This window comes from Rhipicephalus sanguineus, chromosome 1, assembly GCF_013339695.2.
Source record: "Rhipicephalus sanguineus isolate Rsan-2018 chromosome 1, BIME_Rsan_1.4, whole genome shotgun sequence".
In the NCBI taxonomy this organism is placed as follows: Eukaryota; Metazoa; Arthropoda; class Arachnida; order Ixodida; family Ixodidae; genus Rhipicephalus; species Rhipicephalus sanguineus.
In genome coordinates, this window is record NC_051176.1 from 218,141,666 (window position 1) to 218,285,844 (window position 144,179).

A 144,179-nucleotide genomic window follows, 5' to 3' on the forward strand; every position below is an offset into this window, starting at 1 on the left:
CACAACGTTTGAAACAAGGTAAATAAAAATATCGACGGGCTCAACCGCTTAGTCTTTGCAACCTTTATGGTCTATGTTTATATTTAGGTACATTCGTGATGGATTGCACCTATTGCACCATTATGACATCAGCTTCAGATCTAATTTGTTTTGGCGCCACACAACGGTGATAGCCTAGCTCTGTCTTGTATAGACCCCAAGATTTACTCCGTATCTCGGTTTTGTCTCGGAGGCCACGTTTAAATGTTGCGGCTCGCTCGCTCACTCTTCTCGGTTGCATCATCAGCAGCACTGCCTCCGGCTGTAACTCAAGCCACTCAAGCTGCTGAAGTTGTGCAGCTGCTGTCATAGGCACGTGTTGCGTGTTTTACTGAGAATCCTGACCGCAGTCGTGAAAGGTATGATCTCCAACGAGATTTGTCTCTCCTTTTAGCGTTTCGTGAGATCGCCGCGTCATTGATCGCCTTCTGGTGATTTTTTTTTTCGTCCAGCCTGCAGAGCGTATGGGATGTTTCGTGATCGAACACGCATGTCCATGAAATTAAACTAGAAGTTATCTTAGTTCTATGACCATTGAAAGACGGGAAGTCAAATTCATGGTAAACATTTTGCTATTCATTTCAAAAAGCGACTTGTTCGCGCCCAGAAGTGGCACGCGAGCAGCGATTTCTTTGTAAACGTTCTGAAGAAGAGGATATATTCGATACAATTATTTTAGCGCGGCTGAATGACTTATATTTGTACTTCTTGTAATGACTGGATAGGTGCGAATCGGCGTTCTCGGAGATTTGTTGTGAAGTTATGCATGTCCGGTAGTTTTAAATTGGGTTACCTTGAAGTTCACATTAGAACCGGTCCCGGTGTGCTATCATGCCATCGTGCCGGCGTGTCTGCCAAGCTGGCATATGCGAAAGTGGCACGAGACTTGGTTGCGCTGTCAGCGATCAGTTCCTTACGACATGTTGTGTTTGTCAAATTGCAAGCTTGCGAATCTGACTTGTAAGCTGTTAATGAATGCAGTTGCCAAAGGTGTACCGCGCTCGCAACCACGTGTTTCATTGAAATCATTTGATTTCTGCTGTTTACTGCTAAAATGTCATCGGTTTGCAGCACTAAAATGCGTAATAATATCAACAATAGAGCTTGCATGCCATTTCTTATGCATTCTCAAATAACATTTTTTTTGCGCTGTGGTTTCGCTACCTAGTACGGTTTCGCATTGCGATTTGGTTGTCTCCATACATATGGGCCGCAATGTCAGACAAATTTCGTACTTTATGGCCACAATTTCAGCTCATATCAGTTGAGTATAGGAAACACTTTGCCTGACATCACATATTTTAAGTGACATTACATAGAAGTGGAACGTATTTCTGGCGCGTTGTTGCCCGGCGTGGCCACTACAATCCTAAGGCCCGCGCTATCGGCGCTTATGTTAACATACAGTACGAAGGGCATAGTACTGTATGAAAGACCCTTTGTGAAACATTGCGCAACACATTTTATTAGGAATCGCCATAACCGTACCTGCTTCCATTTATGAAAGGTGTATGTATGTAAACATACACACAAGTGCAAACGCATTTGCTCGAAGAGGGGCTCCACGCACACGAACCAGCAACCAAGGAGCCTTGTTTTAATAAAGTTGTCTCTCCCTCCTTCTTGCACGGCACGAATTGGCCTATTGAATGACCGGGCCAGACTTTAGTTAACTTGTGGGTGGCGATGGTTTAATATTTAATACCTGGTGGTCATTTTTATTGATATTGCTTTGATTGTGTGTTTGTGTGCACGCGTGAAGAAAATTAACATGTTATTGCACCTGCGAATGATGAAAAATGACCTAGTAATATGAATGCTGGAAAAAATGTGTTCTAATTTTTCTTGTTTTTTTACAGAACTGTCACGATGACCTCAGCAGCTGAGATACGTCAAAAGTTTATGGACTTTTTTGTCCAGAAGTATGACCATGTGTATGTTAAATCATCGTCAGTGATTCCTCATGATGACCCTACACTTCTTTTCACTAATGCTGGAATGAATCAGGTTGGTGCAATTTCTTTAATGTGAAACGGAGGTTTAGATATGCACATTATATGGCATTCAGAACACAAACGTAACAGACTACTTTTGCAATGCTGAAAACTTCAAGCTGTCTTTTTATTGGGCTGTTAGAAATAGTCTGTTTGGTTTGTAAGTTTTCCAACATGCACTTTGACTTTTGTTTTTCTGTGTATGTGTACATTGACCATCTTGGAGGCAAGCACACCCAATTTTTTGTTGAATTTATGCTATTTTAGCATATTTGGGAGTCTTAAAAAAAACCTTGACCTTCATTGTCACCAAGACTAGCATAGCATATTCTGGTTGAGCATTGCTATTCTCGAAATGAACAGAATGGAACATGGCCCTCAGCTAGAGGTGTTCTGTGTTAAAATAGCAAAGAAGAGTCATAAAAGCGGTTCAAGTCGTTTTTGTTTTCAGCTTCTACTACAGCATCTCATTACTGGAGCTTTCGCACTGCAGCATTTTATTGTTAAGCACAGATTTCAGTTCTGTGCCCTGCAAGTTCCCATTGTTCATCAGATATATTAACATATGTACGGCAAATATTTAAAGGGGCACTGCAACACTTTTAAGCAATCATTGAATGGTTTCATTTGAAAAGCTTATTGCCTCACAAATCGACTTGTGCAAAAATTTTTAGAATCTGTCAAGTACGAGCGGAGATACAGGGATTTGCCGCATGCTTCAAGCGCTTTCCCTCTCCTTTCGTACCAGCGAGAACACTGAAAGCTATGCAGGGAGGGGGATGATAAGGGGGCAAGAAGATGTGTCCCTTTGTCAGCGCACGTAATGAACTCCAGCAGTTTCTTTTCATTTTTTCATTGAGCGCGCAGCTTACTTTCAGTGTGATTGCGAGCGCGCACGTGGGCACGTGGCAGCATCTTGCAGCGGCCACGGTTACTGTGGAGGTCATGATGCTGGAACCAGCCAATGGTCGTGTACTTACGTATGTGGCTCAGTGATTTGGATATATGGCATCATTTGTAGAGAGAAGAGGGAGCAATTTCTAGCTGACTTTGAGAATTAATTGTAAATTCCAGGCCGTGTGCTGTGCTATAATGTTTGGCTCGCATGTTCTCAGGAACCTCGACTACCGATTGGCAGTGTTTTCTGACCACGCTGAAAAAGTATTGCAGGGCCTTTTTAAGGTACTTTGCTATGTACAGTTTTCACTCCGATGGCAGTGGTGCAACAGCTGTACCACTTGTGCCAAATTGTTCTGAGAGAGCTTCTTTGTGCTGTCCTGCTCCAAAGTAGCATTTCAGCGAAAATTTGAACCAAGTTTGCTAGACAGATACCAAAACCAGAAGTGCACTATCATCTTCACGGAGGTGAACAAAACAGTCATAGCCACAGATATAGACAATGTCATATGTCCCACATCTCCTGTTCTTGTTTTTTATACTTCTTCTGGGCTTGACCTTGTACTGCTGTGATGGGAAGCTTTGCTTTTCTCAACAAGCCATATTGTAGTGCAAAGGCACAGCCTTGTAGATTGAGGGACAACTACAGATGCAGTCACAGGTTGGTTTTCTCTGTGGTTCTGCCATTGTGCTATTAAAGTGAGCACTAACATGCCCAGCAACATGTCCTTCAGCAATATATTGCTTAAGGATGTTGTTGGATGAAACAGCAGTTTCGAGGTTCAGATTATGTCCAGTTGTACATTGTTTAGCATAGGTTTTGACGGTGCCACTTTAGCGGTACCTTGTAGTGCATTGAAATTCTGGTTAGGAGGAGAAGGAAAAAGTGATAGTGACCTTTCGTTTTGTGAACGTGGCTTATGCTCAAATGTATGGTTGCTGTTGCCTTTTTGTGCATTGTGCGTAGAATATTTTAGAAATTATTTGGTCGTGTGAAAGTGTTGCGGTTCTTTGGCCTAGCACGTTCTTCAAGTCTCCTGGGCACGCCTGGCCTGTGCCTTTAGCCCATCTTGTTCAGCTCATGCCCTGCGACAACTTTGGGGTCGGCAGACTTGCCTTTTGCAGGCCTCCACTTACGTTGCCGCTTTGTCCTACTCTCTTGGCGCTCAGCCTCTCTATGCCAGACGAAACCAGTATATCCAAGGTGCTTACAGAGCCCATAGCAACTGCCAGGGGATGTCAACCCAGTGTGCCTCTGCCATGGCCCAACTAGAATACTAGATTTCACAGATAGGGCATCCACATTTGCGTGTAAGATGGTAGAAGCACCTGCATCATGGTCAATCCCTCATATTTGGTATAAATTGTTCTCTCGTGGCTTCAAACAATCTCACTAATTTCACAGATGGGGCATGCACGCTTGCACGTAAAAAAAACAAAAAAACAGGAAGGACAGGCAGATTAGCAACCGCTGGCTTGTTTGCTATTACTGAGGACCTTCCTTCCCTGCACCGGCCGAAGAGCGGTTCTCATGGTTGTAATTTAAAGGGACACTAAAGGGTTACGGGGGAGAAATGCTCGGGGGATAAAGGCGGAGCCTAGTGACGTCAGCTCGCGAGGAGAATTCCCCACAAATGCCCCCCACTCACACGGACGAGGCGAACGGAGGGGGAGACCAGTGTTACTAGACTACTCTGGTGGCTTGCACCACCCGTTTGACGAGCTGCTGACGACGAGCTGCAGACTGTACACCCGCTGCCGCTCTCTGTAGGAGCAAGTGCAACAATGTGGCCAAACAAGAGCCCGAAATTTCGCTGTATCCCCCACCGCCGGGGGATTGTTTGTCCTTTCGGGGAAAAGGTCCCCATCTTCCCCGAGGAGGCGCGGGGGGGGTCGCGCCCACTCGCTAATCCGTGACATTGCGGTCATGTGATCCGCAATCCCCCCCTTTCCCCCGAGCATTTCTCCCCCGTCGAATACCCCCTAAAGAGAAAGGTGATCTTTCTCGTATTAGTAAATTACTCTTTTACAAAGCCGAAATCGGTGCGCTTTCCGCAAGAAGACGCTTCATAAGCGAGAAAATGTGCAAAAAGAAAATGCGGGTGGCGACGCCACCTTGAAATTCCCTCGCCATACGCCACGACGTTGTAGATTTTGACGGCGTCTACTAGGTCCTATGTGGTTCCTAATTGGCAAAAATTATGTACATTGTCCTCTGAGGGGGCCATACATTTAACATACAAGTTTCAGGAAGTTTCATCGAGCAAATGTTAGCGAGACATGAATACGCTTTGAAATCCATGACTTCATGCGTGGAGGTTTTGGCGAGAAATTTGAAGATGAAACTGGACCTTGATTTTTTCCTCTAATAAAAACCTATGATGGTGAAATGAACAGCATTAGTGTTCTCAGAGTACAATTTATCAATCTAAACCGATTCGTTGTTTCACTTTAGTGTCCCTTTAAACAGTGCACTGTTATAGACTGCTCATGACGAGAAATCTTTGTACTTGTTCACTGTAACTCATTGTTCCGCAATCCTCCTTTTTTTTTTTATTGCTAGCTTAAGGTGTGGCAAAAGCACAAGCATTTATTGCAAGCCTGAATTGTAGAAGTGGCCTTATACCGTGATGTACGCACTGCACCATGAAAGGCATTCTATTAAAATGAATAAAGCTAGACTATAGAAGGGAATTTTTTAAGGGTTCATTTTTCTTTGCTAGGCAGAACATCAATTAGAACTAACAGACTTGTCTGTTAGTTCTAATTAAAGCTAGCCTAGCAGTTTTTATCTGAAGAGCCACATTTATGCTCATAAAGCTGGCTCTGCTATCCTTGTTTACTATTTAAGTTAATATTAAGACCATGTGGTGTATAGACGTACATTTCACAATGCACCAAAGGTGCTTATTGGCGCACAAAATCATCTTGCCTGCACTAAGATCTTCCCGAAAAGTCGAATGACTGTTCCGCCACTGTTGTGGGAGTCTCGTGTTCGCAGTCAGAGCATCTGGCCTTGCAGTGTTACCTTTTATTGCACCAGCACAGTATGCTTGATTTTATTGATTAATTATTAGATGTGGTAAACACGTCTGGACATTCTGGGGCTCTGGCAAGACAATCACACTTTGACTTATTTCATTCGGAAGATGTTAATCACGAGAGTGGTTGGAGGCATTTCCTGGACTGGCTGTCGTATAAGTGCATCAGAACAAGATGACATTGGCAGAAGTGCCTTTTGTATAATTATTGATGCTTACATTAAGGAATTACTGCCTGGTTGCATATATAGGTTTATACTGGCTAATTTCAATGTACAGCAAAAGCTAATGAAAATTTTCATTGTGGAATAACATTGAGAAATAATTCAATTTGGAAAGCACATATTTTGCACACATCATTTGTCACTTTCAGTACTTTTTAACAACATCTCAAATTACTTTGTGTAAAAGTTTGGTGATCCTAAAATTTTTACATTTATTTGAAAACTCTTTTAAACAATTCATCACTTCCATTTGTAAGGCCAACAGATAAACTGCAATTTGTTATAATGCAGTACATTTTGTAACTGGTATTTCTTAAAAGTCAGGTACAGCCATCAAGAAGGAGCACTGTTTGGGCAGTAATGAAAGATCATAAGTCACTTTGAGAAAGCACTTATTTTGCATTTATTATATAATTTGTTGCTTTCAGTATGTGCATTTCAGGAACATCTTAAATGGTTTCATTTGACCTGCATTTGTTCAACTTAAAATTATTGGTGTAACTGCATATTTAACCTGTATGAATTTCTCTGAATGCACTTTATGACAACCAGTTCATGAATTGCTGTGTACTTTATGGGAATATTTTCAGTGTATCTGGTATTTTGATATATTTGAACATTTCTTACATATTCAACCTTACTTGTAGCAAACGATTTATTGTTATACATTAAATGTGGAAATATTGCAAAACAAAAAGTAAAGAAAGATGCCCCCATTATCACTAAAGTTTTTAGTAGGAATTTATATCCTTACACTTCTGTGCCAGACTCCTGAATTTTTAATAACCACTTAAATGGGGCTGTATATGAAGGTTTTAATTATGAACAAATTTAGGAAACTTGAGTTCTAAAAATTTGTGCAACATCGTTTTGATGACGTGAGGAAAGTTTTCATGCACAGCCTATTATTTTGTGAAGTCATGCTTTTTTGGATTAGTTTAAAAGGAGTGGCTTTGTAAGAACAAGTACTGTCCAGTTTACAGATTTACTGCTTGTATGCATGGTTGTTTAATTTGTGCTTCAAAGGCAGAAGAGGCTTGGTTGAGACCAAGGTGTAGTTTGTGTTGCTGAATGTGAGTCATAGTCATTGCTGACTGTGCTTGTTCAAATTAGGGCATGCATGTTTCGGTGGTAAAAACAAAGGCTCGACAGCACAATTTATCAAATGTGAGGCAATGTATTTAACACTGATTATGTCCACACAGTTCTGATGGTACAGTATAAATACATTCCTCACTACATATAGGATCATTATGACAAGATTTTGCTGATCTAGTGCTTGCATAATGGTTACCAGGCAGCTGTGCATTCAGAAATAGGTTTTTGTATATTATGATGAACCGGCAGTGCAACCACACACAGACAGAGAAAAGATCGAACACGAAAACATAGCGCTGTGTTTTTGTGCTAAGAAATTACTTTTGTGCAGTTTGCTTCTGGTGGAATGAGCTATAGGTTCAGTTTCAAGTTTTTTTTTCACTGTTGAAGACCTTCTGAGCCTCTTTTATTTTCTGTTTCATTTCGTTGCACAGTTCAAGCCTATCTTTTTGGGAACAGTTGACCCCAACAGTGAAGCAGGCAGGTATAAACGGGTTGTGGACACACAGAAGTGCATCCGTGCTGGTGGAAAGCACAATGACTTGGATGATGTGGGAAAGGATGTCTACCATCATACATTCTTCGAGATGCTTGGCAATTGGTCATTCGGTGACTTCTTCAAGGTAAGTCTTGTCCTGCATGGCAGGGATTTAGATTCAGTAATGCTCTCGCCTGCTTAGCTCAGTATGTTCTGTTTGCATTTGGTCCATTTCTTTGTGCTGTTTCGCCATCTCTAGCCAAAGATTGCTAGTAAGTTCATTATCACTTTCCTGAATTTCCTTTGTAGAAGGAAATATGTGCATGGGCATGGGAGTTGCTCACAGAGGTGTTCAAGCTACAGCCAGATCGCCTTTATGTCACCTACTTTGGTGGCAATGAAGCTGCTGGTCTGAAGCCAGACTTGGAGTGCAAAGAAATCTGGAAGAAGCTTGGGTAAGTCCTTGCCCTGTGAAAAAAAATATACTAGAAAATCCTGCAGGCTGCTCGACTGTGTTAATATGCGTTGTAGTGGCTACATTACAATAGGGGCAGAAGGTAGAAAGCAGTCGAGCATTGTGCCAAAAATTATATTGTAGCCCCCACTTCCCCCCTACACACTATGGTATATCTTATTGCCTGTCAGTTGTTTCGGGATGTAGAACACTGGAATTTAACGCAATGTAAAAAAAGTGCAATAGTGGTTCTAACATTTTTCTATGAAGCAAATCATGAACAAAGCTAAAATTTTGAATTTTGTGCAATGTGATGTGAGTGCACTTCAAAATAACTAGTTGCAGCATTAGAAATTGTAAGCATGACGTGCAGATTGATGCAGAAATGTAGACAAGAGCTCCTGTTGTTAGTAAGATGGGGTCGAGGACAGAGAATTGCAGATACGTTTATTGCCATGGCAGCTGCATTGTGGTTGCAAACAAGACCAATATTTTTTATGCACCAATGCAGAGAGGCATGTGGACAAAGAGAGAGACAGAGGCATACTCAGTTTAATAGTGCAGGTTCTTATTCAGTGCAAACAAATCTTTAAAGGGACACTAAAGGCAAATAACAATGTATGACAACTTCTAAAACGGCAATATTATCAACAGCAGTGCCCTACTTACCAAGAAATTAAGCTAAACGTATCACATTATGAGCGCCATGAGTGGGACATTTTTGAAGTGATCCCGACGATGTATGAAAGTCTGCCTACAATAAATCACTAGTAATCAAACTAGCAGCAATAAAAAAAGAACCTTCCATGCATCAAAAGACGTAATAAAATGCTGTTTGTTCGTTTCCGTTTGATTCATAGAAAAAAGAACCTCCATGGCGTTGCCATGGGGAACGGCGCGCGTGGTTCAAAGGTTCCGTTTTCGCCGAACTGCGCTTCGCCCGGCGCCCTGCTTCGCTCACGCGGTCGCGTCTAATCGCGTCTAAGTGGTAGTTTCAGGATCGCGTACTGCCGCGTGTGTTTTGCGCGGTCGTGAAAGTCTCTCTGAGAGAAAGTTCGACAAAATGCCGCATGCATGTGATATTGCCGGATGCCCAAATGGTGCACAACGCCAGTGCTGCTGTGGGTCCCGCTACTTTCGCTCTGCTCGTCCCGCACTGCTGCACTGTAACGCTGCTACTAGTGTCGGCGGCTGCGCAGTAAAGGCGGGCAACGTTGGGCACGGCAGCAGTGACATATGAAAGTCTGATTTGGGGCGGGTGATTTGAAGTGCGCTAACACGATGCGGACCACTAAAACGGGATTTTATTTCAAAATAAGCACTTCCTTGGCATAAAAGTAGCACTATGAGGTTTCTGGATCGCTTTTTCAACAATCAACGTCGACTTTATATTTGCCTTTAGTGTCCCTTTAATTCAATTTGCCAAGCATTGTATTTTTTGCAAACAACTTGAAAAAAGTACTGTCTCTGTGTAATTTCCATTGTAACGCTGTCTTATTGACAGCACATCCACTTTTTGAAGAGTCTCCAGAAAGGTGGATTGTGTTTGGCTGCAAAAACAATGCAGCTGATAGAATGTCAGTGCTACGCAGAACTGACTCCATGGCAGAGCCAGGGCAACATTTAGCCTTCTGCTGTTAGCTTGAGCATTGTGTGCATGCTGACTATAACAACAAACTGCAAGATGTATGCCCTGGTCATAGTGGAACGTGCAGTAAATGTCAAACTAGTAGGCTTGTGCGAATATTCGAGCACTTCGAATATTCGAACGAATAATACAGTATTCGAATTCGCTTCGATTCGAATTTAAATTATTGAAAATTTCGAAGTATTCGAAATGAACGAATAGGTGTGTATTAGTCCGCTTGTAACCCCCCCTGTAAAGGTGGTTTCGCTGCAGTGGAGGGGTGCTATACCGTGAATACACCTTTACAGGGAAAATATGCACTGTCCGTTTGTAATCACCTGTAAAAGTGGTTTCACTGCAGTGAAGAGATGCTATACGATGAACACACCTTTCCAGGAAAAATCAGCACTGCCGCGAAGCCCCACTTCAAGGTTAAATGAACATATTACCCTCACATTGATTCATAATTTTTTAAGTTTAAACACTTGTTATACTGGCTTATATGCTCCAAGTATAGTAAATTTTAAAACATAACATATTTTACAGGTTATCACTTGCATTCTACCGAAAGACAAATCCTGCTACTATTCAAAGTTGCTTCCACTTCCTTTGAACCAAAAAGAATGACATTTGCACATGCCTTGTTACAATAAAAAAAAAAATCGTTCAGGTTGGTTGGGTCATGACAAATATGCTCGTTTTTCTTTATAATATGTGATATATACTATTCGAATTCGATTCGAAATTATTCGACCAAAATCACTATTCGCTTCGAATTCGCTTCGAACCTAAAATTTACTATTCGCACAAGCCTACAAACTAGCATTATGGAGTGTTTTGCTGGGCCCCTTCAATATCTATTTGGTCTGTAATACTAGGATTCTAATAAAACAGTTTCTGTTTTTGCCATAATAAAAGCATTGTATTGGGGCATGCTAAAAATATGCTGACAATACATTCCATGTGGTTATTTATTACATTTACATTGGGTTGTCTCTGACATGGAGTTCTATGTCTGTGCTCTTTTTCACCGTAAAAGCTGCATCCTTGGCTTCTCTTTCAATTTGTCAATGTTTATATACTTCTCTACTTTTTATTTTTTGTCTTAGTGTTCCAGAGGATCGTATTTTGCCTGGGAGCATGAAAGATAACTTCTGGGAAATGGGAGAAACTGGTCCTTGTGGCCCGTGCTCTGAAATTCACTATGACCGTATTGGCGGTCGCAACGTTGCCCATCTCGTGAATGCTGATGTTCCTGATGTCCTGGAAATCTGGAACTTAGTGTTCATCCAGTACAACAGGTGAAGAGCTCTAATGTAGCATATTTACTGCCCACATCACTGGTGCTCACTTTTTTTTGCAAGTTTACTTCTCGTTCAGTTTTTTTAAGTGCTACCTGATTTTTTAATCAAATATCTGCACACACCTTATTACAATGCATGTAATATTCTAAGCTATTATTTATTTGTAGGGCGACTTCACACAGCTTTACTGCTGGTGGAAGTCAGGTCCACGATGTGAAACACGTGCCTGCCACTGACCTCTTTACAAACATATGCGAGCATGTTGTGACATTGCCAAGCTCATGTCACCTACAATGGGGTGGGAAATTTCACTGAATCTTTAGACCAAGCAATAAACACTACAAGAGCGAGATTTACAACGTGGCAGTCAGTGAGGCCTAGCTCGAGAAACAACTGATAATGCAAATGCCAAGCACAGACTTCCAAGCTTAGCAGCTTGGCTTGGCCTGCGGTTTAGTCATGGTAGATAGTCAGTGGATATTGGACTGGCTAAATTCAAATCATGCCAACATTACCTGCATCCAAAAAAAGCATAGGCCTCGATATTGACAATTGCTTTAAGAACAAACTGTTGCTGCTGCATAAATATAAACCCCAGCTGTCCAGCCATAGTCAGCGCATCTTTTAGTGCTGGCAGCCTTGAAAAATTAAACGTCGCTCAGTCAGCTCATCGTGAAATTTGATGTTGCATCTGATCAGGCAGCTGGAGTCCAAAAAATCGAATGGTGTGCTTTCAGGTGTCCAAGCTATCGGTCGTTATTATGCGTTATGTTAGCACCACCGAGCGTGTTCGATTTTTTAGCATATGAGTAAACAGTTGGCGAATGTACATTGATGTACTCAAATATAAAATTATTGTGAGTGTTGTGTTGGGCCGATTTGTCAGGTAGCAATTTTTTTAAATAAGGTGATGGAACTTGGTTGCAGAATAGCTGAATGCGTATTTAATCTTGGGAATGATATGCAACATTCAGCAATTAAACAGTGTTTCTGCCTGCTGGCATCATGAAGCATGTCACGTGCTTCGTGACGCCAGCAGTAAGAAAAAAGTGTGTTCCACACTCGCCGTCATGGCTACTAGCGGTGCTGACTGACATTCCTAGGTCTAAATACACATGTATACGCCATAAAGTGGACGGGAGGATGTCCGCTGCCGTAGCCCAGTAGTAGAGCATCGGACGCGTTATTCGAAGGTCAAAGGTTCGGTCCCTGCCGGCGGCAAGTTACCTTTTCGTCCACTTTACTTTCTTCACATTTACATCATAATTGCTACAAATAACATCCTCTATTCTTTCCTTGGCTTTCTTGTCTGTTAGGGCTCATTAATATTGTGTCTAGCAAAGAAAAACGAGCCCTTAAAAAAATTCCCCTTGATTTCTTTCTAGTACCACATTAGGTTCAAGTTATCTAGACCTATATCAAGAAATAATTTTTCTTTGGAGCTTCATGATACTTGTGCACTGACATAAAATATTTGCCACTTTCTCTGCTGTTGAAGGGAGGTTACTTTATTTATTTATTTATTTATTTTATTAATTAATTTATTTATTTATTTACAGAATACCTGTGTTGTCTTGATGGCATTATCATAGGGGAGACAGTTTGAGTGCCACGTGTTACATTTTTTACAGTAATAATTTTAGTAGTAAAATACAGTAGACTCTCAATAAACGAAAATCTCTTAAATGAAACTGCTGCTTAAATGGAACAACTGCCTCTAAGATGATTGGTTTTGTGCTTGAATTCTGCACCCCTTTTCATCTCTCAGTAAACGAAACTCCTGTTAAATGAAACATATTTTCCTGGTCCCTTCAGCTTTCGTTTAACAGGAGTCTACTGTAGTAGTAAAATTTTCTGAACTGCCAACTTCAGTCATGTGGAGAAAAAGTTTTCTGAGTGGCTATATCTGCTGGAAAATTCAAAAACAAAAAAAGCTTTACAAAGGTGTTTCTTTTCAGCATGTGGCTTGCTAGTGCACTAAAGAGCTGCTTCCTTGTTGCCTGCCGTGCTGTTCCAGGGAAACAGATGGTACACTAAGACTGCTGCCCAAACAGCATGTGGACACTGGTATGGGATTTGAACGATTGGTGTCTGTTATTCAGGACAAGCCTTCAAACTATGACACTGACATCTTTGTGCCAATCTTCGAGGCCATTCAGAAGGTAAGAGTAGCATTAATGCTTGCCACTAGGACTTATTCACTAATATATGTATTATGTTTTTCTGAAAATTCCTTGTTTTTACTATATGGGGAGCATTCATTTTACTTTTTTTTTAGATGATTGTTGACAATGATTGAAATTGTGGTTGGCACAGACACTTAAAATTATAAAATTTTTCTTGATGTCAAGAAGCGTTGTGGTTCTCTTGAGTTTCGTATTGTATTTCATCATTTCTACATGAAAGATGGGCCCAGCTTGTATATTTTTTTGTATAATTATCTGACAAAATAGCCTATATTATTGAAGCACTTTTTTTTGTTACACATTTCCTGATACAATTATTGCTGAAACAACTTAAATAGACTTTAAAAAAACTTAGTTTGAGCCGTATTTGTAAATCACTCTTCTGAAAACCACTCTTACATTGAGATCAGGCTTGTTGAGCCAGAAAAAAAATTACACCATCTCCCGCTAAAGGGGACCATGAGGCGATGCGAAGCCGGAGCACTCGCACGATCGTGTTCCGTTGGCGTTCGTTGGGCATGCTACCGACCTCGCGTCGTGGAACGCGAAGAGGGACGCTACGCGCGTCGTATCTTCCATCTAGCCTGGCCGTTAATTCTCACAGGGTGAGCGGGGAACGCGGTCGACAGGCGGGCGAGAGGGGGGCAGCGTAGGAGAGGAGGGAGAAGGGGAGGGGACACGCATGCACTCGAGCTCATCGCGCCGTTGCGCAGGAGAGAATTTCGGCATGTCTAGCCCGCGTTTCAGAGGAAGAGTGGAAAGGGGTATGGGAGAGGGAAAGTGGAGAGGGGAAGGGGAGAGGGTGAGTGGAGAGGTGTGTGGAGAGGGTATGCGCATGCGCAGTAAGGGTGGTCACGCCGCACACCACCACCACCGGATTGAGCTCCGCCTTAAAGGAGTCCTGACACAAAAATTTTCGCCCCGCGTTTTTTTGCTGCAATGTGTTGCTGGGGGCCTGTTAGTCATAACACGGCACATCGTTTGCTGCAGCGCGCGACAGATAATTAATTACAAGCACCTCATTGCCGACACAGCCTCAGTTTCGGTTTGACAGAGCTCCAAAAACGGCAAGCCGCCGGGTGCAACTATCACCACCTAGCGAGTGAAACGCTCGGTCACGTGAGCACACAGAACAGTGACGCATTTCCGCGCGTTCTGTCGTCGTCGGGCTCATCGTTGTCTGATGGCGACGATTTTCTTGCGGCGGGGATCGAAGGAATTTTCGACGTGGCGAATCACTTCATGTTTGACCCGCTGGCGAGGAGCGATTCGTCGGGAAGCGCGTCAAAACAGAAATGGCGGCTACGACGTCATCGTAACTTGTACTGGCTGCAACGGTTACGTAGGGGAAGTAGGGGGGTCACCTCGGGTCACCTCCGAGGGTGTCAATGCACTAGGTGCGGCCTATAATGCTGGATCGCGCTCGCGAACTTCAAAATTCATATAAAATACATTCCAAGCTTTATTCGCTGCCGATATTTTGCAGATGGTACACGCACGTACACGGGAATCGATCCAGCAGGCTATCTCGGCCGCGAAATTTTGTGTCAGTACCCCTTTAAGATACTTCGCATCTAAAAGAATCGTAGGAAGGACTGGTGTCATTGCCACCTTGAAGTTACCACACCAGTTCGTCATGAGTAGAGGCCGGATTTTTAGGCATTAAAAAAGTGTGTTTTAGGCGCCAAAAATAGGCAGGCAAAACAACGTTTTAGGCCTCTAATATCGTAAATATAGGCACAATAAATTTTTACATAAATTCAAATAATTTCACAGAAAGATGTGCGCGATGTCTATTTACGGCAGGAAAACAAGAAATGTTATTGTTTAAGCAGACAGGCACCAACAGTGGAACGTAGACGTGTGCAATTGTCCTTTGTCACGTACGCTTTGCAGAACGCGGTCTCCCCGCTTATTTTGTAGCCTGGTGAGTCAAGCGTCCACTGTCGAATCAACACACAACTCTGTGCCTTTCTTTTCGGCATGACTGAGAGGGTAGAGCAGGAGCATACATCCACCAGAAGGAGGGGATATTTCCTATTGGCCGGGTTGAATCAAGTACCGTATTTACTCGATTCTACCGCGCCCTCGATTGTAACACGCACCCGTTTTCCGCGACTAAAAAAAAAAAAATTTAGACATCGATTGTAACGCGCACCCAAGTTTCGCGAGAGAAAAAAACAAAAAAAGTCTGCAGGAGTCAACCTTCGCACATTCCGTAGAATAAGTATTTGGGTTTTTTAAAGAACTAAAGTTTCAAAAAATAAAACAAAGTCGAACAGCGGGCCTTGCCGCTAAAGCTGTCACCACTACGGCGGCGATACGAGTCGCGTAATGGATCAGTCCTCGTCGGTGTCGGACCACTCCTTGTCGCTGTAAACGCTCTTCGATTTCGGGAAACCGGCTCTGCTTTGGTCCACTGAAACCTTTTCGTGAAGCTTTGCTGTAAAAAATATTCTGCTTCTGTTTGCGACAGTCTCGCACGCACGTTTCGGGAACTCCGAACGACCGCGATGCGGCCCCATTTCCATCCGTCTCTGCACATGTAATAACTTTTCTTTTAAATGCGGCATCGTGGTGCACTCGTCGAGTATTTGGAGTCCGCATTTCCATGCCGTCGATGTGAACGCAGAACGGGATGGCAAACTCCTCAGTGCACGTACGAACTGAAACAATGGCAGAAATAGCCGAGGCGCGCCGCACGTAGGAGGCGGCCATTTTGAAATGCCGATGGCAATATGATAACCGAGTTTTTTTTCGGTACTCGATTCTAACGCGCATGCGATTTTTGGACTCGTTTTACCGAAAAAAAGGTGCGCGTTAGATTCGAGTAAATACGGTAGAACCAGTTGCTCCCCAGGCGGTGAACACCTTAACCCTTTCCCTTTCGAGTTTTTTTACCAAGAACAATACAAAATTGGGGAATTTTTCTTCGCTGATTTTATTCTACGTGTCTTGAAACAAATGAAAAACTAAAATTTAAAGGTGCTTTATTCGCAAGATACAATCAAAATAATTTTTTTTAATATACAGAGGATTGGCTTCACTGCACTGCACCACGGCAAGTGATAATCTTTCCTTTCTTCGGTGCAGAAAATGTCTCTGAAATTGAAAATGTAAGCGCAAGTATGGGGCGGCCGGGAAAAAAAGCTTTGGACGCGTTGGTGGGGGTTTCTTTCACCAGTGGTTCTCAAGTGGGGCTCCGCCCCTTAAGCCGTCTTAAGCCGTCTTAAGGGTTCTGCGACACCATCGCCGGTGAAAAAAAAAAGTTTTGGTGGGCGAGTTTTGACCTATTCCAAGTTCCAGGTCCTCTCCATGGAGGAACTGTAGCAACATTCTGAACAAGGTCATCTCGGCTGCCCCAACGCCTAAATTAAAACCTAAACCTGCTACATTCCTAAAACCTAAGCTGCCCATTTCTCTGCTGCTAGCGGTTGTTTCCGAGAGTTGGTTAAACTATAGGACTAGTTTGAACCCCATAGAGTTCCGAAAAGTCATTGTTGCGAAGTAAAATGAATAACGGGCTCAATCTGCACCCGGAAGGGAAAACTGAGGCTAAATTGTTTTCTTACAGGCGCCAATTTTGAAAATAGGCACTTATAGGCATATAGGCACGAACGCCAAAAATGTGTTCTTAGAGTGTTCTTAATGTGTTCTTATAGTGTTCTTAGAGCACCAAAAGGTGCTCTAAGAACACTATAAAAGCCCTCCTTAGCCTCTAATTCACGCTCATATATCAAAATGGCGCGATAGGAGCGTAAGGAACAAAATAGGCATTTGCCTAAAATTCGGTCTCTAGTCATGAGATCATGCACTGTGACAGTGTCTGCTTGGGACTCGCTTAATGTCTATTATATATCTAAATGACTGATCGGTCTATTAGTGGAATATTAACAACAATGTAGTTTTGAAAGGGTACATTATATAAGTCAAACTGGCCACATTCCAATATTGGAATGGGAAACTTTATGTGTAGCCAGTAGTGGTGTTCTTGGTATGCTGGAGGGAGTTTTAATTGTGGATAGTTCACTAAACCAATTATTAATAAATATGCCAAGTTTTAACCAAAATAGCATTTTTGTTTAAAGCACAAAGCTTTTAAGCGCACATAAAACGAGGACCGAAGATTTAAGAACTTGACAAGATGTATGGTCCTCGTTTTATGTGCGCTTAAAAGCTTTGTGCTTTAAACATGAATGTTCATTAACTAGCCCATCTCACCGTCTTGTTGAAATAGCATTTTGTTGTTTCTGTGCATGAATATCTAGGACAAGAAATGAAGATAAACAAGCTGTTTGTTTTGATGTGGAATGGTGTTTGGGTACTGGAGGGTTAAAATATAGCGTTTTCTGGAGGAACGTCAGCGTTATTTGAAAATTTTTTCCCATTTTCTCTGAGCTCTGTACGAGTTGGACATTTTGAGCGGGATAAGTTCTGATCCAGTTTTGTGGTTTCTGTTGCTACTGCCCATAGGCTACAGGTGTGAGACCGTACAGTGGAAAAGTTGGCAAGGATGACGTCGATGGTATTGACATGGCCTATCGTGTCCTGGCAGACCATTCGCGCACTCTGACGATTGCTCTTTCGGATGGTGGACGACCAGACAACATTGGTCGTGGGTCAGTGATGTTTGCACTTTTTCAAATAGAGGCTTGTCATTGAAGCTTGGATTATACCATGGCGTTTTGCCCTTGATTATGCCTTCTGCCTACCGTGAAGCCTAAGAATTTGTGCACAGTCTTATTAGTAATAATCTATGGAAGTCGAATTCATGAACATTTAGCATAGCCAAGCTATAGTACATAAGTTGGTAGAACCCCACTGATTGATTCATAATAATGCACTTTGGTGGATTGACCAGTGAGGTGTGCTATTAGTGAGGTATGCTGTTAACCACACTGAAGGTGCAGTTTTGTGTCGGTTGTCCCTATAGTTCTCAAGTGCTGTGACTTTGCTGTTGAAGATAATTAATACAGTGGTTCCTACTTAAATATTGCACCATATGCAACAGAATAGCAATTATACATTAAATACAGGCATGCGGAAGGAGTAACAAACTGGTTAACATGCTTTTCCTGTGGTGTTCCATGATGAAAGTAATGTTTTGAGACATTATTAATGTTATTGACTTTCTTCTGCTGGTTGCAATTGCTGGAGCTGGGAATACTAACAACCATGTTCTTTCCATCCTTTAAAAGTTGCTGCATTACTGCAAACTGCTTCCTAGCTGGATCTCTGTTATCGTATGTTTATAGGATCACTATTACTATTATTAGTGGTGGTGTGCTAAACTATGAAATCTGAATTTAGTGCTGTTCGATTAGGGCCTCAAATCGAACAGTCACTATTGAAAATCCAAATATTTTTCTAAGTTTTTGAATACTCTACGTTTTTGACCATACATGATTGAACTTGAAGCAAAAATGTGATGTTTCAACCAATTCACAGTGCATATAGGTGTGGGTAGCACACTATGTTGCTCACAGAGCCACAGTTTCTGGGGTAAACACAAGAACTTACAATAAAGGGCTAGTTAGATAGGCTCTTCAGTAGTGGGTATTGATAGGCACTGTTTATAGAAGCAAACCCTGTCTCTTTTCATCTGATAGAATATAAAAGAGTTTCAGTCCAACTTACTTTATACAATAGTGGCACCATCTGCTGCGACCATTAAAACAAAACATTGCTATTGTTCTTCATTATATTCAGGCTGTCATGTATTTCTGATTTCGTCACAGAGGTATAAACAAATAATAATTAACTAATTGGGCATTTGTAATTTTCTGTAATAGTACCTGACCATGTACTTCGCAGTGCCTGAATTGACAGTCTGCTTAGTTGACCCTTTAATGGTCGAATTTTTTCACTGAATGTCATCCTACAGGGTTGATTTTCATTATTTAAAATCTTCAGAGTGAGTTATTTTGAGCAAGAAGTTCACCCTAATTTTTTTCAGGGTAATATTTTCTATAGGTATAGATGCATTGCTTATTTACAAATATCTGGAGAACACTTACATTAAGAATAAAAAAGTATATGGGTTGGAAGAATAATATCACAGGATTAGAAAAATGTGCATACAGGATTGCTGTCACTTTTGTACCAGTCAGAATAGTTATAAAAACGAGTTGAAAAATTGCCATGTTTTTCAAACATACAGACGACACTATAAATGCACGGCAATCGGGACTTGCCCGCGCCATTGTATATTTATGTCATTGACCCTTTGAACCCTCAAAAGGTCAGTTCCTAATGCTCAGTTTGTTTTTTTTAAGAAATATTATATTGTGGAGAGTAATAAGGGAAACTTTATAATGTTTATAAGTACCACAATGTGAAAACTGTTTCATGTTAATGGTGAGTAAGCTGTACAGTATTCACAAGCTATTAAAGAAGTATTCTATGTTTGATTCAGTTTGCACCTGGAGCTATTTGATTAATATTCAGTTTAGTTTCAAGAACTAATACTATTCATAAGCCCCTAGATTTTTTGATCTTATTATTATTTTAATAATTTCTTGGGAGGCTTTGTTCATGCAATTGCACATTAAGCTTGCTGGAAATTTGTTTATACTGAGCTTTGAGACATTTCCTCATAACGGAACACAATTTTCAGGTATGTTCTTCGGCGAATTTTGAGGCGAGCTGTGCGATATGCCACTGAGAAAATGAATGCTGCTCCTGGAACATTTGCGAGGCTGGTTCCTGTTGTGGTTGAAATTCTGGTAAGTCATTTACCATCCCGCAGCCAACGTCCTTAATGTTCCCAAAGTAACCGTTGGTGCCAGCACAGTATCTACATTTATCTTTCACCCAGTGACTTTCATTTTGTTAGGTACTACAGTTGAGCAGTGTGATTAAAGTATCTTTGGTGAACTCCCATATGATTCAGTGCATTTCTTACCTCTCAACAACATCTTCCTAAACTGCAGTGTGCTGAAGCGTTAGTTAGACCTAATATTATCTACCAACAGGTTTCGGAAGGTGTTCCAGTGCATCTTCCCACTTAAATTGCACTAAGTAATCGTCACAGAACACTTGTGAGGCCATTGCCATTTTCAAGCATAGCTCCAAGGCGGCACCAGTTCTTGCATTGTGCAGCATCCTCTGCATAATGCACATGCGGCACGAGGCACCCGCACTGGAGCATGCCATATATAAAAGGTGGCCAAGGAAGACTATGATCCCTGCTAGACCGCTTTTATATTTCCTGCAATGAGGATCAGTGTCGGCTTCAGTGTAACTGGCAGAAGGAATGATGAAGAAACAGTGTGTGAGCAGAGGCTGAAAGACTGCTGTAGTAAAGAGCGTCGTGCGTGGAGGAAAACTGCAAGAGGAATACAGTGGAAGTGTGTGGAGGAAAGTTGAGGAGGAGAATGTGGTGAAAAGGGTGAGAAGAAAAGCACAGTCTCTCTTGAAACCTGCTCCATAGTGGCGACCCGCCAATAGATGGCGCCATAGTAGCGTACGTTGTCACTTGGTCGCCGGTGGCATTATTAGTCAGGCATGAGGTGAATGCATCCACAGAGATACCGTGGGGCTTTGAAACCACTGTGAATGGGCTCCGCATGAGTTACGTGTTCCCACATTCATGCTTTTTTTTTCCCTGAACATTAAGTGACTCAACCGGTGGAATTGCTTTGTCTGCCAGTGTGCTGAAGTTTCACATTAAATAGTATCATAATCATATGTGTAGTTTTTGTTTTCAGTAACAAGAAACTGTCAGAAACGATTGCTAGTGCTAGGAGCACATTGTGGCTGCCATCTATTTTTGTTTATGACTTATTTTGAATGGCACAGCCATATTACCATTCGTCGTTTCTAGAGCCAGAAGCTCTTGACCGATATGCTGTTGGCACAGTACTGCCATTGCTCACGCATGGGGCACACAGTGCTGTTGGCAGTGTGGTTCTGAGTGGCTGCTGGCCAAAGTAGGCTAACATGTTTTGACATTTAAGTTTGATATTGCTGAATTTGCTGCCTTTGCTATATCATTTTCAACAAAAATCCTTGCGTAAATGAATTTTTTTTGCTTTCCCCTCCGATATTGTTATTGCTGGCTGGAAATGTAAATGAACACATTAAGCTGCATGAGCACCATTATAATCATGCTATCTTGGTATCAAAGAGGCATGCACATCTCTATAGACCGGGTGGACTTAGAGTCAAGTGAACACGTCAACACGGTTCACTCATTTAGATTTTCCGCAGCTCTAAATTCTGCTGCGGGCATGAGCATAGTGCACACACACATTAGTGCTCCAATTGAGCAGCTGTGTGAATACCATATTGTGGTGCTGTTATGACTGGCAGTCGGTAGCGAAGCGCTGATCATGAGAATCGGCGGACGAGGCGTTCTCACCCTGCTAGAACACCTGCATCCTTCCTGGAAACGAAATTCCGGGGACGGCGAGTGACCAACAATGGGCAGAATCTCGGCCTCAAAGTCTGGGACGGCAAGGCCGGAGACAATGGGCCACCTGGGCTTGGCTTGGTACGCTGCCGAAGCAACCTGACGGGTATATTTGGACGGGAGTCTCCGCAAACCTTTTGCTGCCTTCGGGGAAAGAACTGCGGGGGCAAGCACGAGGAACCTGTTGTCCTGCTTCCCCCACCTGCGTGCCGTCAACCGCAGGACCCTTGCCGCTTCAAGTGTGCCATGACCCCTCCGCGACACTGAAATGGACTGTGCCATGGTGGGAGGTGTCGTGTGTGTGATTGGTGGTCATTAAGAGGGAGGAGCCAAACTGAGGGGTTAAAACGACGGTGCTGAGTGAGAAATGGGGCTCTGAGCCTCGGTAACAGGCTCATCCAATTCGCTCGTCGCTGAACTCTGTCCTTGTCACGATGTAAATTGAGTGTACGAAAAGTGCCAGTAAACTTGTTATTGTTTTCCCATCTTGCTAGCATCAGTTCCTCAACCCGGAGACTCGACTACGCTACCAAACGGAGTCCGGGTATGACGCTGCCCTATCGTAGCAACAGCATGGTTGCCGAGGAGGGATGGATCCAAATACACCAGGCACGACAACTGGTGATCAGCGCTGGGATCTGAAGCTACAAGCGACAACAACAGTCGGCCTAAGGGAATGCAGCTGTCTGGAAACATCGATCACGTGTGGGTGAATGCTTGGCTTTTCCTTTGATGTGGACCAGGTTCTAAACGAGGGTTTTAGATCTGGTAGATAACTTTGCCGAGAGACTCAAGGTTACGTACTCCCGGATAGTTGTTTTGGAAGTAGCGGGCACTCAGAACGATCATGGATTTACAGAAGCTGCAGGAGCCAGACTTGTTGCTGTTATGTGAGGAATGGGGGATCAATACAAAGGGTTTGGCAGGAAAATCCCTAATCATACAGGCAATCATTGATTTGGGGGCCGATGATGAGGAGCTCTGTGAAGAATGGGAACTCATCAACCAAAAAAAGGAAGAGCAGCTCAGACAGCGAGAAAGAGAGGAACGCCACGAAGCAAAAAGATGCGAGCATGAGGAATGGATGCGTGAGCAAGAGATTGAGATCCGTAAACTAGAAGTCAAGGTAGAACTCCTGGAGTTGAGTAAGAGGTCGGGCAATTGTCTCCAGCGAGTGGTACCTCTTCTCAACAAGAAGGCAGAGTTCAAGATGTCAAGGTATATGCAGCCATATGTGGTATCAGGGGATATCGGCCTATATCTTGCAGAATTTGAACAAATGTGTGAGGAACTGTCTTTTGAGCGAGACACTTGGTCTCAGGGGTTATTGTCAGTTCTGCCCAGTGAGGCACTTGAGGTTGTGGCGCGACTCAGGGAGAAGGACGTGGACAACTACGATGTAATTAAGGCATCTTTATTCTGGAGTTTCGGGATATCTGGTAGGAGAGAGGAAAGCAGGAATGGTATGCAAAGGGATCCTTCTCCTGAGAACAACGAGCGACAGGTCGCCGTTTTCGAGATCACGCCAGAGAAAGGCCCGCCGTTTCAAGAGAGCATGAGAGGAGAGCAGGTTGAGAATGGGGCCTTGGCCGATCTACTGTTAGGGACAATTCCGGAAGAGGTTCCTTTCGTGGACGAGGTTGGTACTAGCCGCCCTAATGGGCTCAAAGAGAAGCTGGAAACCTTCGTCGTGCCGCAGAGGGACGTTCCGGAATCGTCAAACGTACACACGGTTAGCGTGGTGGCTAACCATAGTAAGGGCGCGACGCTTCAAGGGTTAAGCGATACCGTCGGTGAGGGCCCAGGTTCAGATTTTATCAGCGCTGACGCAGATAATTTGGCCCGACAGTCCGACGTGGCGGAGAATTCGAGAGGTGTGAGCGAGATAGAAGGTGTAGCAGAAACACCAACGAGCTGCACGGCTCCGCATGTCGCGACCCGAAGCGATGATGAAGGCGTCGTGAGAAAGAATGTTTGCCGAAAGCGCAGAAAAAGAAAGAGGCGAAAGCGTTCGGCGGACGTTTCGGAACCGTCAAAAGGAGACACTGTTAGCGGGGCGGGCAACCTTAGCAAAGACGCGACGGTTCAGGGGTGCAGCGATGCCATCGGAGAGGGCCCAGTTTCAGATTTTGTCAGTGTTGAGACAGATGCTTTGGCCCGACAGTCCGACGTGGTGGAGAAATCGAAAAGCTTGTGCGAGAAAGAAGGTGTAGTACAAGCACCAACGAGCTGCACCACTCCGCATGTCGGGACCCGAAGCGATGATCGAGACATAGAGAGAAAGGGTGTGCGCCGACATCGTAGAAAAAGAAAGCGGCGGAAGCATTCGGCTCAGCGTAAGCTGAAGAAAGGTCCCACCCCGGCGCGAGAAAGATGCAAGCGTAGGCCAACGGACAGTCCGCGGAAACGTAAATTGAGGCATTCATTCAGCCGCAAGCTGTGTGAGAGGCGCAGAGGGAGAAAGCAAGGTGCGCTCCCATGACGGAAGGCGACGTTGAGATTGACAGTTTCGGGAAAGCACCTGGGTCCAAGTCGTCAAAGTCGAAAGACCAGTGTACGGCGGGTAACAAAGCACCGCGCGGAGGCGAGCACAAAGGAGAATGGACAGGGTTTCCCCCCCCGTTTCTGGCATTCCATTCGCCTTCCTGAAGGGAGCCGGCCGAAGTGCCGAATGAAGCGTGACTGTAGTGTGCAGCGGATAGCTCGTGCATGTTGTAGCCTCTGGCGAGCTAGAAAGCCGGCTGGACCGCGGCCCCATCGGGTACGATTCAAGCGAATCTAATTGAGAAAAGGGGAACGGTCAGTTCAAGTAGGTTTGCACGTGCGTGCAAACTAGGATTACTCATTTTTTTTGTTAGGAATGTAGAATTCAGCCAGTTTAATTTTGCGGATTATGAGATGCGGTGTAAAGTTTTAAGAAGAAAACCCGTGCAGTAGTAAAGGCTGAAGAGAGCATCGAAGTTCTTTAAACATTAGGATGAACTTCTGAAGAAGTTTTTTTTTTTTTTTTTTTTTTTGAGCGAAACTTGTAATTTTTCTATTTTTGAAAGGTTTAGTGCGATATCGTATGCGTTCACGTTCATGTCGATTTGGGGTGAATAAGCATTTGAGGAGAGATATCAGCATCGGTTTCCGAAATGAGTTTGGCACTGAGCGGTGCAGTTTTCGTTACGCGCTAGTTGGATTGACAAGCATTTGGTGCAAGGTTTTAGCATAAAACCAATGCAAACGTTTGAGGTGATTTTTTAAGTGTATTACACCTGAGGATTATATTTTGTTTATACAATGCGTGTTGTAACGTAACTAAGGTTAAGCTTTTAGAAGAAGTAAGAGGGATTAGGTGAGTGGTTAGTTGTACTTTACTTTGTCTTTTGCAACGCTATAGGAATGAGAAATGTAGCGCTCAGGCGAGCACAGTGGTTTTTTATCAGAGGCGTTGGCATGGGCAGGTAACTTTAACCGAAAGAACCTGTTAGGAAGCAGTGTTTATCCCGTTAGGTTTTGTTATTTTTCTTTGAAATAAGTTATCAGGTGATCACTGGAGCGGATCATTAAGCTTTTCCTGACGTTGAGATGTTAGCGATCGTTCAGGGGAATGAGACGCGGTCGAACCTTTCGTTGGGGTTCTGACTGTAAAGGATGAGAAAGTCGGTTTTAAGGAGCAGTCGTAGGCTATTTAGGTCACGGCGTAGGCCTAGGTTTTAGGAAACCTAATGAGCTTAAGAGCTCAGGAGTAGCAGACTATCCACGGCCCAAAACAAAGAAAGACGAAGGGGCGTTTTGGGGCTCGCTGGAATGCAGTCTTTGCATCGGGAGTTTATTCATCGTTGGCCACCCCTTGACCGATGTTCTTCGCGGGACAAGACAGGCGAAAGTAGTCTAGGATGAAAAGAAGGAGGCTGCCTTCTTAAGCGTGAAGGCGGTAGTGATTAACCGTCCGGTTTTGCGAGCTCAGGATTTCGACCAAGAGTTCACGGTCCAGAGTTATGTGAGCGATCGAGGCCTAGGTGCCGTTCAATCTTAGAGGGATGACGAAGGTAATGAACATTCCGTGCTCTATTTGAGCCGAAAATTGAGTTCTGGAGAGATGGCGTACTGCGCTTCAGAAAGGGAGTGCGCTTACATTATGTGGGCCATTCATTAGTTGCAGTGTAATCTCGGAGGCGTCAAATTCAGTGTGGATACGGATCGTTATCCCCTTGCCTGGCTGCAAACCGCGACATCAAAGAACAGTCGCCTTCTGAGGTGGAGCTTGATTTTTAGGTAATATCTTTTCGACATTAAGGATAAGAAGGGCAAAATTTGAATGGAAACGCCGACATGCTTAGTCGCTCTTTCTAAGCGAGTCTGAGGTGCTCTTCCCAATGTCTCGAAATTGATATTTGAAGGAGTTTTTTTTTTTTTTATGCAACTATTTGTTTGTTTGAGTAATGTAGCACGTTTGGTTCCTCAGCATAAGTAAGTCCTGAGAGTTTTGAGTGTGAGCTTTTCGTATAAAGCTAATAATGAAAGTTTGTTTACCAACCCTCTTTTGGCCTGGTTTGCTCAGAGGCGGCCGAGTGCTTGCTCTGCATGTGGTTGAGTTTCAGAGAGGCCGCAGAATTTGGGTTGCAACTGGCCAGACAATGCTTCAGGCGAAGACGAGCGAGCTTTGGGCATTCAACGGAGGTGAATTACGTCGACCCTTCGAGCAGCAGCGTTGGCTGCTACCCCCCGTTTCTCCACTGGCGAGGGAGGAGGCTGTTATGACTGGCAGTCGGTAGCGAAGCGCTGATCATGAGAATCGGCGGACGAGGCGTTCTCACCCTGCTAGAACACCTGCATCCTTCCTGGAAACGAAATTCCGGGGACGGGGACGGCGAGTGACCAACAATGGGCAGAATCTCGGCCTCAAAGTCTGGGACGGCAAGGCCGGAGACAATGGGCCACCTGGGCTTGGCTTGGTACGCTGCCGAAGCCACCTGACGGGTATGTTTGGACGGGAGTCTCCGCAAACCTTTTGCTGCCTTCGGGGAAAGAACTGCGGGGTCAAGCACGAGGAACCTGTTGTCCTGCTTCCCTCACCTGCGTGCCGTCAACCGCAGGACCCTTGCCGCTTCAAGTGTGCCATGACCCCTCCGCGACAGTGAAATGGACTGTGCCATGGTGGGAGGTGTCGTGTGTGTGATTGGTGGTCATTAAGAGGGAGGAGCCAAACTGAGGGGTTAAAACGACGGTGCTGAGTGAGAAATGGGGCTCTGAGCCTCGGTAACAGGCTCATCCAATTCGCTCGTCGCTGAACTCTGTCCTTGTCACGATGTAAATTGAGTGTACGAAAAGTGCCAGTAAACTTGTTATTGTTTTCCCATCTTGCTAGCATCAGTTCCTCAACCCAGAGACTCGACTACGCTACCAAACGGAGTCCGGGTATGACGCTGCCCTATCGTAGCAACAGCATGGTTGCCGAGGAGGGATGGATCCAAATACCCAGGCACGACAGTGCATACATCAGTCTGAACAGAACAGACACTAAACGTCAGGTTAAATCTATCTAATCATTTAATTAGGGGTGTACAAATGCAGATGATATTTTATTGGTCTCATCTTGTGCACTGTTGATGGTCGACGCTAGGGATGGGCGAATAGTAAATTTGAGGTTCGAAGCGAATAGTGATTTGGTCGAATAATTTCGAATCGAATAGTTCGAATAGTATTTACCACATATTAATGAGAAAAATGAGCATTTTCATCATGACCCTTGCACAGTATTTTTAAGAATTCGAACTAGGTATGAGTGAATGTCACTTTTTTGGTTTGAAATGAAGTGGAAGAAACCTTGAATAATATCAAGATTTGAATAGCAGTAGGGTGCAAGTTATAAGTGGTACAATACGTTGCAATTTGAAAATGACTTTACTTAGCACATATAGGCCCATATAACACGCTTTTAAACTTTAAAAAAATATGTACATTTAACCTTGAAGTGTGGCTTCGCGGCAGTGCAGATTTCCCCCTGGATGGGTGGTTTCACGGCACAGCAACCCGACGCTGCAGTGAAACCACCTTTACAGGGGGTTATGTGTGGTCAAACATACATATATTCGTTCATTTCGAATACTTTGAAATTTCGAATAATATGAATTCGAATACTTTAATACTTGTTTGAATATTCGAAACGCTCGAATATTCGCCCATCCCTGACGCCAGTGATGCTGTTAAGGGCCAGTGTAAGCATTTACTGCACCAGCATTGTGACATGCTTGGTTTCTGTGATGCAACAGAAATCTGCAGCAGCATGCCACGACCCCTCCTCATATTGTTTTAGTACTCTGTGAGAAACTGACATTTAACTATAAACCTTACTCTTGCTTTTGATACCTTGCCTTTGTGCAAAACTGCCAGTATATATATATATATATATATATGTATATATTTTAAAACATGAGTTTTTATCTGAATGCAGGGTGATGCCTTTCCCGAACTGAAGAAAGACCCAGAAGGTGTAAGTTATATTTGTTTTCAGCACCTATGATGTGTATTAAAAAAATGCTGGCAGTTGCATGAATTTTACTGCTTTGTGGTCAAAAGATTTTAGTTAAGCACTTTTCTTTTGTAGGTGATGGACATAATTAATGAAGAAGAGAGCCAGTTTCTCAAGACACTTTCTCGTGGCCGGCGCCTTCTGGAGAAGACTGTGGGCAAACTAGGGGACCAGAAGTTCTTGCCAGGCAAGTCTCATTGATTAGTGTTTCTTTCCTCTAGATTATTATGATGTCTTGTTATTACTATACACTGCAATCATCTCGTAGTAGCCCTTGTGTGTTGTTCGTGTTCTGAATTGAAAAAAAAAATGCGTATATAGATCATGTCACTACTCTAGATGGGAACTATGCCGTGATGTTTAAGGGACAGTAATGTCAAACTAAGAAGTTGGTTCCTTTCTCACAGCATACTTTAAATATGTATAGGAAGCAGGTGAATGCTAAATGATGCCCTAGGTTGGTATCTTGAATATATTGATGCTCTTTTGTGTTGTAAGCAGTTAATATTATTAAAGACCAAATGCTGCAGAGTTTCATGTTGGCTAATTTATTATTAATGAGCAATGTGTGCCGTTGAAGCAACCTTGACTAGATAGTTTTCTAGCAGTGGCACTTCAGCAGAATGTGCATGTACCTAGTAGTTGTTACTGTTACTCAAGTCCCAGCATTCTGCCGTAGAGGTTTTTTCAGTGCTTTTAATCTGATGCCACGGGCAATTGTGGGTGCCATTTTATTTCTGAGATTAAGTTGTGGAGCTGCACGCACTAGGTCATCTGTCACTTCTTGTGAAAGGTAGCAGCGGTAATGGTTGTATTTTTTTGTCCTTTCTAGTTTTGATATCAGAAACTGCTGTTCATGAGCTTTTCATGGCACTACTGCTTATTTAAAACCTAGAGTTCTGCATGGAGGCTCTTGCATATCTGGGTACCACAAACTAGGCTCTCCGCGTGGCCTAAAATTTGTTGCAGTTTGCCTGACAATGTTTGCTGTGTGACTTTGTGGCGGTTTTATTTGCTTTGAATACCATGTATTGCAGGTGCGACTAGTGTGTTTACTTGTTAACTGTTTGTTTTGGCATTAGCAAACTGGATTATGTACTTTTACTAGAAGTCAGCCTGTAAATAAGTTTCAGCTTTAAGATATGCTACATTGTATATCAGGCAAAGTTACCTTTGGGGCAACAAATTTTGCTTTGTTTTGTGATGTAACCTTGCTTGTTGCTGGTTTTGGTGAGCAAGTTTCTAACAGGGTTGTTATTTGTACAGGTGATGTGGCTTGGAGGCTGTACGACACGTATGGATTTCCGATTGATCTGACTCAGCTGATGGTTGAAGAGAAGGGCCTTGCTGTTGACATGGAATCTTATGAGAAGGCCAAGCAAGCAGCTCAGGTGCGATAGAATTCGTGGCATTTTCTATCCCTTGAGACAGCCTTCTGCAGCCAGTAGGGGCATGTAGGGGTGAAGATTCATTTTCATTATCTTGTTCGATAGATTGTTTCATTGTAAAGGATGCCCAGCAACTTTTTAGATATATCAGATAAGTGATGCATGTAGAGCATCAAGATGTGATCATAATGATGAAATGGTAGCTCATGAGAAACAGCTAGGTGGGGCACTAAATTCAAACACCAGGTTGTGCTTGGCCCTTAGAGCAGACTTTACATGCAGGATGAATTTTAATTTCTAGCTGTGTGCAATTTGCACGTGAAGAGCTGCACTGAAGTCTACCGTGTCCAAATGCTGTCTGCCAAAAGTGAACTGAAAACGTTGCCTTGTATCATGCATTGGTGTGAATGGCCATCCAAAAGCGAGCTGAAAGTGCCAGTTTTTATGGTTTGGCTCTGAAGATGTAGGGTGCCATGCTGAATGAGTTGATTTGCGTGGTACAGCAGTAAAATCTGTGTGGTACAGGGCCAGTATAATGGTTGATGATGAAAAAAAAAGAATGCTGCCTCAGTGTATTCACGGTGTTTGGTGGAAACAAGTTAGTGTTCCTGTTTGGATGGAGCTTGTGTGACTGTCATTGGACCCTTCTGGAGTAATCTGTCTAATCCAGTGGTATTTAGGGCTGCTCTTCACTTCTGAGCAAATACAAAATTCATGAAAAAGGTGGCAGTTCAGATGTAAGAAGTTTCAGCTGTTGGGGCTTTTATTTACTCTGGCAAACATTTCTTTAAAGGGGACTTCTGTCCTTTGTGGACCGTATGTGCCATACGTTTGTTTGATATTGATGTATCACCTTTACAAGAATGTACCGTGTCCCTGAGGGCAATTGGAGTATTGGCGCTGCTTTTCCATAACAAACACTGCAGAAAACACAATGACAAAGCGATGCAGTTATGCATCACAGCTCTTTGTGCAACTCCAATGTATACATTCGTTGTTTAGTTCCGAGAGGGGCCAAGCATGGTCTCGCAACAGTGAAACTATATCCCAAGAGGATCACCTGAGAATGAAGTCATCTTCTATACTTCAAAGCTCAAGGGATACTGAGCATTTCATAAAAAATTCACTACCATTTTCTTTGGAAGGCTGTACCAGGTCACAAGAAAGTCTAAAGAGCCCTTCTAAGTGTCCTCGTGTTTAAAGAGGGCCTCTTACTGGACCCGCCTTACAGGAGTAATTCAAGTCCAGCCACCGAGCTGTGCCAAAATTCAAGTGCCAAAGCCACCAAGGTGTGCAAACACAGGCACAAGAAAGAAGTCAAGACAGGTCTTGACTTCTTCCTTGTGTTTGTGTTTTGCACGCCCTGTATTTTAGAAAGAATACTAACCAACTAGCTCAGCTCCCTGTTATTATTTTACTTATTGTGCTGCATCACTATAACACTACGTATGAACAGTAGGCATAAAAGGTTAAAAGGTAACGCAGCACTGGAAACAGCAAAGATAGCTTTGATTCAAATAAAGAACGAGTTTTGACAACACTCTGCTTCCTTATGGATTGGATCGGAATGTAAACATGCGGGTTGCCAACATAATGTTAAAAACCGCAGGATTTAGAATATTTGTTTAAAAATAATTTTTTCATACATGGTGTCCAAACTCATGCCCCAGGCAACAGCTTTCCTTAAGGGGAGATGCGGGTCGAAAAACGCGAGTTTTCTAAAAAATTATAGATTTTTTGTTTTCACCTGTTTTGTTAAGATTAGTACCTCTACTGTTCTGAAAAAAAATATCAATGTCGAGACTCAACTGGAAATGCTTTAAAATTGCGTCTAAAGAGCACAAGGTGGCTGTCAAAAGGCCGAAAGTGTCATCTTCGAGCACCTTGCCGCTGATAATGCGCCGCCGCTCGCCATTGTCGACCACATGAGGCGAAGAACCGAGCCTCACTGTTCAAATAACGACGGTTTCCCGCGCTGCTGCAGCGCAAGAAATAATAAAGAGAAGCACGCTTTTGCCACCTTTTTCGAGCGCCGCGACTGGCTTTAAATCACGTGGTACGGATCGGGAGCCGCCATTGGCCGCTGCGCGCCTGTGTGTGCTGTGAAGCCTACTTGCAGGAGCCGTGTCTCGTCCAGCAGCGCAGCTGAACAACGCTTTTCTCGAGTGCTTATCCGTTATGGATGAAGAAAGCCGTAGGAAGCGCGGTCACCGGTCTGTGAAGTTTCACGCGACGCACAAATTTCGAGGACGCCGGCGCAAATCAAAGCCGAACACTCAAACCACGAAAAGATCGTCTGCTGCCGCAAGGCGTAGTGGCAGTGACGCCGATGCGTCTGACGAGTTTGCCGCGGCATTCGAATATGTGAGTGCCTCCCAGAAAAAGATCAGACTCTTCGAAGACGAAGAAAAATCACAGGACGACGAGTCTTCGTTGATTGCTGATATGACAGCACTGAACATGTGGTTTAATCGAGGGCACTCCAGTTTTGAACGTGTTCTGGAAGAGCTTGGCACGCTCCCGCCTCATGATATGGTTGCTCTTGGCACATCATGGGACAGCACACGCCAGAAAAAAATGTCTCGAAAACTAACAGGAGAAGCAAGGGCTCGTCGGCGTGCGCTGAAGAAAAAAATCTCTTGTCGAGGAGTCAGCTCGAAAGAGCCGTGAGGGACAAACCTATGGTGCTGGCGCATTTTAATGGCAGTGGCCACTACAAGGAGGATTGTTCTTTCTTGTGTACAAATTTCGTCGCATTCAATGACATCTTTGATAAATAAACCTGCAATTTTGACTTTAAAACTCGTTTTTCTCAAAACACAAATTTTGCCATTTTTGTCAATGTGTTCCTCCTTTTTCGGGTATTTCTGGTGCTCAGATCTGCATGAAATTTCTCCCACATTTTTTCCAAAGTACGAGAAATGCAATTATCTTGTTTAAGTTTCAATATTCTCATTATATAATAAAAAAAAAGTTATGTAAACTTTTACTAGAGTAGGAGAAATATGAACTTCCCACGTTAAAATTTTTCACGTCTAGTACATATTTTGTATGGACTTCCTAATTAGTTATTTGCATTCCACACTTTATTTGAAACATTATGAACTACCAATTGTAAAAAATTATTGAAGTTTAGGTCTGAAAAGAGGGGGGCAAAAGGCTTAAGTTTTTCACTTTGTCATGTTGTAGAACTAAAAGTATGCAACTTGCTAGAAAACTAATTATATATTTGAAATCAGCATAAAAAGTTCTATAAGCAGCTCAAGTTTCATTGCTCTAGGGTGAATATTAAAGAAAAAGTGTCTTCGAGTAGCATCTCCCCTTAAATCCTATCCCCAAGTCTAAAAGGCTATGCTATTGTGTACAGCAAGCACAATATTCAATTTCATGAGCTGGAGAGACATTACCAGCCTTTCTGCTTCAGATGCCACTTAATATTCAAATGGAATGCAAGGGTTAGACACCATGCAACGAAAGTCATGAAAAAGAAGGTCTTCTTGCAGTAGAGCATATACAATATAATTGACAGGCTTTTCGGTTAGAATCAAGTACGTGCAACATTTTGCATGCTACGACCGTAGTACCCTTTACTGGGGATATGCGTGTGGAATTTTTATATAATTTGCGCATCCATTTTTTGAGGCCCTAAAAATATAAAAAAAAAGAAAATAATTCATCGCTTTATGTGGTGTAAATTCTGTCCTTTTTTGTGGCTCCCTTCATGTAAACTGTAATCAGTTGTGACCGTATTGCAGAGAAAAAGTCAAATTTGAAGATAGCGAAGTTTTGATAAAATACAGCAAAGTGCAGATTTGACCCACATAGTCCTGTTCAGTATTAACTGTACTAATGTCCAGTCCTGGGTGACATGAGAAGCAAAGGCCACTGGGACAAGAGCGAATACATAGGTTGGGCACCACTGGAATGTTGCTGTGAAAAGAAAGCTCTTTGTGACAGCTGTGAAAGGGGAAACGCTGGTCTCAGCGGCTGTGCTGCGTACTGTCACCACAGTTGCCAGTGGAGGCTTGTCACTGGAGTGCAGGGCACTCTTCTTCAGCATGTGCCTCTGATTTTTGGGGCCCTAGGGCTACACATGAGCACTTGCCGCAACTTACCGGCTTGGGGTTCAGAAATGAGCAATACAAGATGAATCCCTGCTGTATGTAGACAACGCTGTAGGTAAACTCAGCTCTGCCCAGTGTGCCGTCAAATAAAAGAAAAATGTGCATAAATCTCACACTGTCCTGTAGCGGTCTCTTCTGTGCTTTCAGTCACAGCTGCACCATGTGTGGCACGAAGAGTGAGGGCGCAATACTCAATATTAGAGACTTAATGGAAACAACCCTTTGGACCTTTCAGGGTAGAGTGACAGCTTGGCTGTTGACCTTCCTGCAGTGAGTGGGAAAGGAATAGGAGCTTTGGTGGAAGAAACAATGAACACCTGTGCAAAGTTTGGGGAGCATGCTACAGTTACAGAAAATTGAACTGAATTAGATGTTCTTAAAGAGTATGTGTACTAAGGAGCTTGTTACTTGCCATGTTTTTATGGGCAGAAATGTAATGTCGTTTGCTTACTTTTGTTGCTCTTTCCAGTTGGCATCCCAGGGTGGAGACAACAAAGTGGATGCTGGGCTCAAGCTCGATGTACATGCTATATCTGAGCTACAGGCAAAAGGTGTGCCATCTACAGATGACCTTCCGAAATATGATTATTCAGCCAAGTCTGAGGACAAGAATGCAGCATATGGTGCGTTGCTCACACTGTGGCTCATTTTGCTTTGCCATCATTCATAACTCGCAATGTTATCCAACTGTTGCTTCTCTGTGCAGAATTTGCTCCATGTTATGGCACTGTCCTTGTGCTACGAACGAGCAAGACGTTTGTGGACTCAGTAGAGGCAGGTCATCAGTGTGGTGTCATCCTGGACCGCACTAACTTTTATGCCGAGTCTGGAGGCCAGTCTTGTGACACCGGGTTTATGACTTCCGAGGAAAATGAAGTATGTATTTTACGTGCACATGGCTACCTTGCAAGGAGCTGTTTATTGATATACTGTTCAAAGCTTGCAGACTGCTAATTGGAGAGATGGCTAATGTGATTGAAATGCTGTAGCCTTGCAACCATTCATTATGTGTTGATATTGTCCTCCTTGATGCACGTTTTCTCTGTTTTCCAGTGCTGCGGTTGATGCTTGTATTGTGTTTATCATTGAGAAATGCATGGTGCACCTTATGGATATATCGCTGTGTGACTGCTTGTATCTGTGCAAGTCAACCAAACCGTTTGCATATTCTGCAGCGTCCTAATTTTTGATTGTGTACTTTCTGTGTCCTCTTAGGATGTGGAGTTTGCTGTGAATGAAGTCCATGTCCAAGGTGGCTATGTTATTCACATTGGAAGACTTGGAAGTGGTACACTGAAAGTGGGCGACAAGCTCAAGCTGTCTATTGACGAGGTTAGTGCCAGTACCAAATGTGTGTACTGTTAAAGGGGGGAACCTGGTTTTTGGCACCAGAAATCACGCAAAAAAGCAATTCGTCTGAGATTTTTTTTTAAATTCTTCCATTACTGATACATAACCTCACTAATTTTCATGCATCCTAGATTATTGTTTTAGCTATAAAAGCTTTTTATATCACTTCAGCAACTGATGATGTCTTTTTAATCTCATACAGTTTTAGCTCAGCACTCTGTTATTTTAAGTTGTCTTCCGTGCACTCACTCATACAGTTCACTTACTCTATGGAAGTGCGCGCCAGTTGCTCTGCCGCTAGTGGGTCGAGCGGCAATTCTTTCGATGTGGACTATTCCCCAAGTGCATTTTTGTATGTCTGTGAGCTATGTTTAATACGACGCATAACTTTTATTTATAAAAAATCGTATGAGTGTTTTTTTTCTTTAGGATTTTGCTTGATGTTACTCACGAATAAACCATGTGTATGTAACAACAAAAATCATTTTTTTGTCACTTTACGGTCAAGCAAAAAAAATTGACAATTCTTTTCGTAAATAAAGTCGTCTGAAGAATTTAATTTAGCAATAAATAAATTACACATTTTTGGAGTGAATTTCATGAAAAAATTCGACCCTTGAAGGTTAAAGGGACTGATCAGTTTTTGTTGTATCAATTTCTTACTGGTCACGCTAAGAAATTGGTACAACAGCAATTTCGACAAATTCACGGTAGAATAGCAATTTCTACTAATCACAAGCAGCATGCTTGATTTTGTTGCTATATAATTAACTGCCTTTTTCATTTACATGGAGGTGAAATGCTAGAGGCCTGTATGCTACCGAAGTGCGGATACGGAATGCAATAACTTCATCAAATCTGAAATGCAACATAAATTTTCTTCTTTTATGAATAACTTCTTTGATTGAATAGCGGTTAAATGGGATGGGGTCGCATTAGCCCTAAGTGCTCACATAACCCTACAACACCTGCAGCTCAGTTTAAGAAACCTTGCCCTAGATAGGCTTTGCCCTAGATAGGCCTTGCACACTGGCTGGCACCAAACTGCCATCTCAGTCTATCTCAAGTATGCTTCTATGGAGAACATGTATTGCTTTAAGGCCTTCCGATAGCATCTACAGAGTCTTGATTCATGTCTAGCTGGCGTTCATTAAATGAGTACGTAGACTTCCTGCCATGCATGATGTGCGTGTTTAGTGGCTCTTTATGCACCAAATAATTAATAATTATAGCCCTATTATGTTGGGCCAATAACTGAACGTACTGTGTACGAAGGTTATCAAAAATGGAAGAGTTTTCTTTGCAACAAATTTTTCTTTCATATTTTTCAGTGGTTATGTTAATTATGCTGCAGTTTTTCTGGTTAGGTTCATTTTTCTGTTTCGAATGATGTTTGACACCTGTTACACATGAAATCTGTATGTGTCATGTTTGCCCTTGTCACAAACATAGGTAGGCAAAAAAAGTTGGAGCTCACTCAGAGAGAGAGAAAGGTAGAGGAAAGACAGGGAGGTTAACCAGGAATATACTCCAGTTGGCTACCCTGTACTGGGGGGAAAGGGGCTAAGACTCACTCAACAAATATATTCTGCTCTCACTTGGACTCAGACTCAGCAAAATTTTTCTCAACCGGATTCACTCGGACTGAGACTCACCAACATATTATCAGCCGGACTCATTCAGACTCGCGGCTTGACTCGAGTCTGAGTGAGCCTGAGGGATTCGACTCATGAGTCCGTGAGCGTAAAACTACCTTTTTTCGATCTTGGGGTCAATTAATGCTCTTTATTTCCAATATCTCACATAATCAGTGCTCTTCGATACGCCTTTTAGTGCTATACCTTCAAATACGAATTATCAGTAATCCAGTAAGGACATTTTTATGAAATACCCAACTCAAACAAGATATTTTTATCAAGAACTTTCCGTGAAAGAGTTTGTGGGGGGGGAGGGGGAAGGTCATGGCACCCCTCCCAATTCACGTCCGTGACCAATAAATATTGAGGTGGCGCATGAACGTGAGTGTGTTGAGATATGTGTGAATAGACTTAAGTATAAACGTAAGCCGATATAAGGCTGACAGTAATGCTGAAGATGAGTAGATAGGACCATAGGTTGGCAGTAAAAGGTGAAGCTCACTCAGACTCACTCTAGAAATATATTTTGCGCTTAGGGCTCACTCGGAAATAAGAATAAGAAATAAAAATCTGCGTCAATTGTTGCACACTTACTGTTGTATTGGTCAAATTGATCACAAACACCATTTTTCCTGCTCCAGAAATGCACCAACACAGCTTTTCTCCTGCTTCAAAAATTGCTCTGAATCTGGTTGGACTACCACTGAACTGTGAATAATGATTTTTAATGTGGTTGAGAACTAAGAAGTTATTGATGTTTAACAAAAGCTTTTGGAATTTCTTCCATTTCACATTTGCAGGAGCGCCGTAAGTTACTGATGAACAACCACACGGGGACGCACGTTTTGAACTTTGCATTGCGCCAAGTGTTGACTGCTGAGGCCGACCAAAGGGGTTCACTTGTTGCTCCTGACAGGCTGCGTTTCGATTTTGCAAACAAGGTGATCTTGCATTTATATGAGCAGTAATTTCTCACTTCATTTTCTAATGGGAGAGGGTAGCCTTATTCAGAATGCCCTACCTGCCTACAAAATTATTACTTTCACCTATGTATGGCTTACATTTAGTATCTGTGAGAATAGCACACTATGTGCTACAATTTTAACATTCATTTACGTGGTTAGATGAAAGTGTCCTAAGTAACAAATTTTGGAGTCTTGGCTCTTGCATTGCATGCAATGCAAGAGAATTGCATTGTCACTCATTGCAGTAGTGCATGTTAACAGAAAAGTGGCAACATTTTAATCCTTTGTTTTTAGTACTGGTTATGTTATTGTGCCTCTTTATTATGTAATCATGTTCGTAAAACAGTTCTATTTGAATCACAAGGATTCATTTAACTAATGACGTTTGGCGTATCGGCACACATGTGGGCAAACTGCACTGCACTATGCAACATGGCAAAGAGCCATGGAACAGCTGGCAACAATGCCACCTCTTAGATGCCTGAAACATCATTTCGATGGTGCTAAAGCCACGCCTGACCAACCATGCCCTCTAGATAAAAAGACACAGATCTTGAAGCCATTGTTCAGCTTTAGATCTAGGTGGTGTCCAAAGCTTGAACTCTGTGGCATGTTTCCTGCTCCCAAAATTGCTTTCTCCGCTTGCAGTCAGCTAAACGTTGGCCTTAAGATCTGTGTTTCTTGAAAGTGCCCTGCCACACATTGTGATCATGCGCCATGGGTTTGTGCTTGCCACCACCCCAGTTGGTAATGTGACCACTGGCACACAGCCATGTGCAGCAGCTTTGTGTGAGCACTGGGCATTGAGGTGCTGCTGGTGCGTTTATAAGTGGCAGTTTGCTTGCCTCTGGTACCTAGGCACGTGCCAAACTTCGTTTGCCGCATTATTAAGAAATCACCGTGGACAGGGTGCAGTGTCAATATGGCCGCAATAGCCCCGTGAGGGGCTGTGTCATATGGATGCAACTTGTTTTCGCCAGTTCTTTGCACTAGTGGCCAAGAAAGAGCAAAATACATTGTGCATAGGATGAATTTAACCTTTCACATAGTCATGGTGTCTTGACTTGACCTCAGTGTGCTGCGTATGACTAATCAATCACTTTGGTGAAGGCACTACAATGTTCGGTAGGTTGTTCGATATGCCACGTTTCAGGGCCAATGTCAGAAGTATTATTTTTCTTTGCTCGAAATGAATATAACCAAAAATGTATTGCAGGTGTCTTTAGCCTAAGGTTTGATTCTTTTTATGCTATAATGGAACTGGCAGGCTCCAAAAAATTAGATATTTAATTGCATGCTAATTACGATTCAAGTAACACCCCGTTAACTCGAAGTAGTAAAGACCAGAAAAATCTTCGAGATAAGCAGATTTTCGAGTTGAGCAAAATCGCGCTAATTCCATTGAGGAGTCCAGTTTTATCTAAAAACGATATCACTAATGTCTAGTTTCTTAACAGGAGCGGCTAACTGGCTCTTGGTAAAGGTTTTAAATAAAAATAACGACATGCCATAGCTATCAACCAGCAGTGTTTTTCGGCACTGCCTTTTTATTTAGTGCAGAAAGACTGACTAAGGCTGGTCTGCCTCAGTAACACTTGCACCTAGCAAAGCTTTCTCGAGTTGCTTAAAGGGACACTAAATAGAAACAATGAGTCGGTTTAGGTTGATAAATTGTGCTATGAGAACTCTAATGTCGTTAATTTCGCCACCATAGGTTTATTAATAGAGGAGAAAATCAAGTTCAAAGTGTCATTTTTAAATTTCGCGCCGAAATCTCCCCGCGTAACGTCATGGATTTCAAAGTGTATTTATCATATCTTGGCGCTATTGGCTCAACAAGATTACCCCAAACTTAGTAAGTCTATGGCCCCTCAGAGGACAATGTAATTCATTTTTACCTATTAGGAACTACACTCAAACCTCGATATAATGAGCACGGATATAACGAATTATTGGTTTTGACGAAGTAAATGAAGAATAGTATTGTCATAGCTGCAGTGTTACAAATAAATGTTTATAATGAATTTTCGGATATAATGAAGTTATTTTCTTGGCACATGTGACTTTGTTATGATGAGGTTTGAGTGTACGTAGTCCCTAGTAGGGCGCTGTAAAACATGTGACGTCACGACGAATGGTGCAGAAACTTCAGGATGGCGCCGCCACCCATATTTTGTTTTTGCGCATTTCTCGCTTACTAAGCGTCTTCTCGCAGCAAGCATGGTGTTTTTGGTATCGTGAAAGAGTACTTTACTAATACGAGAAAAATCGTTTTGCTCTTTAGTGTCCCTTTAACACATTGCATGTGGTGATCATTCGTGCCGCTGCACTCAACTTAATTCGTATCAAGCGAGGCATGTTTTGTTTCGGCTGGTGTCGTCACCCCTTGAGTAGCTGCATCGACACTGCCGCGATCACTGTGCGTGACGCCACGTTGTTTTGCTTAAAGGCAATAAATGCATTGCACCTATGGGAAATCGTTCGGTACCGCGGAAAATTTCGACTTAGCCGATTTTTCGACATATGCGAGTTTGAGTTAACGAAGTGTAACTGTAATTACTGAACCTCGTGCAAAATAACATATTACCTCGTTTTTTTTTTTAATGTAATATTGAGTGCCTTGGAATTATGTAGTGTGAATTTGACACATTTGCAGGCAATCATAATTTGCACCTGAAGGGGATATTTTAGTGATACATTCTCAGTTGCTATTCTTTCTCGCACTCATTGTATGCTTAAGGGTCATAGCGATTCTCCATCCATGTTATCAATAGGTTCAGCCGGCCAAGAACTATAGGAACAATATCGCAGCCCTGATTTCACTTTTTGGCAATACCACAGCTGTGCAAAAAAGTACAAAAAAAACCTCTGGGTACCATCTTTTTCCTGGCTTTTTTGCAGTCTAAATTTGCAGGTATCTGTAGTTTGGCATAGTAGGGTTCCGGGTTAAGGGGTGAAAATCATGGTGTTGACACGATGACAGGGAAATAATTTGACTTCTCCAATATTTCGAGATGTCAGAATTTGTGTTAATGAGGGTTTACTGTATGTCGTGCAAACGGTGAATAGCACATTTGTTGTCCTGCCTTTATCATATGAATTCTGAAGAGTTGAAAACAGGATGGTGGCCTGTGCCTGGACAAACCGATTTCAATGCACACATGGTTGTGTAGCAGTGCCACTGGTCACAAAGCAGTCTTCTTATTTCTGGGTTTACTGCTACACACGTTGTTGGGCATATATTGCAGCAAAGGGCAATACTGGGCATAAAGAAGTAACTTAGGCTCTCGGTTGAAGTGACTTTGCTTCTTGGGTGCACTTGCATGTAGTCCTTACCAGGAAGACGTACAGGAACAAAATGTTATTTGTTAATGCAAACTTCATGTCAAAATGAACTGTGTAACATTAGAAATTAAGCCAACAAGAGTATTTGATAAACATGGTGGTAGCGGCAATCACTTTTGAGCTCTTGCTGGTCAACCTTGGCCCCAGCAGTGCGCATGCCTCATGCACATGTGCTTGCTGCAATGGCTTTTAGCAGACTTCCCCTTGATCATAACTGTTGCTGACTTAACAAGCCATGGCCATGCATGCTCCAAGATGCTCAGCATCATGCGACTAGTTTGCCAAAGTCACATTTGTACCTTCATGTATTCCATATCAGTCATCTTGAACAAGTGATGGGAACTTGGCGATGCCCACACCCTTCAGCATTAGTTTAGGTTTGAATGCATAACTTCTGTCACAAGTAAAAAAACCAATGTATGTGATTTATAAAGGACTGTAATGAAAGGTTGCAGTAATGGCAGTATTCTCTGTATCAGTTTTGGGGATACTGTATACTTTTGCATACTTTTCTCTATATCTTTTAGGGACATAATAAGCAGCATGGTGCCTCAATGGGACATCAGACATCCTACCTACTGGCTCACCCAATGAATGTGCACTGAAGGTGGCTTCCGCAAATATAAATGACTGAGAATAAGGCCCTAGTGTTTCTTGTGGAGTTTTGCTGGGATTTTGCCTTCTTTACTTAATGGTACTGTACAATGATCCTAGGAAAAATTCAGCGCAGAATGACAAGGACGAGAAGGGAGGACACAACACGTGTGCTACACGTGTGTCCTCCCTTCTCTTCCTTGTGTCATTTTGCGCTGAATTTGTCCTAATGTCTTACCAACAAGGCCGAATTTCTCCCCTTGTATAATGATCCTAATTTGTGATAAGTAGATATGTTGTTACAGTGATGGTGATTGTTGCCATGGGCATACTCCTTAAAAGCTATGCAGTTTCTTGGTCACTAGCTACATTTCGAAATGACCAGGTTAACTTGAATGCATATAATATATTACATGCAGAAGCCAATGTCGCCAGCAGAAGTAAAAGCCGCTGAAGAACATGCAAATGAAATGATTGCAAAGAATGAAGCTGTGTATGCCAAGGATTCACCTCTTCCTCTTGCAAAGGCTATTCAAGGACTAAGAGCAGTTTTCAATGAGGTAAGCATAAACTTGTCCGACAAATTCGTTTTTTATTATGGGTTAATTTCTGCTATTCGTATTTATTACTCATTATTTCTTCGTACTATGTGGGAAAAGTCCCTGCAAGTTCTTATGAAATTTAACCTTCTGTTATAAACTGAAATGTTTTGCATGAAACTATGATGAGCCTTTGATGTCTGTTGGAATCTCTTACTATCACTGCTGTCCTGTGTCATATTTTCTTAATGGGGAGTATTTACACAGTCTCAAAATACAAGTGTCTCTATTGGCTAAGTACTGTAATACATACTGTCAAATGTTGATGTAACAAACCTTAAGTGAAGTAAATCTGTGGTGTAACAAAATATTTTTTTTTATAATCTTAGCACCATTGAAAACAATGTTTTTTTTTTTTCACAATTTAGCGGAGAAACATTGTGCTGCAGCTTTAATTTAACGAAATTTTCACGCATGGTAAACAATGCACCTGGTCCCCCTGTACAAATGAAAGTTTGGTAAGCATTGGGCAAGAGGGAATTCATCTTTTGTAGGCGTACTTCCGGAAACATTGCTGGTAGGTAGCAGAAAACGCGGTAGAATGCACCGCCATGCTATTGCCATCTGTCACGCCAGTTAAGAACTTGAGCTAGGTGTGCACCATATGTGCTTGTAGTGCCCTCCAGTGTGTCACTCGTGATGTGAGTGGCTAGTCTAAACTGAAAAACTTCAATAGGAAATATTGTGATTCAGTAAAATCTTGTTTATACGTAACTGTTCTAAGTGTTTCTAACAGTTGAAATGTAATTACGACGAACCCCAGCCCAGTCTTCATTTAGCTCTGTGTATCCTCTGACTGCTTAACTGCTTCAGCGGAGTTACATATGTTTGATGTGGCTCCCACTCGTTTCGCTCTTTCTTTCGCTACACTCCGTTCGTTGGCTGATCTCTCTTCCTGGCCAAGTGTTCGAGAAGGATAAGCAGGGAGCATGTGTACCTGCAGGCAGACAGATTGTTTCTGCTGCTGACATGACCAGATCCTCCTGGTGACGTCACAACCAACGCTGGGATTACTGAAAGGCCGGGAGAGGAGCACGTGATTGTTTTTTTATTTTGTGGTGCGCCCGTGGCACGTAGCATTGCCACATTTGGCACTGTTGATCGCGGCGGCATTCTGAACTCGATGCACGTGTTTGCTTGAAATGTTACAAAAAATATTGGAGGTGGTTTGGTGCCCTTTAACCCTTTCACTGCCAATCCCGAAATAACTCGGGTGATGACGCGCGCACAAGCGTTGCCAATCCCGAGTATACTCGTTTTGCCTATTTTTAAATCACCCTCTGCCACTTGCGAGACAACTCTCGTAAAAAATAATAATGCGGGTGTGTCCCGCTGTCTATGGAGAGAACATATAAACAAATATAACTTGTAGTGAAATTTTTGACAACAAAAGGAGCGCATGCTTGCACATCAGCGTCGGATCACATCTCTGGCAGAGTCTTAACAGCACAGTCATGGCGAGTCAGCGTGCCATCTGCTTGCGCTATTTGACAAAAGAAGAAATTCAGGAGCTCTTGACTAATTCAAACTCCGAATAAAAAGACGATTAATGTCTCAGTGCCTCTGAACTAATCAGTAATTACTCGTTAAAATTACTTGTTTCGGTAATGAATTTGTTGCTTGTAATGGGAGTGCGACTTTCATTTTGATGAGATAATCCCCTATAGAAATGTTTGCATGTCCTTTATAGCGTCCTACTGTATTGATACTAGAAAATTTCCGCATAACGTGCAGGAAAAAAAAAACGGGCATAGAGCGTGCCGCACTGCCAAAAAAACTGGCAGTGAAAGGGTTAAAGCCATAATGACCGTTTTAATGCCTACCAATTAGTGCACACCACAATCACTTGATTGCATAAATTTTAACTGTGCCCCTCAACTCGCGGTGTGGTCAACAGCATGCTGTGCCACAAAAGGTCTAGTGCATTTTTAGTTGCAGAGATTGGTCAACCAATGATTACGACTTTGGCACAATGCCTATATGTACAGATAGCCATAAAAACCCGCAGAGACACGATGCCGGCCACCGATGAAGACGCCAGTGCGACTGATTGCTGACTGTTCTGTTCGGCATTGCATGTGGTACAGAACTGCTGTAAGTGCACTGCACGCTTGTAAGTGCACTGCACGCTTGACAGCCCAATTGTTCTGCACTGCTATTCACTGCAGCCTCCTTGTGTGGCACCACTTTGAGTGTGATTCGCTTGCAGAAATGAAAGCAGCATTGCCAACACTCTGTTGCCCCAACAAAATACGTGCCACAGCTTTCTGGGCATGAGGAAACCTCACCGCTCAGACACTCTCTAAACACCTGCTCTCATGCTGTACAGCAAGCGACTCGGCATGATGTGAGTGCTGTCAACGATGCACCGCGCATAAATAATTAGGGACGATCAGTGCCACATAGCAGCAGGCACTGCAGTTCAATGAAATGAAGTCAGTTTTCACCCAATATCAGAATGCTGTACAAATGTACACACACACATGGTGCAAACCGAACTATTCATCTGCTTTACCGCTAGTTTTTCTGTCGTAGTTTGGAAATGCTCCTTGTTGCTGCTGTGTGCTCTTGTGCAGTTGTGTGAGAGCCAGAATTTTTTCCGTGCTTGAGTTTCGTCTTGGCTCTCATGGCAAGCAGTTATGATACTGCTCACTCCTCTTCTTTGGCTGCCGCCCTTCAGTATGCCTATTAATGAGACGTTACACAGCAGGACTGTTCTAGGAAGCTGTGATGTTATTTCTACTGTTGAAGCAAAGGAACTTCGACTTCATGAAAATTGGGATATATAACAAAGTTTTCTGCGCAGGTTGACTGGTATACTATCAAGGTTTGACTCTGTTAGGTGCTTTCAGCCAATTATTAATAATGACTATGGCTCGTAGGCATTATTATTTAGGTTTTACTGATTTAAGCAGTGGGCACTATGTATAAAATTATTGGAATGCAACATCTTTGAACAGGCCTATGGGAACTGCCTAGGCTACTGAGATAATCCCATAAATTTCCTGGGTTCTTTGGTTGGTCACGATTGCATATTGCTTCACTTTTTGAGTGCACAAATGAACAAAGACGAAAAGCGACGCGGCTGTGTCCACGTCGCTTTTCGTCCTTGTTCATTTGTGCGCTCAAAAAGTGAAACATGAATTACCAACATGCCCAAGCATACGCTCTTTCATGCATATGGCCACTGCTGAACTGGATGCTACCTAATAAAGCTTTGGAGACAAGTTTTGATGGAGTGCTATCACTCGAGTGACGTTGCTGAGGGTATAACGGTGCTTCTTTTTTTTTTCAGACGTACCCTGACCCTGTACGTGTTGTCTCTATTGGCATCCCTGTTGAAGAATTGCTCGCAGACCCTTCAAGTCCTGCGGGATCTGTCACTTCCGTAGAATTCTGTGGAGGAACGTGAGTTCCCACTTTGTTGCGTCATTCCATTTTGTTCTTGTTTCGAGCTTACTACAATTTTTGTAAGCTGTTCTTTCTTTAAATTTTTATCTGCATCAAGAAACGCTTGTTATGACTTCTTCAACTGGTCTTTCCAGAATTCTCTACCAACACTGCGAGGTTATGTCGCATAGTATTCATAATATGAAACCAAGCAGTCTCTGAAAGCTGCAGTAATCTTTTATTGCTGCCATTAGAGCTCACTTTCTAGTATAGCATCCTTTATACACTGCCAGAATGCTCTGACGAGTCAAAGATTGTATTTAATAACCCGATAATTGCAAATACATTTAATAAGGTATTTCAGCTGGAAAAGGTTAAAAGCAGCTATCTTTAACTTCATGGTGTTGCAGTCTCAATGAGAAAAAATATAAGTGGAAACGTGTATGGTGAAGGTGTCATTTCTTTAAACCTTTCCTCTGCAGCAGAGAGTAGTTAGGTCAACACCTCTGGTTTTGCATAAAGTAGTTTTGTCTAAACGAATGTTTTAATTGTGCTTAGCTGCTTGCAAGGGCTATATTTGCACCTCACGCATAGCAGCTGAAGTGCTTATGCTTGCTTGCTCAACTTCTCAAAAAACAGGTAGGTACTAATATGTTAACAGTTCTCATGAGCAGGTGGTGGTAGGCCTCTAGTGGGAAGCAGATGTAGAGATACTTTCAGAGCTAATGCATTAAGCGAGGCTTAGCTAGCGTTTTAAATTACAGTGCCAGTATTTCAACATTGTACCACCTCATCTTTTCAGGGTATTCTCGAGAAATTTCTGACGGGTGGACTTCTTGCGACCCACGAGAGGAGGGAGGAGGTCACAGATGCGAATATATATTATATTATATTTTGTATAGCCATCATAAATTTTATACGTGCCATGTTATTGCATTTTATATGCATTAATGAAAGAAGTGTGAACCAGCAATACAGCTTATTGCAATCATCAAACGTCGTCAGACATAAAAATGCACAGCTTGGTGCCAGAGTCAGTAACAGTGTTCCTAGTTCTCACTTGCTTCTCTTGCTTTTAATTTTGCCTGGCAAAATATGGTGCTGTGGCTATCAGAAGCTCCAATCTCCAAAGCTATCAGAAGCTCCAATCATTGCATCGAGAAAACATACGATCAGCTGTGTGATGTCACTCCCGAAAGACAGATTTTCATTGACAGCACACCAGAGGTGTACAATTTTGTCTTCTAATGTTTCACATTTCTTTCATATTAACGTATTACCCGATGTGATCAAAACGGGTCATTCTAAGTGCCAAATTGTGCCTTTGAGGAGCGAGCAGCCGACGGAAGTGGTGTATGGTAAATCTGGGCATGGGTCGCATTACCCCTGCTGCCCACCATTAGGAGAACCCTCTGTTTGTTAGAATAAAGTGTAGCCTCAGTGGTTTCGGGCTGTGTGGGCTTCAGGTCTAGTGACAGTTTCTTTTTCTGGCACTGGCTTGCCTATATACTGCTGAAAGCCCGGAAATTTTAAAAGGCCTGAATTCCGTCAGTCTAGGCCACTGCTGCAGCAGTGTCCCAAGCCGTTAATGCACTCCCATTTCATGGTTGCAAGGACCTAAAGAACTTGCAGCAGTGTCCCAAGCCGTTAATGCACTCCCATTTCATGGTTGCAAGGACGTAATAACTTGAGTACTCGTGAACTGGTGAACTCTAACTTGTGTCTCACATTTTGGCTGGTTATTTAGAGTGGTAGCTCTACTCCTACCAGGACAAACCCAGAAAATGACTTTTTGCATGCATTTGACATTCAAGCTCAGCCAAAGTCAATTCCCTCCTCTTCCTCGCATGTGTGTCGTCCTAGACACACGTATAAAGAAATGGCAACTGTGTGCCGCTGTTTGCCACGTGTGGGTGCTGACGTGCGGTACACCGTCGTGGCATGCTTTTTGTAGTAGTTGTTGCTATCGCTCGTCAAGCTTGGTTTAATCGCGTTCAACCGCAGCTTTTTTTCGTCTACTGAATGCTTAGCGCTATTTGTTTTGGTCAGCTTAGCAACAAGGGCTGCTCTTGATGTACCCTATCCTGAGAATGACTTTTTGAGCTAATGTAAGTCGGGCTGGTATTTTATGAAGGTTCTTCAAATAGAGCAATAAGTGGAGCTGTTGGTGTAATGCATACTCAAAATCAATTCTTGCATTAGTTCGTTGATTAAAAAAAATGCATTGCTTATGGCAGGTGGCAGCTGTATGTGCACATTGTGTTGAGTTTGGAATATGGAAAACCGAAGCATTATATATAGTTTCTGTAGGAACTTTTACCTTTTGGTTTAGTTGAATAGGTTTTCATGAAATAATGTTCATGCAGCCACCTCAAGCGTGCTGGCCACGTTGGAGACTTCGTCATTTCTACAGAAGAAGCCATTGCCAAGGGCATTCGTAGGATTGTTGCTCTTACGGGTCCTGAAGCAACTAAGGTGGGCAGAGTTCTGGGCGTGCTGTGTGTCTCACTTCAGGGGCTCTTTTTTATTGTGTGTACCATAGTAACTGTGGACCATGACAATGTAAAGCCTTTGGTTCCTCTTGAATAGTAAGCCGTCACTTAATTATGCACACGTGAGAGCAAAAAAAAATGTTTGTTTCATGCTCAGCAAGCAAATTCTTTACAATGTGCTCTCTATGTGCAGATTCCGTGTTCAGCTGTGCCATTCGCTATTCGCGTTATTTCCATTGCCTGCCTTAATGGTTGCAGTAAAATTGATTGGCCGCACCTTACTTAGACGTATCTTCATGTAGCGTCACGTAAGTCAGTACTAGCTTATAAGTGCACATGGCTGAATCAATTGCAACTGCTAAAAACTTCCTTTCTGAATGGTACATTGTAAATTCGAAAGATTACACTAGCATGGCTGGTGAAGGTTATAATAATGCATGCAACGTATATACAGTGCTGAAAAACATGTTCATAATATTGCAAACTCAATAATTGCTCATTTCAGTATTCACATTTTCGGCACATTATCATTATCATCGTCATATCACCTGTCTGTTATCAGAACAGAGGGGGTAAAAAACTATTTGGATGGAGTTGCTTTGTAAAGCTGTGTGACATCAACTGGAACCGTAAAGGTTCCGTTAGCCACCAGTTTATTTTTGTGGCATTTTCCACTCACGACAGTGTAATTAAGAATATTTGTGACGATTTTGTCGGTGCAGAGTTTCTCAATTCAGGTCAAACCTTGTTGAGTTAATTAAGTGAGTGAATTAGCTTCATTATTGGCCTATTGTCAATGCTTTTAACTGCCTAGACAAAAAATACATGAAAAATACGTTGTTACAATAGACAAACTAAAGGAAATGCACATTTTTTGCAGTAAAGTCTGAGGCCTAAGTGCAGGTGCCAATGCACAGATATGGTTCCCCTCTGGCAGTGTGGCCAGTCTTCTTGCCATCTGTAATTATATGATCCCCCCCTTATCTGCAGGCAGTGAAGAAAGCTGAGCATTACCAAAGTGAGGTGAATAGGCTTAGGACGGAGGTGGACAAGGTGACTCAGGCTGCCCAAGGAAAAGAGCTTGTCAAGCAAATTGTTGAGCTCACAGAGGTTAGTAAATGTTTTCAATTGGTTATATTTTGCTTTGAACCGCTATGGGTTTTGTTTGACGTACAGAAATTAATGGGAGAATTTAGATACAGTGGTCGGAAAAATGTTCTGTTGTTTTTTGTGTATGGTGTGATGCCATATCAAATTATATTACTCTTTCTTGCTTTCTTGATGTGCAACAGTTCCTTTGAAGTTGGTACCATGCAGTCTTCTTATGCAGTTTTGTTGATAGATGCTGAGCCGTGAAGGTAAAAGAAACACTAAATTTTATTTCTTTTATGCAGGAGATCTCTCAATCTAGTATTTCCTACTGGAAGAAGGATGAGCTGAGAACAGACCTAAAGAACCTCAAGAAGAAGCTTGATGACCTTGACAGGAGCAACAAAGCTCAGGCACAGCAATTGGTCCGTTTCTTTTTCAGTTTCTTTTTTCTTTCCTTCGCTAATTCTCAGTGATGTTGCTGTAGGGCCAAAGCACCTATTATGTAAAGGGAATGTTAGTGCACACACCTTTTGGTTGTGCAAGAACATACAAGGAAATCTCATCTGAATGTATCCAGTTAAACTCCAGTACAGTGGACTTCTATTGATTTGACACCGACTGGACTGACAAAATTTTCCATGTTACATCTGCTTGTCGAATTAAGACAAGTGGCAGAAGAAGCATCAGGACACATCACTGATTCATCTGGTAGTATTTGCACTAAATCTAATCTATCCTTGAACAGTGCACCAACTTTTCCGTGCATAAAACTAAATGCAGTTTAAAGAAGTCGGTAAAATTGGCAATTTATTTCGTTATGTAGAAACTTCATTACATTGAAATTTGACCTTTTTATGCAAAGTATATAGTCGCCAATGTGTTCGTTTTGACACAGAAGGGGCAGCAGTAGTATTTGAGTACCGTATAAACGCGTGTAAGGGCCGCACCCCGTTTTTTTGAAGTGCATATTCTAAAAAAAAAGAAATCCGCGTAAGAGCCGCACCCACACTTTCCTCAACCAATACGTATTCAAAATGCGCGCGCGTAAGCTTCTAGGCGTAGTCGATAGATGGCGCAAGGAAACGCAACCATCATCATCGTCACCAGGATATATAGATATATATTTTTTGATTTTATTCGTGTTAAGATGTTCGTGAATTGGGCTAAAAATTTTAACTTTTTATTAGTATTCATAGACCCGCCAACTAAAGGTTAAAGCAGGATTTTATCTTTAGCTTCTCACATCTCTATACAAACGCGCTATCGGCGCTATCCATATCGGCATTAGCATCACCAACTTTGGCATAGCCACCATAGCACGGCGTTCGCGTTGTTCGGTTTTTGCAGTACAGCCAGCCGTTTGCTGTAATTTTCTGCACTGTTCGATGACCTTCGTGCTAGCTTGTTTTCTACTCGGCGTTCACGTTTTGGCAAAATGGGCAAGTACCTGAATAGCTACACTGCTGGCTATAAGTTGAAGGTGATCGAGTATGCTCTCGAGCATGGGAAACGTGCCGCCAGCGGAAAATTCGACGTTGACGAGAAGTGTGTTCGACGTTGGTGTGCTCAAAAAGAAGCCTTGTGAAACACCAACAGCACTAAGCGCGCTTTCCGAGGAGAGCAGTGCAAGTTTCCCGATTTGGAAGAAGACTTGCTCCGCTATGTGACTGAAGTGCGGAATGATGGTCTTGCACTCACAATGGACATGCTGCGTGTGAAGGGACTAGCCTTGGCGACTGTACTTGGGTGGATCCTATCTGTGTGGAGCTCGGTGTCGACGGACATTGTGTCCCGAAGTTTTAAAGTCGCCGGGATATCTAACAGCTTGGATGGCACGGAAGATGACTGCATGTGGTGTGACGGCGCTTCGCAGCACACCATCTCATCTCGGACTCCAAGTCTGAGGACTCGCCGAGTGACGACGATTGAGCACGTATGTCGCAAGAAATGTCGTATACTGCAATAAACGCTCTTCGTTCGCTAACTGGTGCGTTTTTACTTTTAAAAAAATGTCGCGTGTATGGGCCGCACCCTGAAAATTGGCCCTCATTTCTTGAAAAAAAAGTGCGGCCCTTACACGCGTTTATACGGTAATAGGGCAGTGCAAATAAAAGCTAGTTTTAATGACGTAAAAATGGAATCTATTATGTTGAACGTGAGATAGGAGCAATATGAGCAGGAACACGCGATTGTGTGGCAAATAAGTGCAAAAGCAAATTCGATTGATGCTTGGGTGGCGCTATCAAAAGTAGGGTGGAAAGGACGGCGCTTTTCCACGAACTGTTCTCACTCCCACCACGCGTCTGTTTTTTACTACGCGGAACGTATGACACTGATAGCGGCTTTGTTATTGTGGTGCCTGCTGCAGGGCCCGCACACAGCGAGAAACAGTACTGTCCTTTTTTTATTCCTATTTTGCTGTATAGTGATTTTTGTGACATAGATACAGAAGCAAATGGAAAAAGAACACACGGCCACACTCTGCGTGGCATACTTGCATTATCGTTGTGAGTGACTGTGACACGCAATCAGTTGCCGTTTCCTATCAATACTAGCGAAGTGGGAGTGCCAAGAGTTAGCCGAACCACGGCACCCTTCCCACTTGGTTTCTGACAGCAGCCATCGCAAATCACCCTACGTTGGGTTTGAGGCTATTTGCCTCAAACCATATTTGCTGACTGCATCTTGCCAGTTGCAGCTGCACGGTACTTGCTGCAGTGTGTAACAGCATGTAATTCAGCTATTTGACCAATGGTGCCCTGGCCCTTGGTAGCTTCCATTTAATACCCTGGCCTGCCTATGTGGCAGTGGTTAAGTTTTATATTATCTTAAGGTCATGGGTAAGCACACATAAGGTAATTAAGCTAAAAATACATGGCGGTCTATTCATATCAAGTTATGGCAATGAAACTTTTGGTGACATTCAGTATTTCTTGCATTAGTTAGTTATCTTGAAGTTTAACTGCATTTTTCAGGTTTGATGGGACAAGCTTGTAAGCCCTTTGCAATTAAAGCATATTCTCTGGGTGTACTTGTGCTATGTATACTTTGTGAAGGTCTGGGTTCATTCAGTTCAACACCCTGATCTTAAGTACCATATTTACTTGAATTCAACGGACATCTTTCTTCCGATAAAACGAGTCCAAAAGTGCCATCGCTATCACAAAATGGTGACTGAGCACATTTTGTTATAGGTTTATTTCGTGCACGACTGCAACCTGTGTGCACCATGTCTATTTAGGTTAGTAAATTTAGTTTGCATCTTTAAGATAGTTGCATCGTGTCTTTTTATTGTGCACGTGAGGCCTGTGTAAGTGAGTGACACAAACAAAGGGACACCTTCAGCTGCATGTCGACCAAGAAAAATTTCTTTGGGCCGAAAGCGGGACAATATCTGGGCCTCAAAGACAGGCTTGCAGACTTTCCAAAGCAACTCCGTGAAGACCTAGCTTATTGAGGTAACGATTTTTTAATCTGCAAAGATTGGATGAACTTTAGATTGGAGAAGGCGTTAGATGTGAGTAAGTATAATATGTCGTATCCACATGTCACATTTTACTGCCTCCAGCTGGTATCTGGGAATAATGGTGGAATAATGATCATATGCTCTTATAGTGCTGAGATTAGAGTATGTATAACTTCATATTGTGGAAACTGTGTTCTTTACTACTTTTTTCTGCATGCAAAGATGAAATCTCTGAATCTTCGTTCTGTACAGGCGATTGAGACTGTCAAGAAGCTTCTGGAGGACAAGAAAGATTGTGACTACATTGTCCACACACTTGAGGTTGGAGACAATGCAAAGGTGTGTGAATGCTTATGGAATCAGCACAGTGTTTTTGTCCATAGTCTTGTATATTGCTACAGTGCAGGGCACAGGACATGACTCTTTGCGGCCTTATTGCAGGCTCTTGATGCTGCACTAAAACAAGTGAGAACGTTGACGCCCAATGCAGCTGCCATGTTCCTCAGCCAGGACAATGAGAAGGGAAAGGTCATTTGCCTGAGCACAGTGCCCAAGGTAAACTGATATTTCAAGCTTACAGCTAAGCATTATGCATACCTGCCAACTCTCCCGAATTGTCCGGGAGACTCCCGAATTTGGACCTAATCTCCCGATTGTACGAATGTCATCTCGAATCTCCCGAAAAGTGGCCACCACAGCAGAGGCGGGTTTTCTTTCTCTCTTTTTTTTAAAGTCATGCGCGTACGTCAGCCTTTCCTGCTGTGGCGGTGCTGCGGAAGAGCACTCGCCACCACACTTCTATTTCATTGTAACCATATCGCAGAGTACCGCTGAGTACATTCTAGGCACTGCGCATCTGGGCAAAATCTGGCCGCGAGAAGCGCTTGCCACCGTACCGAAAGAAGGCGAGGGAAAAGGTATAGTCTCAACGGAAAAAGATCGCCAAATGTGAACGCCGGCCGAAGCCGCGGCGCTGCACAGCGCTCCGGTAACGAGACGGCGAGACTGTCGAGCGCATTCCATTTTCCAAAGGAGGGGTGGCCGGCAGACCGGCGGTAAGTAAGCGTCCCCCATTGTGCTTTGCACTCTCGATATCGGCGTGCTTGGGAGAAACAGCGCCGCGTGTCGCAATCTTGCCGCTCTAGCCACCGTTCAGTTCATTTGCGGCAATCGTTTCCGTTGAGCCTAGCCAGAACTTTTGCGTCTCCTTCTTGGCCCCCGCATTTTGTACGCTACGCCGTCTGCCGTGGGGGTTGTGTGTTTCCAGAGTTCAGTTAGAAGGTCGATGACGGCGTCAGAATCAAAGTGCTTGCAAGTGTTTCTGGACTCATACACGGCTGAGTTTTCGTGCTTTGTGACTTCGCGGAAAGGTGACAAGTACGGATTCTGTACCAGTGCGCCTGTGAACTGCCAGATGCCTTCACAAGTAAAGAAGTTTGGTTCAAGCAGCTCAAAACAAACATCCTTACCCTTTTCTGATGTCAATCTCCAGTCTCAGTAATTTCCGCTATGCAAAAAGAAAAAGCACTCCCCCTCCCCCCCCCACGCTGCGGTCTCCCGAATTTGCATGCTGTGAGGTTGGCAGGTATGATTACGTTGTTGCAGAATTATGACTTAGTGGGTAACTCTTAAATGTTCAGTGTCATTCCTGTCTATGTAATTTGCAAAGTGGTTGCTGGTCTACATACATGCTTATGTGGGCACATTTGGAATTCTGGTTTCTTTACAAGAAATAACTGTACCGAACCAGTTCCATGGAAACCTACCAGATCAAGGAAATTTAGTGAAAGGAAATAGTATTGTCATCCTGCTGTGAAAGCTGCATATTCAGGGATGAATGACAATTTCCTCTTTCATGATGTTTTTTATTTTTGCTTATGTTTGTCTATTTCCCTTCACTCACGACTGTGTATGCGTGCCCAGCATTTTTACTGTGAAAAATTCCTATCATCTGGCTCAATTCTGTGTAGTTCTTCACTGCTTAGCACTTTGCTTGGCTGTAGAAAAGAATTGTCAAGGATAGTGCGTGCAACATTTATTTCTGGATACAGCTGATAAGGGCCAGCTCAGTGCACGCAGAGCTGCACACATTGCAGTTTTTTTTTTTTGCCAGTCAGAACAGTGCCACTGAGTAAACTAGATGCATTAAATGTGTTGTGCAAACTTCTGCATCTCATGCACAGGAAACAAATACTAGTTAAAATAACTGTGGTATTTGCATAAAGTCTTGATACAGCAGCCACAAATGGACGAATCTGGACAAAAGCTATCATTGTAAAAATGTTGTTTCTTCTCTCGAATAATTTTTTTTTTTCTGAAGGGCTGTTGTATCTTTGTTAAAATAAGGTGAATTTGAGAGCTAGGAAAGTTTGTTAGCATTCAGTGTTTGACCATAATTTGATGGCATATCTGCTGCTCATGCTGCTTGACATGTGTGCTTGAAATTCTGGGAGATTCATGAAATTTGGAGTATAACATTGTTTTTCGGTCCAAATTAGCAGAGTAAAAGTTTGATTCATGACATAAGATGCCTTGCAAGTTTCACAGAACAGTTGTATATAAGTAAAGTTCGACTCTCTGAGGACAATGCAGGGGCTCTCTGCTCGCCACTGATGTTTTGCTGAGTTTTGGTAATTTTCATTTATTTTAAATTACATATATACATAATTCACCAAAAAAAGTGAGTATTTGTCTGAATAGATGAGAACTGGCTTTGTGTAGTTGCTTCAGGATTAAATTGTGCTTTGCAAGGAAAAAAACACTAAAAAAGACTAAAGCATTCTAAAAAAGGGAGATGTATGTAAACATATGTTTACTTCTAATTTCGTTCTGTGGGACAGGTTACGGTAGCTTTTTGTGTATTGAGAAAAGGATGACTGTGGGTGAATTTCTGTTCTAACCTGTAAGCACAGCTGCTTTGTGAGAGCATAGCTACAACTTATGGGCTTAAAAACGCTAGTTGGGCAGCTATCTTCCCTGCGTTCTTCTATACAGTGCTTATGGTTTTTTCAACCAGCTCTGTAAAGCAGTTTTACTTTCTCCCAAAAGCTGTAAAAGTACTTTCCCAGTTCCCCAACTGTAGTTGTATTGTACAGTACTCACAGATTCAATGCAACATCAAATTTTTTAGTGTAACGATTGGCATGTGCAATTGTTCGAGATGACCACGTCATGTCGCGACAAAACTGGTCTCTACTAAAGATAATGTTCGCTCCAATCTATACGTTCGGGCTGACATTAAGCCGATATGACCCAAACTGAAGACGGTGGAAACGAAATTATGTGCACTACTTAGCCCTAAATTGTCTTGTTTCAATCCGTGAGTACTGTACACGCATGGGCACAACCAGGAAGGGCTCCATTTGTTTTATACCTTTTATTGTGCTGCATGATGGTGCGCATGCAACCTGTGCTACACAATTGCCATAGCAGTTCCGCATTACGAGGAAATTGTTAAAAAAAAATACAGAATTAAAGTGCCAACTTCCAACAGCATTTTACACCTGGCATCATTGAGTTATATAAGTTAGGGAATAAAATGTTGGATGTGAGCACTATGCATTGTGCTCTAGTGTAACATCCTTGCTTTTATGTCCTTGCGGCACAAGAACGGCTTGTAGTTTGGTTTCCTTGTTATTATCCTGAATTCAGACTATGAACCTGCAAGGATATGTTTGTGTGGTATGTCGTGCAGGGCATTGTTGCAAGGGGCCTTACCGCCAACGCCTGGGTGAAGGAGGTGTCCGAAGTGATTGGTGGCAAAGGCGGTGGCCGAGAGGAGTCTGCCCAGGCTATTGGCAACAATGTAGGCTCAATTGAGAAAGCGCTACAGGTGGCCAACGAATTTGCCAAGCTCAAGCTGGCCTGCTGATGCCCATGCGGGATACTGGAATGTCACTTTTTTTTTACTGGTTTTTGTTTCTAGTATTTAAAGTTAATAAATTTCTGCTTTGTAATGAAAACAACCTCACCTTTTCTTTTAGAGAGAGAGTTTTATTAACTGCTTAAAAATGTACACTATTTTTAACTACTTCACATTACATGGTTTATCTCTGGCATATGTTAATTTGGTATGGAATTTTTTTTTGATAGAAGTTCTTCATAAAACAAATTTACAAAATCCATACATACAGATACTCAGAATAGGACCTTTGCAAAAACAGTACTTGTGGAGAATTGGTGCTGTTTCGAGCCTTTTTTGACTGTGTGCTTCTGAGCTTGATTCGAGGGACCTCCCATCATTTTTTTTTTTTGGATTCTCCATGGCATTGCTTTTGTATGTATGTGCCTGTGCTACATGTTTCTGGGCAATGGAGCAACATGCTTTGTTTGAGACCTAGGTGTATTGACACCCTATTATTGCTTTGCTTTTGTATGATTGTGGAATGTGTCCAGTTTTGGGAACCTGTCTTACGTTGAGAAGTTGTCATTTACTATTCCAGGGTGTCTATACAGTCGCATATAGATGCTTGACTACCATTAAATGCATGTTCAGGATTCTATGCCTTGTTTTTTGTAAGCTAGTTTAAAGGTCTGACACAAATTTTCAATAAAAAAAATTTTGTTCTCAAGTGATGGCTTGGTGCACTATCACAGCGTTGCCTTGTGGTTCTTAGATCACCAAGTGTACGAGAAGGTCTTTGTAACGGAATGAAATTATAACAGACTTCTTGTTGACTTGGTTTTTGCTTGTTACAGCTGATGCTGAAAACTTGGAAAAGGAGTGCACGGCTACTGTGCTTGGCTTGTGTGATTGCATTTGTGCATGAAGTCCTTGTTGCATGTGTGTATTTGATTGGGGTAGTGCTGCTGTGTGTTAGGTCATGGCATTGAACATTGGCCAAAAATTCTGTTAAAGAACTGAAATGCGGTGCAAATTCCAGGTGGTGCAAATGAATGCCATCTACTAGTGCATCTTTCATAGCAGGCAGTGCAGCTTTGGAGCATAACCCCTAACAGTTTAATAAAGGGATGCTCACCTTTAGGGTTGTCTGAACACTGTCGGGTATGAAACCGATAGATGTGAAGCCTTATTTTAAATGCAAAGCATTTCTTGGCAAACCAGAGGCACATTAACCGTATCTATGTATTTATCTATCCGCTTACATCTTTGTGCCCTTGTAGTCTTTCATTTACTTCATATATACAAAATTTCCATGAGATGAGATGAGTGTAAGACGAACATGAATGACGGGTGACGACATAGATATAGTGACATAAATGACGAGATAGCGTCGTAATGTCATGGTGGTGGTTTCATGACCTTGCTATTATATCTATGGCCTTCACATTATACGCGTTAAGCACAACTAAGTGAATCCAACAGACAATTAGGCCAGGGAAAGCATAGAAGCCAATTATTGTTGTCTTTAACTTTAGTGTAGTAATGGTGTAAATTGAAATGAATTAAGGGCACAGGGTAAGCCCTATATGTCCCATGCATTTTTGGCCATTTTGAGGTACAGTTTTTTCAGTGACTAGAAGGGGTACCCACGTAATCCATATATTTTTTTTTTCCAAATTTTCCATTTTTTTAACTGAAGCAGGTTTATTTAAATCTGACTAATATTAGAATTTTGGTGAATTTTTTACCACTAGGACCTAAATTTTGAATTAATTTGCATCTGAAAATTTGTAACACGAAAACTAAAGTGTATAGCAATGGGAAGGCACAGCGCAACTGAGACAATTGACAAGAACACGCAACACACACGTGCGCTGTTGCGTGTTCTTGTCCATTGTCTCAGTTGCGCTGTGCCTTCCCATTGCTATGAACCAACTCGCCCAGACCAAAGTCTTACTACAAAGTGTATAACTTCTGCTTCAGTAGTTGTATGCATTTTTACAAGAAAAAATAATCAACTGGTTATCTTGGAATACATAGGAAATAATGGTACCTAAGTGATAAAAAAACATGGTTTTCAGATAATCGAGTTAAAGTTAGAAAACAGCTGAAAAGCGAACATACTTTGCCACAAACACCGTTCAATTATTTCATTTAGCAGCTGCAAGCTTGCTAATCATTGCCGAAGTCAATTTTTCACTTTCGAGCCTGTCGTCTTGCTCGCCTTGCTTCTTTTGTGAGCTGTCCTGCAGCTCTATCTGCAATGTATCTTCGATTGGGGTCAACTTTTTCCAGCAAATTGACTGTACTTCGGCCAAGCTTCAATCTTAATTAATTCAGAATTTTAGCTTGTGCGATACTGCCATCATTAAACGAAAGAACTACATCCAGCAAGGACTCTGCGACGCAATAGCCATTAGCTCAACACTTGCAGCACGCAGTTTGCATGTGCAATTCGGTTTAGTTGCACCACAAACAATATTCATGTCCATTACATCATACCCATTGTCACCTTGCACACTATTTGCTTCGAAGGACGCTGAAAAGGCCAAGAGGTTCAACGATGAAGAGCTTGCTGGTTCAGCACCTGAGTACATCACCGGCATTTATTCACGTTTACAAGAGAGCTGTATTGGTTGGCACGGAATTTACACTTGCTGAAGACCTTCTTTACCCTCAACATGTCAACTTATTGACAGGCACGACATTCACAAGGTGTAATGAAGCTAGGAGCTGAAAGTGTTCGAATAGATGCGCTCCTAAGGACAAGTGCAAATAAAAAGGCGCACAGCATCTTCGGTCTGCCTTCGAAGTTACCTGACAATTGCTAATACACAGCTCACTCCAGACAAGCATTTTGGCTTTCGTACACGAAGTTTTTTTTTTTAGTAAAATGGACCGTAAGCACGGAGCGCATACGAGGGACTTGTCCTGGGATGTGTGTTCACTCGCTACTTGTTTCCGGAAAAACTGGTTTTCAGCCACAAAAAAAAAAATACTTTTAAAGAAAAGCACAAATGTGGAAAATATGCACAAAGGTTCACACTGCACTATTACAATCAATGGCCCCTATGCTTTCCCTGCTCTAATAGTCTGTTGGATTCACGTGGTTGTGTCTAACAAAGAAACAATCCCCTTCATTCATACATTATATGCATGTGTGACAGAATATGAGAGCCTGGCGACTAAGCTGTCCTTCGGCTGACAGGTTCGGCAAATTTGTTGGGGTTGGGGTTGCCGTCCTACATCGATACGTGCGTAAAACATGAAAATTTAAGGCCACATGAAACATGAAAAAGGCACATGAGCTCAATGTAAACTTCTATTTATTATCGCAAGGTATTGAAACAAATTACCTAAATAAAATGTTGCCAAAAATCGAGCTACGTTGAAATAAAACACGAAGCGTGGCGGATGACTTCTAGCTGGTTGTGTCCCGCCCAAGTGCCAGAGATAGGATCTGCTCATGTGGCCTTCCTCGCCACATTTGGAGCCTCGACCGAATGCCCCCGTCGTCCTTCAGAATCAGTATGGGGACAATCCCTGCTCATATGTCCCTCCTGGTTGCACTTGACGGTCGCCGATGCTGCTCGCTGATCTGCCACGCTCGCAATGGTGGACGTTCCCGTAGATGGAAGTGAGCTCTGAAGTCGCCTCGCCCCAGTAGTCCTCGTCAGCAGCGAATATGTTTGCGTTGTTTCGGGTAGACGCGATAACGTCCCAACCTGCGTTTGCATTGTCACTGTTATCAGAGCAGCAGCCAGCACATCACCCAAGCATGATAGACCAGTAATTGTGAATGGAAAAGCTATGGCCCATTTCCCTGTGTACTTACCGCAAGGCCACGCTAATGTTGCTGCTTCCATCACCACTTTTGCTCCGAACCCACGGTCTTGACCGAGCCAGCCGATCGTGGCTGGTTCGGACAAGGCTGCATAGGCTGTTCTTCGCCTGCATATGCCTATACGCAGGCGAAGAACAGCGTATGCAGGCGTGATCTCGGTGCAACGTCAATTGTGGTTGTGGTTCTGGCTATCTAATTTTACAAGAAAGCAATAAACACTACATATGTACTCCTGCGATCCTGCGATGCCTCATATCAGATTAACGTATGTGGTTCCAGTGTTCGCTCCGCTTTTATAGCAGTCAAATAAACATTACATTTTATTCCTATGGTTCAGCAAGCTATACTGAAGCATTGCTCAACCCCGGAGGAATACATTAACGAAATTTACCTATAACATGATTGCACCATAAAGTGCACTTCGTCTCGATAATACTGACGTATGTACTCTAACGTGAGTGCTGACGTTGCGTCACACCAGGCCCGTAGCATAGTCCCTCACCCGTAGCCAGGGGGGGGGGGGGGAGACAGCCCCCCTCCCCGAAATTTTGAGACACATGGCGTTTTATCGAAAATAAATCTAGAAAATAGGCTTTTTTCTCAAACAGTCAAGGCTTTCAGCAAGTGCCCCCCCCCCCCCCCAAAAAAAAAAAAAAAAAAATTCCTGGCTACGGGCCTGCGTCACACTATGGTCCCTTGTCACACCAAAAGTTACCCTTTAAACGCCAGTGTTGTCGACGTGCCTGGTAAGCCCACGATATGCGCACAGCTACTACACTTACAAAAAACACGTCGATCCACCTCGCAACGCTCAAAGCCATAAAATACAGCATAGAAGCACTCGCTGACTGCTTAGCATGAAACCGATTCCCACAACGCGTGGGGTCTGTCGAATTTTTTATCACGGTTTTTTAAAACATGTTCTGTTTGTACAACACTTGCGAGAAAGCAGCATTGGCACCATTGGGGTGATCACGCCTCATGTGTATATCAGCTTTCAGCTGATTGATGTTCAAGTGCCGATCGTCGATTGCACTGCGTGTGTTCGACCGCATGATTCAGGCCCCTCTTCTAAAGCAATTGCGCTGGCTTCGGACTGCAGTGGCTGCCGAACAGCCTCCGTTGTCATCGCCAGCAGCTCCTTTGCATTTCTGCGCCGCACTTCATTGCAGCTTCCATGTCCAACTCACGTTAACTGGCAATGGTGCCGTTGACCCAGCCGTTGTGGCTGGGGGTCCGTGCATTTTTCCAGCCGGTCCAGCAGTCACGACGCCGTTCTCTTCTCGGCATATCCCGCGGCGCCCCAGCCTACATTTGCACGGCCGCTGGATGGAAACGCTCCGACGGCCGTGGCATTTGTATGCACCATTCTCAGAGCAGCCATCCGTACATTAGCCGAGCAGGCGACACAAAGATTTGTGATGCTGATGCCAACACATCTGTTGTGGTTCTGCTTGCCACTGGGGTTGCTGGTTCCGTTGATTCATTAGACCAGCGACCACGACCCAGTCGGCCATGGAAGGAGCCGGGAGTGGAAGCATCAAATATTCTTTTATAAACTCTTCTTCCTTTCATTGAGACATCACGTATGTACACATATCTTACTACCAGACTTCGTTATTGTCGCTTTAGTAACCCTGGTCCATAACCGCGACGGGATTGGCCTCATGACCAAATAAAACAATACTAACCACTAAAAAGATTAGCGCAGCTTGCACCAAGTCGCGCAAGGCTGGGGCACAGCAGAGCTGATGAGCATAGGCGTGCGCACGAGGGGGCCAGGGGGGTCCCAATTCTACCCCATACCTCTACTCAGACGGAACTTTCACGTCATAATTTTTTTTAACGATGATGGCGACCAAGGACCCCTAATGTTGCATTCAAAAAACTGTTTACTTCCCACCTTTACCCCAGGAAGCTGGGGACCAATGGCAGCCCTCTGTGAGAAATGCGTCATCAGTTCATTTTCAATAGACGCCAGACTCTGGAGTTTCCAAGATGTGTGGCGCCACCTGTTGGAGAAGTATTGAGTAGTGCATAGACCGACTCTCTCGCACAGTTTGCTATGGGACCAGGTGCAACTAGCGAGTGCGAAACAACGATTGAGCTTAATATCGCGTGTGTTTGCGCATTTAGCACTCAGAACGAGAGCTGTGAATTGCTATCCGCTAGTCGGACGCGCCACCGAGCCGTCGTGAAGTGCTTGCTGGATCACTCGCCTGAACGACGGCGAAAACAGTAGCAGACGAGAGCCCTCCGCACGCTACGAAGAAACTCCGCAAAAGACGCACCGTTGCGTTGTGAATTGCCACGGACGTAAAAGACTGAATAACAACGTTCAGTTTTACCGATTTCAATAGTTGTACGAAGAAGAAAGGCGAGAGCGCTGGATACGGGCCGTTGCGAGCGTGTTGGGTAAGCGAAGTACCCGCGTTCTCCACAGCCGGTGGCATGAATGTGTGGCACTGCTGTTGTTTTGCGTAGCCCTGATGCAAAACCGTCGTGGTAACCTTGACTATGAAGCTCAGCAGAGGCTCTGACCGCGGCGCTTGTCGTGTAACACGAAGTGAGCAGCTAGAGGCAGACTGGAGACGCGTGATACGCACACCGCGACGAGTTGGTCGTCACAACACAGCATCGCGGACGTACGTACGTTTTGAAGGCTCAGAGTTCTGGTTCTAACTAGCTAAGACCACGTGCGTCATACAAGTAAATCGCAGAATGTTGGTCGTGACCCCCTTCAGGTTTGTTTCGCCCGTGTCCTCCGCGGTTGCCGTAGCTATCTCGGAGGCCACGGTTTTGCCTTTGGTTGTACCCCGCGAAAGTGGACACGCACGTATCCCCATTTGCAGTACATACAAACGGAAGACGACCATCAAGAGACCATTTGAGGATGCGTAATAAAACACTACAATGCACAGGAAGCGAGAGATGAATTAAGGGAGAATGCAACTGAAAAGGCGAAAATCGCCGGAGCCATTCGCCCCTGATGAACCGAGTTTTGTACCACTGATCGTAAGATGCATATAGCTAAGTAAATTGATCGTGTATGTAGGTACTTTATCGCTGTGGCATACGTATATACCCGATTTTAACGCATTTAGGCTCTAGAGAACGGATGTCGGAGGGCTTGCCTCGAACTCGGTGTCGTGTGATGCTCGCTTGTACTTGCGAGTTGCAGCGCGCGGGATTAACTAAAACTTATTTTGCATTGTATTCGCAGTTCGCTTTGATCAGCTTCCTTTGTTTCTGAAGCGTGGATTGGCGGAAGAAGCTTTCGAGGTCCTTGGTTTTCAGGAAACCGCGCCTCGACACCAACGAAAGAGGAGGGTTATATTGCGGCCTATGCACATTCGCTTGCGGGCGGCTCTCTTTGCACTACCCAGTTAGTGCCAGGGCTACGATGAGGGCCCTGGTGGCGGTGTTTTTCGCAGCGCCGCCTGGGCAGAGTCTGACGTCTATATTGCATCCATTACGGAGACTGTTTTCTTTCGGATACGACCAACAGGAGGGAGGCGGGGGCTGCGGTGAAACTTGGCCCCCTCTTATGGAGAACCCTGCGCACGCCTATGCTGGTGGGGCCCACCAGCATAGGCGTGCGCAGGGGTGGGCAGGTTTCAGTTTCTCTTGTTACCCATCTGCACAGAATACCTGGGCGGTCATTGAGCGCGTGCCGGTCATGATGATGATAATTTTCTTCTACGACACGGCAAACCTCGACCATAACAGCTTTGCTGTAAAAACAAACAAAAAAAAAGGATAAAGCCTGATGCAAATGAAGCATGTATAGCGAATTCTTAAAGCGCTCTTTTGAACCCCTTAAGGGCTTATGACGACCTAAGCTCGTCATGAGCAGTCGCCACTTTTTTGCTTATGACGGCCTGTGCTCGTCATGGGTCTTCCGCAATGTTCCAAGAGGCTTTTGACGAGCCCAGCTCGTCAAATGGTGCGTTTCTATTTACAACACAGATGGCAGCACGGGTTCTGTCATTGGTGCTTTTGTTGAATGAGCGTTTGCGCACTTGTTGGCGGGATGCGCACCTTGTGTTTCCCTCGCGTCATAGAGGTTTTTGACGAGTCGAGAAATGGCGCTTTTCTATTTACACCATTGATGGCAGCATGGGTTCCGTCATTGACGCTTTTGTTGAATGAGTGTTTGCGCAACAGTTGGCGGAATGCGCGCGTTGTGTTTCCCGCGCGTTTTATAAACAAACATGGCCACATGTTGACGGAAATGACAAAAAAATCCGCAAGGAAACCAGGATCTGGCGCAGGCGGTGCGAGAAGGCTCTCTGCGCAGTGCCGTGCTTCGAACGCTATCACACTAAGTGAAAGTTGCAGAAATGTTTTGCAGAATACACCTCAAATGCCCCATGTATTATAGAGTAATACATGATGGAGCGAAGAATGGCCAATAAAACATTATTATCTGCCGAAAACAGTTTTCGCACATATTTTTTTTTTTTGTTTTGAACACATTACTGAAGCATTTCGCATCATAAAAAAAATTGGCAATTTTGGAACATATTTTTTTTTGTTAAATGAGCCCCTTAAGGGGTTAAGAAGGTTTTCCTGCTTGCCTATGTCACGTGCGTTTATTACTTCCCTTATTCGCCTTCTTGCTTGCTGTTCATTGCATAGCGCTTGCGCACTACGGGTACGCGGTAAGGTTTCCCTCAGTGTTTCGCAAATTTCGCATATTAGTGGTATATATTTTTCTGAACATATATGAAACTGCTACCAAAAAGGCTGGAAACTATGTTAATTTCTCATCCTTCACTAGGTTTTGGCGTACACCGACCTCGATCGATTTCATGCTGCTTAGGTGGTACTTGCAAAAAAAAAAAAAAATCACGGCTTCGTCACAAGGGCGAGTCAGTGAACGCGACAGCAACAAATTGGAACCTATACGAAGTAAGGCTAGCAGCTATCTCTTTTAGATCCGATCTCGCGTAACTCTACAAAACGCTGGTTTAAGCGAATACGGCCGCTTCAGGGAGCGAAGCGGCTTTTGCCTTGTCTTGTCTTAGTGCGAAGTAAGCGGTGGGAGCACAGCACGCATACGAGCCGTCTACCGATGTCTGTCGAGACAGCGCGGGCGCCAGCACTGCGACCGCGCCTTTATGATCAATATTCGCAGTTTCGTCTCGAGCGACTCAGCCCTCCACGCCCCACCGCGCCCCTTCACGCTCCTTCGCCCGATGAAAGACGGGCGGGGCGTTCCCTGTCTGCTTGTGGAGCCATCCACGGCAGGCCCTGCACGCGGGACGATGTCGCATGCACCCTTCGTGCGACGGAGGTGGCCGGCTCGTTTCATCTCTGCTTCAGCCGCGTTCGTCCGCAGCGATCGCGCGCTTTTATTAGCTCGTAGAAAATACGATGCACGGGGATATATTATCGATTTGGAATTTATACGGAGCATGACGGTGACGCCGACAGCGATGGCATAAACCCGGCGAGAGTGTCCATGTAATTGCTATGGCAATAATTGGATTAATCCTTTATATGTACGCATATGGGAGATACACCTATTTGCTGTATTTGCTGTGTGCGACGGTCGACCGGTCATCTACGACGACATCTACCCGAACAACGTAAAAAAAAAGTCTCTTTAGCATACTTAACGCTTCAGCGGCATTATAACAGCCGTTGGGATTGCGACAGATGCCTAACAAAGCAAAGAAAAATCTGGCATTGGCATTTCCTTCCTATATTTGATTGGTAATTCTCAAACAGGATTTCGGAGTTCTTGCTCGTATTTCTGGTTGAATTTCTAGAAGCGGTATTAGCGCTGTGAAAACTAAGTTCGTGGATACCAACAGCAGTCATAACAGCGGATTCTTTATCATTGTGCTCATTGCTCATTCCTGACAGCAAATAGGAATACTCGCCTTCAGTGTACTACACCTAATTCTCTAGTGCCTTCACATCACCTTAATTAGATTGGTTTGAGTGCCTGTCCATAAAGGCTTACTTATGAATGAGATGGCCGACAGTCTGGCCATAGCGGCCCTCGGTGGCCCCATATCGGTGGTTCCTACTTCTGCCACATTCAAAAGTGTAATCGGTCAAGAATTCTTACGTGGAAGAATATATGCCCTATCTGTGAAATCGGCGTCTGGAGTGTGTCCATGAAGCCCCCGCAAAGCAATGTCACCTAGAGGCAAAGCAGAGAAGGAGAAAGAAGACGAAGCGTTATACACCTAATTCTTGGGCCCATCCCCCAGAGTGGGTACGTGCCATAGAACAGAACGAAAAACAAACAAACTATATTCATTGCAGAATTATTGTCTATTGTGCTAGCACTACCCTGAACTAAGGGCTCCACCCAACGAGGATGATCCTTGAGGCCTGCACAAATAAAAGTTTTCTCTCTCTCTCTCCCTCAAGCGAATCAACAGCAGTGATAATTACATATTCTCTCTCAGCATGTACTGCACTTTCGGCGGCAACAAATTTAACACTCATTAGTATGTTTAATCATCTAATACCGGCAAACTTAAAAAAATTCAGTTGCTATGGGTACCAGGCCATTGCTGATTATATTTAAATGAAATGGCGTACTGGCGGACTCATTAGCCGCAATATCTCTGAGCCTGACCCCTCATCCCAATCTTACCAGATACGGCTTACGAGACAGCATTAAGATTTAGAAATGCTTGTTTGCAAAACTAAATAGACAAATTATCATTGAATAAATTTAAGGACTTTGCACATCCGCAGTTAGAAGTTTCTTCCACCAGATTATGTTGTAGAATTCCGCAATTGAATTATTGCTTACCTAAAGCTGGGCTCAAGGTGTCCCCGTTGTGCGTATTTTGCAACGAAATCGAAACAATAGACCATTTCTTTTTATTCTGTCGCCGATATTCATATCAGAGAAAAAGATATCTTGTAGCTTCACTTCAGCAGATAGGATTGCCAATAAATGTTCCAGTCCTTTTATCATTTGGCGGCACTACATTAGGTTAGGCAGGCCCGTAGCCAGGAATTTTTTTTTTTTTTTTTGGGGGGGGGGGTGGCGGGGGGGCACTTGCTGAAGGCCTTGGCTATTTGAGAAAAACACCTATTTTCATTACTTATTTTCGATAAAACACCCCCTTCATCAAAATTTCGGTGGAAGGGGGGCTCCAGGGCATTCCCCCCCCCCCCCCCCCCCCCCCCCCCCCGGGCTGCGGGCCTGGCCACAGTCTGCTCTGCTGTTTTCGATTTCATAAATGAAACAAACTGATTACCGTGTTAGTTCATTTTTATTTCTTCACATTCTTCGTTCCAAATCCATCATTATCTCCGACATATATCACATCTGATATTATCATCGTCAGCTTGTGAAGCATTTCAATTTATTCGATGATTTATTTTTATTTGTAGTCTAAATTTCCAGTTTTTTAGCTTCATAGGTCTTAACCTTAAGCATCCTGTCCCGGTTCTTGGCCCATCCCCCTTTGTGGGTGAGTGCCATCAGGTAGAGGACATCATCATCATCATCATCGTTACCAACAACGCCGGTAGGCAGAGAAAACATTCGGGTAGTAATTAAATTAAATTAAAATAGTAATTAAAAGAACACTTGAAGTCAGCGCTGTACGTGTGTGCGTATTCAAGTGGTTCGTCCTGTATTCCGCGATGTGCAATTCCATACGTTATGAATCAAGACCAACTATAGCCCGACTTTCCGTTTTGTAGTATGATGTCTGGTCGCACAGGTTAACACGAACACATCTCACTCGATTGATTGAGTGAAACAACTTTAATGAGGTCCTGCGGGACGCACCCTAGCACGCAGTGGGCGACTCCGTCGTCGGCACCGTCAGACCAAGCCTGTCGGCCGCTTCGCGGGCTTGCTGGATAGCTCAAAGCTGGTCGACCAGGAGCGGGCTGCGGATGACCGCCTCCCACCTGGCCATGGAGGAATCGGGGCTTGATTTAAGGCACCCCCAGAGCATATGTACTAATGTGGACTTCTCCCCGCATGCGGGGCACACGTCATCCGGATCTCTGGGTATATTGCATGTAGCGTACAAAGATTCGGGTATGTCTCCGTCTGTAGCAATCTAAACGTAAGCGCCTGAGGCCGGTTGAGTTTCGAGTGAGGAGGAGGGTATTCTCTCCGCGCAAGGTAAAAGTGCTTCGTAATTTCATTGTACAGTACGTAGCGGGTGCGTCCCTGTCGGTGAGCGCGCGCGCGGCTGCGTGGGCCGTCTCGTTGAGGTTCGTAGGGACACCCGCTGTGTGCGCGACATGCGCGGGGTACCAGATTAGCGATCGGTTCTACCACGGACATTTCCTTTCACAATGCTGGCGTCAAGGGGTAGCAGGTCAGCCCCATTTGTCAGCCTCGCTTAAGCAGTAACATTTCACTCCGTGAACTAGGGCGACGCGCAAGTGAACGGGTGCTGTCGCAACTGCCAGAGGGGTCCAAAAGAGTTCCTCCGTCTACCCGGAAATCCCCTCTTCCTCTCTGTTGTTAGCAGGCCTGACCGACACCGTATCTGCACTATGGTGTCCTGTTACGGCGACAGGGGTTCATTGCTTAAACGTTTCCGACACCTGCCAAGGCTTCTTTCGGAAAGGCTTCTAACTTCCAATGTGTACGTGTATTGGAAGGCACATCACTTGCCCAAGCTCAACTCGTTTGCGGAGTGGCTGATATCCCCCGGATACCGTTTATGCAAATTTGGCAGTTTCTCGGCAATATCGAGAAGCCGCCGAATTCCCATCTTTGCATTCCGGACAATCTTTGTTGTGAGCGCCTCTTCACCAGAACACTGCCACAGAGATGATAATAGCTCAGCCGCGGAGGAGTTTTTAATGTTCATCAGGGTGATTTTTGCGATAAGTTCCGAAAAATTCATTTTTCGTTCATTTCTAAAAAAATTTCTGCTAATCTCAATATTAAATTGGCTTCATTTCAGTGCCACCCAAAACTTGACCAATCCCCCGGATGGAAAGGAGAACGAAGCGAAACAAAACGAACCCCGCTGTGGTAACGTGCCACATAATGAGCTATCATCATTATCATCTCCTTGAGAAGAACGCGGCAGGCTGGTTCAGGCTAGGTGGCGAGTGCGGAGTAAGAGTGGCTATGAAAGCGGCGACATTTAGGTGTCCTCGCGGTAAGTACACAAACAATGGGCTTGGCCATTGCTATACTATCATGCGAAATTACCATGTGTATCATGCTTGCGTGAAGTGCAGGTGGATACTCTGATAACAGCGACAATGTAAACGCAGGTTGGGACGCCATGGTGCCTACTCAGTTCCGAGGAAGCGTCGTGGCTGCTGGAGTGGGCTGCTGGAGTGATCCGACCTCGGGGAAGGAAGAGCTCTATTCAGTCAGTGGCGTAGTCTGCCACTGCGAGCATGGCAGCTCAGCAGCGAGTACCACCATCGGCCGAGCATACGTCAAATGCAACCAGGAAGGACATATGAGCAGGGATTGCCCAGTGCTGACTCCAGAGGCAGGAGGGTGTATGATCAATGTTCCAAATGTTGCGAGGAAGGCCGCATGAGCAGAGATTGATTTACGGACATTTGGGCACAATAAACCCAGAAGTCAAGCGCCACGCTTCATGTTTTGCCATATTGGGTGTTGTATGCGTTTTCTGTTACAACACACTTTCTTCGACTATCGACGAAATTTTTAAATTTCTATTTTTATCAAATAAATAAAGAGCATAAATATAGTCCTACAACGAGCGGCAATTTGATATTAATTTTCTGTGTTCGGACTTAGGCGTAGTATTATTTCAATTCTATGTTCGCACTTAGGTATTGTAACAAGTAATTAAAGAGCACGAATAGGGTATTCCAACGTGTAGAAATCTTATATTAATTTTCTGTGTTCGCAGTAAGGTATTATATGTATTCATTACTCAGTGACTCTTGGTGTCGTTCCAAGAGGCATGAAATGCATAATAGGCAATGTATGCATGAAACGCAATCCACTAAATCTTGGCCTTGCGCGGGACGTAGCCAAGTTAAATGTGAAACCAAATACTGGTTACTTTCAGCGAAGAAGAAAATTAAGAGGAGGAAGACTACGCTTTTGTTAATAGGGGCAGAAGGGCACGCGAAAACAGTATTTTTTAAACCAATGGAAGTTCCATGTTTTACTTGATGGGCGTTACCAATTGAGGCGATTAATTTGATGGGGAATGTGGCGAAACGGCAGCTCTTGTTCGTTCGCATATCGAGGAAAGCATATCGTACCGAACAACGTTTAGCGAGTAGGCTACCGCATGGTTGGTTGCTCGCATGAAACTTTATGCTTGCTTGCTTGCTTGTTGCTCAGAGAATGGTTCCTACCCACAACGGGGGACAGACCAACAAACTAATTGTAAGCGTGAGCGGAAATTTGAAAAAGACATTTTAAGAAAAAAAAATGGTCACATCGTTTACAAATAGAATAACGTTAGAGACTTCAGATCTTGCTGTTAGCTTTGTTCAAAGTGTAGCGTTTGGAATGCATTATCAGCAAATTGATGGTTTTTCCGAATTACGAAATCATTGATTTTGATTATATTCAATTAGTGAGGTATCCTCCTTAGGTAACCCAGGTATTTGCAGAGGCCATGCAGACGTTCCTGTTGCTGAAGATTAAGCGGAGAAGCCCCGAAGGAAACAATGATTTGAGTATTCAGTGTAATCCCTAATTTTCTGAATAGAATTCTGAAACACTTTTTTCTTCGATTGATTAACTGGTGGCAGGTTAGTGAAAATGGTCAATGCTTTCAAGCTTTTTACAGCTATGGCATGGCACTCGACCAGACCTGCATAAATAAAGATTTAGCGGTAGTATACGACATCGTAATTTTGAGATAGACACTTCCAGTTTACGTGCGGGAGACCGTTTATTATCCCATGCAAAATGCAGATGACGAAGTTCTGGAGTCGGTGTTTTCATTCTTGTTGAATTTTGAAGTAGTGGCAACTTTCTGAAGCTGGCTGCAGTAACTGCACCCGCATGATGGAAGATTAAGTGGGCACTTCTCCGGCGGTCCTTCGGAACTAAGTATTTTTGACCGCAAACGTTGACCCCGATAGGATGCGGCTTCAAAGCCATGCTCAGTAAGTGTTAAACTCGCCAGCAGAATTCACAGAACACGTAGATCATGGATAATAATAATAATAATCAATTAGACAAACTTTGCCATCGCGTATTTCCGCGTGCCACAAGAGTGCATGGGATTGTTATTTACAAAGGCATAAACGGGCTTTTATTCTTCGCACCAGGCCCATGCAGGCGTATTAAAAACATTATTCATGCCACTGGTTAATTGGCTGGTTGGGCGCTGGCGGAATGGCAGAACCCACTACGGTGGATTTGCCACGCATCGTGTGGCGGAAGAGGTTGCCAAAAAAAGAAAGAAAGACAAAAAAGAGCATTTGCTAGAGAGATAGTTTCTAAACGAACAAAAATATTCGAGTGGTGATCTTGGTTTCATTATGGAATGAATAACCAAACATGGAAATTTCGTTTAACTAATCTGTTGCGAATTAGACGAATAAAATTGACCTCTCTTCTGCGTTTTCTTGTAGTCTTCTTTCTTGTATTATTGTCAGTTTTGTTTTCTTACAATGATTCTTGACACCGAATTTCTGCACAAGAACTCTTCTGCTTGATGACTGCGTGACAGAAGTAATAAACATGCACGGATCCTTGTTTTGTGAAGTCATCATCATGAATTAAGTCGACAATGCGGCCCCTGTAATTCCATCTCGAGCATTTCGTTTTCGAGTATTCTTGTGTTGTTTTTTGGTCGTCGTCTTCGATCGCTCCGGTCAGACAAGAATTTCGTTGAGATGTACCTGTCAGCTACGAAAGAGTCGGGTATTCAGTAATATTCAGTAGCATATTGGGCCTCAAACAGAAGTTCACGATAAGTGCTGCTTTTCCGCAAATAACAAAGTAAGGTGAACAGGAGGATCGAAGTTGTTATGTTTTTTTTTAATCCGACAACGTCACATAGGATGAGATGACGAATTCTGGAAATCCCGCTGAAAGAAGCCTGTCTACTTGCGTTTTTACACTGTCAGTCACCAAGTGTAGGCATGACTTAGATGAGCTTGCGCTTATGGCCGAAGAAGCAATCGCTCTTTTTACCAATTTTCTATGACTGGAGGCATAGTTTAACATAGGCTTAACACTTCGCGGTTGGTATTCCCAGCAAACGTGATTCGGAAATATTCTGATATTAATATCTAAGAAACGCAACGATCTCTGTTGAGGAACTTCGCAGGTGAAGTCTAGCCCATCCCCGTGTGCTAAAGCACCTAAAACAAGCTCAGCCAGGCCTTTTTTCATTTTTTACGGAAGGCTGCAAGAAAATTAAATAGGCGTGTACACATATCTGAAGGCGACATGATTCTTAAAGAAAAACTCGAAGGCATGGTGCAAGTCGCCTTCAGATATGTGGACGACTATTTAATTTTGTAAAAACGCAAGTAGACAGGTTTCTGTCACATAGGATCTGAACAGTAGGACCGGTCATCTGCAGAAACCACAACTGAAAATTGCACCGTAAGCGTACAAGAGGTCACAACTACGGGCGTCAGCTTTGGATTCTGGTAGAAGAACTTGCCATGCGTAACTTGCGGTTTTATGTTGTTCTTTCACTCCTCCATCTGACTTCCGGCCGATCGGTCCATACCCTGTAGAGGACACACGCCATGGTTTGAGGTGCAGTCAAACAAGAAAACAAACAGTGGATGCAGTAAGGAAAAGAAGGATAAGAGGATGCTTTTAATGCGGTGTGTAACCATTTTATCGTGACTTCAACTATTCGTTCATAAAAATGCGCCAAAATCTAACAAATTTATTCGAAAATTTTCTGATCAGATTAATACGGCAGTCTGGTCTACTAGCGAAATCGTATAGTAATTTAATTGCAGTATTTATTTGATATACTATCTAATATTTCCTTTTTATTAATTTTTTTATGATTCAACGTTGTTCAATTTACCTTCTAAATTTTAAACTACGATTTCTTGGCCAATCCCCCAGAGTTGGTATGTGCCATAGTGTTGAAGGAAAAACAAACAAAAACAATCGTAAGAACGGTCAATGGTCAAAGTCAGGCGTGGTTCTACTGCCGGCTTCTTCGGGCAAGGCTGTGGGAGCGGGTCAAAAGCGGCAATGGAAGCAGCAACCTCCTGGTATCAATATGGTAAGTAGAGTCCCGGCAACAGACGTTCCGTCGTTGCCATCACACTTTCCGGTGGCTCATGTTTCACTTATGTAAGGGTGACTGCTCTGACAATGACGCATACAATTGCAGGTCGGGGCGGCATGGGATTTACCCAGAACAAGGGCGTTGTGTCTTCTGGAGCTGACTGCAGGTGTGAGGCAACCCTGGAGACGGAGGAGCTCCCTTCCATCTACGGGAGCGTCCACCATTCCAAGCGTGGCAGAGCAGCCTGTTGCACCACCGGCCGAGCATACGTCATCGGCAACCAGGAAGAACACATAGTAGGGACTGCCCTAATGAGGACTCTGGAGGCCGACGAACGCATCCAGTCGAGGGTGTTTTCAAGTGTGGCGAAGAAGGCCACATGAGTCGGGTCTGAACAGCAGACACTTTTGCGGAACACACTCAAAAGTGGTCAGCTATGTTTCGGGTTTGGCCAAGCTAGATGCTGTCTACTGTTTATTAACATTGATGACATGTTTCAGTTTTTAGATAATTTGATATTTATTTCCTTGTCAACCTATTCGACAGCGTACATATATTATTATAGCTTGCATAGTGCTCGTTTAGCTTTCCGTGTTCGCCCTTTGAATTGGTTATTGTCGTTCATTACTCACGGATTGAAACGCGAAACTTTAGGTAAAGTAATGCACGTACTATCGTTTCTAGAGTCTACAGTTCGTGTCGTATGGGCGTAATTTGTGCTACAGCACTTACATCACGGCCAGCATTACCTTTAGCGGCCAGATTTGCAGCGACATGAAGCGGTTATCAAAAGAAATTGCCTAGAGCAGTTGGTATACTATAAAAAACGATGTGAGTCATAAAAAAAAACAATCTATGAGTAATGTACGTATAGTATATGCATCTAAAGATTATTCGCACGGTTCAAAGCAGTGTCCAGTGACAAGGAACCCTATACAAACAAGTAAAGGTGAAGGGGATACGAGGATAAATCATGCACTTCTTAAGCATGAAAGCAAAACTGAATGATTAATCTGACTTTTCATGCCCATAAATGCCAAGTTAGAAACGGATGTACGCTTTCAGCCCAAATACGGCTTGTTCCCACTGGGGAAATCGCCGTTCAGAATCACGCCGATAAGAGCTGCGTAATTTTTTTCTCGTAATGTTGCGAAACTTATTTTAGAAAGGCTGCTATTGACTTTTGTATGGTCCACAAAAGAACACGACTGCGTTTTTCGTTAGGCGCCGGTAACATGAAATTCTACTATGTGTGCATCTAATCTAATCACATAATTACACATCTAATCAAGATCAGCCGCTTGGTGGGGAAATCCACGTCGTGAGATACCGGCCGTATGGTTGTAGCATCGTTCTACAAAGCATCGCTTATTTCCGTACGACGAATACATTTGGTGTTTCGCGCTGGGCGCATCATACCGAGAGACACTGAACCTGACGGCTCACCGCAGCTGTGCGAAGGAGGCCGTAACGGAGATTCTTTAGTCTCAGTAATTCACAGCCCTTGCCTGAACACATGAACCTCTAAGAAAGGAGCTTTGTGCAGATAAAATGAAACCTCCGCTCTCTCAATTCAAGACTCTTGAACTAATTAAAAAGCCCATAGAGGATGAAAACGTCAGATATATGCGAAAGGGGCGACCTGTGGTAATGAAGACTGCAAGCCCGCATTCCCGCACAGCAGCCTACTGCAGTGCGATTAATGTAGGTGTAGATGCAGATTCTTAGATTTCTGGCTCACACCCACCCTGGGGGATTGTCCAAAAATCGGGCAGTAAAGATTGGTTGGTTGGTTGTTCCTTAGTAATCTGGCGCAACCCACCGCGGGGGATTGGCCGTGAAGCGAGCGGTACCTTGTTTTAGCAATGAAATTGTTTTATATTTTAAATAAATTTATAACTAGTTTATGAAATAACTCATTGGTATAATCAAGGGGAAAATGTTAACAAACCAATATGGTTGAAAAATAACCTTAAATTAGATAACCTTAACATTCAGTTCGTTTTGTCTCACGCAGGAAATCACATACGGCATCGCAAACGTTCCTGTGGCTAAAACCCAGTACGATTGCACCAAAGAAAAGAACCACAAGAAGTGATACACTTAAGCCCATTCTTCGGAGGGGTTCGTCTAGAAATCTTTTTCTTTCATCTGTAAACAATCTGCATGTGAAAAAGAAATAAGGCAAATATTCAGTCTGATTACAATAGAGGCCTAAATGTGACTGCATCAGACCAGACCTGTGTAGGTAAAATTTCAATGGTGCGACTCGGCACCGTAGTCTGGAAATTGATATTTCTTTCCTTCTAGTGGAGCGCCATCGATTTTAAATGCGAGACATTTCTTAGCGAACCAAATACATTTTGACCGTTTCTATCTATCTATCTATCTATCTATCTATCTATCTATCTATCTATCTATCTATCTATCTATCTATCTATCTATCTATCTATCTATCTATCTATCTATCTATCTATCTATCTATCTATCTATCTATCTATCTATCTATCTATCTATCTATCTATCTATCTATCTATCTATCTATCTATCTATCTATCTATCTATCTATCTATCTATCTATCTACGCCTGGGCGCTCTCGTGGTTATCTCCTTAACTTGACACATAACAAAATTTGCATGGGAGGACATTAGTGCATGACGAACACGATGAACAGGTGAACATTACACGATTACACGATTACACGATGAACATTACATGAATAGCGTGAGATACTTGTCGCGTACGTCATGAAACCCTTTCCTTCAGTCATGTGTGGCACATACCCTTATACCACGGCCCATGGAATGCGGGTGAGAGCCACAGGTGATTCACAGTTTGTATCAAACCAGGAACGGCGATCAGACTTTCACAAATCTTTACGCGATCGCGTTGTGGGGCTTGTGTCGCAGAAAATGCGGGGCAGACGTCGGCAGCGTTGTCGGTGAGGGAAATATCAGAGGGACGGAAAGATTGAAAATCACGGTTAGAGCCGCAATCTAAAACACAGACATTCTACGTTACAGTCAAGTATTCATCCACAGAGCTTCGCCAGTGCTTGAGGCTGTTTACGAAAAAGAACCTATAAGGGCGTCATATCGCGGCAAGCTTCTTCTGTTGTGCACCTCATCGCGCCGCAGCGTGCAGTTCATCTCGCTAAAACTGACATCTGTGCTCTAAGGTGAGTACCGTTGTCACGTATACGACCATAGGATACCCTTTGGGCGTCAGTGTAGTCGACGTGCCTGCTAAGCCAACGGTCAAATTCGTAGCCAGGAGGGAGGAGGGCTCTGGGAGACCCCCCCCCCCGAATTGTTGCTTCTTTAAATAGGTACTTTCCTCAAAATAGGTGCTTTTCTTAAATAGTCAAGGCCTTCGGGAAATGCTCCCCCCCCCCCCCCCCCACCACTGCCCCGAAAAGAATTCCTCGATACGGGCCTGCCCACGATACACCCATAACTACTCAAAATGCACAATGAAGTCGGTCCAAATCGCAATGCTTGACTTAAAGCAATAAAAAAAAGTTCGGCCTACTGCTTCGCATGACATCGACTCCCAAAATGAGCGGGATCTGCCGAATATTTTCCAAGAAAAATGAGATGAGGAAACTCAGACCCTCACAAAGGAGATTTAGCGAAGTTATCCGACGGGGCAAACTTTTCAAATCGCGCCGCTGAGAAAAACGCCAACGTCGGCAATATAGAAATTATAGGACCATCATGTGACGCTACTGCGAGTGCATCTGCATATTTATTGAGGGTTAAACCTATGTGACCTGGCACCCACACCAAGCGAATAAGACGTAAATGTCTTGGGATAATAGAATAAAATACTTCTAAGGTATAAACTATTTAAAACATAGAAAAAGAAAAAAGTTCTCTTTTGCTAAGTGAGAATGTTTGTTCGCACCCTTTCACCGCATTTTTGCGCTGAAGGTATTATTTGATATTATTGTACAAGTTACAACGAACGCAAATACCACGAAAGTTCTAGAATATGACCTTTTTAATTTTTTTTGTTGCCACCTTTGCACACAAAACCTGGAAGCACGCGGTATTCAAAAGGAGACGAAAGAAGCAGCAGCTTTCCCTTTTATGGGCACGTGACATATAATATACGATCATCATCACGCCTTTGAGAAGAACGCTTGATGGCTGGAGCAGCTGGAGGGAGGAGTAGTTTCGCGACAGGTTGGTTCGGGCTTGGCCGTGGATGCGGAGCAACAGTGGCGATGGAAGCGGCGACATCCGGGTGTCCTCGAGGTAGGTACACAGGCAGTGGACGGGCCACTGCTGCGGTCAATGGAAATTATTGGTGTATCGTGATTGCGGGCTGTGCGGGTGGCTGCTCTGATAACGGTGACAATGCAAACGCAGCTTGGGATGCCATAATGGCTGCGAGGTACAACATAGGCGTTTCGGCCGCTGGAGTGGACTGCTGGGGTGAGGAGACTGCGGAGCTCACTTCCATGTACCGGGGCGTCCACCATTCCAAGCATGGCAGAGAAGGGAGCAGCGCCGCCAGCCGAGCATACGTCAACTGCCATCAAGAAGGGCATATGAGTAGAGACTGTCTGAACGCAGGACGGCGACGTGACAACGGGCGAAGTTGCTTCAAGTGTGGTGAGGAAGGCCACACGAGCTGAGATTGATATGCGGACGTTTGGGAGGGACCCTTCCAGAAGCGGTCCTCTATGCTTTGCCAGTGCGGAGATTAGACGTTTTTTTCGCGTGTGTAATATTCTTTAAAGTTGAAGAGTTCAGTTATTACAATGACCAACATTTGTTCTCTTTGCGAGCTATTTAAGATAATAAACATGGTATTATGGCTTGTATGATGCTTGTATCACTTTTCCATGTTCGCACTCGGAAATGAATGTTTTTGTACGCATGCGTGTTTAATTTGCATGTATTCGCACCATTCGCACTTGACAAGGAAGCCTATAAAAAAAAGTAATCGTTAAGCGTGCACTTGTCAAGCATGATAGCAAAACTAAATGATTAATGATGCTTTCATATGTACAAGTAGAATCGGATGTGTGCTTTTAGGCCAATTAATTGTTCTCACTGAAGAAATCGCCGTGAAGAGCGACACCAAAAAGTGACGTCATTTTTTTCTTGCAATATTGCAAACGTTGATCTAAAAACCTGCGATGAATGTGGTATTTTTATGCGGCGCGCAACTAAACACGATGCCACTCTCCATTGGGGCCTCGTATCTATATTACATGAACTGGTACAGCACATCACGGACCATAGGTCGGCAAAAAATGTGGAGCTCACTCAGACTCACTCATGGAATATATTTTGCCCTTAGGACTCACTCGGACTCAGACTCACCAAAGGTTTCCTTAATCGGACTCACTCGGACTCAGACTCACTAAAATTTTGCTCGACCGGATTCACTCGGACTCATACTCACCTAAATATTACTCACTCGGACTCACTCAGACTCAGACTCATGGCTCGATCTGAGTCTGAGTGAGCCTGAGTGAGTCGACTCATGAGTCCGTTAACGTATGATTAGTTTTTTCAATCAGGATGTCAACGCACTTAAACGCCAATACCTCACATAATCGGTGCTCACGATACGCATTTTGGTCTCTTACCCTCCTGTACGAGTCACCAGTGATTGCAATCCAGAAAGGACATTTTTATTGAAATATATGACTCTACTGAAAAAGTTTGCGGGGGGGGGGAGGGGTAGAGAGACATGCCAAGGCACGCCTCTGATCAATAAAATATTGAGCTTGCGTATGAACGCTAGTGCATTGATATAAGTGTGAGTAGAAGAGATATCAACATGAGCCGTCATAAGGATAATAGTAATGCCGAAGTTGAGTAGTTATCACCGTAGGTCGGCAAATAAATTTGGAGCTCACTCAGACTCACTCAAGAAATATATTTGGTGCTTACGGCTCACTCGGACTCAGACTCGCCAAAATTTTCCTCAACCGTACTCACTCGGACTCAGACTCACAAAAATTTGACTCAACCGAACTCACTCGAACTCAAACTCACCAAAATATTACTTACCCGGACTCACTCAGACTCAGATTCACGGCTAGATCTGAGTCTGAGTGAGTCTGAGTGAGTCGACTCATGAGTGAGTTTGCCGACCTATGTCACGGACAGAGCACAATGTCCTTTCGTCTGACCGGATCGGCCGTTTCTTCCTTTCTCGTGATGCGCTGTACCAGTTCAAGTACTACAAACCAACTCGCCCAATCTTCAATATTTGTCGCATCTATAAGCTCTGCTGTAGGGGAGCGGTTAAGCTCAAGATCACTTGATTATAGAGAAAGGCATGTTGCGAAATGCCGGCCGTAGGTATGGTGTGTCGCTCTACAAAGCACTGATTATTTGCGTAGGACGAAGACGTTCGGTGTCTGGTGATGGGCGCACGGAGAGACACTGGAGAGGCTGCGGAGGCCTGATATGGCTACCGTAAACGCACGAAGGAAGCTGTAGCGGAGATTTCTTAAGGAATCTGTGTCTCACAGTGTTCTCCGAACACGTCGAGTGCTATGAAATGAAGCTTGCTCGCTCAAAATGCGAACGCCGCGCTCTCAACTCTAATGTTTCGAACTCGTAAAACACGTGGATGATGAAAGCATTAAAAGTTACAACAGAAACCATGTAATACGATCGTAAGAGTCGCGTACAAAAATAATTTCTGGGGTTTTTCCGTGCCAAAATCACGATATGATTATGAGGCACGACGTAGTGTAGGGCTCCGCAAATTTTGACCATCTGGTGTTTTTTAACGTGCACTGACATCGCACACTACACTGATCTCAAGCATTCTGCCTCCATCTAAATGCGACCGCTGCGGCAGCGATCGAACCCGATACCTCCGGGGAAAAGGCAGAGTATCGTAACAACTCGGCCACCTCGGCGGACCAGTGCGCATGCACTAAAGGGGATCGAGGAAGAATCGCGCGGTAGGAAACAGCCGACAAAAAAAGTTGGTTGGTTGGTGTTAGGTTAAGAAGAAAAGAGAAAATGAAAAGCGAAGTGAAAGGCCCTCCCCCCTCCCCCCCCCAAAAAAAAAAAGAAAGAAGAAAACAATAATGTGACATGGCAGTGAGCAATCAAGTTAATTGAAAAAATAATAACGAAAAGGTTTGAATAGAGGTGTTCATAATACCAAAAAAAAAAAAACAAAAAAACGTGGCTGATCCCTCCGTCATAGGAATCGGTATAACACGAAAGTGAAACGTGTCTTCAGAGAAGTAGGGCTTATTGTGTAGTGATATATGAGAGCTTGTACAATGTCTATTCGTGTTTGGCAGCTATAGCACCGCTTGACGTGGATGCACCCGTGTTGACAGCATGTCTCTATCGCGACGACTAACGCCCATGATCATGATTAAACCGTTGTGGTAGCTGACGGTGTGAGCATATATTTGGACACAGCGAATCGTGAATCCCGCGTAAGGATGATATCAACAAGCTCATAATCAACACTGGTACCCGGCATGCACTTCTTCAAAGCGTCGTCAATTAAGGAGAGAAACGGCACAGTGTGCGCTTTCTAGTAATAGGTAGCCGACGCCTGTGCTCACGCATACATAACACACACTGCGCTTCAGCAACACGGGAGGTAGAGGTTAGTAACCTGAGCCGCAAACGCGTGCGTCCCGCTGGCCTCTGTCTCGCAGGCGCTGCTCTCGCTCCACCAAGGCACGACAATCGCCCGTCGAAATCGCGTCCTTTCTGCGACGCATATTGCAGCAGTTTTGTTAGTCGGTGCTCTCGCAATTGAAGCAGTCGGCGGCGGAGAAATCCCGTTGGTACACGTGGAAGCTGCACTACCCCGATGAGCCGACGCACGCTAACACGAAACCAAAGGCAAAGAACGTAACTGCGTCAAAGGTGCCTCGGCGACGCCAGCGCGACCAGTCTACCTCTCTGGTATCGAGACGCTTTAACCATGACCTCCTATATCACGTGCAATCTCGGAGTAAGCGCTAGTAAGTGTCGATCGTGAAGCATTACTTCTTTTCACACCTCACAGACGGCGGCACCGCCCCGCTCCGCCCGCCGCGAAAGAGAATGTGTGAAAGATATAAGGCGCGTTCGCGCCGTGTCTAGCATCTCCCGAGTTAGCTTAGACGGTAGGGCTTCGGGCGCTTGGCGTCGCAACCGCAACGGCGTGGGTTCGATTCCCAAAGGGGTATCTTTTTCTTGGTTTTTTTCTTTCTCACCCGTTGACGTCCATGTTATCAACGTCATATCCGTGACGGAAGTACTTGGTGGACACCGGCATAAAACACTTTCGTGTTAAAATAAAGGTCATCAATTAACTTCATCGACATGAATAATGAACGAAGAATAGCAAAGCTACAAAAATTGCACGGCAATCGCTTTGTTTAATTTACAAACAAAACACAGTGGAACGGACGGCCCTATGACTATCACCTTATGTTGTGACGTCAATTGATACCATTGCTGAAATACTTAACCGTAATCGTGCTTGAAGCACCACTTAATGCAGCTCCACCTTCTTTCTTGGAAACACATTATTTCGGACTCCTATAGACGTGTGCAGCGTCGGACAAGTTTGTTAGAATGGAACGATTAGAGAGATAACAATGAAATTCACGGAGATATGCGGAGTATGCAACGCACTCATACATTAACAGTCAGCAGTCTACGATGCTGTCCGTAAATGAATGCGAGTGGTTGCATATTACGCTTGTGTGTGTGTGTGTGTGTGTGTGTGTGTGTGTGTGTGTGTGTGAAGACTGCAGACGTCCGCGTACGAGAAATTAGTAAATGCTCACAGAAAGTACAATATAAAAAAGATTGAACTAAATAGCAAGACTGCAATTCGGCCTAGTTGGAACAAATTCATCCTTCACTTACTCGCGCAAAACGCACAGGGACTAGAAGAGACTCGCGAAGACAGGCGCCTGTCCTCGTAAGTCTCTTCTAGTCCCTGCGCGTTTTGCGCGAGTAAGTGAAGGATAACTAAATAGGTGCCAGCTCCACGACCTGAGGTAGGGTGGCAGACTGGGCAAGTCGGTTGAAATGCATGGTACTCGGACAACAGCGCAAATTACAGGACCAAGGAACAGAAGAGCATCGTATGCGTCTTCTCTTCCTTGGTCCTGCATGTCTTTCGCGCTGTTGTCCAAGTAGCACGACCTGCTTATTAGGCACGCCATAGGGACATTGCATATACTGAGTACTCGTGGTTTCTTGTATAATGTGCAGCCAATCTATGATAGGGGGGGCGTTTCCCCCCCCCCCCCCCCCAATGAAATGAAATATAGGCGCCGCGGTTGTGATTCGATAACGTTACCAGCGCAACGCCATAGCCCCTATGCTCAATGCAACGCATTATGAAATCCAGTTTTCGTGTATGTAGGACCGGTGCGGGTGCAATCAGGGTTTAATTAAAAAAAAAAAAAAACATGGAACGACTTTTCCGTGGTGTTGGCCGTTACAAAATGCACCTTCTAAAAAGAAATTTTGGGGTGAACGCTGCGAAAAAAAAAAAAAAAAATAGGCAGCTTCGCACAAGTGTTGCCAAGCCTAAAAAAAAGAGCGATCCTGGGCGGCCTCCTTTGTTTCTCTTTATTTTTCTCTTTCTTTCTTCCTCGTTTTCTTTCTTTTTCTCTCTTCTCTCTGTTTTTTTTCTATGTATTTTTTGTCTCAGTTTATTTCTATTTCTTTCCTTTCTCCCTCTCTATGCCTCCCTTTCTCTTTCTTTGATGCTCTCTCTTTCTCATTATTTATATGCTATGCTTTACTCTCTCCCCTGCTCCTTTCCCTCCTCCTCACCCTCACGTCTCTCCTCGCGACATTTACTTTCCTTTCTCACCCCCTCGCTATACTATACAATTCAAGGCTGCTAGCGTGCGTGGACAGCCGAGTGGTTAAGACGCTCGCCTACGGAGCGCGGGTGCGCGGTTTTGAATCCCGCCTTGCCAAGAAATTTTCTTTCGCCAAAAATTTTTCTCTTTCTTTCGCTCTCTTTTTCTTTCTCTCTTTCTTTTTTCTCTCTCTGTACTCGTTCTCTCACATGTCAGAGTTATTGCAGGACACGCCGGAGAAATCGGCGCACGTGCTCTGGAAGCGAAGCAGAACAGGACGAAGATGAAGAGGACGAAGAGAGCGCGGGCCGGTTCTTGATGATGATCATAGGCGTGCGCCCGGGGGGGGGGGGGGCAGTCACCTTAGAAGAGGGAGGCGCAAAGTCTGCCCCATACATTGACTTAAGAGGAAAGGAGGGGGGCGCCGCGACGAAGCTTCGCCGCCCCTGAAGGGGAACCCTGCGCACGCCTATGATGATGATCAATCAATCAATCAATCAATCTATCAATCAATCAATCAATCAATCAATCAATCAATCAATCAATCAATCAATCAATCAATCAATCAATCAATCAATCAATCAATCAATCGTTTTATTTTCCACTTCAGGAAGTAGAGGGCATGGGAAGAAAAAGCTCTTGTGAGCTTGACTAGGCTTCCCAGCCGATTACAGTTCAGCATGCAGTGACGGTATACAAAAAACTGGCGTACATAAGTATAAACACGCAGAGAGCATACATAATTCATGCACATATTCACAAAAAAAGAACGCAACAGGTGCACGCAATAAAAACATACATCAAAGATAAGTTCAAAGCTGACATTTTAGGTATCAGCTCACGAAAAAAGCATGAAGAGCAGGCCTGCAACAAGAAATATCAAAATCATTTTGCGATAAAAGATTTAACACAGAGGGCAAAGTTACTCTTAGCATCTGGGCCCCGTAACTTGTGCGTGGTGTTCTTGTTTCGTACTTTCTCATGAACCGTAAGGGATACGAAGAAGAGTATTCAGCTAACTCTGCCAAATCTGCAAGCATTGGAATATTGTTCTTTATTTCATATTTATATCTAAGAACAAGGCGTAAGTTATACGTATTAAAAACCGTTGGGATATCGGCAGCTCGGAAGAGCTGTGCAGAAGGGTGATCTCTGGCCAAGTTATAAATGATGCGTAAAGCTTTCTTTTGTAGGACGTAGAGCTTCCCCAAGGTTGTGTGCGCGCCAGTGCCCCATACAAGTTGGCAATAATTCACTTGAGACATAAACAACGATTTGAAAAGCAACAATTTAATATTAGTTGGAAGAACGCAGTTATTGCGATATAAGAGACCAACAAAACGCGAGACAGCTAAACACACGTGGTTGACTTGCACATCCCACAGCAGCTTTTCCGTAAACCAAACACCAAGGGTTTTAAAGGCTGCTACGATTTCTATGTTTTTGGAGCTATAAGTCAAAGATTCACAAAATGATACAGCTTTACCCTTAGGGCGGAAAATGACCGCTTTCGTTTTGGCTGCATTAATTTCTAGCGCATTTAGTTTCGACCAGCCTTCCAGTGTGGTAAGCATTTCGTTAGCTTTTCTTATCAGTTCGTCAGGATTTTTACCGCTGAAAAATACACTCGTGTCATCCGCATATATAACATAAAATGAGTCATCATGGATATTGACGATGTCGTTAATATATAAATTAAACAGAAAAGGCCCCAGTATACTTCCCTGCGGCACACCTGAGGTAATACCTAGCGTTTCTGATGAGTTCCCATTAACTTTAACATATTGACGTCGATGCGCCAAATACGAGTTCACGAGTCCAGCGGCACGTCCTCGAATCCCATAGTTTTCAAGTTTGGCAAGAAGTATTTTATGATGTAAACTATCGAAGGCTTTCTTGAAGTCAATAAAAAGGGCAAGTACTAGGCGTCCTTCTTCAAAGTTTCGAAGAATGAATTCTTTCTGCGCCAGTAGCGCAGTTTCAGTCGACCTATTTTTCCTGAAACCGTGTTGAAATGGCGTCATAACGTTACGACGCTCAATGAAACTGGATAGACGTGTTAAAATAGCTTTTTCTAAGCCCTTGGAAAAAACAGGAAGTAGCGATATCGGCCTATAGTTAGCAACGTTATTCTTATCGCCTTTCTTGAAAACCGGGATGACCTTAGCGACTTGCATTTGAACAGGGAAAGTGGACGTCGTAAGGCAAAGGTTAAAAATGTGGGTCAGTGTGGCTGCAATGAGGTCGATAACATGTTTAACAGGCAATATCTGTAAGTCGTCTCCATCCAACGAAGTGCTGTTTTTAAAGCTACGAAATATGGTGGCCACTTCATGGCTATCAACAGGAGAAAGAAAAGCACTGCCATGGGCACTCGGTGAAATAAATTTCAATGCGTCTATACTCCCAGTGGACTGGGAATGCGCAAGGAAAGAGTTATTGAAAGAATTAGCAAGTGAAGGACCACTCTTTTCAGTTCCGTTGCAAATCATTTTATCAGGTATTTCACTTTTGCATCCAGGATGTAGAAGAGTGGATAGCTGCCGCCAGAGAGCGTCACTACGGCCACTGCTGCGCTGGAAAATGTCCGCATAATACTGCGTCTTGGCAGCTCTTATATCCTTGTTCAATTTATTTCTATATACCTTGTATTCCGATAGCGTTTTGATAAATGTTTTGTAAAGCTGGTCTTTGACACTGATGCGATGAAGCAAAAAGAGGCTAATCCAGGGCTTCCGAATTCTCTTTCGTCGTGATGCTTTCTTCATAGGGAAATGCTCAGAGTATAGTGCTTTAAATTTATTAATAAATGTTTCATATGCAGTATCTGCTTCTACTGCGCAGTATACGTCATCCCATGACGCATTCCGTATAGCAGCACGAAATGATTCAAGGCTGTTATCAGTTATTGACTGATAGTATCGAGCACACTGTAATGGACGTTTACACGTTTGCTTCAGCGCACACAAAAATATTCCCATATGATCGCTGAGGTCACAGCAAACAACACCAGATTTTGTCATTGATAATTCGGCGTTAGTTATAAATGTATCAAGAAGTGTCGCCGACTGTTGTGTAACGCGAGTTGGCAAAGTAATCACATGTGCACATGCATTAGAAGTTACCGTGACATCAAAGTCAAATCGCAGTGCGCTATCACCCAACATATCAATGTTGAAGTCTCCACCACAAAAAATAGTGTAATTATTTTCATTGACATACTGAAGAAGACCATCTAAGCAATTTATAAACTCCGATGCAACACCATTTGGAGGACGATAGACAACAGAAAATATGGTGCGGTTGGAACGAAGAGAGAGCACTTCGCAATTATCAGACATAAAAGAAAACTCACGAATCAAGTGACATTCGAGACCAGAACGAACAAGCACCGAGACACCACCGCCTCTAAGTCCACTTGGACGGTTAACAAAATACGTCTGATACATCGGTAATGTGAACACACTGTCATCTGCATACCATGTCTCAGATATCATTATCACATCAAAGCAGAAGCCGAAGCGATTCACCAGTACAGTAAACTCATCATATTTGTTGTACATTGAACGAGAATTGATATGAAAGCACTTAACGAGACCGGAAGATAGGAACTGAGAACCGATGTAACCTTTTATCTGCTCAGGATTCATGTAGTCAGCGGACCCCAGTGTAGGCATTACAGAGCGAAAATTCAGAAACTTTGGCCCCAAGCAGCCGTTCATGCGTGCAACTGCTCAGTCTCAGGCCCTGCAGTTGGGCTTAAGCAGTGTTGGCGGTAACGCGTTACAAGTAACGGCGTTACCGGTAACGCGTTACTTTTTTCGGTAACTTAGTAACGTACTCGTTACAATTTAGAAACTGTAACGGGTAACGTACTTACGTTAACATTTTTCGGTAACGTGTGGTGTCACGTTACTCGTTACTTTTTCATCCTCGGGGTGCCGTTTTCCCAGAGCTCGCCCCGAAGAATTCTTTTGTCGCAGCGTTGGATTGCTGTCGGCCTGCCAGGCATTGACCCAGAAAGCGCGGGCGGAATCGCTTTTTTTGTGTGGAAATTGTGGGGACCAAATTGTGGGGACCAATTTCTTAAGACGCGCCGACTCCTTGTGTGGAGGTTTGGGCCATCGCCACACAAAGCTTGATGAAAGCCGCATAATTCGCCATGAGAAACTGTACGGACATGCTTCTCGTGGGAGTGGATGTAGCAGATGGATTGCTGGCACCTGCGCCTTTTCGTGCCCAAAAGACAGGCCGTCCGAAGAGAAAGCGCAAGGGCTGGTTTACTCCATTCCACGTGCTGATCGTGAAAATGTTTACGTGGGGGAAACGAAGAACTCCCCCGAGAGGCTGCGACAACATAAAAACGATGTCCGCGAGTTCGCGTGACAAAGGAGTACACTCGCTGAGCATAGCATGGTAAACGACCACCGCATCTAATTCGACAACTCCCGCGTCGTCGACTTAAGCGGCTTTCTGTGGAATTCTGGCCCATCCAGGCGACAGCTGGTAACGTCAACCGGTCTACAGGTGCGCTGCCGATCGAGAGTCTGCATTATTGTGCAGAATGGGCGTGACCCCCTGCTGGAAGAAAACCCTGAAAAAGAATGCGAGCGGGACGCGAAACGTAGAATTTTTTCTTGCAACGCAAAAAAAAAAAATCTCACTATCTACCTTAATACCGCTGTCACACGAATAGCCTTAACCGCGGTTAAGCTAACTACGGTTACGGCTAACCACGGTTACAGGTAGCTACACGGCAGACATTACCGCAGTTAGTGCACTAATCGTGGTTATTGCAAACGGGCGACTCCACGAGAGATCGACACGGATCCGAAAATAGATATTTTAGATTTGATTGAGTATTTTATATTTTATGCATGTCCCATGCCAGTAGCCAGAAAAGGAACTTAATTTCCCTATTAACTGCATAATTTACGAGCGAAAAAAAATATCAAAAATATTCAATCCGGAGGGACCAATTTCATTACCTGTCGTTCTCGAAAGTTCACGACTTTGTAAAACACAAATATTATCGTTACAAAGAGGATATTTTGTGTATGAAATGTATGCGCAACAAAGAGTAAATTAACATTGTTTGAAACTTGTAGAACTAAGGAAACTGTTTTTGAAAAATGTCTAAATATGCGACATCTTACAGTAGCTACAAAGTTGATAAGGCTTATCAACTTTGTTTTAAAAATAAATTTTGCTTTTTCTATCTGCAACTGCAGCGACGTTTCTGGTTATTGAACTCCTGAGTGAGTGAGACTGATCTTGAACACCCTCACATAAACGCTTGCAATTTTTGCGGTAATTATACAGGTTAAAGTGAATAAAAAATGTTTATGCACGGAAATTTTTTTCCGTGACTAGCCCATTGAGGCATTTCTTTACTACTACAAAATTCGCGCATCTATTTTGCTAGCAGAAGCACACCATCAGAATTATTGGAAGTTTCGTGAGATTTCATTGGTGCTTTCTTTGTGAATAGCGTTGATGATTGAATCTCATATTCTGTATAATGTCACATTGAGAAAAATGGCTTCACCATGTGTCAGAGTCAGAAGCGATCACACGTAACTCTAAAGGCAACTTTAAGCCACTATACCATTGCTAACGTCCGGTACATTTGTGCAAGTTATACTCGTTAAATCAGCGTTTTGGGTATATTCGTTGTTTGGGTTAGAAGTTTTATGTGAAACATAAATTTCAGATTTAAATTATTGTTATTGTGGGTTCCTGCAGCAAAGAAAAATTGTTTAAAATTTATGATTGCGGAGTAACGGCAGAGGTAACGTCCGTTACTTTTTTTCGGTAACGGTAACGGTAACGCGTTACATTTTTTTGTAGGTAACGTAGGGCGGTAACGCGTTCCTTTTTTTATAGTGTAACGAGTAACGCATTTAGTTACTTTTTTTCAGTAACGCCTACAACACTGGGCTTAAGGCAGTCATGCGATCAACATCTGCCAGCGATACGATGTGCAGCACAGGTGTCGAGTCCTCTCGACGCGCAAGCACTCTGCCATTGCTGCTCCAGACATGCTTCCAGCCAACAACTTTTTTACGGGAAGTGGCAGCGCCAAGCAGCTGCTTGTTTTTGCGTGTTAGGTGCTCGTTTACAAAAATGGGTCTTGATTGCCCACCGTACTCGAGGGACTGAGTAGTCAGTCGAGCCTTCCTGGCTTTAGCCAGAATAGCGTTGCGTTTGGAACGGCGCGTAAAGCGAACAATGAGATTCTTTGCTCGACCTTTCGATGTTTCGACCATGTGACAAACATCAACATCCAAGTCATCAATGGTTTCACCCAGTTTCATGCCAATGGCCTTGATAGCTGCAGTTGCATTACAACCGTCAGGCAGACCCTTTACCTCAATATTGTTCGACCTCTGGTACTGTTCAAGTTCGTCAATCCTATCCCGTAGTCTCTGGTTTTCGTGCTCAAGTTGCACATTATTTTCCATGAGCCTCTTCATGTCAAGCTTAAGCTCCTTAATATCTCTCTGAATTTCAGAAACACTGTCACTTGTGTCCGAACAATACTTTACGCTCTCCTTAAGGGAACGAATTTCAAGGCGAAGTTCCCTGCGGAATTCCTCGAATTGCTTCGCCATTTCTTTGCTTTCTTTAGACATGGTTCACAATGTACAACCCACAGGTAGAAAAAAAAAGAAGAAACTCAAAGGCTGTGTTCGGCAGCGGTGTTTTAGAAGCAGGTAATACGAAAAGAGCAGTATTCTCAGCTGCAAATATGCGAGAGACGGGTTTAGCTACGTCCAAGGAACACACCGCTGCCGAACTGAGCTCGGGAAAGGCACGCTGAGTCCTTTTTATCGGCAGGCGACGGTAGGCGCAGGCGCGCAGGCAACGGTAGGCGCAGGCTCAGTGGTGCAAACAATGCATATGGTTTCCTCCCCTTTGGCCGGTGACCACGAGGGAATGACAGGAATGACCATCATTCCTGTTTTCGCGTCACGGACCGATGCTCGGCTTAAACAGCTCCGCTGTTAAAACTCACAGTGTACCTCATCCGTCCGCCTTAGGCGACTCGAACGCGAAAGCCATCTTCTTTCTTTCCCTCTAAGTCGATGTATTGAACCTCATGCACTGCCTCCGGGATCGGCCAACCTTTGACCAAGCCAAGTTAAGTGATGTTACTGATGACCATGTTATGTGATGACGTCACAAATTTGGCGATCTCTGACGTCGTGATGACGTCATATGGCAACGTAATGACGTGATGATCATTTTTTTGCATTGCTCGTGTTGACGCCGCCGGCGTGGGGTGCCGACACGGGAGGTCAATTTTCGCGTTCGATGAGGCGTCTAAGGCTTTCGCATTAAAAGAAACGTCAGAAAGGAAAGCGGACACCGCTTAGTAGATGAAGTAAAGAAAAAAAAAAGCCACACAGAAAAAAAAACGCTTTCCCTTTCTATCTATTTTTTAACGCTAATTGCAATAAAAATATCGTATGTACTATCGGCGTCAAATGAAACGCGAACAGCGGCAAGCATTCGCAATGGTATAGTGCGCGCCGTCAAGTCATCACCATGGACCGGCGCGCATATGTGCAGTGCTTACAGTGCTGCCGAGACGCATGTGCGCGCCTGTCAAACGCTTGCCGCTGTTTGGGTTTAATTTTACGACGATAGTACTATCGAACAGGAAGACCAATGTGGTGAAAATATTCTACTTCTCAAAAATCCGGCAGATCCCACGCATGGTGGGAATTGATTTCAAGAATCAAGGATCAAGAAAGTTTATTTCCAACATAAAGTTGGGGGTCACCCCAAGCGAAAAGCGGCGAAATGCAGCTCGAAGGTGCCTGGGTGTCCATACACAAGGCAGCGTACATATATATTTCTAGGCAACATAAGGGTACTTAATGAAAAAACGATATTTAAAGCAGTAAAAAAAAAGTAGGGACACAGAATTAATACTGGTAAACACTGACATACATATACCGGACGTACCAGCTATCTTTAGCCAAGGGTTAAAAAATACAATATTTGAGGCAGGCGGGTGCAATCAGTTGCAAATTGCTGACAGACACCTTGCGCACTACAGACGTTTTTTTGTTTTGTAATTAATTAGTTTGTTAATTATGATTATTTAACTAAATTGCTAAATATTGACTTTAGACAAGAAATGCGACTTGCAAAGTTCGAGAGCGTCTTCAGAAACCCCCATTGCAATATTTGCGGTAAAGAAAGTCTCACGTATACCATTATTTCCAAGCTGCAAAGAAAGCCCGCGAAAAACAAAAGGAACCGCGTGACTAGCGCATTCACGCGGCAGCGAACCTGCTGCTCTCAGCCATGGTTTGAGCTAACGAAATCGGTTGCGGCCGTGACTCGCCGGCTCCGTTGCAGCGGTAGGCTAAGTTGACGGTGGTTTCTTGGCCCGTGCTCTCTACGACTTGCACCGTCACGCGCGCCAACTGGCTGACGCGGGTTAAGAAACCGCCGCCAACTTATCGGCCTACCGCTGCAACGGAGCCGGCGAGTCGCGGCCGCAGCTGATTTCGTTCGCTCAAACCACGGCCGAGACCAGCAGGTTCGCTGCCGCGCGAATGCGCTAGTCACGTGGTTCTTTTTGTATTTCGCGGGCTTTCTTTGCAGCTTGGAAAAAATGGTATACGAGAGACGTTATTTATCGCAAATAATGCAATGGGGGTTTTTGAAGACGCTCTCGAACTTTGCAAGTCGCATTTCTTGCCTAAAGTCAATATTTAGCAATTTAGCTAAATATTCATAATTCACAAATTAATCATTTACAAAACAAAAACATGTCTGTAGTGCGCAAGGTGACTGTCAGCAATTTGCAACTATTGCACTCGCCTGCCTCTAATATTGTATTTTTTAACCTTTGGCTAAAGATAGCTGGGACACCCGGTATACACTGTATACACATGCATTCATTAACTGAAAGGTAAGTATACTGAAAAATGATCTCGGATCATGATACGCACATTTAAAGCATGCTTGCTGTAAACAGATTTATATCGGTATATTGTTACAGCACAAATATTAAAAAAAAAACGCCAGGCCTGCGCGGAAAGCGCAGTACAGTCACAGAAAAGCTGAAAGAGCGGCATTTCTAGAGCCCGTTGTAAACTCTCTTGAGGCTACTAATACAAGTACACAAGCAAGGTACCCCATTACGCCATAAATCATAATTTTTGTAAAGTTGAGAAGCACCCACTACGCCATAATTCGTCATTCTGCGGAGGAGCGAGGTGCCAGCTACACATAACGCATTATGTGCACTTTGTTGGTGTTGTGCCTGATGACGATGAAGAATTGGGCTGAGTCATTTGTAATGGGCTTTAAACGACCCACTAGTTACATAATTTGCATTGTGTGACGCCCGGTCGTTATTTCACTCTCCCACCACTCTATATATCATACCTTAAAGTGAGAAAGAGAGAGAGAGGGAAATAACTTTATTGAGACACTGAGGAAATGGAACATGGTGGCCTCATGGGCTTTCTTGGCAGCCAATACAAGTGCACTTGCGAGGAACCCACTACGCTATAAATCATCATAACTTTTGTGAAGTAGGGAAGCACCCACTATGCCATTTTTCGTCATTCTGCGGAGAACCGTAGTACCCGCTAAACACCTGTAAGGCATTATGTGCACTTTGTTAATGCTGTGCCTGATGACGATGAAGAATTATGGCAGAGCTCTTTGTAATGGGTTGGGAGCATTCAACCCACTCGTTGCGCAATTCGCATTGTGTGACGCCTGGTTGTTATTTTACTCTTCTGCCACGCTATATTACATATGTTAATGTGGTTCCTTCTCGAGAAGAAGCCTGTATAGGGTCTTTCTGCCAAGCAGTCTCAAGCACCGGCATGGTTCTGTGGTAGTATACTGGGCTCCCACGCAGAGGGACCAGGTTCAAACCTCGCTCCATCCTGGATATTTTTAGGGGCGAAGCTCCCAAAGCCGTGGGTCTGTCCCTCCTAGCTCGTACGTGACCGCCTATGCCGCGCGTATGTGCCAGTGGTGATGGCAACGAAGCAGCGCGAGTGTTCTTGGCCCAGCGCAGGGACGAAGAAGACGTTGCAGTTCTTTCTCTGATCGATAAAGCGTGTTTGTTTGTCGTGCTCCGTGTCCTCGTCGATCCCACGTCGTTACACTGGTGGAGGTGCGGGGTAAGCTTCATGCTTGGCACTCCATCGCGGAGCCGACAATCGAGCCCGGAATCGCCACCACGCGTCGAAACACCGGTCCACCGATTCAGTCGCCGTCATGACCGTGTACCTCGCACCCAACCTGTCTATCGGGGACGTCAAGTCGTTTATAGACGCTGCGTTACGTGACTACGACAACAAGTACAAGAACCGTCCGTTTGTGCTGGTTGGAGACTTCAACGTGGACCTCATTGCCAATGACTGGATCGTGCAGCACATGCTTTCCAAATACGCACTCAGATGTATCCATATGCAACCTACCAGGATCCGAGGGACGTGCATAGACTTAGTGTTTGCAAACTTCCCACTGCAGCCAGTACAAGAACCTCTCTCGCTTCATTTCACGGACCATAAAGCTGTCATAATGAAGGGACCTCGCAATCCAGCCGCCATGACAACGACGAAATGAAAAAAACAAACGAAGAAACGAAACAACAAACGAACAAGAACAAAATAAAAGTTGATTTTATGTAATATACGCACAGTCTTACGACTTTCTAATGATGTAATGGGCTAACTTTCACGGGAGAGTTACGGTTTACCGATGATCTCCCCCTCTCGAGCTTCGCCCACTTATCATAATTAATTCCGTGGATATGGCGTGATTTTCTTTCTCATTTCGCGCGATAGCGGTTACGGACACCGGCGGCGGCGGCAGCGGCGGGACAACTTCGGCGCCAAACGGCCGTTGTTGTGATCTCATAACAGCTTTCGCTGTAAAAATATTACATTGTACAATGAAAGAAGTGTGCAGTGGTAAGAACAGATAGCACTGTTTAGTACAGTTCAGACACAAAATAATCGCGCAACTTTTTTTTACAAATATTGTTAGGATCAATACCCATGCTTCTGATATTTGTTGAAAAGATACGGTACATTGAAAGCCAGTGATTGTTTTGCCGTAAGTTGTGCGCCATCGCGGTAATAACAATTCCTCGTGGCCTCTGGTTCTAGGATCGCTTATTTGTTTCTTTAACTTGCCTTTACAACTTAAAAAGTTCATAGTACTTTTATTTGAAAAGAAAAACGAGTGCAACAGGCGGTACTAATACATGAAAGTGGCATTTATTACTTGATAACGGAGTAAGAATTCTCTAGTGGTATGAATGTAGGAAACATTAGCGACGCATCGTAATGTTTTCTTCTGTAACAGGAGGATTCTACGCAGGTTTGTTTGCGTTGTTGTTCCCCATGCAAGTGTACAAAAGTTTACACGAGCGCTAAGCAGTGCGCCATATATTTAGTAACGCACCGATTTCGTGCTAAGCAGTCAGCGAGTCGCAGCCTATGCCGAAATAATGTGTCCAGTTAAGGTTATCCTGTACATCTGTGTGAACTGTCTTCTAAGAAACGTTTCCATGGCTATCTAAAGAAATGTTTCCATGGCTAACTAACAGACAATAATGGTAAGGAAAGTATAGGGGATGTTATTTGCACTAATTAGGATATAAATGTAAAGAAAGTAAAGTGGCCGAAAAGATAACTTGCCGCCGGCAGGGACCGAACCTGCGACCTTCGAATAACGCGTCCGATGCTTTACCACTGAGCTACGGCGTCGGTCATCCCCCCGTCCACTTTATGGGGTATATATGTGCAGTTAAACCTAGGAGTGTCAGTCAGCGCCGATCGCAGCCATGGCGGCGGGTGTGGAAGACTCTTTTTCTGCCTGTTGGCGTCACGTAGCACGTGATCTTTTTGCGAACTGGCAGCTGACCAATAATCCCACGCATACTACCTGAAGGCATCAAGTCTGCCAGAACGAGACCCTCGCTATGAATGAAGGAAAGAAGATCACTTTTAAGGGCTCGTTTTTCGTTGTTAGACACAATGTTAATGAGAACTAACAGACAATAATGGCAAGGAAGATTTTCCTTGCCATTAATGTCTGTTAGTTCTCTCTTTTTTTTCAACATTCAATACAGAAACCGCAAACACCGCCAATAGTTTCGCTTGCCTACAAATGATCTTTCTAAGATTTTCTTTTATCTTTTTTTTTCACAAATGCTTCTGCCGCACGATTCATGGTCGATCCCTCGTGGTGGGTTGAGCCACACTTCAAGGAACCAACCAACCAAACAATCGATGGCTGAAGTTTGGAGTGGTTGCATGGCCGTTTGCTACGGACGAGCACGTGGGCGTGGGTCAAAAGCATCGATGGAAGCAGCATTTCCCGCTGGCCCGTTGTAAGTGCGGTAAGGCTGCAGATGTCCGTGCGTTAGCGTCACAATTCATGGTGCCTCGTGTTCGGTTTCTCTACATGTGTCGGCTGTCTCAAAGGCGCATACAGGCGCAGGCCTGGGCGCCATCTGATCTGCTCGGAACAACGGCGTCTTGGTTTCTGGAGCAGACCGCAGGCGTGAGGCAACACGGGAGACAGAGGAGCTCCCTTCCATCTACGAGAATGTCCACCATTCCAAGCGTGGCAGATCAGACAGTTGCACCGCTGGCCGAGCATACGTCACAGGCAACCAGGAAGGGCACATAAGCAGATATTGCCCTAATGCAGACTCTGGAGGCCGACGAGCGCATCCGGTTGCACTCTAGGAAGAGACTTTCACGGCAGTGAGCGAATGCATAAAGAAACTGGCGGCAATGATAATAGAAACTAAGAAAAGCAGAATGCGAAGAAGTGTGCCCACCTGTGCGAGCGGAAGGAGGAAGCTCGTGGCGGTTACCAGACTGCGAAGCCAAGTCCCCCCACTGAACTATTACTTTCACAGGTTTGGTCTGGCGCAGTCACCCTTATGCCTTTATTGCAATGAGAGCGAATCCCTGCATCATTTCTTTTAACATGCAGGTTGTTTACAAATTAAAGAAAAATACTACTAGAAGAGCCCCTCCGAAGGATGGGCCTAAATTTGTCGCTTTCAGTTGTTCTTTCCTTTGGTGCTGCAATACTGGGTTTTAGCAACGGGAACGTTTGCGACGCCGTTTGAGATTTCCTTCGTGAGACAAAACGAAATGAAGGTTAAGGTTATTGAAGTTTCAATTTCTTTTTCAACCATAATGGTTTATCATTATTATTTCTGTTTTCTGTGATTATATCAATGATTTATTTTCCAAGCTATCTATTTGTAAACATATTTAGAATATAAAACAATTTAATTTCGAAAACAAGGTACCGTCAGTTTCATGACCGGTTCCCCTCGTTGGGCCGCGCTATTGAGGAACAAGCAGCAAACCGACTATCAAGACGCCGGACAGGCTGAGCTAGCGCTGTCAGGCTAGACAGTCCGAGGAACCAAACGGACCGAGCCGGTGCCACCAGACCAACCGGGACGAGATTGGCGTGTTCCTGGGACCAACCGATGTACCGCGGCCGAGCTAACCTGCAAACCAGCCGGAACGGGACTGTGTGGTTCCTGCAGTGAACGAGCGGTCTGACCCAGAGGTAGCTGCGTTGCGGGTGAGCCTGACGAACGGGACCGGAACAACCAGCTGGGTGAGGACGTGGCCACGGTGCTGCGCTTGCTGACAGCATGGGCTTGCCGTATACCGCTGCGCGAATCGTTCATGGTCGGCTCGCACGCTGCCTTCCTGGTACGACCGGAACGTCACAACTGCGCTGCAGACCTGTGAGTACAAATTCGACGTCAGCGAGCGGCGGTACCGTGAGTGACAGCCCACTTTCGAAGAAAGACTGAGTGTGCCGTCAGTGGGGACATTCCACGGCACGCGCTTGAGGCATAGACTGTTAGACCGCCGCGGGAAGAGGCCCCACACCCGCCCACGCGCTCGCGATGAAAAAAGAAAAAAAATGCTCAAGGTCATGACGCGCGTGTGGCGTAACTTCTTTCCCCCGTGCCATCCCTCCCTGCTTAGCCTCCAGCGCGCTCATCGGTGCGGGAGAAGAGAGAAAACAATTACAGCGTGCGACAAATACCTGTAACTCCGCTCGTACTTGCCGGATCCTAAAAAAAATTTTTGCGGCGATCGATACGTGAGGCAATAAAGCCATTCGATGGTTACTTGGAAAAGTGTTGCAGGGCCCCTTTAAAGGGTCCCTAAACCCCTCTGAGTTCAAAGACGAGAGAGCCGTCTTTTTCTCGTCTTCGCTACCCTTTCTACAGGCGATATCACCTCCTCGCCACTTATTTCTTCATAAAGCACGTGTAAAATGTCAGCACTGAGCGTTGAACCTATCAGGATTTCGCGCTTGTAGTCGAAGTCTGTTCTCGAAAGATTTCTATAAACTACACACGTTTTCTTCCAGGCTTTTGATCACCGGCTCTACTATTTGTCATGGAATTCGTGCGCACAGTGGAAGCTGAATTACGAAGCGGAAGGACTACAGTTCAAAGAACAGGGAAATCGTCGCATTGGAAGCAGCACAATTACTGCCGTCTTTAGAGCTACGTTGTTTCTGTATAAAGCTCGAATAAGGTGAATTGGCGAACGGATTTTTGGTTTTGTTTCATGCGGCTTTACTGCAATGCAAGAAATAACACACTGCGTTATAACTTCTGACCGGAGTGTCCAGTTCGTATGACAACTTCTTTCCTCGACTGCAAATATTGGAATCTCTCAATTCGGCTTCGTGCAGTATTCTTTTTTATTGTTGCACCGAGACTACGCAGTTTTTGATGCTTTAGGCACAACGTAATGTATGCATGTTTTTCGGACTGAACGGTATATATGCGAGTCGTGTCAATCATTCATAAACTGATCCAGTGTAACTCTATAAGCCGCCACTATCTTCTAAAAAATTACAGAGGGAAAATGTACGAAAAAGTGGAGGAAGCGCGTTGGCATTGCCGTCTCTCGCGCTTCTGCATTTCCATGCCCCGGTCCCGATGTTCTCACGCATAGAGAAATAGGTCGCCACCGATGTAATCGTGCAGTGTGCGAAACACGAAATTAGCTTCGGGCCCGTCTGACGCTCGGTCTTTACAGTATCAGCGTAAACTGCGAGGGAGGACTGCATTGCGCTTTGCGGCGTTTCGTTTCGACTCAAAAGCCGCGTCCCTGGCTTTCACGTTTCGCCTTTTTTATTTCATTCTAGAAGTTTGAAATCACAAAGTGCGCCAAGATTCCGGTGTTTTATCTTCTTCACTGCAACTGTGACGTTTTTGAGAAACTCGCAATGGTCTGTTGTAGACATGTCCTAGAGCGCGCGCGTATTTGATATATAAAGAAAGAATCGGTTCGCGGCAGAAAGCAGTAACATCGCGTATAATGGCGTTGTCAGTTGCTCGCGACCGAAAGCGAGACAGATATAACTCCGACTCCCGGTTCGATCATCGCCGGTGGGGATACAAGGCAGAGCAAACTCGGTGCTGCTGAAGAAAGTCCTCCTTTTCCTCCGCAACTTTTCTTTCGACCACTGAGGCTCCCCTTGCTATCGGCGATGGGAGAGACGCGAGAAAAAAAAAGAGCAACAAAAAACAATAGGGAGGAGGGAGAGGGGTCGCGTGGAGAAGAGCGCGAGATCAGCCCCCCATCTTTTCCTCAGGGATGGGAAAGAGGGATTGAGGCCCGCCAAGCGAGTGAAAGAAAGGGAAGCGCGGCTTTCGATTTCGGACGCCCAGATTTCGGTCCCGACTGGCGCGCTGGCCCAGAGCAGGCCGTTTTGCGCACCCGGACCGCGTGGCGTGCGGCCAGGATCACTCGCCGGCGCCGGTGGCTCGTCTCGGGGAGGTAAGCTCTGTCCCATCCAAAATTCTTCTTTCACTGTTTATGTCTGCGCTCGCTGTCAGGCGCGGTTGCTCTGCGACCGTGCGATACAACGGAGCGCTCGTTTCTAACTGAGCTGTCCAAAGTAGCGCAGTTTGAAATTTGAAAGCTGCATTTGAGGTGGCGCTAAAAACTACTGGCGAGACCAGGTGAAAGAAAGGTACGCCACACTGACATCTCTCTCTGTGCCTCTTTTTTTTTTCCCTTTATTTTTTGGGGGAGGGGAGATCACCGTGTTTAAGTGTATTCCTAGTGGGTTAAATAAAAAAAAATGATGAGCGTGATTACAGGCCCGCAGTGCTCCTACAAACACATTAACACGAACGCCCAAGAGATAGTGTTTTTCTTGGACAGAGGCGTAGCCTTTATTGAAGAAATGAACTTACTCGCCGGTGTTGTGACAGTCAACAAATTGTGCACTTTCCACAAAATTATGAAATGTCTTGAACGGCGTGCTTAGCATGTCGTTGAAAATGTTTCATGATTTTTTGCATGTGATAAGATACAATTGATGAAGTAAGTATATATCATTCAGCACCATATCGGTCAGTTTACATTTATCAGTATCGGTGGAGAAATTACTGGAGAACTCGTGCTCATGTTGCAACAATTTTCTAAACCGTAGTTATGTAACTTCTCTTTAAAAAGGCAACGTGACATTGCAACGTGTCGGTTGTGCCGTGGGTATACAGACAGAGAAAGAAAGATGCATTAAAAAAATAAAACAGGACAATGTAGAGAGCTTGTTACTCCTAAAATGGCGACTGAACTAATTGTGGCAAGCGGAAAACTTCCACAAAATTGTAAGAAAAGAGCACTGCAACGAGGACACGAGAGAAACGAAGGCCACAACACGAGCGCCTTCGTCCCTTTCGTGTCCCCGTTTTTAGTGCTCTTTTTTACAATGTTGCGCCAACTCGCCCAACAATCCATCCTTCCACAAAATGTTTTGTTATTGGTGCAATAAAAAGCAATGTAGTTATCAGTTCGTTAGTACATAAATGCATTTCTCCTTTGTGTAGGAGGGGAGAAGGAACTCTGCAAGAGTCCGCTAAGTAGACTGCCCATTTGAGCCCGCACTTCTCGGATAGAGCTCGAGAGCCGGCGGAGTGGCGCCAGTCGTCATCGCTGGCCATCCAGCCCGATTCAGTCAGTGTATATGCGCTGATATGTAATAATAATTGCCGGGGTTTAACGTCCCAAAACCACGATACGATTGAGAGACGCCGTAGGGGAGGGATCCGGAAATTTCGACCACCTGGGGTTCTGTAACGTGCACCTAAAGCTAAGTACACGGGCCTCAAGCATTTTCGATGCGCTGATATGATTTGTGGTCTTTTACACCTTCTGTATTCTGTAAGACAGGGGTCTCAATCTCACCTAAGCTAGCGGGCCGCAGTCACGAAATGTACCTCCCGCACGTGCAGGGACAGTGAAGAAGGTTAAGAGGAAGGAAGGGGGGGGGGGGTAACGAAATGTGAACTAACGTCGCCATTTGAACGAAGGTCTTGCCATATCTCATCAATGGCTCATTTTTGAAGAGGACTTGACGTCAGGATTCGAGAAACATGAAATACATCGATACTGATCTCCAGGATGACCGAAATCTCGACGCCGATTTTGAAATATACAGTTTTTATTCTACGGTTATGTTTCAACACGTGGTGATTGCATGGGGTGCCTCACGCGAAAAAAATGCTTTTGACCAATCACGTCTGTGTAGCTCATGAACATACTTATTAGGAAAATGAAAAAAATATATATATATATGTGGGACGAAGACAGTCATGAGAGAGCCGGGCCGCTAGCGAAAGGTTCGCGGGCCGCGTGTCTGAGACCCCTGCTGTAAAAGGTCACTTATTAGCTTCTTACATTGTTTTTCTTAGGCTCTTGAGAAATTACTGACATTTAAATAGTTTTTTTCGTGTGTTGGCGCCGTCCTGCAATCTATTGGCTTCCCCGACAACGGGAACCATGTTGCTGCTCGCATTCAACGTAGCTGTGTCTTCAAGAATTTACTGAAGCCAGAGCGGAAACAACGCTCGAGTGGCCCCTGAGTGCGCGTCCGCGTGTAGGTCGTGTTTACTATGTGCACGTCATCTGCAGCTTCAATGTTGGTGAAAGCCAGAAAGAGATAAAAGAAGAAAGGCAAGGAGGTTAACCATGGTTAGAGTGTGCTGAAGATGGCTAAGATAATGGTCACGCATGGTTGGCTGTACCCGAAGCGTGGAGAATGCGCAATGAGCGTGAGAAGGTTCAGTGTGGGCACACCCGCAATGGATCCAAGAGCGCAGACTTTTGGGGTAGTTGGTGAGAATAAGTTACTAAAAGCATAGCGCTGAAGTGACGCGGAAAAGAAAGACAACAAGAACAGCCGTCATTGTCTTTCTTGTCCACTCAACTTCAGCGCTATGGTCCTAGTATAATTTCCACAAGGAATGTTCGCTCTTATCAGACGTTTGAACTACACTCTTTTAGTGGGGACCATTTGCTTTTGCGCGACGGGAACAGCGGTCGAGCATGGACAGCCTGGTGGACGAGGCATGCGGCTACGGCCGCTACCAAAGGGTGCTGCTCTGGCTCGTGCTGTACCCAGCCCAGGTGTCGTGCGGGCCGCAGCTGTACGGCCAGCTGCTCATGTTCCTCGAGCCCGACCACTGGTGCCGTGGCTCGCCGCCGCCCGAGCACTGGGCCAACGGCACCGAGCGCCTCCAACTCTGCACATCACTGCCCAACGCGTCGACTGCCTGTCCCGATGGCTACGAGTACGACCGCCGCTTCCTGGGGGACGATGACACCGCCGTCACACAGGTTAGAACACTGCGATGCTGCCCGGCATTGCCGGCCGCTTAATGCAGCCTGTGCAGTGAAGTTATGTACTCACAAACAGAATACGAAGGACGGATATTTATTTGCACATAAAGCAAGTACTGACGTTGTTTTGGGAAAGAGCGAAGTCTGGCTTAGCGGATACACCCGTGAGCAAGAGTATAAGCTTACATTTACGCGACTACAGCGACTACACAGTTGAAGCGCCTGCATATATCTTACAAGTACAGCACAATAATGAGTTCCTGGCTTCACAAGCGTCTATAGCTTCAAGCTTGCAGGTACTTAATGCCCACAGCGCTTATGCAGCGCATTTCCCAATTCCAGACAACATGCCTCTGTGCTCTGGATGACTGCACTGTTTTTCGAGCAGCACGTGGTGCTATTCTCATGCGCGTATACTTAGCACCGTCGATAGAAGAGCTAGGCCTCTCAGCGCATAGAGAAGTAAAAGGCTCTTTATAACTGAAGTGTTCAGCGCAGATTTATCAAGACGGAACAACACGAAGGGATCACACGTACACAGGCGCTAACTTTGTTGAAAGGTGCTAACTTGTTGCAGCGGCGTAGGCAGAAATTTTTTTCGGGGGGGGGGGGGCACCTTCTTGATCCGACATGTGGTCTGGGCAGATAAGTGGGGTCGAGTGTCACTTTGTCCTAATGTAGCGCATATATATGATCTGGTTGCAGGTAGAACCACGTCTACTACACAACATCCGTGGCTGTCTCACATAAAAATGCTGGCGCATATATGACGAGGTGATTGTGCATGGGTTCTTAACAACTATATCATGCCCCAGAGGTGATCGGGGTAGTGTAGCGAAGTTTTTCATGTGGCTGATGTCGAAAGCTTGTGCACCTGTACAGTTGTGGCCCAGCTAGATTAGCCGCAGCCTAATGTGAGGAACTCCTTTCTTGAAATCGGCACACAGTTCCAACAGCAGATGCGTTCTTCAACCGTTTCTTAGCATTAGTTAAGAGTCGAGCGCCACAACGAACCGCGCAAGACTCTCAAGTAGGAATAGAATACAGCTGGAAATGTTCCCAGAGGATGCGCTCCGCGCAGTCACGCTGCTCGTGTTAGCCGTTTAGGGCCGTGGAGCGTGCGCCAGCACGCGTGAGGTTGCAAAGCAGCGAGACACGCTAGCGAAGTTATGTACGCGTCTTATATACGATCGTTATATACGATCCAGGCTCCGCTGCTGTGGTTAGCCATTATGTGCATGCGTTCGTTCATATATACCTTCACAACTTATGCATTAGCGCTTACTGGGAAAAAATAAATTATGAGGGTTTACGAGACGAAATCAAGCTGAGATTGCGAGGCACGCCGTTTTGGGGTCATCGCAGTAATTTTGACCGAATAGGGTTCTTCAACGTGCACTTAAATCTAAGTATACAGGCGTTCTTGCATTTCATCCCCTTCGAAACGGGGCCGTTGCAGCAGGGAAGCCAACCCACGCTCTCGAGCTTAGTATCGCAATGCCTTAGCCGCTAAACTATATGTCACAACGGGTATCGCACTGGTTAGATATATACCCTAGATGCCGCAGTGGTTCAGGCCGGCGATGAAGCGTGTTCGCGTCAGTGTTAACTTACTGGAAAATGAACTAGAAATGTTAGCGTATTGTCTAGGTAATTCGTGAGCGTAGTTTACTCTAATTTTGCGTACGAGCGCTCACTAACCTGCTAGGGGTCGCAACGTTTTTTTTTCTTTTTGTAAGCTGTAATCGCTTCGGTGTGCAGATTTCTTTTTTGTTTTTTTGTGCCTGACATTACGTACTTGTCTTCTTTCTCTCTTTTTTTTTTTTTGCTGATAATGTACTTAAGATGCTATTGTACGCATGGTCGTGAACAATATCAAATAAAACACTGAAATAACCTTCAATAGGCCCGAGTGGCTAAATGCAGTAGCCAAGCATAAAATGTTTTATAACCCTAGACGTTAAAACATAAATGTACCTCCTGCAAACCAATATACAAGATTCGCATCCCCAAATCACGAGTAATAGTTGCTTACACACGAACTGGGCGTTCTCTTTTATATTGCTCACGATTGTACCTAATTGTTGCAGATCAATTCTCTGGTGGCAGATGACTCGACGAAGCTTTTTTTTTAACAGCCACGCTGTATACCCCTTGTCGGTCGGAAAATTTCTTGGTGTAAACAGAAAACGCCAGACGCTCGCGTGCTCCTCTGCTAGCAGATGCGCGCGTTCCTTGCGTTTTCACCTGGGACGCTGAGGAAGGGCATTCGGAGAGGTGGACAGACGAGCCGACGAACGCGTTCGCTGTAGACTCATGCACAACTGGAACGCCACAACTAAACTTCGACCTCTTGGTGGTTTAGGGGCCCTTTAACAATTGAAGGCGAACGGCATATCTTTCTTTGCAGTCAGGCATACAGCATAGAGCTCAGTATTCGTTTCAATAAAGAAAAGCTCAAAACAAGCATCAAAACCGCATGCATGGATGATAAAGCGCCTGTGAACAATGGGAACACCCTCCCACGCGTTCCCGGTAAAGATTAGCTTGCAGCTGCTTTGCACTTCACACGAGGGCTTCGAACGCAAACGGCCCTTCCTTCTCCCCGCGTGTGTTTCCCGCTTTCACATATTAAAGGGAGACCAGTCTAGCAACTCATTCACTTCATTCTAAGACTGCCATGGGCAGACCAGAGAAATTAAAGGCACCAGAAGAACAGCGTGAATACAATGCTCGACGAAAGGAACAAATTCGCCTTGCTGAAAATGGTCGCGGAACTGGTCATGGTCTACCACAACGACCACAAAGCGATTATCACTACCACTGCTCTAAAGTAATAACAAAACATACCCCCCCCCCCCCCCCATCAGCATGTGTGGTGTTTGACACAGCTTCGCTGGACATTCACATTCGCAGGGCGGGATGGCGGCCCATTAAACAAAATTATTGCCACATCTGGACATTCGAAGCACATTCGGCCATCGGAGCCGTCGCGAAGTATTGGGTGCTACCACGCATTAGCAGCCCATCCTGCCGATACTGCTGTGCAAACACCTTCTATAGAGCTGGATTTTCATCGCTTGTAAGGGGCAGCCATATATTTCGGAGTGATGCGGGTCGGGTGAAACGAACGACGATGACGCCCGGCCTCTCCTTATCACATGTTCGCTCGCCATCAGCTGTTACGTCGTTACGTCACGAAACCCACAGTCCCTGTGCTGGCCACGCCAACAGCTGGGCTCTAAACGCGTGGGTGCGGATCTAAAATAAAGTTGTTATGACAGCGTGGCCTATAGCGCAAGCGCAACTCGCATCGCGGACATGACGGTACGGTTTGCAGGTACCTGGACGAACATGCGAGGGTGAGCTGAGAAGGATGGTGGCCTTAAACATGCCGTGTTTCAACAGGCCAATAGTGTTGGAGGTCACGTGGTCTGCTGAGCTACGGAGGAGCGTTACAGCGGCGCGGAACGTTTGTTTTGGTAAACACGTGAGCTCCCCGCTGCCGACGCTCCTGTCCACCACGCGCTCCTCGGGCCTCTGTAGATTGGTCGCGGGCATCCAGTCAACTGTTGTCATGTGTGTATTCTGTCACTGTTTAACTAGTGAGCGAATGCTCAGCGCAAATCATACTGGGAGGCCCACGTGAGTAATAGTCATATAGTATTTTCTCGCATATAACCCGCACCAAAAAACGGAAAAATGTGTTTAAAAAGTGGGGGGAGGGTTATATGCAAGGGTTATACGCATATTCATATTGTAAAGCGCGGAACTAAAATGATGAGGACGGGACAGGAAGTAACACACACGCACACACACACAAGCGCTCCCTGTCCCGTCCTCGTCATTTAGTTCCGCTCTGCTCCCTCCTCAAGAGTATTACGTACTAATCTTTCACTCAGTTCCGCGCTTTACAATATGAATATGTCGCACCAACAAGGCCAAAAATCCACTCTTGCCAAGTTTATATGCGTAGTTTATTTCTTTTTGTAGAGTTAAAGTTAGGGGTGCGAGTTATATGCAGGGGTTGGTTATATGTGAGAAAATACGGTACTTTACTAATCTGTGTCAATGCTTCACTTTTGAATAAAGTGCAACGTTCTTCACGTATTTACCTTATTTTCACGTGTTTTACGCACGCACGCACAAAACATGCTCGAAAGCAGCGCAAAAATTTATGCGCTTGACGGAAAGAAAAAAGTTAAGAAGAAGAAATAGGAATATTAGCAGCAAATGAAGGAACAACCTTAGTTGCAACTCTCCGAAAGGGTTCACGTTGAAGTTCGGCTGGAAGGACAAAGCCACGCGCCAAGGCTGCAAAACGACCGACGGCTGGGTCGAAAAGACAAAAAAAAACAAACATCCTCGATGATTTAGTGAAAAAACAGCGCCAGGAAACGTTCGATGCACGCTATACTAATCGGCTCGAGCTAATGAACTGAGCGAGTGCGTGCATCGGTGGCGTTCGTTTCGCGATCACGCCGCAGCCCCCATCGGTGCCCATCGGTTATATCGACCGTCGTTTCCCCATCGGGAGCCACGAAAAGAAGTCTAGATGGTAGCACGGGGGCTTCCCAACATGTGCTCTCGCGGGCATATGCAACGCCATTAAAAAAAAAAAAACAATCCGTAGTTGTTTGGTGCATTTGGATTTGGATGAAAGGATGCATGGTTAGAAAAAAAGACCCGCTTTTTGCTTCTCGTCACATTCGGCATTATATTTGTAGTTTTGGGCGTCCCGTGAACATATATTCTTAACGTGAAGTAAAACGTCCTTGTATCCCAACGTCTTGCCATGCGGCTCCTAGGCGCTCCGGGGCATGCAGCAGCTCCGATTCGCGGTCGTCTCATGACGTGAGCATCTTTGAGCATGGTTCCCCACACAGCTGGGCGAGCTCGTTTTTCAAGATATTGATTCTTCCTTTTTCTCCAAAAGTAATTGTTTGCCTTTATCTTGTGATGGAACCATTGCAACATTAGCTTTGAAACGACCGGCTATTCCAACGTCATAGGTAATAAACGAACGCGACAAAAAAAGTTGCAGTGCTAAGAACGAAACAAGACAAAAGTACCAATTCATCGCACCTTGGTATGTACACAATTATCAAAGTCTGCGACTACTTTCAGGGTTTGACCGATGCGTTCACAACATTTGCTGACTCTTTCCGTCCGCTTATATATGATTGTTGTCTGTTGGTAGTGTTTATTTTTTCTACATATTAACGGCGATTTGTTGCTTTTTCTGATTGTATTCTTGGTTACACAAACATGGGACCTATAGCAGTAGAGACGAGGAAATTTGTTTTAAATAACATTACCCGGTAAAGATCTGGACGCTTTTAACTTCGGTAGTGCGTTGATGCATGACCGGCGTCCGTCCTAGTTCCCTCCCTTCTGTGCTTCCGGACTTCGCATTTGATCGTTTATTTGAACGAACAAGAAGTGTTACGGGCAGCTTGCAGAAAAACGGCTTCTTCTCTTTTTTTTTTCTTGTGCCTCGACATGTCACTCCTGCAGCAGCTTTCTCGGCGGTAAGAAGGAAAGCTTGAATCTGGGATTCTAAACAACCTGGAATCTACAAAACGCGGTACCGTAGTTTTCTTTTTCTGCGTCTTTTTGGAAAAGTTCATTGTCTTTCTTACCATCCAGCTGTCTCAATTCACTATATATATATATATATATATATATATATATATATATATATATACACCCCCGAGATCAGATCCTGGCCGGGGCTTGGCCTAGATGCTGTCGAATATATATATATATATATATATATATATATATAGCGGTGAGACCACAGCACGCACAAAGGTAGGAACCGTCTACTGATGTCTGACGAGATAGCGCGCGCGACCGCGTTTTTGATCTAAGTTGGCAGTTGATGCCCGAGCGACGCAGCCCCTCCTACCGGCGCCCTTTCGTGCTCGTTCGCCCTACGAAAGAAGGCCGGGGCGTTTCCTTTCTGCTTGAGAAGCCATCATGCGCAATCATGTTTAGTAATCTGTTCTGATGAGAACGGCGCCTAAATTTTATTGCGATAGCAATTATATGGACAGTCTCGGCTGATTTTTGCCGTCGCCGTCATGCTGCGTATATGTATGAGTATATATATATATATATATATATATATATATATATATATATATATAAAAGTCCCAAAGAAAAATAATTCTGAAAAAATTATCTGAAGCGCGGAATCGAACCAGCGCCTTCTCGATCCGCAGCGCATGGCTCTAACCACTATGCCACAGAGCACAGATCGTCCAGGTTGCTAACGGCGAGCGTTATATACACACCCTTTACCGCAGTACTCGGAGACGGCAGGCGCTTATAAGCGTTTCTTCATTACCAGCGAGATGGCGCTAGCAGCGCAACGGGCGTAAGGTCCCTCCATAAACGGGCGCACTTAAGGGACTATACACGCGCTATCCGCACACCCGCTCTAGAGTGTACTACCCGCTCCGCACGTGGCGGGACACCTGCCGCCCGCAAACGGAGGAGGAAAAACCGGTACCCCGTGAGCGACGATTGGCGCCGTTCCGGTTTTTCCTCCTCCGTTTGCGGGCGGCAGGTGTCCCGCCACGTGCGGAGCGGGTGTGCGGATAGCGCGTGTATAGTCCCTAAAGGCGTCGGCCAGCTCGCCCCGCTTCTGCGAACGCCGTTTCCCTTCGTCCTACATGGCGTGGTCGCATTCGTGCGCTTATCGAGGAAAGAAGGGGGCGGGCGGGAGGAGGGGGGGGGGGAGCGCGCTGTTCAAACAGAAATAAGCAACAACTGTGACAGTTCGCGCTCGTCCTGTGTGTACGTGTTCGTTCGTTTCGTGCGTCCTGCTTTATGTGTGAGCAGTGCGCTTCAAGTGTCGAGCTGTGACGCATGATGTGTGATGTGTGACGCATGATGTGTGTTCTTTTTGCGCGTCCTTTGCGCTTGAGCGACGCGCTCTAATATTTCGAGCTGGTTTCCGTTCTTCGCGTTACATTCCAATTTGTTGCTATCGCATTCATTGCTTCGCCGTTGCGGCGAAAACGGTGACTTTTTTCAGGAAGACAGGGACAAAAGCGAGCGGTACTTTAATGAGAGCTGGAGAGGTAAATTAACCTAGCTAAAGATGAAGCATTGCATCCTCGAATTAAATCAGCTAAAATACGAAATAATTAATATAAGAGGGTGATTCCACGTAAGATCGAACAAACGATGGCTGGTCGACCTCTCAAATTTATTTGAAAATTTTATATATTATTGCCTGATGAGTGGAAAGAAGAGATCCGCAATTTGTTTTGCCGCCAAAAATTTTTTCGAACCACAGGAAATCAATAATGACGAAGAGGTGGAGTGGAGCGCTCATCCGCTCTGCTGTTTTGGCCAACTTTCGTTATGAATTGCGCAAAATATATTAAAGTTAGGTAGCTGAAATTTATTTACCCAAATATATGCATGTTTTTGCTTCTGCTCAGGTATTTTTAGTTTTTATGTGTAGTGTAGATGTTTTTATAAAAAACCTCAAAAATGGCCTAATCGGCAAAATTTTCTTTACTTTGAAGGTCTTTATCTCAAAAAACCCTTGTAGCAGAGCGACAAAAATTCTGCATTACGTTCTGCGCATGCTTATCTACCAAATTGCCAAATCTTGTATTTATATAACTTTTCAGTAAAGAGATATGATCGGGCTAACTTCAAGAAAACACCGAACAATGAAAACTTCTGACGACAATTAAAAAAAAAACCATTTTTTAAATTTCTTAAACTTTGTCCACTTATTCTCCTCCACATCAGCTTTCACAATCAATAAAAACATGTTGCATAATGTCGTCGCACTAATAGTTACGGCCCCTCCAATGAGACCCTTTGGCAAGGATGGGCAATTCCGACTTCTTGCCCAGCAAGTGTATAAAATGCAGGCAGGATTGAATTTCTTTTTATTAAAAGGTCAGCAGGTACCTAAAAAGGTGTCGCCGGCACTGAAGACGTAAATTTTGAAATTATTTGGTTACTGCAGCGGCCACGAGCGCGGAGCTACCGAGTAGGCGCGCGCGCACCCGAGATGCTCGTTGTAAGAGACGGCGCAGTGAGAGCTCGTTCTCGCGCCCTCAGACCGATTGAGTTCGAAACAGCAACACCTCTCGGGTGACTTGAACGCACGTGCACTGGAGCTTCGCTATTCTATCCGCCCTCTGTTCGCATCTCAGCTAGGCGCTGATAACACGGCGGAGATGGAAGCAAGATGAAAACTCTATAAGGGAGCTATGAGCGCTCGCTTCACGCACGCTGCTGCCACAGAAACTGCGCTGCGCCAGTTGCGATCAGTGGAAAGCATGAACGTGGCGCTCCAGTGGCAAAGCAAAATATGAATTGTCAAAGGAAAGAAAAGCAAAACTATCGGTAACCGGATGCGCTTGTCTATATTAGATGTCGGCAGCAGACGGCGTGAACTGGCCGCGCATTCGGTGCGCTGTTCACACTTCATTCGGCGCGGATAGTTCTTGTGCTTTGCTCTTACTCTACTCCTCCTGTGCGTCTCATGACGAGAAAGTATAGCTCTGAATGAGTCTATTGTGGAGACTACCTTTCGAAGCACAAGAAGCTTAAAGGAGCACTGACACGAATTTAAAAAAAATTCGGATTGTTGCTCTAAATAAAAATACTGGTGTCGAGAAACCTAAAACGACTATTGTCGTGCCTGGGGATGCATCCTATATATTTTAATTAGCGCCACCTTAAAAAGACACTTTCGGTTTCGATATCGAGGGGGTGGCTTCTCAGTGTCGTTTCATAGCAGTGTGACGTCACGGAGATACAGAAATTCGCGACGTACTAGCGGGAAATCCGTCATCTGCTCGTGGTGCAATAGACAACGATGAGTGAATTGTCGTCCAGTGACCCTGACAGTGATTTCTACGATTTAGGCTGCATGCAGGACGCAGAACTCGCGAACTCGGAGGAACTGTCTTGACTTGTCGGGATAATGTCCTTGCAGTGTGGCTGGCTTGCATATGCTCAGCGACGAAAACTTCAAAGTCAAATTAAAATATTTTATACGTGTTCTCCGACTCCAGTTTGTGGACAGCGTGGACACTGCATACCAACGAAGCAAAAAATTTCCCTTTGGGATGTCTCAAAATCGTGTCAGTACTCCTTTAATTATTGCAAAGAAGCCAAAATTTCGCAGAGTTACCGACCTAGACATAAATGCTTTGAAGGAACGTTTAACGGCCGAAAGATCAGTGACTGTCAGTGAGACGGACTACTTGTGCTACGCGTGCTTTTGCTACCACTGCAATGAAAGATCTTCACGGAACGCACAGTTTAACGATGACATTCTTATGCCCCCTGAAAATGAAATCGATGCAATTAACCAGATCACTGCGACTACCGGTGCACGTGCGTTCAAGTCACCCGAGAGGTGTTGCTGTTTCGAACTCAATCGGTCTGAGGACGCGAAAACGAGCTCTCACTGCGCCGTCTCTTACAACGAGCATCTCGGGTGCGCGCGCGCCTGCTCGGTAGCCCCGCGCTTGTGGCCGCTGCAGTGACCAAATATTTTCAAAATTAACGTCTTCAGTGCCGGCGACACCTTTTTAGGTACCTGCTGGCCTTTTAATAAAAAGAAATTCAATCCTTTTTCAAAATTGGCTAGCGCGAAAATCGACAAGGACTAAGAAGGAACACTGATGTACAGGACAGGCGCTAGTGTTCATCAGTGTTCCGTCTTAGTCCTCGTCGATTTTCGCGCTAGCCAATTTTGAAGATTATGAACCAAGTAGCCCAACAACGTATACTATTAAAAATTCAATCCTGCCTGCATTTTATACACTTGCTGGGCAAGAAGTCGGAATTGCCCATCCTTGCCAAAGGGTCTCATTGGAGGGGCCGTAACTATTAGTGCAACGACATTATGCAACATGTTTTTATTGATTGTGAAAGCTGATGTGGAGGAGAATAAGTGGACAAAGTTTAAGAAATTTAAAAAATGGTTTTTTTTAAATTGTCGTCAGAAGTTTTCATTGTTCGGTGTTTTCTTGAAGTTAGCCCGATCATATCTCTTTACTGAAAAGTTATATAAATACAAGATTTGGCAGTTTGGTAGACAAGCATGCGAAGAACGTAATGCAGAATTTTTGTCGCTCTGCTACAAGGCTTTTTTGAGATAAAGACCTTCAAAGTAAAGAAAATTTTGCCGATTGGGCCATTTTTGAGGTTTTTTATAAAAACATCTACACTACACCTAAAAACTAAAAATACCTGAGCAGAAGCAAAAACATGCATATATTTAGGTAAATAAATTTCAGCTACCTAACTTTAATATATTTTGTGCAATTCATAACGAAAGTTGGCCAAAACAGCAGAGCGGATGAGCGCTCCACTCCACCTCTTCGTCATTATTGATTTCCTGTGCTTCGAAAAAGTTTTTGGCGGCAAAACAAATTGCGGATCTCTTCTTTCCACTCATCAGGCAATAATATATAAAATTTTGAAATAAATTTGAGAGGTCGACCAGCCATCGTTAGTTCGATCTTACGTGGAATCACCCAAGTCAGTAAAAAGAAAAATAAAGAAAACAAGCAGTAAGGGTAAAAAAGAAAGCAACTTAAGAACACGCAAGAGCATTCATGAAAGAAAGAACAAAAAAAATTGTAACGAAAGAGTGGATGCTTGGGCCTGGTTGGTGAAACAAGGCCTGACCACACGTACGCGTTACAGCGCGTCAGCGCGTGGCTGGTAGAGGCGGCACCGCGCCCTCTCCCATTAAGGGAGAGGGCGAGCGGTGACATGAAGCTTGGCGCCCTCTCTCCATAGGGAGAGGGCGCGGCGCCGAGCTTACAAGCCACACGCTGACGCGCTTCAACGCGTACGTGTGGTCAGGCCTTTACTTCAGACAAGGAAAAACTCTTTTTAGCGCACAGAGCGTTGAAAGAAATAATAAATTCTGAGATTTTACGTGACAGTACCACGACATGATGAGGCACGCCGTAGTGAAAGGCTCCAGAAATTTCGACTATCTGGGGTTCTTTAAATTGCACCTAAATCTAAGTAGACGGGCCTCTACCATTTCGCCTCCATAGAAGAGCGACCGCCGCGGCCGAACCAGCGTCTTTCGGGTCAGCAGCCGAGCGCCGTAACCACCGTACCACTAGCGACTACACTGAAAGGATGGATGCGACAATACTGATCGCAGAACCGTTTATGCGTTAGAAAAGGTCTTCCTTGTCAAAAGCACCGTAAAACAAACAAGATAATGGTAAGCGAATGGTGTAAATGTTGCAGAATTTCGCGAATTTTAAAACCTTGACTGAAAAAGAAAGAAAACTGCGACAAGCGGGGAAGAGACGTCCAATGTCTACGTCCGTTTGTCCCGAGTTTCAGTTCAGCTGCTCAAACTCGTCTTAACTACGAATAATCTCGTTCAGTTGAATACCATTCTATACGCCTGATTGAGGTCGGCGTCAGGCGCAAAAGTAGAGTAAGTGTATTTGACGCGTTCAAAGTGGAAGTCGGGTTTTCACGAGGTCCAAGTACGTGTCACATCGTAAGGCGTGACTCTCTAAAAACGTTTACCGAAATCCCGAATAAATAATTTCTGTGCGATTTGGAACGATTCGAGTATAATGAGCGCTAAACTACACAAGGTCACCCATTTACTGAAGACTTCTCAAGTTCTCGCTCGGAATTTCCGGCACGTTCGCTGCACGCGCTGTCTTCCAAACCGGTGACCGGAACGAACTCACGCGCGCACTGCTTCGTTCCTCCGCTTGAGTGAAGTGTGTAGACGGCTGTGTCTCGGCCCTCCACTCAATCGTCGAGGCCCTAAGACGTCATGTTGACACTGCCGTCGTAAGTGCCATAAAGACCGCGATGTCGGCAAGAGGGCGCCGGCCCTTCCGGCTAAGCGGACGCTGAGGGACGGTCTCCCTTCGTCGGCGTTCCGCTCTCAAGTAGAGCGGCGCCACGGCGGAAGGGCTGCGTGCGCGGACGTTGATGGAGAAGGACACGTGCCATTACTTATCGCGTCCGGTCAGCGCTGCTGGGAACGGAACGTGCCTTTTATAGCCTCGACGCATCCTCGTCGCGGACGAGTGTGGCCGCCTGCCTGCAAGCGCCGAGCAAACGAGCCGTGAACGTCGTAAAAGCGAAAAAAAAATTTTTTTTTTTAAAGAAAGAATCCTGGCGAGGACAAACCACCGAGAAGCGCCCTGCGGGCAAGAAATAGGACGTGCTTGGGAGAGTTGGTTCCAGTGAATTAAAGGAATTCCCTCAACCCCCTCCCAGCCCACTCCCCGAGAAAGGAAAAAAAGAAAAAGTTATTTTGTCTTCCCTTTTTTTCCCCCTGCTTATATAGCGATGGTAACGTCATCGCAAGCCATGTAGCACACCGTATAAATCCTGGGCGTAATTGCATAACGGCAGTTTTAAGTTCTTCCTTGTTTTATTGTATTGAGCATTGTTTTTTTTTTAGATCATGGAAGTCGGGTACTGATAGCGACGTCACATCCATTGAATTGTTGTCTTTCATAACGCGTTGAAGATCTTTTATCGTCGGTTACCCGTTCTCGCACGAAGTGCTTGTGCCGATACTCCCGGGGACATGGACTCAGCAGCACTTTTTTTTCTGCTTCCCTTCCTTCCTGTGCCCTTTCATCCGCAGAATGGCTGTCAGTTGGGCTTGTTGGTTCATGATCTTGAGGGTTGAATCGCGCAAACGAGACAGGGACTAAAAGAAGAGACGACAACACACAGAGCGCAAACTACCAACAAAAGTTTATTTCCTGAGCACACAGTTTTTTATGCACCACTCTTGCGCCACCAGGTGAGTACAACAATCAACTTCTTAGAAACGATTCACTGCAAGACATGTGGGTGCCAACCTGTCTTCAGCGCATGTACAGTTGTCGCATCGCAGAACGATAAATTGACGAGAGAAATTATCGAAGCTGAGAACATTGTTAGATTAGGTCCCGAATGCGTCAGCACGCCGTCTGTTAACTTATCTGGCAAAGAGCTCGCGTTTCTAAGAAGTTGATTGTTGTACTCACCTGGTGGCGCAAGAGTGGTGCGTAAAAAACTGTGTGCTCAGGAAATAAACTTTTGTTGGTAGTTTGCGCTCTGTGTGTTGTCGTCTCTTCTTTTAGTCCCTGTCTCGTTTGCGCGATTCAACCCTCAAGACTTTCATCCGCGTTATCTCCTACTGGGCAGGGGGCACAGCATAGCCTGCTTGTCTATGTGTTGGCTGCACTATGTGTTCCTTGTATTTCCCTCTCCCCCTCACTGCTAGAGGAGTAAAATTTACGAAATAACTTTATAAGTTACGGTGAGACATTACCTGTCCTGTTACATGTGCAAAAATGATATCGGAGTCCGCCGTTGCACTTAACATTGCTCCTAAACGAGAATGTGCCAAGGGGCGAGATTTTTATTGGTACTAACTATAACGCAATCAGGCATAAGGGATCTCCTCTACGCTATCTTTGGCTTCATCGTGTCATTTCAATACTTCTTCTTGACAAGCAGTAAACAACGGTGGAGCGATCGTATCTCTTGATGGACCCCTTTCTCTATCGCGATTTCCCTGCGTTTCATGAGGTGGAGTAGAGCCGCTGTGGAATCTCTGTATATATTGGCTATAGTATTCGCATATGCTCCCTGTTGGCGCAATGCCTCTACCAAGTTGAACGGCTTTTTGTAATCTATGAATGTCATATAAAGCTTTTTTTTAGGTATTCGTCAGATTTCTCAATTATTTATCAATCGCATGAAGGTCATTCATAGTAGAGCTCCCTTCCCTGAAGCCAGCTTGTCCTCTAGGTTGATTAAAGTCAAGTGCGGCTCTTATCCTATTCGAAATTATCTTCGTGAATATATTGTACAATGCTGAAAGAATGCTGATCGGTCTGTCGTTCTTCGTGTCTTTAGTGTCTCCCTTTTTGTGTATTAGCGAAATGCTGGCGTTTTACCAACTCGCTGGTGCATATGCATTTTTAAGACATAATGTGTAGAGTGTCGCGAGCTTCTTAAATATAAAATCTTGTCCATATTTGATCGAATCGGTCGTTATGCCGTCTTCTCGGGCCGCTTTTCCTCGGGACACGTCTTGTAGGCGTCGGTGATTACGCTTGGGACTTCGTTGTCATGTTTGATTTTGCTTTCACTCGAACTAGGGCGATTTATATATGAGCTGTACAGTTCAGAGTAAAAAAAAAAAAAACTTCAACCACATTCACCATGTCATTAAAATTGTAAACGGTATTGCCTTGCGTATCCTTGACGGCATACATTATGGTTCTTCACGCACAGAGTTGCTTTTAGCTGCCTCGATCCTACCGGCCTTTTTTACTGCTGCCTCTTCCTTTTCGACGTCATAGTTCCGTATGTCACGAAGTTTACTTTGCTTGATCTGTTTTGACAGCTCAGCAAATTCTACTTTGTCTCTTGAGGTAATTACTTTCACCTGTTGTCGTTCCTTTATAAAGTCATCAGTTCGACAGAGCTTGCTTAATTCTTGTTGTTAATGCTTTACCTCCAATTTCAAGTGTTGCTTCATAAATTATTTTATTTACGGTTTCGTTCGTATCTTCTATGTATTCATTTTATTCTTGTTCTAAAGTATTGTTTTTGTTCTCATTTCCAATCCTGAATGCCTCTGTTTTTAACCTGATTACACCTAAGTCGTTTTATTTCTTAGTGACTAATTTGGTCTGCCTCTCCTTTCATGTTAACAAGAAGTAGACATTGTATTTTGCCAGCAGCTTAAAGCAAAGTAAAAAAAAAAAGGCCGGTGGCAGAAAGAGCAGTCCTACAGACTTTTGTAGTCTAATGCATAGAAGAGGCGAACATTACTTGCTTGAGTAATTCATATGCATAACTTATTAATGGATACTAATAACAATTAGCCTACTCGGGAAATAATTTTAAACTAATTGCGATATAGAAAATAGAGAAAATCAGCAAGTTGAGCTGGTGAGTCCTCAAGTCATGTCAAGACAAGACACTCAGAACGAATATTGAAACTAGCGCACTTTTGAGATAAGCACCGTCAAACACGCGGCTAAATATACGGTTCAATATACAGGGTGTTTCAGCTAAAAAAGCACCAAGTATTAAACATTAGGCATAGGCGCTACGCGTCTCCAATTAGCTCAATATTGTTCTGAGCCATATAGAGCCCTTCAGAATATTTTTTCCAATCCGCCAAGCTCGGCAATTAACAAAAATTGCTTGATGAACTTTTTAAATAATAACTCTAGAGAAAATTTTTCAATACAAAAGTTGTAGCGCTTGTTCAGAAACATCGAATTTTTCAATCTGTGTTAAGATAACTCCCCTGCCTAAATTTTTTCCGGCCTTTCTTTCAAGCGCGAATTTTAAAAAATACCACGTGACTGCCGCCAAACGCGCGGCGCTTTTAGTGCCCTCAAATGTAAGTTGAACGAATTATCAAAGGCTGCTTCGCGCACGAAGATCGATGGAACAGGCTATCGGTGACTGCGATGGACGTTAAGCGACAAAATGAGGATACCGTTTCAACAACAACAAAAAAATTTCTTCAACGACAAAGCGGTAGCCATGCAAATGCTGCATAAGACCGTAGGCAGCTTTTGATGCAGCGTAGGCATTTTTTCTTTTCTTTTCGCACCAATGAAGAAACGCATTGGAAGGGGCGAGGGTGACAGCGTGATGAAGGATCGAGATAAAAGATGCACTCACATGTGACGGCTGCTCTTTCGTAGATCTTTTTTTTTTTTAGATGGTACGCCTCCATCATAATTTAGCGTCCATAGCAGTCACCGGTAGCCTGTTCAATTGAACTTCGTGCGCGGAGCAGCCTTTGATAATTCGTTCAACTTACATTTGAGGGCACTGAAAGCGCCGCGCTTTTGGCGGCAGTCACGTAGTATTTTTTTAAAATTCGCGCGCTTGAAAGAAAGGCCGGAAAAAATTTAGGCAGGGGAGTTATCTTAACACAGATTGAAAAATTCGATGTTTCTGAACAAGCGCTACAACTTTTGTATGGAAAAGTTTTCTCTAGAGTTACTATTTAAAAAGTTCATTAAGCGATCTTTGTTAATTGCCAAGCTTGGCGGATTGGAAAAAATATTCTGACGTGCTCTATATGGCTCAGAACAATACTGCACTAACTGTAGACGCGTACCGCCTATGCTTAACTTTTCAAGACATGGTGCTTTTCAGCTGAAACACCCTGTATATTGCTTTTCTTTTAAGGACAGTTTGTTATGCAGCGTAGCACATGGACAACTCGGGTACAAACCTACTTACAATTTGGAAACAAATGTTGCAAATGAAGTCACCATTAGCACTCTTTATATGTGGCTTATGCTCCGTGAACGTTTCCTAATTATGCGGTTATGCATGCTGATTTTTCATGCAAACAATGTCTGTCCCCACGAGTAATACAGCTCAAATAATGAAATAGCGCTATTCGCCGCTAGGGGTATTTAAATTTTCATCAAGATAAAATAAAGAGAAAAAATCACACTTTAGGATAGCTAGAAAAAAATGCATTGGGGTAGCAAAAAAATAAATATTAGAGACTGCTTGGCTCCGCCAAGCAACGTGGTATTGTGCGAAAGCACATTCGAGAGCGGCGGACAACGCCAAACGCGGTTGGAACCTCGAAGAACGTACAAGCGTGACTGGCACGCGGCAGAAACGGAGGAGGAGCGCAAGCCGGACTGGCCGAAGCAAACGCGAGAGCCGCAGAGCAGAGGAACGCCTGGCCAGAGCATCGGCTGCGACAAATTTCTCCACTGAGTCCAGCTGAAGCCTCGTGTTCTTTCCTGACATCCGCAAGATTTGCCTAGGTAGTGTAGAAGTGCTTTTGTGTGTAATTAACTAAATCTTAAATGGGTCATGAATCACCCCTCGGGTTTGGTTAAAAAACATATCCTGCGTCCCGTTAGGGGGTCCTGTCAGTAACTCCTCAGGATCCAATAAAGTTCGTTGTCTGTCTGTCTGTCTGTCTGCGGAAAGCAGACGCTGCTATTAGCAGTTAAGCCAAATCCCGCACTCGTGCGCAGCAAGGAGAGTTGAGGAGCGGAGCTCAGGCGCCCTCTTTTCACTCAGAGGCCTGTTCTCACACTCTTCGGAGCTGCCGGCGCCTGCTGTTTGGCGTCACACAACAGATAGAATGCTATTGGCCAATAGCCGACCTAAATCAAGAGCGGCGTTTGGATCAGATGCGCTTCTTGCCACGGCGTGCCGCCCCGTACCAGCGCCGCGATCCATAGTCTGCTAACACAGTGGTCACACCATAGGTTGCGATTCCTGTGGATGCTATAGCATTCATACGAATCACAACGGCTGAGAGCGATCACGATTCACCACGCGCACTCAGCCATGACGCACGCTGACGTAACCTCTCCCCCCTTGCCCTCCCTCCCTGTGTAGCTTCCAGTGCGCTTATCGGGAAGAGAGAAGAGAGAAAACGCCTGAAGCATGTGACAAGTCCCTGTAACTCCGCTCGTTCTTGACAGATTCGAGGGACTTGTGCGGCAATTGATTCGTGAGGCTATAAACCGCGATACTGAGGTCATTCGATGATTACTTGGAAAAGGAGTTCAGGACCCCTTTGACTATACCGATTAGAAGACTCACCATTTTTTAAAGGAACTGTATATTGCCGTCCATAATATACAATACCTTGGAGATTATAAAGGAGACATTCAAATCTATTCATCGTGAAAATCGTCCGTTTGCAGTTATGTCATGTTGAGCAGGCGTCATCTTTTGGCAGTAACTTTGCAAGTAATCGCTTCCCAGTGCCATCTCTACCAGTGTAGACATGACTCACTGTACGCGAGTAATTAATTTTAGGACCTGTGGCGACGACACGCCTAGTTCTAATCACCCTTTAAATATAAGTGAGTACTGTTTTTAGAGCGCTGCCCTTAGGCGCCTGTTCGTGGGTTGAGCATCTTCGCTCTTTGTCGCTTGTCGTAACCGAGCGAACGAGTTCCTGGCTCGCGCGCCTCAAGCCACGCGGCGCTCTTTTTCTTTTGCCGATGCCGGCTGGATTACTCTGGATCCTTTGCCGCCGAAACGAAACAAATGTATAAATAGCAATAAAAAGGAATAAATAACATGAAAACTAAAAATAAAAAAGGACAAGAATGAGAATAAATATAATATAAATGAAACTAAAGAATTGTCTGCAACTACGTACGTGCATGTCACTCTCAAAGTCTTTGCCCCAATATATCGCTAATTGAAAACACGCGTAGAGCTGCGCCCACATTTCACGTTAGGGAGTATCGTAACCGTTGGTGATATTTTTCATTTATTTTAGTCATTAGAGGCATTCACTCGTAATAAAGACACATACTTGTAAAAAAAAAAGAAAGTATGTACACTCACTCATTCACTGGCGACAGGGGTAAGCTAGAAAAGACATCGAGAGTAAAGTGCCGCGATCTCACGCGATGCGATTAATATGAGGGAGCGCTTTGCGCGTCTGCGGTCCGCTGCTAATTTGAATGGCGGTATTTTTTTTGTGACACGCAGCAGATGCCTGACGAGATAATTAGGGCGCTCATTAGGGATCTCGGATGCCTTAACCTACATTCAAGTCATCGTTTGTTGCAGGCCGAGAGCCCAAAGGCCATTTGAACCATGAGCCAAATTGAAAATCAATTTTGTTCTTATGGGAGCCGCAAGGATTGCTTTGTTGAGGCGCTCAACGAACAATATGCCTGCGCATGCATGCAGTTTCTGGGAGTGTGCGTTTGTTTCTTTTCTTGTTTTAGTGTGCGTGCGTAAGCGAATAGCAAATGCGTTCAAATTGGAACAAAGTGCATTGCCTCATGTAAGAGTGAGGGTATTTTCGATAAAGCAAGAGAACACGTTATGTTGTCGCAGTTGCTAGATAAATGGGATTAAATATTCTCGTAGTGGTCAAAAAGGATAGCGTGATCGTGTTTACCCACTCATTTTAGGAAAGTAAGAACTAGAATGCTTTGTTCTGGGATGACGCGATGACGCCTTTGCGGGCGTGCATCGCTGACGGTTTACAGAGCCGCGTACAGCCTCACTTGATTGCATGCATACACGTACATAGTCTGGTAAAAAAAACGAAATGTCATTTTAGTAGCTTTATTCGAGCTGTCACGAAAACGCCGCACTAAATGAAAACGACGTGATTCAAGAGTTTATTTAGCATGTGTGTATCTTCTCGTGGAAGAAAATGTTTCTTGATTTCTTCCTCGACAAAGAGGAATGCACAGTCATGCACTAAGTTCAATATTTGTTGTAAGTATCGCACGTCTTGGAGATGGGAAAAGATGTTCCGCCACCGCAAATTTGCTCCTCGCACGTTGACCTGAGAGGACAAGGCGCTTTGACCTTAAAGGGACACTAAAGCGAAACAATGAATTGGTTTAGATTGGTAAAGTGTGCTCGGAGAACTCTTGTGTAGTTTATTTCACCACTATAGGTTTATTATTATTATAAGAGATAACCAAGTTGAAAGTTTCATTTTTAAATTTCGCGCCGAACTTTGTAATTTGTGACGTAAAAGATTTCAAAGAGCATTTAACGCATTTTGGCGCCACTGGCTCGACGAAATTTCCACAAACTCGTTATGTCAAGTCTCTGGCCCCATCAGAGGACAATGTACTTCGAATTACCCGATTAGGAACTACGTAGGCCCATGCAGGCGCCGTCAAAAATATGTGACGTCACGGAAAATGGTGCGGGAATTCCAAGGTGGCGTCGCCACCTGTATTTTCTTCTTGCGCGTTTTCTCGCTTATTAAGCGTCTTCTCGCAGCAAGCGTGGTGTTTTTGGTATCGTGGAAGACTACTTTACTAATGCGAGACTAATCGTTTTGCTCTTTAGTGTCCCTTTAAAGTATATCGTGACCAAATTTGCCTCCCACGTTTAAGCCTCGGACTAATGTCAAATACCATTTATTATTATTGTAGCGTTAGCTACACTTGCCTAGCCGGAGCCGATTTCGCGTGGATCGTCATGAGCTGTGCCGCGCATGTGCGAGGATCAGTGATGTCACACAGCCGGCATCTCATGCTCTCTATGCCACCGCCGCGCGCGGCTCGCCGCTGCTTGTCTGCGCGTTCGGGAGGAGTGGCGTCGTAGCCGCGGCAGACAAACTGGTGCCGGCGCGCGCGCAGACTACGCCACCGCCGGTCTGCGCTTTCCAGAGGAGTGACGTCGTAGCCTTGGCAGACGTATTGGCGCCAGCGCGCGAGCTATTCGCCTTCGCTGTGCAGTCGCCGTCTGACACTGTGCTGGAGCCGCTTGATAGCGCCTCTGACTGGCGTTTGCAGGTGGGTAACACCATGGAGAAGGAGAGCGCAAATGCTGCTCAACGGCGCAGAAGAGCCGAGAAGCTTATCTCATCGGATCCCGAAGTAGTTGCTTGGCAATTAGCGGTTCAGCGTACGAAGAATGAACAGAAGAAGGCTAATAATCCTAGACAATTTGGAAAGCTAAGAATAATCAGCTGAACCTTTGCTAACGCTACTATATCCTGGCATGGCCGAGCTAAGCCACTGCAAATTATTATTATTATTATTATTATTATTATTATTATTATTATTATTATTATTATTATTTTGTCACGGTGTAGCAGATATGCGCGTTGGGGAGAGAGAGAGAAATAGATGAAAAGGAAACGCAGGGAGGTTAACCTGGCGCGAGTGACCGGTTTGCTACCCTGCACAGGGGTGGGGATATAGGGGTCGGAAAGAGGATAGAGAGAGAGTGAGATAAAATGAAAACGAAAAAAAAAAAACGCTCACATGCACACACACGCAAGACGTTCCAGTCAGAGCCGTTCTGAGAGACCAGTTGAACGCAGAAAGCGCAGTAGCGCTTGCACAGCCTTTTTCTGTGACGTTTGGTCCGGTCGATGGCGCAGGATTCTTTCTTCCGACAGAGTGAGGTCGTCCAACTTATCGAGCGCGTTGCAAAGTGACTGTCTCTGTGAACAGTACTGTGGGCAGTCGCACAGAATATGTTGAATTGTTTCATCACTGCCGCAGTGGTCACATGATGCGGTGTCGTCCATTCCTATGCGGCACACGTACGCGCGCGTAAATGCGACACCCAACCATAACCTGCACAGGAGGGTAGCGTCACGTCGGCGAAGGCCTGGAGGAATTTGAAGGCTGAGAGTTGGGTCCAGGGAATATAGTCGCGCATGCTTGAAGTGCGGCTCGTTCCATTGCGACGTGGTGCATTGACGAGCAAGCACGCGGAGCTTCCATGCAGCGTCAGTCCTAGAGAGCGGTATTATTATTTGACTGCTTTCTGTATGGGCTGAACGGGCAGCTTGATCGGCCCGTTCATTGCCGATAATCCCACAGTGACTTGGAAGCCATTGAAAAGTTATTTCATGGCCTTTCTCAATTAGATGGTGAGTCTCTTCTGCAATCTGAAATACCAGTTGCTCGTGCGGGCCGCGGCGTAAAGGTGACAGAAGGGATTGCAGTGCCGCCTTTGAGTCACTGAAGATCGTCCATTTTTGTGTCCGTTCATCAGTAATGAAACGTAATGCGGCAAGAAGCGCTGCGAGCTCTGCTGCTGTCGATGTCGTAAGGTGAGAGGTCTTAAATTTGATTGTCGTGGCTTTCAGAGGTATTACGACAGCTGCGGTTGAGCTGTTCGTCATAACGGAGCCGTCGGTGTATACGTGCATTGAGCCTCGGTACTTCTCATATAACAGGAGCAAAGCGAGCTGTTTAAGAGCCGGTGACGACATATCTGCCTTTTTATGGATGCCGGGTATCGCCAGGCTGATGATAGGCTGAGTCAGGCACCACGGAGGAACTGAAGGTCTCGCAGCGGGCGTGAAGCCTGTTGGCAAAGACTCGCGATATGCGGCTACCGTTCGGCAAAAAGAGGTGCATGGTCGGTCTACTGGTAAAGAGGCTAGGTGGTGGCGGGGAGTCCGAGCAAGATGCCTTATATGTGTCCTGAGTGCTTCGACGTCAATATGTGTCTTGATGAGGTGGTCTCTGGCGATCGCTATAGAAGCCACCGTCGACGCGCTAAGAGGCAAGCCTAGGCAAATTCGGAGCGCTTGGGCCTGAACACTTTGTAGTATTCGTAGGCTTGTTTTGCTTGCGTTGGTTAACGCGGGCAAGCTGTAGCGCAGGAAGCCGAGGAAAAGTACCCTGTACAGCTGTAGCATAGCACTTGGTGACATTCCCCAAGTCTTGCCTGCGAAGAACTTCAATAGATGACAGATGCCGATCAACCGCTTTTTTATGTACAATACGTGATGGCTCCATGAGAGATCCCTGTCGATTATGACACCCAGAAACTTGTACGACCGAATATACGGTATAGTTTGGCCATTGATGAATACGCCGTAATTATTCATAGGTTTGCGCGTAAAAGCCACGAGGGCGCATTTCTCGGAAGAAAGCTCCAAGCCTCGATTACGGAGGTAACGGGCAGTTTGAGCGGCAGCTCTTTGAATTCTCGCTCGCAACTGCAGGCGTGTTACGGCGGACGTCCAAATGCAGATATCATCCGCGTACATTGATATCTTCACTGTGCTTGGCAGGTGCTCAAGGAGGGCAATCAGCGTAAGATTGAACAATACAGGACTGAGTACGCCACCCTGGGGGACGCCACGGTAGCTGTAATGTGGAGAGGTTTGGCCGTCTTCGGTGCTCACAAAAAAGGATCGCATTGAGATGTAACTACGTATCCAGCGATACATCCGACCACCTATTCCTACCTCTTCGAGAGCGGTGAGGATGGCTTGATGTGTAACATTGTCGTACGCCCCTTTGACGTCGAGGAACAAAGAAGCGCAGAGACGCTTACGGCCTTTCTCGTGTTGAACGAAGGTGACCAGGTCAACGACGTTATCAATCGATGATCGACCACGTCGAAATCCTGCCATTGCATCTGGGTAGACGTTGTTGCCCTCCAAGTACCACTCCAGGCGTCCGAGGATCATCCTCTCCATAACTTTGCCTACGCAACTGGCAAGTGCAATCGGGCGGTAGGATGAGAGCTCCAACGGTGACTTGCCAGGCTTCAATAGTGGAACCAGGCGACTGGTCTTCCAGCTTGTCGGGAGCGAGCCATCTCTCCAAGATTCGTTGTACATATCTAGGAGAAACATTCTCGCGTGCTCACCCAGATGACGCAGGGCTCTGTAAGAAATTCCGTCGGGCCCTGGTGCCGACGTGTGTACACACAAAGCTAGTGCTGCCTTGAGTTCGTGGATGGAGAATGGCAAATCCATGCGCGGATCACGTGGTTGCGGACAACTGCTCGAGAGTAGTAAGCTGGTTGCTGCTGTTATTTGGCCAGATAATCTGGCACAGAATTCTTCGGCCACGTCTATATCTGGTCTGTTTTGGGAGAGGGCTAGAGCCTTGAATGGGTACCGCTGAATAGGTTTTGTGCGCAGACCTCGTACCGTCCTCCACAAGTGCGATAGAGGTTTACGAGGGTCAAGTGACTCACAGAAAGCAGTCCAACGTTGCGATTCAATCTTATCTATCCGGCGCTGGATCTTCTTCTGTAGACGTCGACCGGTCCGCAAGTCTTCTACTGCCCCCGTACGTCGGTGTCTTCGTTCAGCACGTCGGCGAATTGCTCGAAGTCGCTCTAACTCTATGTCGAATTCTGTTAATTTCGAAGAGCACGTGAGAGTACGCGTAGTGTCGTGTATCGTGCTCTTGATTGTTTCCTCTAAGTCGAGTGACCTATTCGCTTGACATTGCTCTTCCATGCGAGATTGAAATTTTGTCCAATCCACTCTTTGAATGTTATCGCGTATCTTGGAAGGGGATAAACCTTCAATCTTGACATATGTGGGAATGTGGTCACTCCCGTGCGTTTCCATGTCCGGAAACCACCCAGCATGCCTGACGAGGCTTCGTGAAACAAACGCCAAGTCAAGACAGCTGCTATACGTTGAACCACGGAGAAACGTTGGAGTGCCGTCATTTAACAAGAAAAGTTCATTGTCGGAGGCGAAGGACACCAAATTTCTGCCTTTAGCATTGATCTTCCTACTTCCCCAGAGTGTATGATGAGCATTGAAGTCCCCGATGATAACGTACGGGTGGGGAGTTGATGACAGGATGCTTTGTAGTCTGTTATGGTCAAATCGACTTGATGGAGATAGGTAGGCGCCCACAACAGTGACGGTAAGTCTCTTCTTCACTGTAAGACATATATATTGATTGTCGTCGTGATGGGACACCGGCTGATGAAAGTAGGTGAGGTCACGGCGAATAAACATCAGAACCTTGCTGTTTTCAGCAGTTGTAGAAGACATAAATAATTCATATCCGGAGAGTCTGATGGCGTACGGTAAGTTCGGCTCGCAGATGACGATGATGGGAAACATATTGGTGTACACGAACCGACGGAAATCAGCAATGCGTGATCTCAGTCCCCGGGCATTCCACTTGAAAATCGCTGCCTTTCGGACCTCTTCCCTGAATGACACTGGCTGGTGAGCCATTATCTACTCAAAGGCTGCCAGTACTGGACTCAGAGCGTCCAGTACTTGGAGTGCATTTCTGGCGGTCGTTGTGTGCATGTTAACAACACGCGAATGGCATTTATTAAGGGTCGCAGAAGAGCAATCACTTGCTGATCTGTATTCCGCAAGTCCTCTGTTGTAGCAGCTTGCCCTGATGAGGGCGGCTTCTGCTGTGGTTCTTCCTCAAGTCGCCTAGGTGTAAGTGGCGGCCATTCTTTGGTAGAGAGATACCTGCCCGTTTTCTTGTTTCTAACATCTGCATTTGCCAGGCTAGAAACTGCAGCTGGCGGTGCAGCTGGCGGTGCAGCTGGGGGTATTTACCTGTATTTATAGTAGTTTCACATTTAATAAGTGCTACAGTTCTATAATGCATGACTCAATTTTACATGTGTAACGTTGTCATTCTGTTTATTTGATTCTTGTAATTGTTGCTGCTTCGGAATTGTAGTCAAATAATTTTCTTTTATTTCGCAGGACACAACATGATCATTTTCTTCACGTCGCGCGGTTTCATTCTGCGACCTCGAGTGATATGTGCGTGCGTTCAAAGTTAGGGATATGACTGAACGCCCGCAGCAGCAGGAACCTTTGTCAAGACTGTAGCGACCGTTTGCTTTTGTTTCAGTTTCTGTAATAGACGCAAGTTAACTTAAAACTTCGAACTGATTAGTAACCACTGTTCGTTTTTACTATATTGGCTCACGTTATCAACGCCAAGAAGCGCACGGGTTCAATGTACTTGTACTGTTCGCTCAACGGTCCGTTCGCGTATACGATCTTTTTTCTTTTTAACTTGGACATTCAATCTCGAAGCTGTGGCACTTCTTGTTAAATGTTAATTGAGAAGTATTTGCTTCCGACGACCTAGCTCCCTTTCGTTCTTTTTTCTCTAGACTTTTGTATAATTATAGCAAAATGTCACAGTTTCACCGCAAGGGCGAAGCAATGAATGCGATAGCAAGAAAGTGGAATGCCACACGAAGAACGAGAAGCAGCTCGAAACTTGCAACGCGCCGCTGAAGCACAACGAAGGACGCCCGAAAGAACGGGCAGGAATGCACAGGCCAAGCATGAACTAACAACTGTCGCATTTGTTACGTCTTTGTGCTTGAGCAACGCGCTGCAAGTGTCGACAATGAAGAATCACACGCTCTTAGGTATTTCTTTTCCTTTAAAACTACGGCGCGTGGAGTGACCCCCTGCGTCTCCTGCCACACGGGGACATCTGATGCAAGGTGTGCCCGGTGTTCTTTATTTTTTTTTTTCCTTCCACATCACCAGTGGGTACAGAAAAGGGCCACTTTTTCGGGCGCGTCTCAAGGGCAGTTTTAAAATTGAAAGAAAATTAGGAGAATTTTTCGCCCCCCCTCTTAGGTTATTAGGGGGGGCGGCCGCCCCCCCTAATAACCTAAGAGGGGGGGCGAAAAATCTGCCCCATACATTGACCCCCTATAGTCACCTAAGAGTGGGGGGGGGGCGCAAAATCTGTCTCGTCCGTTGACTTACAAGGGGGGGGGGGCGCTGCGATGAACCTTCGCCCCCCCGATGGAGAACCCTGCGCACGCCTATGCCACCAGCGGTAAATGGTGTATATAAATAGCTCGGCGTTATTTCGCCGGCGCATGCATGGGGCAGCGTTGAGTTGTCTAATGCAGCGGGCTGGGGAGCGAGGGGTCGATGGTCCGAATCCCCGGTTGGGTGCTTCGGAATCTTTTTCTTCTGCTTTATTTTTCTTTGTGCCTTTATATATATATATATATATATATATATATATATATATATCCTCGACATGACGGCGACGGCAAAAATCAGCCGAGAGTGTCCACATAATTGCTATCGCAATAACAGTAATAACGATATGGAGTTACCTGGCTCTCCGTGCTCTCGCTGATCAGCAAAATAGAACGCTGTTGCTGAAGGGTGATGTCACAAACGTTAGCTCGTGCATGACGAAAAAAAAAAGAAAAGATTTTTCTCATACACGGGAGAGTAACTCGATTCCTGCGTGTCTAACACGTTGAGCTCTTCATACGAGTCATGCGCTGTCTTTTAAGAATTACTCACTTTATTCCGTTGTTTTTATTGTGGTGATGCACCACCTAGTTCAGGACAAGAAGGGGAAAAAGCCAGAAAAGAAGAACAAGAGAAAAAAAAAGCAAGACAAAGCCCAGAAAGTATACGCGTTGGGGACACGCGTCCGCATAGGCGTCATTTTTTATCCGCGTTTTCTTTTATCCCTCCTTCGAGTATTCCCTGACAAAACCATCAATCGGGCGCCCCCGAGGCTTTTCCTTTGTGTGCCGATGAATTGCGTCGCCAGAAGCCGACATGGCGAGGCCCGGGCACTGCGGTGAATCCAGCGGCGTCGCATTCGGCTCAAGCCTGCCATCTGTCACTGTCGAGTTTCCGGCCCACCCACTGGAGACAGGGCAGAAGACTCTCCGCGGCTTACCTATCTTCGGCACCATCCTTGGCTTCGCATCAAACGCAAGGGGAGGAGGGCGCCGCCAGTCGTCGAGAACAGCGGAGCGGTCGTGTACCGAAAGACACGCCGTATAGTTAAAGACTTACCTCATTCCTTCTTTTTTTTTTCTTTAACTTCGTGCTACTTAGAACTCGTCGTGGTCGTTGTCGTCTCGCCCCAACTATATGTGTTTCTTCTCTTCGTCGCCTTATGTAAATCTGAGAGGAGAGAGAGAAAGACAGCCGCTTCGGTAGCTGCAGCTTGTTCGCATCGGTATATATGATAATGCATGAGATAGACCTCTTAAATGTCTCAACACGATCTCTTCAACGTTGTTTTACCTGCGGTTTAAACGAAACCGGCCGTTTATAGTGGTCCTATAGCCGTGTAAGGCACCAAACACTGTTTGCTAAGTTGGTCACCGCTGCTGAAGGCTCACAGTGCGGCTTACGCAACTCGACGCCTCGTCTTTACGGGGACTTTAGTCGTCCGATATATCACATGGCTGGGAAAAATGCGCTAAGAACGAACAAAAAGACATATCTCTATCACTGAAACTAAGAAACATCGGAAGTTAATGTTTTTTTCTTGTCTTTTTGCCGTGCAGACATGCATATCTGAATTGGCATGTTCTGCATTTGCTACTTCTGCAAATCCGCTGCAAATTTCCGGCTGCTTGAATTTGGCTGCGAATGTGTTGTTCTGTTTGATATAACTACCTCTTGGCAAAACAGTTTTTTCCAACACTTGGATCCCTTAAGCACTTAATTACGATAAACCGTACGGTATCAGCAGTCTATAGATCACGAGCCCAAGTTCTAAGCCTGCCATCATCGATGTTCTCTGTAGAAAAAAAAAGTGTGCAATGTCTTGTTTGGTTTGGCTGTTCGATGCAGCCGCGTAGTGAAGTCATTGATCGAAATGGTCGGCTGCCGCTTGAGAGTGTATATCAATGCACAAAGAAAAAAGAAGTAGCTTCAACGCGATGAGAGGATGTGTCCCCTCGAGATCACCCCAGCAACTTGGAGTGACTGAAGTTATCCGTACGAGAAGCCGGACGAAAGTGAAGAGACAGAACTAAGAAACAGTGAAGCATGTTTTTGAAAGGATAATAAAAGTCGTCACCACCAATCACAACGCCAGGCTGTGAGAAAGGCGCTAAAACGAAGTAAGGGTGTTCGCAGTGAGTCCATGGCATAGCAGCAAACAGCAAGGGAACTAATAACTAAGAAAGAGTTGAAAGAAGCATTGAGCTCTTGAAAGGCAGGGAGGACCGCAGCGGCGCAAGTCTGGGGCCCGTGGCGTCGGAAGCATTCAGAGTGTAGACAAAGCAAGCAAAACGAATGAGAGGAAGGGAACGGAGCTGCAATATTTGCCACCCCCTTTCTTTTAAAATCCTCGGGGGATCGTCAAGCTGCCGACTTCAACGCAGATATAAAATGGGTTCAGTGTATATCTTCAAAGAAATCTTCAACGGGCAGGGGAGAGTAACAGGGCTGCCCAAATGTCGTCGGGCGCTCATGGCGTCGACATACGGACATGATGGAGCCCAGTTTGAGTTTTGACGTTTCTCTCTCTCTCTCTCTCTCTCTCTCTCTCTCTCTCTCTCTCTCTCTATATATATATATATATATATATATATATATATATATATATCTCGAGAGAGAGAGAGAGGGGGAGAGAAGAGTTGAAGACCCTCAGTAACAGCAACATGAGAAGAAAGGTAATTGGACGTTTCGACCGGAGTCCGGTCTTCATCAGAAATGAGTGTACAGTATGTGTTTTATGTATACCTATGCCTATGTAAAAAAGGGGGAGGGGGAAAACAGAGAGATGGAAAGAAGGGAATGAAAAGAATCGGTGTTTTGTTTTGCTAGGCATACGCATATAGTCTACTACCAAATGCATTCTGTACTCATTCCTGATAAAGAACGGACTCGGGTCAAAACAAAGCGTCGAATATAAAGTTTTAAAGTTTTTCTCTATTGTTGCAGTTATATATATATATATATATATATATATATATATATATATATATATATATATATATATATATATATATATATATATATATATATATATATATATATATATAAGGTGTTTCAGGGAAATGTGGCCAAAATCCTCAAAAATCAGGGAAATGCGATATTTGTTCGATGCCTTCACAATTACTTCTTCTGTAGCCGCAGGCATCGCAAAGTGGCTAAAGACATCATTTGGGACAGTAATTAAGGCAGTTAAATTAATTATATTTTTAATTAGTTGAGTTAGGCGGTTATGTCAAATGGGACAATTGAAGTTCTTCATGCGAAGAAACCATCGCAGCTTTGATATATAGAAAAATCGGCCTCTAGTAATTATTGTGGAGTAATGAATTTCAACCCAATTCATTTACTTTCGCCGCTGAATTTTAATTAAGTTGAATAGTTAATTAATTTAACTTTCTTAATTACTGTCCCAAATGATGTCTTTAGCCATCTTGAGGTGCCTGCCGCTACATAAAAAGCAATTCTGAAGGCAGCGAACAAATATCGCATTTTCCTTATTTTTTAGGCTTTTGGGCACATTTCCAATTGATACACCCCGCGTATATATGAGCCCTGTAATCAAGCGTCGAATAGTGGCGATTGTGAGCTTTGCAGCACATACATGTGCGCTATATTTCTTGATGCGCTCATTATCGAGTCCCTCTTGTGATAAAACCACTTCCGTTCTTACCCGTATTGAAGTGAGCAATTTTGTTTAAACTCATGAGGTGCCTCTACCCTGTAGCGTTATCATTTCAGGACATTCTTCTACGGTGAAATTTTAGTGCGCCCGCAGACTCTTCCGGAATAAAAAGCATGCAAATTCGAGCCACTTTTCCAGCTTTTGCACGGCGATTCGACGGGGTTTATGCATTTTATACATATCTATTTTTGTACAGCTCAGCCCTATATAGTATAGCTGTTGTCCTGTCCTGGGCATCCTTACTTTTATAGGCTGCTGTGATAAATTGCTCTTAAGTATATGCAGAAACATGTAGCCTGACAAAGCGGCTTGTACAGCTATGTACCTTTTATCAGCGTTCTCATTCAAGATAAATTGCACCAATCTAAGGCCCCTGCGTATAGATACATTGATTCTTAGGAGGCACAGTGCGCGTTCTTATAGTAAAGCGGCGGGAACGAGAAAGGCGCCGCGGCTGGGCGCCTCAGTGACCAATGATGGATCTTGCTTCGGGTCGCGTCCGGATGCGGCGCTTGGGTATAGAGGAGGTGAGCACCAACGGGCCAAGCCTGCAGCCTCAACGTGGACAGAATGCACACCGGAAATGAAGGCACGTCTTGCGGCACCATCGCGCGCTTATATAAAAAAAAAGTTTTTAGCCTGTTAGTGTTGACGCATCGCGCAGCGGTGCATGCTGCTGCGCCCAGTAACAAGGTGATCTCCAATTCAAAGCCTGCTCGTGACTTGCGTGCAAAGCGGCCTCCGTAAACATGTGCAATAGTCAGGCGCGCGTGTTCTTTGGCTAGCGAACTCGTGTCAATGAGTCGGGGAATATGTATTCCCACCGCGTAATACAGTTCGGCGGCCTGTGATACCAAGTTGGGTAGTACGGCGGGTCCTCGTTATTTGACGCTATTTTGTTCCTCGCTTTTCTGTAGTATTTACGCCTACGTCGTAGTTTGTCTTGTCACTCCCAATAAACTTAATAAAGTAACTATTATTAACATGCTTCTATTATCAGTTTGAGTGATGTGTTAGCAGGAATTATGGTGTGCATGGGAAATACGGGGTGATACATGCCTGCGGGCGCTCATATTTATTTTTATTATGTTTTATCTATCTCCCAGGCAAGTATACCACTTTCTGTATTACTATTCACTGAAAGAGAGAGATAAAACAAACATTTCTCGATGAAAGGTTTGTTAGTGAAGCTGGGAGGGTCCCTTATTCCATGAACTCTCTGGCCTGGACCGCCCGCCGGGCTCGGGCGACGAGTTGACGCTGGTCGACTAGGTCCGGCTTGGGGATCGCAGCCTCCCACGCTTCACTAAGGAGGCTTGGGTCCGCATCCGTTGTTGCTGCTTGTAGCGCTGGGATGCTTGCTTTGCACTGCAGTAAAAGGTGTTCCACAGTGTCTGCCACATTGCAGTGTAGGCAAACGCAGCCGTAGAACCGAGTCGGAACGTGACAAATAATAAATGGTATTCTTTCCTCCTTCCCCGTTTTTTTTTTCAGGCATACGTACGCCCCGAACGAAAATTCGCCATAGCCGTGACATTCCAAAGAAGTCCAACTGCAGTAAGATCCAGAAGAACGCCTTACTGGGGTAGTCGGTTCATATTACACAGTTTACCATAAAATTATGGCCGTTTGGCTCTCCCCTTGACCCATTCCCTCGTGCACGGACATAATTTTTACTGTCTACTGTGCAGTATGATCCTGTCGTGGCCTGTGCATGGTATGCCTTGGAATTGAGGAAAAACGTGCGCGCGCACGGGGGACAGGTGTTCAAGTGAAGCGTGTGTCTTCCAGCGAGCTCGGCTGGGAGCGACCGTGCCGTTGCTCCGCGCAGCGATGGTCGCAGCGGATGAGTGAAAAAGCTGCCCTTCCTTGCGAGTAACCTGCGACGGGTGCGAAGGCTGAGAGAGCTGTGATGGCTGGCGACTGCGTGTGGGCTGTTATTCTGCTAGCCTAACGCTGCAGGTCACGTTGTTGCAATGTTCTGGAGATGCATTCAGGCGAGAGTAAACGCGATGTCTTTGCTCAATCCTGCTTACGCCGTTCATGGCGCCACCGTTGCGGCAGACAGTGTTTGCGGTCATCGAGCGAGATGCGTTCATGTTTCGCAACATGAACGCAAAACATACGTTGTGCAGTTGTTTAAATCATTGCTATCGGCATCAGTGCTTCATCTTTCGGGCGAAACTATGACTTTCCCATTCTGATTCCAGTTTCGCACACAGGCACATGCTCGTATTTCAAGTTAACTATATATTTTTTTTATTGAAATAGAAAATAATGGAAGGAGTTGTTGTCACCATTGCTTGGTAAAGGCTACCCCTTTCCACATAGTTGTTAGGATAACAAAATAAAAGTACAATAAACTGACATCACAAACGTTGAACGCACACTGATGAAAACTACTTGCAAGTGCATTAGAGATAAGCGCTGAAGCGGTTTAACGGCGCTAGCATACGCGCATGATGTCACCATCCAGCATTGAGATGCGCCCGCGTTGACGCGAGAAGAAAGTGCACGTGCGTGGTTCCAAGACACGCTTGCAACTTCCATTTGGCCCCGCGTTCCTCCTGTATAAGTGGCTTATTATCGTTAGCTTTGCACAATCGTTCTTTTGCGCAGTCATGATGTAAAGGGTTGACCTTTCCTCAAGGAGAAGTTCTCACACAGCCGTGAGAACTGCATATCTTATCTGCGACATATTCATATTGTACCCTTGTCTATTCATATTCATATCTACCCTTGCCAAGTTCTTATCTGCGAACAGCAAACCTTACGCTATTTGCATTATTTATATACAGTGCCATTTATTTGGTCGCCATAAACATTGGCTGAAAAAAAATTGAGAAACAAAGCCCACTCTCCTCTCTGTTATTATTATTATTATTATTATTATTATTATTATTATTATTATTATTATTATTATTATTATTATTATTATTATTATTATTATATTCAATTTTCTAGTTTGGCTTAACCAGCGCCAGCACATAAGAGCAGACTCACTGAAGGTGATAGCAAGAGAGACACTCGTTCCGTTTGGGCAGTTGGGCATGATAGCCAAGCTTTCTGAAGATTCTTTCGTCCTCTCCGACGTCATGTCATTGCAGTGTTCTTCATCTTTTGTGTTCTTCTGAGCACTTCACCAGTAACAGTCGCTGCTGGCGAAGTGCTCAGAAGTACTTCACGGCATTCTCTAGGAAGCAGCTTCAGACGTCTTTTTTCCCCCTTGTTTCTACTCTTAAAATTGCACACTATACAGCGACACAGTCCGTACACGTTTTTTCTTGTAAGTGTAAAAGCAAGAACATTCGACTAAGAACACAATACTCGCTCTATCGGGCTTGACGGGGCAGGTTTCAAAGTGGTGCAGGGTGAAGGGGAGGGTGAACGTTTCTTGTGGCGAGCTTATTAGCTTTTAGCGCTTGCGCGCTTAGCTCCTCCTCCTCCTCCCCCTCCTTTCTCTCTGTCTCTCACACACAGGCACACACGCCACAGGTTTATCGTTCACGAGAGGTCAAAGTAATATATAGTTCACATTGCCTCATCTTTATCAAGATGAATTTTTTTTTTTTTGCGGCCAGTCGTTTAGCAGCCGTGCTTTTTACCCCATCCACCACGCACAGGCAGCCGCCTGCGTTTCCATATTCATTTTTTCTGCCACGGATTACGAGCACAAGTTACCGCGTATACGTCGTTCCCCCGTTGCCCGCACTTGTAATGCGTAACATTTCAGCTCGTCCCGATAGGGACGCGGAGGCGTCCGAAGTGTCGCAATCTGGGATGTGATCCTTCCACCGCCGTCAGCGTCACGCCGTCAGAGGATTGACGACAAGGGAGAGAGTGGGCAGGGCGCGCAGTGTTGTAGACCTTCGGGGGATAAAGCGAAAATGGGGATGGGAGAGTCCTGGTGCGAGGAGGGCTACGCCGATCAAGCGCTTGGACCCGGTCCAAGGCGGCCGCGATTCTGCCTCTGCCGGCACACCGCGCAGCGCTCGCTCAAAGCCAGAATAAATGACGCTCGGCTCGGGGGCGGTTGGTGGAGAAGTTTTCTCGCCGAGGCACCGGAAGGAACGAACGGGGGACAACAAAAAAAGCGCCACACTTCATTCTCGCGCTTCTTCTTTCCGCACGCCATATCTGTATATACGTTCTTACATACACGAGCCCCTCACGGGAGCAGAAAAAAAAATCGAGCAAGCGCGGGGTTTAATATACGGCCATCTATCTATCTCTCTCAGCACGGGAAAAAAGAGAGCGGCCGCTGTTTGGGACGCAGCAGTGTCACGAAGAAACGGTGCAGGCTTTTTGTACGGGTTTACTTGACGCTTTCGCTGAACGAAGTGGAGGGGCCTCCGTGAGCGCACGGCTGTTTGCGTAATTGAGTTTACTGGTTGTAAACCGCCGGCCAGAACGGAGCGTGATGAGCCGCGAAACGCGCCGTAAAAAGCGACCTCGGTTCCATTGCGGGGGCGCGCGACCGCACGAAGTAGTCGGCCAACGATGCGCCGCCCATTCGATGTGCGGAGAGAGTCGATGGAGGCGAAAAACTTCAACCGAAAAGCGCTGAGAATGAAAGAGAAAACAAAATGAAACTAAAAAAGATGATAAGAAAAAACGAATTAGAGAAATTTCAAAGTACATAGACATCACGGAAATGGAATGCTGGTCAAACGCGTTCTTCTTTAAAACCTTTTCACCGGGGAGGCATTTTGTGCTCGTTTATAAGCAGTTCGTGTTTCCACGATGTTGCACTTATCATGTGGTTAACCATGTTAATAATCACTGAAAAACGCACGGACGGAGACGAACGGCACGTGAAGTACATATACGACGAGAACTGCTGGATAAATTCCGTTTTTCCTCGCTTTTCCAGGCTTGTGTTGTCACATCTCTTCGGCTAACGACAGCGTGAACGATTAGATAGAGGAATACGCTTTTAAACGCTAGGCTCACCTCACGACGGTTATTGACTTCGATTTATATTCTCTGGCGCGCATACACCGAGAATTCGTCTCAAGCACGGCTTCACAAACACTGTGTGTCTGGGCGTATCACCAGTTTCTACATTAAACGCTGAACCTGCACTTTATGCCGTCACCATTCGACTCCGAGTGGACGTGAACGAAAAAGTGATGATGGAGAAGCCGCTTTACGAAATTGACGGAGCGTATGTAGTTGGTGTTTATTCGAGTATGCTTTGTTCATTCGGTCGTAATCGTGTGCGCGTTTCGGATAGAGTCGATAACCCGAGCACGTCGTTAATTGGAACTTGTCCTCTTTTTCGTCTGCACTCAGTGGGACCTCGTGTGCAACAGAAGGATTCTGGCAACCCTCAGCATGTTCCTCTTCGGGACCGGTCTTCTCGCGGGCCACTTCCTCTCGGTCCTCGTATCGCACAGGTAAAGTCGCTCGCCGCCCGGCGCTTTCTTATTATTTTCTTTCACCGGACAAAGGGCGGCTGACTGACAGACACGCGTGTCGTGCTTGGCGAATGAAGGGAGGGCATCGGACCACACCGCGAGCCACTTAGAGCCGTCCTTAGAATGGGCGTTGAATTAGATCGACCCCACGATCCTTTCAGCTGACGAAACGATTTAACAGTGCCGACGCGGTCGCTCCCTACGTGTGCCTATACACGAACTGCGCGGTGAAGAATGCATGAATGATGTCGAAATGCTCGCAAAGAATATATTTATAAGCTAGGCAAGTGTCTCCGACGTTTCTCGTGCCTTGATAACACGTACCGTATAGGGATTGTTTGTACAGAATAAACTGAACTGGAAACCGTTTTATACAGACCGGTAATGCTCGACGACTCGAGAGGTTTAGCATACACGCACCTCGATGGCATAGCAGTGGTTACGAACGTGCACGGTTTTCAACCTCAGCCTCAGCTATGATTTGAAAATTGTAAGGGGGAGGTAAAAAGCACAGTTCTCACGGGAGCATGAGTGGATGTTTCATTGTTAAGCGCAAATGTGTTTGTATAGCCGACTGATGCCTCTCGGGGTTCTGTGCGGACAAAGTTATGACTTTAAGTTTGAGTAATTCTTATTTCAAAACTTAAAAATTCGACATACTCCATTCGCGTTATTTCTCAGCGTAAACGAACGAACAAACGAATCAACAAATAAATAAATCACATTTAATTTCCAACATAAGACTTGGGGGGGGGGGGGGGACACCCCAGGCGAAAAATGCCGAAATAAAGCTCGGCGGTTTCGGGGGCTCGTACGCAAGGCACAAATGGTTTTGTATATAGCATATGCAGAAAACATCATACATAGAAATTTAAAGCGATGAACAAGAAGAAATAGAGAACGATAGAAAACACCTAACAAGCATAATGTATGCATACACTTCAGACAAAAATATCGGGTTTAGAAAGTTATTCTCAACTGAAGGAAAGACAAATAACAATAATGTGTCGAAGAATTCGTCGAGATGACGTTTACAATTCGTACCGTGTTTTGCGCCAAATGTGTAGTCCATGGAACCACGAGAGCGTGTCCCTGCTGCAGTCGTATTAGCAGTAGTTTCAGCGCACTGCTGCTGCGCCTCAGCTGAGCACCGAGGCCTGTCACATTGCGTGCCTCAGAGCCGTTATTTATTAAGGAGAAGACGAAAGCGATAAAGAAGAAGAGTCAGGAGGTCTTGAAGAAAATCAGTCGAATTTAAAAATTGATTCATGTGTGAACTTACGTATCTGTCTGTCTTAATGGGTTCCAAGGCTTGCCACATTCGTTCTAACGTACCGTCATATATCATGCAGAACAAGTGGTGATGTCAACAAAACGCTTTGCAAACAGCGCCAGCGAGTACACTTCAAAGGATACCAACAGCTTTTGCCTTCAGTCGTCTTAGCGTTAATTAAAGGACCTCAGAGAGTGGTGTTCTCTATTGTGTTCTTCAGCGTTTGTTATAGCTCGTCTCAAATAATTTGTTTTCTGTAATAGTCACGTAAGAGCGGGGACCTATATAAAAGAAAAAGAAAACGAAAGAAAGAAACTGGAAATGCTAAAATCCCTTAGGTGATAGACAACTACGGCTGAAGCGGTGTTGTAGCGATATTTTTGACGAATTCGATTTATTCGGCGCACATTCAGATGACTAGTGAGCAAAGCACAGTCGGAGCAGCAATAAAAATCAGTAGTGAAAAACTTTGTGAGCCTACCGCAGGTGTGACTGCCTATAGCAGGTATTTGCAATGATTGTACCTGCACGATAATTAAATCATATATGCAAGGTTTCGACTGCTGCACAGGTGGGGTCAACGTGCCTCTTTTACGACGTTCCTGTTCGTCCAGTGCCTGTTCGGCATGCTAGCTGCCCTGTCGTCGAAGTTTCTTGTGTTCCTGCTGTTTCGAACCCTTGTGGCTGTTGGTACTGCAGGAACGTGGACTTCTCTTTCCATACTCGGTAAGCGTGTTTCTCAAGCTTCATGGCTGCATTTGGCTAGCTTCCGTGTGCAAAGTGCGATAGGTTTTTGAAAACTTATAACCAGCACGTCTTTCAAGGCTGAGATACTTTGTCGTTGCACACTCCGCTGACGGCGTCACTAAATCCTGATGCTGGGCGAGATGGTTGCAGTCTACATGATGCGTATTATTAGACGAAGACAAGTGAGTCTCATGTTTGTTTTTTGTTTGTTTACGGTGAGCATAAGGATAATTTAGCTATACCAAACAAACAAACAAACAACAAACATGAGACTTTGACCTGCGCGCTAATATTGAACTTTAGCAGCTCTCCTGTCCCTGAATGGATATATTCACGAGCATGAACTCAGCAATAAACCCTCTGTCTGAGAAGCGCGTCATACGACCAGAATTAGCTATAGATATAAAATGATCAAACTAATGTATCATTTATAGAATCTCCGCTTATTAATTCCTTCCATTCAACAGCTCCAGCTGTTTTACAACGTTGTCATTACTTCCGCACAGTTTCTTAACGTGCTCTTCACAATATTTAGTCTCTTTACACATGTCGATTCTTTCGGCGTCCGCTGCCACTGTCGATGAGGCGGAAGCCCTGAGGTATTGCATGTATTAAACACATGACAGAAACATTGCGTGCGCTTGTTGTACATGTTACGTTGCATTTTGCAGGAGTTTAGTTTCGCATTCACATTTGAAAGTGCTCGTATAGACCACTGAGGTCTTCGCAGTGGGCGACCTGGCAGGCCGTAGGCATCGCGCCGGTGCCCTGGTTTGTTCACGGCTGGCACACGGTCTGGGCCTGTTGCTGCTGGGCCTCGTGTCGCTGGCCGTCCGCGGCTGGGGACACCTAGCCGCCGCCACCTCTGTGCCCTTCGTCGCCTTCCTCGTCTACTGGAGGTGCAACGCCATTTCACCCTTCTCCGTTTGTTTATCCCTTCGGGGCTCATTGTAAGTGAGTGCCCAGGAAAATCGTCGATAGAGCGTTTATAAGGGGCATCCGTTCTTCACAAGTGTTCTCAGCTGGGCTTAATGGCTTGCGTTCGCCACGGCAAAACAATGCAGATGGCGTCACGAGACAGAGGACACAAAGGGGACAACGATATGACTCGGCCGATAGGCGCAGAAAAACAGGAAGAAATAATCAAGGAGCAGGCCCCACTCGATAAAAAGACAATTAGGCAAGCACGAAATTAAAGCAGACCAAGAGCACAACAAACGAAAAAAATGCCCCCACCTCCCCGAAGGGAATCGTGAGGAAATGCGAATGCATTTCTTGCGCCGAGAGTACACGGCGCAGTAATTTTAATGGCGTAAATTAATGACGAGACGAGGATTTGTACCGTAACCATTTATTTACACATTCATCAGCCCCTGTTTGTGTTGTCATTGTACCTGACGGCCATAATCTCAGCCTTGTGGTCGCCATTGGCGTTTCACAGCGGCGTCTCGAGCACACATTTCGAGAGGCGCCCAGCCAGTGGACGGGAGAGTGGGGCGCAGGGAGGAGAGAGAGCGAACGGCGAGAGAAGGAGCGGCGAAGCACTGCACCCAATGCCACCGAGAAGAGCGGTGCGGAGCCGGCGCGCGCCCGCGCAAACCGCGGTGAGGAGGCGGAGCGCGCGCAGTCACGTGGGGTGTGACGTCGCTGCGCCGTTGCTACAGACGCTCCTCTCCTTTCCTCGCGCCGTTGCTATGGGACGGCGGATTCAGGGTCGCTTATAAAGTGCATTCGCACTTAAAAGGGTTTTGCCACCTGTTTTTTTACGAACTCTAGATTTACGCGTATGCATGAAGCGTCGCAAGCTCGCATGAAGCGTTCAATGAACACAAATAAAAATCAATATCCGTACTCATGTATAAAATTTACGCTCTACTACTGTCCTCGTTCCAGCATAATCCTTCACCCTTCTTTAGCAGTCTGTGAGCAGACAAGATGGTGAGTTAAAGGAATGACAAAGGAATGATTGATTACCGAGCGCGGACCATGGCAAAGAATTTTTAACTTATAACACTAATTATTATTATTTTTTATTTTTCTAGGATCATACCTAACTCCCCAAAGTGGCTTCTTGCGCGCGGGAAGCTCGACCGTGTGGAGCAACTGTTGGTCGCCATCGCTCATACGAACGGAAGACAGGTTGATTACCTGTACAGCGAAAAGGTGGGCTGTTCAATTCCTGCGGAGAAATGCCGCGTGAGATCCATAGTTTTATAATGCATGCGTATACACGTGACGCATGTCCTGCAGTGACGTCAATTACGTTATGCTGCGAAAAGCCCAATAATATTGCGAAGCTTGTACACTCTCCCAACATCAACTGGAGCTTATCTATCCAGTCTAAGTCGTGTTGAACAAAAAATAACGGCAACATCAAGGGCGCATGTGTCTTCTTTTTAAATGCGAAGCATTTCTTAGCGAACCAAAGGCACTTTGACCGTTTATATCTACGTATCTATCTATGTAGCCGCCTACGTCTGGGCGCTCTCGTGGTCATCTCCTTAACTTGACACATGCTAAAATTTGCATGGGAGGGCATAAGGGTATGACGAACACGACGAACAAGTCATTACATGAATAGCGTGAGATACTTGTCGCGTAGGTCATGAAACCCTCTTTTTTTCAGTTACGTCTGGCACATACCCGTATACCACGGCACATGGAATGCGGGTATGAGCCACGGGTGATTCACAGTTTGTATCAGCCCAGGAATGGCGATAACAGACTTTCAAAAATCTTCATGCGATCGCGTTAAGGAGCTTGTGTTGGATAAAATGCGGGGCAGGCATCGGCAGCATTGTCGGTGAGGGAAATATCAGAGGGACGGAAAGATTGAAAATCACGGTTAGAGCCGCAGTCTAAAACACACACATTCTACGTGGCAGTCAAGTATTCATCCACAGAGCTACGCCATTGCTTGAAACTGCTTACGAAAAAAAAAAACCTATAATGTCGTTATATCGCAGCAACGTCAACTGTGGTTGCAGCGTTCGCTGTCGGCATTTGTAACAATGTAATAAACATTACATATTAACGCCTATGACTAGCCGAGCTATGGTCAACCATTGCTCAACCCGGAGGAATACGGCAAAAATCGCTTCTTATGATGTGCACATCATCGCACCGCCGCGTGCAGTTCATCTCGATAAAACTGACATCTGTGCTTAAGGTGAATACCGATGCGTAAAGAACGAGCCCGATTCTTTATTTTGTGCGGAAGAGGGAGAAAAACAGAGAGAACAATCTCAGTGGAGAGGAGCAGAATCGGTAATGCAGAGAAGTGATAACGTCCGAGGACGGAGTCTGAGAGCATTTCCGCGCTTCTCATAGTAACAACAGGCTATAGGCGCTAGTGCGGCTATAGCCATTATGCTAGCTCACCTGTTGATAAAGAATAAATATTTGCGAACTGTAGAGAATTTATTTTTACTCCCTTTGTACAGTGAGACACTCATGCGCAGTATACCGTCAATGAATCGGCGATTTGCGCATTGCGGCGATGCAGCCAGACAAATCACGCGAAGGAGGAAGAAACGCAAAGTAGGAAAGAACGAGTGAGCCGCATAAAGACGTAAATTATTTGTAGTGGTCATCGATATTTTTTTCGCCTATGCACCTTCGCTCAAAGGTCTCGCTTAACTTCAGGTGGAGCGGATGGAGGTCTCATACACATAGACGGGCAGTGTTTGTATGTATGCGTGTGGAGGGGCCATGTGTGTGTTGCTCATCACTAGGCAGGGGGACCGGGCCCCCCATTAAATTTCGTTGGAGGATGCCAACTCCCTCCTAAGCCCTTCCTGCGCCGTTAACTCGAATGGTGCTTATCGCGTTCTCGTTGCAATTGTGCCTGTAGGTATACGCTGGAATGTTTCCTTTTCCTCGTGCGCTTTGATGAAGCAAGGCACGCGCGCGAACTGTGCTGCTTGTATGCTGCGCGGATACCTTCACGTTGTAACCGTTCTCGACGATCGAGCATGGTCATCTTTCTATCCGCAGGCAACGCATTCACGGTTTGCATCAGCGTGCTCTTGTTTTCTGCTGGCAAGATGAATTGTTTACAAACGCAGCGCCATGCATGAAAAAAAGAAAAAAAAAAGAAAACGAAAGAAAAACATTTCTTCTCCCTTCGCCAAAGTAAATGTTTGAAGTCTGTTTCCAAATAATTAATCATGTCCCATGCCTAGGACTAAACTTTCGAAAATGTCTCTTCACACGCCAGGGGCGTAGCCAGAAATTTTTTTCGGGGGGGGGGGGGGGGGGGGTTCAACCGTACTTTATGTATGTTCGTGCGTGCGTTTGTATGTGTGCGTGCCTATATATGCAAGCAAAACTGAAAAATTTCGGGGGGGGGGGTTTGAACCCCCCCAACCCCTCCCTTGGCTACGCCCCTGTCACACGCGTTCGTTCGTTCATGCATCATACAGCGGTGGTGCCCGTCTGTGACGCCGCATTTTGCAAACTTGTTCCTATATGGGCAGGGCGATACGACGTGCCCATTGGGGAAGCACATGCAATGTGTGTTTGTCCGCTTCTATATATTCGAACTAACAATTCGATTTATTTAATAATTATTGTGGTCCACTTGTCGTTCGTGTACACTAGGCTTCGGAGTAACTTTTTATTAATCTGCCCCTCAAGGTCAAAAGGTTTGAAGGTCATGCCATTTGCTGTGTACACGCGTTTTTGTTCTGTACCTTTATTTATTTTGACTGGGTGTACTAGTGTGTTGTCGATATTGTTGTTATAACCGAGATCCCTGATGGTCATCCCATTGCTGTCGCCACTTATATGAGAAAGATTTTCTCCAATCAACAGTTTTGCACGATTGCTTTTGCGCAAAATCCCTGTATTTACGTAATGTGGTTCTGCTGGCCGGTATCGATTTATCGTCGCTGTCGAATATCGCAACGCACACGGAAGGACCAGAATAGACGGGTCAGCTCTTGTCACCGTTCATCTTCTTTAGGG

The 144,179-nt window shown here is 44.7% G+C and overlaps 2 protein-coding genes across 2 annotated transcripts in view; both read left to right on the plus strand.

The window, feature by feature from the left end:
- Positions 1–250: 250 nt before the first annotated feature.
- On the plus strand, positions 251–56,690 carry LOC119372053 (alanine--tRNA ligase, cytoplasmic). Its single transcript, XM_037642509.2, has 23 exons — positions 251–398; positions 1,899–2,046; positions 7,728–7,916; positions 8,081–8,226; positions 10,962–11,153; positions 13,174–13,318; positions 17,816–17,961; positions 19,959–20,067; positions 28,198–28,236; positions 28,351–28,462; positions 29,542–29,666; positions 34,257–34,410; positions 34,494–34,663; positions 35,003–35,119; positions 37,575–37,715; positions 42,098–42,238; positions 45,573–45,685; positions 48,034–48,142; positions 49,150–49,269; positions 49,554–49,673; positions 52,970–53,056; positions 53,159–53,272; positions 56,412–56,690. Exons 2-23 carry the CDS (start codon positions 1,909–1,911, stop codon positions 56,586–56,588), a joined length of 2,904 nt encoding a protein of 967 aa, XP_037498437.1. The 5' UTR covers positions 251–398; positions 1,899–1,908; the 3' UTR covers positions 56,589–56,690.
- Positions 56,691–137,065: 80,375 nt separating this feature from the next.
- LOC119387625 (beta-alanine transporter) overlaps positions 137,066–144,179 on the plus strand; it is a 25,924-nt gene continuing 18,810 nt past the window's right edge. The window contains exons 1-4 of the mRNA XM_037655074.2: positions 137,066–137,170; positions 139,036–139,190; positions 139,942–140,110; positions 141,254–141,374. Coding sequence (XP_037511002.2) covers positions 137,109–137,170; positions 139,036–139,190; positions 139,942–140,110; positions 141,254–141,374 — 507 coding nt within the window. The 5' untranslated portion in view covers positions 137,066–137,108. The remainder of the gene's footprint in view (positions 137,171–139,035; positions 139,191–139,941; positions 140,111–141,253; positions 141,375–144,179) is intronic.

Bases quoted from the DNA above. Each gene is read 5' to 3' on its own strand.
- LOC119372053 (XM_037642509.2), top strand. From the start codon at position 1,909: ATGACCTCAGCAGCTGAGATACGTCAAAAGTTTATGGACTTTTTTGTC. The intron at 2,047-7,727 runs GTTGGTGCAATT...TTCGTTGCACAG, and splicing joins CTAATGCTGGAATGAATCAG to TTCAAGCCTATCTTTTTGGG. The intron at 45,686-48,033 runs GTGAGTTCCCAC...ATGTTCATGCAG, and splicing joins GTAGAATTCTGTGGAGGAAC to CCACCTCAAGCGTGCTGGCC.